We start from the raw sequence: 141,781 nt of genomic DNA, 5'->3' as shown, positions 1-141,781 counted from the left end.
CCAGGCCTTTTCTCTCCCCCCGTGGCATCCTTGCCAAGCAATTAGCCTCGAGGCTGCCAGAGAGCTGGCGGCTGGGAGGGGCAGGCCCCACAGGGCTGTGCTCGGGAGGCCAGAGGGTCGGGGTGTCCTCTGGCTGTGTCCCCGTCGCAGGCAGCCCTGGCTGGTCTGGATTTCCCTTCTTCCCTTTAGTGGGGGCACTGGGTTCCCACCTACAGAAGGGGGGGCGTCTTCGTGTTGATCCCAGTCTTCTGTGATGGGCTGACTCGTGTCCCCCTAAAATCACACGTTCAAGTCCTAACCCCAGGACCTCCAAATGTGGCCGTATGGGAAGGTAGGGTCTTTAGAGGGATACGTAACTTAAAACAAGTGGGCGCTAACCAATGGGACTGGGTTCCTTATAAGGAAGGGAGAGGAGGACCCACAGGCCCAAAGAGGGAGGATACGTGAGGACACAGGGGGCAGGCGGCCATCTAAGAGCAAGTCAAGTGACCTCAGAGGAAGCTGATCCTGCCGACACCTTGACTGCAGCCTCTCAGCCTCCAGAGCTGCGGGGAAGCACACGGCGGTGTGCCTGCAGACCGTCGAGGCTGGCCGGGTTGGCGTTGAGCTGGGCTCCGAGGAGGGGTCCGCACGCCAGCGCCCGCTGTGCGCCCCTGGGTGCCACCCCCACGAGAGGACCAAGCGTGCTTGGTGACGCCTGGGTCCTCACGCAGACATGGCTCAGGCTCTGGTTCCTCTGGTACGTGTGGTCGTCCTGCAGCTCACAACCAGCGTGCACTCAGCTTGGAGTGTTGCCCCCTCTACGTGAAGTCCACGTTACCCCATAACGCCTAACAGCTCCCCGATAGTCCTGCAAATGGACTTCCCACTTTCCTAAGCACTCCCCTGCTGTTGCACATTTAGCTTGTTTCCAGACCATCGCTGCCATAAATGAGGCATTTGATTAGTGTATATCTTCAGAAGAAGGATGACCATGTTAGAAGTTTGAGAGACTCTGAAGGACAGGAGTAGCCCAAGGTTGGCTAATTCACAGCTCCTGTGTGCACTCAAGGCTAATTCTTTCCACATTTGCTCCTGCCAGCCTCGGCACGCTGATGTCTGTCTCCAGTCTGGGGCCCTTATGGGCACAAAATGGCTGCTGAGGTTCCAGGCTGGCATCCTCACGTGGCATTAGGAAAAGACCAGGAAGGCAGAGGACCCTCTTTGGTGTCCATTATTTGCTTTTTTTTTTTTTAAATGAAATTCACATGAAAGTCACCATTTTGAAGTGCACAAGTCGAAGGCATTGAGTACTTTCACAATGCCCAGTGTCCAGTTCCAAAACATTGTCACCACCCTGAAAGAGAGCCCTCATGTCCATTTTTAAGAGCTCTTTCCCAGAAGCTCAAAAGATGTGCCCTCAAGCCTCATCAGCCCAAACTGAGTTACAGGAACGTTTCCAAACCAGACATCGGCGAGGAGAGTGGAATTGTTACGCCTGGACAATCAGAAGCCCCTCGGGTTCAGCCACACCCCCCCCCCCTCACAGGACCAGCCACAAGCGTGAGATTCCTGAGCAAGTGAATCCATGAACGGAGAGGACGCTCCTCTCCCGTGTCAGGGGCTGTCGGGCGAGTGGGCAGCACACCCAGCCTCTCCGACTCGCCAAAGTGGAAAAGAAAACAAATGAAGCCAAAACAGCCCCCAAGGGGACGCCCAGTTAATTTTCGGCGCCGGGGGCAGGCAGCTCTGCGATCACTGTCACAGAGGCGGCTGAGGGGCTGGCATCTGGAGCCTGGTGCCCTGCCAGCCTCTCGTGAATTACCCAGTACGCCGCTTCTCTGACCCTTTCGCCACCCCAGACCGACTGCTCTTCTGTTCTTTTTTTAAAAAAGTTACTCAGAAACAGGAGACCATGTTATGCGTTCGGGATGCCTGTTTGCAATCACGTTGCCTTTTACGGAACTATTTTGAAGCTTGTTTTCAGAAGCCACCTAGAAAACCAAAATGGTATAGGTGATGCCTGCAGGAGGGGCGCGGCCCCTCCTCCCGATGTGATGGTGACTCGGGGGAACTACCCGCCCTCCCGGGGGGCGGGGCACATCCCACAGCGCCCCCGTCTGTGCAGCTCCCACCAGGATGGAGGCTAGTTGGCACCTCCCCTCCCCTCCAGTCTCTCCTGGTTGGTCCAGAGAATCCTGTCACAGGCAAGCAAGGGCAATAACTACTCTGGCCAGAAGGGGTTGGTGACTCTCTCCTGCCTGGGAGTCAGTTATTCACTTGTGTAACACGGTGACGGAGGTCAGGTGCGCCCACTGTCCTAGGCACCAGGCGCACAAAGCGGCTGTGTGGGCTTGGGTCCTTGGAGCATGAAGTCCACAGAATCAAGTAAGCTTCCAGCACAGAATTACACACGACAGGAACTCTCCACATTCACAACATCCAGCGAGCCCCGTCCACCGCCAGGAGAACCAGAAGAGCCACCAGCAGCGACCGTCTTCCTGTCAAGGCGACTCCAAACGCACGCGCCGCCCAGGTGGAGGGGCAGAGCGGCCGCCGCCTGACCCCCGGCCTTCACAGCCTCTCAGAAGTCTGGGCACTGCTTCTCTGCCTGCGTTGCGTGTTAGCCTCCTGCTAGCGTCTGGTTTGCGATGTTTGTAGCTGGATGAATACGCAATAAAACACGTGCAGTAAGACATTAGTTGTCGAGTCTGTCAGAGGTCGAACATCTCCCTGATGGGCTGGAGAGTGAGTGTTTGGTCTGCACTGGGGCCGCACGCGCACCGGAACCCGAAACGTGTCACGAAGGCGGCCAGACAATTCATAAAAGAACGGGTCTGCTTCCGAGGAAGTTTAGGGACACGACAACTTCAAGTTCGGGTAATTTTCAGGTGTCACAAAATGCCATTTTTCTTTAATTTTTTTCAACCATTTTAAAAACAAAAATCGCCCTTAGCTTGGAGGCGATACAGAAACAGGAGACCGGGGATTTGGCCAGGGAGCCCGAGGGTGCCCTGCCCTAGCCCAGGGGGCCCGACACAGGTTTTCTTTCAACCTCAGGGGCGACTTGAAGCTTTCCACATAGAAAAGGTAATTTGTCAGCATTTTAAGTCAGTGGCCTTTGTCTGGTGTTGGCATTACTGAAGTCCTTCACTTGTAACCGGATGCCCTTGGCAGCTTCTCCTCTGGGGTGTGGTTCTGTACCCCGTCAAGGAGCCTTCCCCACCTTGACGTCACGGAAGTGCGACGCAGCTGCCTCCGTGGTAGCCCAGCAGGGCCCACCTGGTGCTCGAGGGGCGCGGCCATGAGCAACGCTAAGCCGCCAGGTGCCCTTGGCCTCTGGGCGTCCCCTCGTGGTGACTGGAGGTGTTCCCAGTCACCTGCTGAACTCCCCTTGAGGCGGGTCTGCTTCTGACTGTCCATCCCTGGGACACGCCTTTGTTTCCCCTCCCCGCCCTCTCCAGTGGGTCCCTGAGTGGTGACGACGGCCTTCCTGGCTCTGGGGTGCGGGCCCCACAGCCACCCCGAGGTTCGGGGGCCCCCAGCCACCCACACCTCTGCCAAACATCGCTTGGCTGCTTTGTTTAGCTGATGGCGTGTCTTCGCTTTACTGCGCCTTACCCAGAACCCCCCTCCGCCGGCCAGGGGCAAGGAGGACAGAAGGGGCTTGAGCTGGGAAAAGATGGCTCCAGTCACTCCCCGGAAGGAAGCAAGCAGGGAGGCCCCCCCACCTCCTGCCAGCCCCATGAGACCTTGGGGAAGACCCAGCTCCTGCCTGCACCTGCCTCTCCCCACGCAGGTCCCGGGCAGGCCGCTTTCCTAGGGCCCCAGGGTCCGTGTCTGTGAGGGGGAGGGACAGGCCTGGGCTTCATCATTTTCAGAGCCCACCAGCGTTTGTTTGCCCTCCACTGATCAAATAGCCCACTTCCAGCCACCGGCCTCACGCCGTGGCCTCCCTGAGGGCCCAGAGCCGACAGGACAGGCACCTCCATGCTGCTGGCCTCGTCTCCGCCTTCCTCGAGTTCAAGGCCCCCTCCCCACATCCTCTCCACTCCTTGGTTCCTCCAGCAGCCCCTACGTTGTTTTCATTTACGACCCCCTCCCGGGTTAGAGACCCTCAAAGCACACAGACGAGACACTCCTCTGTGGGCCTGTTCCTCTGCTCCTCTTCCGGTTAAAGATTTTCACCCCGACAGTGTAAAATTCAAGGCCTCAAACTGCCCTCATTGCAGACCAGAGCTTGCGGCAGCCCACACGCGTAAGGAACCCTTTCTACCTTCAGACAAGCTGACTTACAGCAGTCAGGTACTGGGGAGGGAGCTGGGAGCTTCCTGGACCCCCGAGGCCGTCCTGCCCAGCCTCCTTCTAACATTGCAGCATTCCTTCCGGCTTTTTGGTTTTTTTTCCTCTAAAGTGAAACAGGTGTCTCAGCCCCCACGAGCATCCTGGCCGAGCTCAGCTGTGGTGCCAGGAAGGCAGGCAGCCCCCCTCCAAGGCCAGGGGGCCCCAGCGCCTCAGCCTGTGCCCTCGGCCCATCTGTTTAACCCAGAAGTTGAGCTCGCTGCCACCAACCCAGCCCTTCAGAGCAGCCCGGCTCCTCCAAACCCTGCTTTTTAACCACAAAGAGATTATAGTTGGGAGAAGCAGTCAGTCTGGGAGCTTAGGGGAACAGCTTCCTGCCCCCTAGCTTGGCTCCAGGCCCAGCACCCTCTTACAGCCTCCCTGGAGCACCGGCCTGCACAACCCCAGCCCCCGGGGCACCCCTCACGCCCAGAAGCCAGCAGGGCAGGTCTGAGGCCTGGGCCCAGCTGACCCTAGTTTTCAGTGAAATTGGCAGAGTCTAGCCTTTAATGCCGTTCTTCCCCGGAGGGAGGAGGGAGGCCATGCAGCAGGGTGGGACGGGGGAACGGGAAATGGCTCTGGCGGGCTGGTAGGGAGCCTCGTAGGCATCTCTGGCGGGGATGAAGGAGAGGGAAGCCAGCTTCTAGGGGTCTGTTTTCGGTGTTAGACTGAAGACATGATTAAGACAGACCTGGGTTCAGCTCCCCACCGTCCTTAAGTTGAGACTAACAACTTAAGACTTAACAGGGGTAAGTCATTTAACAGTTTTTAACCTCAGCGTCTCCATCTATAAAATGGAGCTGAGATGAGCTGGTGCACATGTGGCAACACTGAGCATCACGGTGCTCATTCGGCCTGTTCTCTGGTGGTCTGTCCCCATCTGACCAGGTGCTCTGCGGGGGCAGCGGGAGGGGACGCTGCTTTTGAGACCAGTAGAGGGAACAGTGGAGTTGCCTCACACATGGGTGAGGTCGCAGTCGGGGGGGGCCCCCAGTTGTGAGCATCCCCCCCAGCCCTGAGGCAAGACCCCTGGGCGTGCAGCCCTGGGCAGGGCTCCCTGTCTGGTGGTGACCCGTGCTCTCCACGGAGCTTAGAGGCAGAAAACACGGGAGCCCCCCCAGCACAGAGCGTGGGGCCGCCCACCATGGCCTGGCCTCAGTTTTGGGCACCACGAATGCACCGGGAAACCGAGGTTCCCTAGTGGGGCCAGGGGAGGGTGGGTAACAGGAATAACTGCCGTAGAATTTCCCACCCACCCACCCACCCTGGAAGGACTCAGACCCAGACTTGGGGAGACAGAATCCCAGCACTTCTCGGGCACCTGCGACCTCGGACTTCAGGTTAGCCCAGTGCCGAGCATGGCGCGAAGTCAACTTTCAGCAAACGGGAGCTGTTTTTGGTTCCCTCTAAGTTGGGGATCATCACAGGGTTGTTGAGAGGGGTAAGGAGGCTACTTTCAGCGCTCAGGATGGCCCGACCCAGAAACGAGCCCTGCGGAAGCATCTGCCATCCCGCTCAATCCCAACTCGCTTCCTCCCGCACAGGGCGCGTCTGAAGGTGGAGGGCTGGCTTTGCTGAGGTCAAAGGCCTGTGCCGAGGACGTGCAGCTTCCACACCACCCCACACTGGTGACCCCGTGGTTCCAGGTTAACCTAGGGTGTGGCTCCAGGGAAGGTGAACAGGCACCTTTAGGCAGCTGCCCACCTGCCTGAGAAGCAGAAAGAACTGAGAGCAGCTAAAGGTTTTAAACAGGAGGAGTTTGTCTTCCCAGGTGGCCTGAGGTTGACTCTCTTGCTGGGTGGAGGAAGGGGTTCGAGCATCACTAAACTAAGTTCGTTTGCTTTGCCCTAAGAGCGCAGGCCAGACGCTAAAAGGCAGAGGAGACAGAAGCGCAGACCCCAACCCCGCCTCCCCGTGGGCGAGGGGTATTTATGGGCTGAGGAGCAGGGCGGGCTGGGGCGTGGGGAACGGTGATTGGAAATAAGCAAAAGACGAGGCGATCCGAGTTTGGTGCAGGCACCACGTCTTCACGGGGTGCGCGTTCAGAAGACGGCGGTGAGCACGAGCTGAGGGTGGAGTTCTTGGTCCTCTGATGGCAAAGGTCACCAAGCGGACACTCACACATGCGCGGTTGGAGGGTCGGTGGTCCTAATCAGTCCGAACAGGTTCGGGCTCCAACTGGACACAGCTGCCCCCAAGTTCCTAAAAAACCAACTCGGACAAACACCTTGTTGAGGCTCCGTGCAGCCTGCGGGGCACGCAGGTATTTGTAGCAAAATTAAAGAGCTTGATTAGGGACGGCAGCTGCAGGTATAACGCGGCGAAGGGGCGGCTCCCAGGTGTCACGTGTGTGGCTTGCCGTGGCAGGGTTCTCATGCCTTTGCCGCGTGGCCCCACCTGTCAGGGCGCGTGGGGCACAAGTGGCCTGGTCCCGGTGGTACCAATCGTCAGCGTCAGCCAGCGAGAGACCTGGGGTGGCAGGAGGCCGGGGACAAGTAGGGGCCACAAGCTGGGTGCAAAGATGCCAGAAGCCACAAAAGGCATCTGGCAACAGGGAGACGGCGTGAGCAACAAAACCCTGGAGTGTGTGAACCACAGCCAGCTTGGAGCCCGGAGGGGCGCATGTGTGAAACTGGGGCTCAGGCCGGCTGGGCAAGGCGTCAGGCCGGAGGTCGTGAGGGCTGGGACCACAGAGGCAGGGGGGCCGGCCCTGGGGGAACAGTCCTTAGCCTGTCCTAGCTCCAGGCTCCGGGCCCCTCCAGCTCGGCTGGCCCAGCTGAGTCTGCGTCTCCTAGAACCAGCTCTCGTCCCCAGCCCCTCCCATCCAAGGGCACTTCTGCAGGACCCATTCCTGGGGAGTCCTGCTCAGTCGCCGACCAGTGGCACACCACGTGTAAATGGAACGGGAAGCCAGCATAGGGGCAGGCTCTTCGCTTTGCCAAGTAAGGGCATTTGAAAACTCATTTATTTATATTATCCTATACGGGTAGGGATTTTTTTTTTTTAACTACGTGAACATTGGAAGGACACAGTCTTGAAGTCGGCCTTGACCACCCTTCTGTTGCTCCCACCCCGCACCTGCCAGTGGGTCCCAGCTGCCCTGCTCGGGCAGGACCTGCTTCCGTGAGGTCCTCGTTAAGAAAAAGAACTCCAAATGCAAAATATAAAATTAGGTATGAGAGTGGGCATTACTTAGAATGAGAAATTACAACCAATCACAAATCTCAGCTTAGAAAGCTGATAAATACCACAAACACGACAATTCAGGGGGAAAATCCACACTATTTAATAGCTGACTGCCTGACATGCCGCTAAGATAGCGCTCCCCATCGTGCCCTTCAGCCCTCTCTTCACACGTCAGCAGCTGTGTGGCTTCCTCTCGGGGAGGGCAGAAGGACAGCCCTGCCCCCCTTTATGCCATCAGCCCGATTTTGCCTTTTATTATTGATCATTTAGGAAACTTCTTCTAGTTTCCTAGCTCATTGCTGTGAGGTCATTTAAGTCTTAAGGCCGTTGCCCGATTTGGCGGAAACTCCACCCAGTCTCCCGCGCAGGTGAGCTGGCAGCGTGTTGGGCGCTCAGGACTGTTTACGCGGGATTGTCAAGTGCATTCCAGGCGGGGAAGACCTTCCGTGTGGGCCAGAAATGATGAGAACCAGATTCTCTACTGAGACGTGTACCCAGCTGATGACAGGCAGAGTTTTCCTTAGACTAGCTTCTGGCTCCATGCAGTCAAAGCTCCTTTCTCCTCCACCATCCACAGACAGAATCTGCTTTTATCAAAAACTTCCTACATTCTTATTTCTTTCACTTGGCCGCAGGCTGAGGCTAAAGCCCCTTCACTGAGCAGCTGGGGACCCTGGGGACCAGGTGGCACCCCTGAGCTCCCGCTGGCTAACCTGGGTACCATCTCTCCAAGGCGGCTGCTTTCAACAAGGGAGGGGAGAAAGCCCTCCCTGTGGAAAGCACGAGACAGGCTGTTGGAGGGGAGGGCTCTCGGACGGGAGGGTCTCGCCAGGGCCTGCCTATGCGGGCTGGTTCTGCCGGAGCAGCTCTGCTGGCTCCAGCTGAACACAGCCACGACGACTGTCCCACGGACAGCCCTCCAGTGCGGCCGCCATGCAGTCACAGCCTAATGCGCCCCCTCCTGCCACCTCCACCCCCAAATTTGGAGATGGATTTCTGGGCCTGTTCTTTTCTCTAGAAAAGCAATAATAAGGCATTCTCGCTTGGGGGAAAGATGATTAAATTTCAAATTACTCTCCCTGCCAGTTAAGATTGAAATCTCGAGATCCAGGCAGGCCGGAGACCCGTTCTGCACACTGGAAGCTCTCCTGGTGGCTTCTCTGCCACGTTGCCGGGTGATGGAAATGGAGCCGCATGTTTAAAACGACGTTTAGGGCCACAAACACGGTAATTAGGGCATTTGTTACACTGTAAGGAGCCTTCCAGAACGTGGAAATTAGGAACACAGCGATTATGGCTGCGAACCACGGGAGGGAAGTCAAACCCGCCCCCAGCCGCCCCAGGCCCCTTCTCACCACATGGAAAGGCAGAGGGAGGATGGAGGAGGAACGGGCAGCCTTTCAGGGTCTCTGCGAGGGAGGAGCCGTGGAAAGTTATTAAGCACTGTAATAACGCCGAGAGCTGCGGCTTCAGCTCGGGTTTGCAGAGGCTTTGATCAAATCCAGCTTCACGGCAGGGCCTGCTTCCCAGGGGAGGCCCGGGGAGGCAAACCGCAGGCGGGCAGGGCTGGGAGCCCAGCCTCAGATTTCAAAGCTGCGCGGAGGACGCCTGTTAAGTGGCTGGCGGGTCTCCTTGTCTTCCGAATGCCTTGAAGGCAAGCCATTCAGGCTCATCACCACACCCAGACTGGAGGCAGGTGTGTGTGCGAGTGCACAGCTGAAGTCGAATGATGGGCAAAACTGTTCAGTTGCGTGAAAACAGGCTGGTGGGGGAACCCCTGCGCACTCCAACGTGAGAACCAGGCCACAAAGGGTGGCCCCAAGCCCGCTAATCTCACAGTTAGGAAAACTGTCATCAAATAATGACAGCCACTCTGAGCTCAATACACCTGGCCTCTTGGGGCCTTGGTTCACCCATCAGTAACCTTAGCTCCCTCCCTCGGGAGGCCTCCCGACCACTTGCGCTGGGACCTCTGTTCAGAAGCCTGCATGTCCCTTTACAGAGCATCCCATCACTCATGCCCTCCCCCACGTTCCGCTGTCTCCCCCAAGCAGCTCCAAGCTCCAGGCGGCCAGCACCCCAGGACCAGCTCACAGGAAGCCCTCCCTCAGTGTTTCTGTGAGTTCCTGATCTCTAGGAGCTATTTTTCTTAAAATTCTACTTTAAGTTGCAGTATTTAGAAGGTCTGGTTTAATGAACTGATGAAAACAGTAAGTAATCAGTACACTGGTAACCAGCGTGGACACTAAGGCACCTTCTGCCATGCCCTGTCCTTTGTCATCAGGGCTGGAGACCCCTAGCGTTTGCAGTGCCCAGCCCCCAGCCTGACCCCCTTCTTGTCCACACCGGCTGTACCCTACATGGTGAGAGGCCTTGCAGTCACATCTGCAGACGCTCTACCTGCGGTCCACCCTCCTCTTCCCAAATAGCTGCCCCCAGGCCACCCCTGGGGTCCAGGGGTGCACACATCGGTAGTGTGGTCAGACCTTGGGGGAGATGGACCCCAGAAAAAAATTTCCTCAGGCTCCAGGAGCACAGTCAGGACCACCTGGGCAGGGAATTTGGGGGTCCTGGGTTACAAACTGCAGTCTGGTAGGAGAGGGCCGCCAGCTTGGAGTGGGCTGGCTCCTTTGCTCTGTGGCCTCCTTGCCCCTGGGCCCATTTCCCAGGCTTAAGGACAGTGCAGACTTGAGTGCAGAGAAAGACACCGCTCTGCCCAGCCCTCAGTCCAGAGACGGGATGCAGAGCCCGGCACTCTCCTCCTGGTGGCCATCCCTTTGGGTTCAGCATGGCCCGCACAAAACTTCCCTTTTTAATGTAACTCTCTCCTCCTCCCAGTGCACCCCCGCCCATGCCGGGAGGACAAAGCCCCCACCCACAAAACCACAGCAGAATAAGCCCTAAGCCCATTTCTCGTCTGGCACTGAGGACGGAACTGGGGACGATGGGAGGAGGGATAAAGGATACAGTGTTTGTTTCCTGATGCAGACCTTAGCTCTGAGCTGCGTTTTGGGAGTGGCGTCAGGGTCCAGGCAAGTGGGGCACGCCCGAGCAGGCTGGCCATAGAACTTCAGAGCCAGAGGGAGTTGGGCATCTTCTGGGTAAAGTACAGCCGCGAGCTGAGCAGGAAACACTTTGCTCCGACCTGGGGTGCGGGCCGAGCGCCTAGACCTTGCCTCCCAGGAGGGAGCCTGCTGTTGTGGAGGCTCTGAGGATCACCTACAGTGTCCAGCACTTGACCTGGCACAAAAACGCCCATTAAACAGAGAAACATATAAATAAGAATGTGAGGCTTAGGGCTGGTTCCCTGCGCTTGGGACCTCCTTCTAGACGGGGCTCATGTTCCCAAACCAGCCTGGCATCCGTGCAGGAGGGAGCCTCGATCACAACCCAGCTTCCTGTTGTAAAGATAAAAGGCTATTTTAAATTTCCCATAAATTGCACTCAGGCTCCAGATCAAAGGGCCCCAAAGGGACCACTGTTTTAACCCCCAGATCTTTTAGTGGGGAGCTCCCCAGGCCAGGGCAGTCGATACAACCGAGGGGAGTGCAGAGCCTCCCCCTGCTGCCTGGGGACTGCCCGTCTCGTAGCCCGACCCACCCCACCTCCCAGGACTGGCACCAACCTTGGCGCAGGAGCTCATGAACGTGTGTTGATGGATCACGTAGCTGATTCCGCGCCCTGTTTGGATCCCACAGACCCTTACTTTGCACGTGTCTCCGAGCTAGCTGAGGGCTTGTCCATCCCACGGCATTAGGAGGAGCACAGACCAGGAGGGGAGACCTTCTGAAGGCCAGCAGGCTGACAGCAGGGAGAGACGGCGCCAGGACAGCCTGCAGCAAGGGAGGACAGGGCAGCACTAGCTGCAAACCACAGACGGCTCCGGGCCGCTAGGAGAGGCGGGGCCCTTGCTGGAAGGGTGGCAGGAAGTTTGCAGAAGGGGAACCAGCCTGGGAAATAGAACAAGAGCCAAACCGGCATGGCCTGGGTCTCAGGCTGTAGGACCGGTGGGCAGGGGTGCTCTGGGACCTTGCCCACCTTCTCACCTGCTCCAGCAGCAAAGCCCCAGGCAGGCTGGTGGCTCAGCTTGGGCCCTGGGTCTGCTCCTAGCTGGGTGAGCTACACCTCCACTCGAGAGCCCCTCCAAGGCTGCACCCAAAGCGGGAGCCTGGGGTGCATTAGGCAAGAGGGGTGTGTGCTGGGCAGCTCAGGAGTCAACGGGGGCAGGACTCGGGAAGGACTCTCGCTGGGGGCTGGGGGGCCTCTTCCTTGGCTGCCAACTGAACGAAAAGCATAAGCAGCAGCCCCTCCCCCAACCGACTGGTTTTATGGGCGAACGATGTGCGGTGTCACCACCCGTCACGCTGGGGACTGTTCAGAGGCCGCCGACAGGCAAGCCACCGCGTCCAAGTTAGCGAGGGGTCTCCAAGATGGGTACGGTTTTCTCTATCTCACCCTCCAGTTATTTTTTTTGCCTTCACCTCATTTCCTAGAAAATGGGAATAAATCAGGCGGGTGAGTCATGGATTTTGCCCACCCAAGCAGGCCAAGGTCAAAAACTACAAAGGCCTTCACGCTCCAGGTCCCTCCTTCACTCTAGACTAACACGTTGGGTCCCCTAAGTGCCGCCTGTCAGAGCAGGAAATAACCATATTTTAGAATGATTTCCATATGAAATGGTTAATACTTTTTTTTTTAATGTGGTCCTTAAATTGAGAAACTTCAATGATTGGAAATTGACTTTTTGGTCAATTTCCTTGCTCTCCAGGCCTGCTGGCCCTCATGGTGACTCTGGAGAACTGAGACCCAACACGGGTCTGGGGCAGGGGGCATGGACCTCCCCTTTGCTCTTTTCATCAGGCCAAGAGCCATCAGCAGAAGAGCACCAGACGGGGAGTCAAGTGGATCTGAAAACTGGTGTCGGTCCTGCTTAGTCACAGGCGCTTACGCAAGGAACTCCAAAGTCTCGCCTGCAGTTGCCATGCCTGCAAATGGGATTGAGCAGACCCTGGGCAGCCTGCAAGTGGACAGGTGGCACTAACTCGTCGCTAGCACTCGGGCTGCTCAGAGACTTAAATGAGATGCAGTGCCTAAAGCACCCGCGGGAAGAGCCTGCTGTAGGGGAGGAACCAGTGAGGATAACTGAGTGGGCTGGTCGGGGGGGAGGAGGAGGGCCCGGCTGCTTCCCTGTGGCGAGACAGCACCCCAGCTCCCACCGGACCTGCCAGCTGCTGCCTGGAATCCCACCATTAAAGCCTCCTTCTTTTCGCCCGAAGCATTGATCCCAATTAAAATGCTAATTATCTCCAAAGGTTCTACTTTAAAATTTTTCCTCTGATTAGCCTGTCATTGACCCCAGAGTGCGAATGAGGGATCTGAGAGCTGCATTTCACGGGTTGAGGATGGAGAAGATGGCCTATCCGCCAACGCACCCATCTCTCCGACTCCTTCTGCATCACTGCCCCCGTGGCCCCCGCCTTGCCGCCTTGGTCAGGTGTCCTTCCCACGGCCGCCCCGCCCCCCCCCACGCCCATCCCAGCGGCTGCGCCTGTGGCCTCGTCCTTCTTCCTGCCCGGGACGCCCTCCTTGCTCCTCCGCCTCATCATCCAAGGCCCGGCTCTAATCCCACCTCCGCAAGTGCACACGGCTTTCTCTTTCCTCTCCTCCTCCAGGACAGCCTCAGTCCCACACCCTCTGGCCCTTAATGAAGGATGAAAGCATGTGCTGGGGAGGCAGTTCTGGGAAAGGCTTGCATGTGGCCAGGCTTCCCACGCAGTCCGGAAGTGGAGACAGTGCAGTGTGGAAGGCAGAACATGGTCCTAGGCGTTGGGCGGACTTGGGCTCACATCCCAGTATCACCACCACGGGACCATGAGCATCTGCAACATCTCTGAGCCTCAGCTTCCCCTCTGAGGAATGGAGGAATCAGCATGAAGAATAGTGTAATGATGTCTGCAAAGGACCTAGCATATAATAGGGTCCCAGACATATTAGCTGCATCCTTTGGTTCTTCCCCTTTTCCATTGATTTTCTAATAACTCAGTGAAGTAGCCTGAGTATTATCATCCCATTGGACAGATGGATAAACTGAGGCTCAGATCGGTAAGGACACTCGTGCAGGGTCACATGGCCACGAGGGCCATCCTGGTCCCTGGGTCGCCAGAGTCCCGGGCCGATGCCTCAGGCACCCCTTACCTGGCTCCTGCTGTCACTCGGGGGCACATCAGCCAACTTGGAGGGACTGTGGTGACAGGAAAGGAGAAGCAGCCAGGAGGGCACAGGTGCACAGCCCTGAGGAGGAGGCTCTTCTCCGGGAACTCATTGCATTGTGGCTGTCATTTCTAGTAGGCGTTCTATTGGACAGGCTTTCTCTAACGAGGTTCTGCCTCCCCTGGTTTGTCTGGAGTGGAGTTAATCTCACTTGCTCTCTGCCCTTCAGCTGTCGACGCTGAGGCCAGTTACGAAGTGGGCAGCTGTCACCTGGGACGGGGGGCACTCAGGGCTGCGCACGGTGAGCACTGGGGGGGTCTGTGCCCCTCTGTCACAGGAGGGGGACTGAGGCATGCCTGCTAGCCGGGAACCAGCTCGGGCGGGCAAAGAAAGAGCAGGGCCAGAAAGGAAGACTGCACAAGGGCCCGTGCTCATCAGAGCCCCGGGCCCGACTCTCTGCTGGCCGGGGCTCCCGGCGGGAGCTCCCCGCACAGCTGCGGGGCGGTGGTCAAGGCAGCCTTTCCTCAGCGGGCGCTTCTCCTTGCTGAGGCTGGAGGGCGAGTCCCAGCTGCCTGGACGTTCTCAGCCGGGCGCCGCTGACACTTGGGCCACGTACGTCTTTGCCACGGAACTGTCCTGTGCCCTGAGGGCCCTTCCATCTGGACGCCACCAGCAGGCCCCCCACCAAGTCACGATGACCATAGGTGTCTCCAGACGCTACTGAATGTCCCCTGGGGAGCAAATCACCTCCACTGAGAACCGCTAGAAGAAGAAAGGGGGCATCCAGGGAGAGAGCCCCCGAACCAGGCTGGACACGTGTGGGGAACCCCGCAGCCTGCCACGCACAAGTGAGATGTTCTCTGAGGAAAGGGGCTGACTGCAGACATACTCGCGGCTCTAATGAAAGACTCCGTATGATTAGCTCAGGCTTTTGAAAATTGTTCTGGAAGTGGCCGTTCTGTTCAGCCGAGCCCCTCCACCAGCAGCAGGCTCCTGGCTTCTGCACCCGAGCTGCGGCCTCGGCAGACACCCACGGGTGGGGATTTGCGGGCGCCCGGCTGACTGCGGAGCTGCGCTCGCAGCCGGCAGGTCCGTCTCCGCCTTGAGGGCGGCACGGGTCCTCCCAAAGCGCCCGGTGTCCCTCTCCTCGCTCGGCTGCTGTGAACTAAAAGCTGGCTCACTCAACAGATGGAACAAGACGGAGTGTGAGCCAGAAGAGGGGAGGGCGTGCAGGCCTTTAGCAGCCATCGAGGCGCGGGGAAGCAGACTGACTCCTGTTTAACGTGGATGGTACTGTGGCTTCAATCAGAGCGGCCACTAGGAAGCCACCTGTACCAAAGGTTAAAGGAGACACGTTTTTAAACTTCAACAAAAGATTAGCCAGCGGAGTTCCTGAATGGATGCCCGCCAGCACGCATGTAAACTAGTGCTCACTTTACAAGGGACCAGTTTGCCCACGATGTTTCCAGACAAAGTCATTGCATAAAGCGCGTTACCTCAGGTCTATCTGTGCCTAACTCCCAGCCCAAACACCCTTGACTATTTTGGTCTAGGCCACGCTTGGTCGTCGCAAACAGCCACCAAATCCCTCCCCCTCCTATTTACAGACAGAGGCAGCAGCTGCGGGATTTGCATTCCGGCTCCTTACTATAAACACAACTCTGATTTCCTAACTTTCTTTGGGGAATTCCTCCTCTGCGCCCATGTTTATTTATGAAGCTGGTTTGGAAACATCGCAGGCATGATCGTAATTTCTGGGCTTTAGTTGAGGTCAACTGGGGAGAGCTGGCATTACCAGGATGAAGACAGAGTAAAAGGTGAGGTGGTGAGCCCCATCCCTGAGGCATCATCCCCGCCGCCAGGGAAGGGTCAGGTTTCCCTTTACAAGGGTCCCCAAATTACCCATTACCTTTCTGTGGTTACTTCATTTTGCTTTGGCTGCCAGGAGGCTCGGCGTAAATCAGATCTTACTCCAGTGCTTCCTGGAGAGTGCTTTCTCCCAGTTCTCTAAGTGGCTCGGGAAACCTCTTCCTGGTTTTACTTCTGGCTGCCTTATTATATGTTTTAATATTGTAAACTGCCTCGAATACTTTCAGGAAGCGGGGGTGGGGTGAGGGTGAGTTATACGCAAATAAACCCCAAATGCACCAAAGGTTTCCTCCCACCTCCGTTAAAATGCAGCTATCTGTGTCTCTTCTGCTGAAGGATTCCATCCTGTACTGGAGAGCTGATAAAATACTCCCCAGCGATGCTGAGATTGGGCAGGAGCGGGGGTGCTTGGAGCTGGGATGGGCCGCAGACCTCAGGAAAGGAAGGGATTCACACCGTTCACTCCCCAGAGCCCTTTCCTGGTATTTACAACCCAGGGACGAGAACAGCGACCCCACGGGGGAAAGGCCTCCTCAGAGCCGCATCTCCCAGCCCCTCCCAGCCCGGTGCTCCTCGCGTGACCGGCCTGCTGCGTCCTTGAGGCCGATGAGGCCGTGCCAGCCTGGGAACAGAGGCCTTCTGGAGCCAGCGTCCTGTTCCAGAGGGGAGCTTCTGCCGGTGGGAACGTCAGCGGGAAATCCGAGCCTTCAGTGGCCCTGTCTGCAGGCTAGGTTCTGAGCTCAGGGGACAGCCTCCACGGCGGTACCCAGACAGCCCACACTGGCCCTGGATCATGATGGGTGGGGCAAGCTGGGAGAGAAGAGGCAGCAGAGAGAGGGCAGCAGCTGCTAAAGGTCGGGGAAGGTCAAGAGTCAAGCCCAAAGAGGACAGTCACGGCTTCTCCGGTCCAGACATGTGGCCTTACCTTCTGTACAATGCCTGGATTTGACGCTGCAGCAACCTGGCCACTTGTCTGTCCAGCCTCACCGTGAACATCTCCAGGGACGAAGGACTCATCAGGGTCCTGAGCCAGTGAGACGGGGAGGAGCGGACAGATGCTCAGTGTCCCAGCTCATGGGGCCCGGGGCCCCAAGCTCAAAGAGACATGGTGAGGCAGTGTGCGGCTGGTGGGCCATTCTAGAAAGGGGGCAGCTCCTCTGCAGTCTTCGGGGACCTTGCAGATCCCTCAGGAACTGGCAGGAGCCGGAAGGAGGCCCAGAGGCAGGTGACTGGTCCGTCGGATGAAGGAGGAAGGCAGCCTCGGGTGCTTGGCCACCTCTGCGGGGGGCGTCTGGCCTGACTCGGGGTGAGAGTGCGACGCCGAGGGCGGTAGCCATGAAGATGCGAGGAAGGCTGGAGAAGGAGGCTGCTTTCTCTCCTGGACACCTTCTCTGTGAGAGGTGAATCTGGGCTTGGGCTGGGGGGTGCCCCGATGTGTAGTGTTTGCTGATCCCCGGCTGTAAATGCACCGTGGTCGATCTCTAATTGGTCAAGCTGCCCACGCGAGGTCATTGAGTCAGGGCTGGGAGAGGTGCTAACAGCCACCTATAAGCTGGCCTCACGTCACAGCGGGAGAGCAGGACCTGGTGTGCGTTGCTGCTGATTCCAACTGCCCTGTCACTTCAGGCCTCAGTTTCCTCATCTGTGTATCAGGGGAAGAGCAGCCATCTCCACAGCCCCCAGGGGTCGTCAGAAAGCAACCGAGCAAAAGGCTTTGCTACTGTTTCGAGAACTCTTTGAAAAGAACAAAAGAGCTTTAAAGGAGCTTCAAATCATCACCCATTTTGATCTCCTGGGGCTGAAAAAGAGCAAGCACACAGGACAATCGTGGCAGAGCAGAGAGGCCTGAGCGCTGAGCCCCGAACCCCAGGCTTGAGTCTGAGTTTGCAGGTTCGTAACCTCAAGTCTCGGTTTCCCCACCTGCCAAGTGTGGGCCCCTCTACACCCCCGCCACCTCCCGGGGCATGGCGGAACCCAGGGGGACTGAAATAGACACGTATTTTCAAGAGCCCCACATGGGAGGAGATGGCGTGTTACTAGGACAGAAACAACAAAAAAGAGGGCCAGCCTAACCGTCAAAGGGACAAGTGATGCTCCAGAAAACGAATCCCTAATTGTTCCTTTCAGGTCGAAGGAGGCAGGGGCCCAGAAGGGAAGCCGGCAGCTCAGCCTTCGTGTGACTATTTAAGCCCGAACCAGGAAGAGGAACAACCGTGCAGACACAGGCGAGAATCTGAATACCTAATTTGATGAGGCATGTAAATTGGCAGTTATTCAAATGAGTACATTTGCATATATAGGGTTTGAGGCGACACAATTCCTTAATATTTCTTCCGTAGTGCAGAGTAAGGATTTTAAATCTTCCTCCCTCTTTTCCAGGGTTTTAGGAAGGGACTGCAAAGGCAGCTGAATGGAGCCCAGGCTCCAGCTGCACCGGGATGCGGGTGTGGGGCGAGCGCCGGGGGATACTGCCAGCCCTCCTCTGGGGTGGGCGAAGTGGCATCACTTCCCTGGGCATCCGACCGTGGCTGCCCAGCTTGGTGGTGCCAACCATGGCCACCTCCTCCGCCTCTGAGGGGTGGCAGGGGCTCCAGGCTGGCTGCTCGAGGTCCCCGTCGAGCGGGACCCCCAGACGTGACCCCTGGCCGGCAGCATCACCTGGGCGTGTGTTAGAAATGCAGATTCTTGGGCCCACCCCAATCCTACCTACCGATCAGAAGCCCCAGGGGCAGAGCCCACAATCTGTGTTTTAACAAGCCCTCCAGGGGATTCTGATGCCTACTCTGCCAAAGCCCCTCCAAATGTCAACTGCTCAGTGGCGCTGGGGCTGGAGGCAAGCAGGTGGCAGGGCGAGCTCAAGGAGGGGCGGGGGACAGCCCAGGAGGTGGCGATGAGGGGAGAGAAGGAATGCCTGTCAGAGCTGATCAGCAGCGGAGCCACCTGGACAGGGCGGTCCTCTGAGGGGTGTGGTGGGAGGCGGGGTGCCACGAGAGAGGGGCTGCCATTCTCCCATGCGTCTGGCTTAGGAACTTGTACCAGAGCTAGGAAGCCCCGGGTTAGGATCAGCTCTGGGGTCTCCAGTTTGTGCCCGGCCCAGGGTCTCGCCTAACAGCCCTAACAACTGGATTTCTGGGTGTGGTTCTGGCTCTCAGTACAGGCAGCTGGGTGGTGTCACCCCCCCAACCTGGGGTGGATAGGTCAAGCAGGAAGGACAGGCTGCCATGAAGACCAGGGACAAAGACCCGAGTCAGTCAGGGCGGGGAGTGGCAGCCAGGAGACCTGACTCAACGGGCTGGTAAGGGATGCTTCTGGGGTCCGGAGGGTGAATCCAGTGGGGAAAGGTAGCACCTGGATACAGATCAGGATGAAGGGGCCAGGACTGAGGTTCCCAGGTTATACCTGAGGTCGGGCTGGTAGGCCCGGGTGGACCAGAGCCAACCATTTGCTGACTGCTTACGGCAGTCTGTGATTTCATCCAGGTCCCAGGCTCCGTCCAGCTCTCTGCTCTACCAGTCCCAAGCTGTGCCTCCATCTTCTTATTCACAAGGTGGCTGCTGCAGCTCCAGCTATCACACTCATGTCCCAGGAAGATCCTAGGAGGAAGGAAGGAAATCACCTACCAGTTTAGTCAGCCCCCTTTAAGGGGATTTCCTGGAGGCCTACCCAATAACTTCTACTCTCTGCTCCTGCAGCCATGACGGCGGCAGGATAGCCTGGGGTATATAGCATTTTAGCTGGTATGTTGCCACTCCCAAAATATAGGGATTCTGTCATGAAAAGAGGAGAATGGATACTGGGTAAGCAACCAGAAATCTCTTGCAGAAAAAATAAGTAGGAGAAATTAGCATCTTTTTTCCATCAGATTTTCGTTTTTAAAAATTAAAAAAAAAAAATTGTATGCATCAGTAAATGAGGTCAAGTTGTTAAGACAGTCATGAGCGTCTCAGGCAGAAATCATTTACTCCCAAGGAACAGAAAGCTTGACTGCCTTAAGTAAAACAGGGAGTTTATTGTAAGGATTCAAGGAACTATGCCAGGGGCCAAGGCCAGGAAGTGAGGGAAACTGACCCAAGGATTTCTCTTCCTTTTCCCCTTCTCAGGGGGCCCAGTGATCTCCTGTCTCCAGTTCCCTCTGACCTTCTCGTCTGCTTCAATATTCTCTCCCTCTCTCTCTCACATTTGCCTTTCTCTCCCCTACGTACACAGTAGAAAGTGTCACCTTGACCTGCCAGTTCAAGTTCCAACCGGATCTACCCAAAGTCTCCGTGACCCAGTTCCGAAATCCCTGAGCTCGCAGGAGCTAGTCCGAGCTTGGGTCAGACGCCCACGCACCCTGCGGTCAGGTGCCGCCAGGGCAGGCCACTCAGGGCAGGTCACCTGGGGAGCTCAGGTGGGCAGGTGGCCATTTGGGTCACATGTCCCTCCAAATGCCCAAGGACAGCACCGCTCTTGTCTCAGTGTCCTTCAAGCAACCACAGCTTTCCTTCCAGGCGTGTGGGGAAGACTTCCTTTCGACTCCCCCCCCCGCCCCGTCCTGTGCGAGCTGGCCCCTTTCTGGAAAGGCTCTGAGGTTCTAGGCCAGGCAACACACAAACTCTCTCTGACACTTGCTTCCACATTTACTTTCCTGTCCCAAAGTCGGGAGAGTCAAAGACGGGCAGCGCTGTCCTCGGCCCCGGGGGGCCCCACCTCGGGGAGGAGGACAGAAGGGCCGACCCGCGCACCGCCCAGGGCCATCAGACGCGGGCGAGCAGGTGCTTCGCTCGCCCAGGGGAGGTCTGAGCACGCCAAGCGCTCCGGGAAGGGAGAGGAGTCCCCTCGACAACCTCCGGGCGCCTGGGACGAGAGCGAGAGCAAAAGGGGGAAATGCTGACTCCGGCCAAGGACAGAGCTGATTAAATTAAGAAAACGGGCTGAGCCACGGGGATCCTAGCAAAAGACGTGACAGAATGAATGCAAAAAAGAGCACTTGGACTTCAGTTTCCCCAAATCTGAGCGTGACCAAGGCGTGACGGCACCACAGCCAGAAAGCCGAGGCCTCGAGAGACGGCCAGTGAGAAAAGGCGTGGCACCTCACCGAGCTGCCACCACGCCCTCCACCCTTAGAAGGATTTCTTAAAGTTGCATTTGCATAATTGGTATGCAAGTTATTTAAAATTATTTAGAAGTACAATTCATTTCCAGTTTATTTTTCCAAATAATCCAAATTCTTAACAAAAATTTCAATGCATAAAGGTACATCCCTGTTCACGTTTTTAAGTGGCTTTTCCATATGGAAGAAAATTGTCCGCCTGCCAGCTGCGCCCTGTCGGAGCACGGCCACAGCCCCACGGCCGGCGCCGGCGGGAACCAGGAGGAAGACAGAGGACTCCCAGCCGCCCCACGGCCACGCCGACGGCGGGGACGCGGCAGACGGCACAGCGCCCCCTCCGCACACGTTAACATAGCAACGCACAGAGCCGGCGAGGTCGTGGAGGGGCGCCCGCCCCTGTTCAGCTGGGCAGCCCCGGCACAACCACCTCTGGAGGGAGACATGGCGGTGCTCCCTGGGAACCGTCAAAGCGTCTTCTTCTCAACCCTAGGGACTTCTCCTGAGGGAATGAGAGCCTGCCACCAGCAAAAGACAAAAGTGAAAAGGTGACTGTTATAAACAACTACGTTTACCAGAGCGGAGAACTGCAAGTGTACGGTTTCTTGTTTTTCAGTTTAGGCTAAGAAAGAGGCGTTATTTCCCCTTCATAGTTGGGATCTGAGGTATAAACGGTTATGGAACTGGCGCTAACTGAATGCCAGCCACGAACCCAGTGCGTCACCTTCCTGAGCTGAGGGCCGCCCCCTCCTCCCCCCACCTGTTAGGCAGGTAGCGTCATTTCCTTACAGATGGAGGCTGACTGTGCAAGTCACTGGGAGTGGCAGGATTGATTCCAGCCAGTGTTTTCCAAAGAGCTGCAACACACTCCATTATTCTTGGAAACTCTGCCCTTGGCATTGAGACATCCCATCTGGGGTTCTACTCAGTTTTGAAAGGAGAGAATAAAAGATCATTTGATACTTTACAACATGTACTTTCCAAAGGAAAAAAAAAATCCCAAGTTCAAACACATGGAGTTTTCTCTGGCTGCCCCCCTTTACTACGCACTCTGTATTCTCTAAGAACTTGGGGCTCATTAATTACAGCGGTGGTAATTATAACCCACTTGTACTTCTGCAGGGCCCTTCTGAGGCGCTGAGAGTCCTTTATGAACACGAGCTCATCAATGGTCCCAGCGGCCCTGCAGGTAGCAAGTAGCTACTTTCCTTAGAGGCTGGGGCCCTGAGGCTGCCTGGGCGGGGACCGCAGGCGCTCTGGTGCCAGGGACCTGGGCTGCCCGGGGCCCTTTGCAGACACAGCTATTTGCCTATGACACCAACAGCTAAAAGTTGCCTGGTCACTGGCTGTAAGGGCCCCTAACTCTCCTGGAGTTCCACCGCAAAACCCCACGGCTTAGTAACCCTCCGGGCCAGACCTCTGAGTCTGTGCATCACGGCCTGGCCCCAGGGCCATCTGACGTGCACTGACCTCTGCACTTCTGCCCGAGCTGTGTGCCTTGTTCACTTTGTTCTCCCTCCTCCTTTCTAAATCCGCCCCCCCCTGCAGCTGAGACCCCGCTGGTTCTGCAGCGTCTCTCCCTCCCTGACCTCAACCAAGATGCACAGTGTGAACCATCTACTTTGACAGGAACTCTTGAGCCGCAGGGCGTCTCTGGTTGCCGGCTCGCATTGCTGGTGGTTTTCTGACTCACTGTTGGCCCGGCAGAGTGCCTCTTGGGGAAGGGATACATCGTCCCCGCGTTCCTGGGACCTCTGGTGCCTAGCACAGCGTTTGGTGCACAGAAGGGGGTCAAGAAATGTTGACTGGTAGGCAGCTGGGGCGCTGGGTGGCTGCTCTCCATGGAGCACTGACGGAGGAGACGGATACCACTGCTACCTCCCCGGCCTGCATCCCACCCATCGGGCCAGAACCCTGAGTCAGGGAGAACCCTGCTGCCTCCCAGGTGCCCGATTTGCGCAGCTCCACATCGTACTCAGGCTGCTCCTCACCTCTCCTGCCAGGCCTGCCTGTAGTACCAAACCACCCTCATCCTCCTAACCCTCACTCAAATGCCACATTGTAATGAAATCTTCCTGAACCCATCCTTCCTCACTCTCTTCTCTGAGCCCCCACAACGTATTGCATAAGGAATGGTTCACCCCGTGGCTTTGCCACCTCCTAGCTACTTGGCCTTGGACAGGTCCCCACCGCCCCAAGCCTCTGTGACCTTGTCCTTTGATGGGAACCACATACCAACTGGATAAGTGTGTCGCGAGCATGAAAAGGGAGAGCCTCAGTGCCTGGTGCTTAGGGCGCCACCCCAGCTCGAGCTTCTGTCTTTGCTGCTGCACAGGGGTAGCGGTGCTGCCTGATTCATTGTTGGATGGTGTGAGCCCGGATCTCCTGTTTTTAAAAAGCCTATCGAGTGACTCTGATGTACAGCCACATTTGGAGACCACAAGCCTAAACTCGACCCTCCCGCGAGAGGGGGAGCCAGGTTCCAGAGGGTGGAGGCAGAGCAGGGGGGGACGCGTCCAAGGTCAGCACCACGGACAAGAGGTGGAGCCAAGGTGCACAGAGCCGAGGGCTGGGAGGGACACTCCACATCACCAAGCCAACAGCACGCCTGACGCTCCAAGGTCTGATGACCCCAGCCGCGCTTTTCCTTTCTCTAGTTCTACTCATACAAACAAGGTCTGATTACGTTCTCCTTACACAACAATCGCCCTTGATGCCCACCCCCGCCCCTCCCCACTGGCGTCGGGTTTTTTTAATGTATCATTTCAGAACTTTTTCTATATGTTGGATCATTTCTTTATTTACTTAGAGCGTACCTGAAGGACTTTACAAAGATTATGTAATTGGCATTATGCTTAAGTTAATATTAAACCTGGTTTCCCTGTTTATATCAGGTGACAGGGGAAGTCACGACTGGGGTGGGATTCTATTCAGTCACAGCCACAGCTGTTGCCACGTTGACACTCCATCTGGGAGATGCTGCTGAGCGTCTCTGGAGGACCAGACACTGGGCGTTAATTAAAGCTCTGTGAGTTACACTAAACTCAGTTTCCTAAGGTTCCTCCCTGCATTTCCCCATCTCACCCATCAGGATGTCCTGAGAGTCCACATCAATTACTTTATGGAAATTTAGATCTGTTACATTTATTGTGTTTCTCTGATCACCTTTCCAACAACCTTGTCAAAGACTGCTACTTTGATGTAGGCTTATTTGGATTCAGCTATTCTTGGTAAAGCCATCATGAGCCCTGACTATCACCACACCACTTTCTAACTGCTAATAAATCATGGCTTTAATCACTCATGCTGCAGTCCCTCCTGGGATCAATATCAAGTTCATGAATACATAATATTTCCATTACCATTCAAGTCTGCTCATCTCCACAGTCCTCCCAAGATCACCACTAGCTGTTTGGTGATCTCTGTCAGATTTCAGGACCCAGGGCTAAGGCTCACTGGCCTTAGAGACTGGATTAGGTCCAGGCTTCTGACCTCCTCCCTCCATCCCAGCTGCAGCACCGTTCATGTCACTCTTTCCTTTCCAGCCTGAGGGTCACTTTCCTGGCCTGAGAAGAAATCAACAGTAGAAAAACATCCATTTCCTCTTCATCCCCTGCCATCAATGGGCGGTTCAGTGGGAAGGTCACAGGCCTTAGGAATCAGACAGAGACCTTGCTTAAATCCCAGCTCCACCACTGACCAGCTCTATGACCTGGGGCGAGTTGCTGAACCTTGTTAATCCTTGCTTTCCAGTTATGTATTCATGGGCAGAATTGGCTTAAGATTAGGAATAATGCATTTGGTTGAGGCATGACAGTTACAATTACCGTATCATCCCAAATGGCTTGAGCAACCATCTCTTGGAGCCAAGAAGGAACACTTTTTCCCCCAAGGTAAGCCACTCACCAAAGCAATCAGCCATTGCCTGCCTAGGTCCTCCGCGAGGTGGGTCCTGTGCTGACGTGACTGGTGGAGAACAGAGATGGAGCTCTGAGCTTCTAAAATCAACACCAAGAGGAGAATGAAGTTCCGCAGGGCACTCTGGGGTAGAGGGCAGCTTTCCTCCTGAGTCCTTTTGTGACGCCGCTCTTCTGATCTGTGGATGGGGATGTTGTGACCGGCCCCGCGTGCCTCACTTAACCCCCTCCTCTTTCTGTTCCTCGTGGAGAAGACCCGGGCCACAGCTCATCTCAGATACCGCTCTCCTTCATGGATTTGATGAGATCTTTGCTATCACTGCTTACTCAAACTCCTTCACACATGAGGAATCTGAGGCTCAGAGCGGGTGATTTAATCAAGGTTCTCCAGAAATGTATTTGTGGGGCTGGGGCCAGCCCCCAGGCATTCTGGGGCACCATCTCTTCTCTGGCCTCACTCCCCTCTGATCCAGCTCCTGGTAACTGACAGGGAGGTCTCCTTAAGCCCGAAGACTTAACGCAAGCCAGTCTCCATCACTTGCCCCTGCTCCTCTTTCTTCGTGCCCCAAGTGTGTGCTGGGAGGCTGGCCAGGGTATCAAGAATCCTCTCTCTGCTCTGTGACCTTGGGCAAGTCACTGTCCTTCTCTGGGCTTCTGTCCAATGAGGAAGTTGGAATACCTGATCCCCAAAGTCACTTCTACTCAGTCTCAGACTCTGTGCAGGTGAGGCTCGCCCTCAGGTTTAGATGGTTCCCAGGCTCACCGGAGCCCACAGTGACAGGTGTGCGTCCCCTTCCAGCCTCCACGCAGGCTTCATATCCCAATCCCTGAGCTCGAGGGAGCCAGGGCAGGCACTGGGGCCCCTTCAGGCAATGATGTGTACACCACAAGCCTCCACTGCTGTCAGGCAAGAGTTGAGCTGGGAAGACTCCAGTCTTGTGGGAGGCCCCTGAGCGCACCACCCAGCTCCCCTAAAACCACCTGGGTTCCCTTTGGGGACCCCCAGGAAGGCCATTCCAGAACTGAGGCTCCCTCTGCATGGCCAGCATCAGGTCGTTAGCTGTTAAGAGGCAACACTGGAAGATGGCCCCCACCCACATGCACACAAACCTCCTTGGGCATCGTCCACCGCCCCCCCCCCCCGCCCCGCCCCGATCAGCATTTGGAGAGGAACCGAAGCAGCTCCCACTGGGGCCCAGGCGACTCCCTGCCCGTGGAGCCGTGCCCCGCCGCACCTCCCGCGCTCCCCCGGGCCACGCCTGCAGAAGGACGGCAAGGGGAGCGGCCGCTCCGACAACCGCAGGGGCACAGGCCAGAGAACCAGGACACTTAGCTGTGCCTCCCCGCAACAACCAGCGTCTCACAGACGCGTCGCTGGGCGGCTCCGGCCACGCTGACCGCGCCGCCTCGTACTTTTGGCCCCTGGGGGCAAACAGCCTGATTAATACTTCACGACACAGTTCTTTTCATATTCCTTTCTTCATGCTGTTGCTTTTCCCTTTTAAAAATTTTTTTTCTTCCTCCTGAGCCCCTGAGGGCCTGATAGAGAGACACGGAATATTCTACTGTCTCTTGTGTCTGCCTGCTCCAGTAATCAGCGGACTCAATCACGCTTGCAGTGTTTTTATGAATTAATAACAGGCACTTTGGAGGGCTAGCTGGGGAGGCAGGAAATGCAATCTATGGAAACTTAATGAGCGCCGTGGGGAACGGCCTCCGCGCCGCCTCCAACCCTCACGCCGCGCTCCTAAATCATCCTTTCTGAGATTACCTGCTTGCAGAACAGCCTCGACCGCTTGTGTGGGGCTCCTGAGTGCCCCCACCCCGTCCCTGCCAGGCCCTCCGGGAAGAGGGTCTGGGAGAGGCAGCCACAGCACACCTCCGCTCCAATCCGAAAAAAGAGAGGGGATCCGGCTCAGCCGGGGAACTTGCCCTGCCTTTGCCTGCTCCGGGTGAGGAGGCGGGAAGGGTCAGGCGGGAAGGATGGCAGGTGGCCCGGGCAGGCCCCCAGCCCCACAGGGAGGCCCACCACCCAGGGCAGGGGCCCTGCACGGGGGTCTTACTCTCCCAGGTCTAGAAATTGTTCTTGTTAGGGCTCTCCATGACCGTTTGAAGCCACTGGAAGTCCTGAGGACTCAAGCCACATGTTGTGAAATGCCACTTAAAAAATATCCATGCATCATGGTCTGATGTATGGCCCCACGTGCGTGACCAAGCCCCAGTTCACACGGCATGACACTCACCACTTGCATTTGCCTATGCTCAGGCCCTGTCCACGAGACTCACACACCTACCCCTGAGCTTCAGTCGTTAAGTTCAATATTCGTTACTCGTCTTCCCAACAAGAACAGGTGCCCCCGCATCAGGTGCCACGTGCCCAGGATCCTGGAAGGCCACTGTGTTCCCCAGGCCCCTCTTTAGAGCTACCATGCAGCACACCCCCTTCTGGTGGCCCAGGCTTCCCCCTGGCACTACCGCCTCCACAGCCACTCTCCCTGAAGGATGCTCCGGCCATCCAGGTGGGAGAGGTCCTGCGATCCCACGTTCACAGGTCATCACTTGGGCTCCCATTGTGATAGGTGCCTGGTCTTATGCACTACATTTTAAGTCTTACTTCTTCATTCTCTCTCATTTTTGTCTTTGTTGTTTTTGTTTTTTGAATTTTAAAAAAATGGAGGGAGGGTAATTAGGCTTTTAAAATTTGTTTACGGGGGAGGTGGTACTGGGGATCAAACCCAGGACCTCGTGCATGTTAGGCATGCGCTCTACCTGAGCTATATCCTCCCCCAACCCGCCATAGCCATCCTTCTTCCTTCCCATGTGGTAGCTTCCAGGACCTAGGAAAACAAGCAAGCAAGCGCTTAGGAGCACCGGCCCCTTCACCCAGGGCTCGGAGGCGCCTGCTCGGAGACCAGCAAGCCCATCTCCACTCACAGCTGCCCCGGCACCAGGGAACCCGCCAGGTCTCATGGGCCTCGCCTGGTCTACGTCATGGAGCTCCAAACAGGGGAACACCTGCGTCTGTCCGCAGGGGCTCACCATCCAGCATTAAAACGCCCAGGACTGTGGGAGAGTAAATGCCTGGTGAGACGGGGCGTCGCCCTCCTCAGGGAACCGGCTCCTGGAGAGGAAACACTGAGATGACTTGATGATGACGGAAGGCGGGAGGGGGAAGGAGGGAGGGGTTGGGAGGGAGGAAGAGGGGGAGGGAGTTGACAGACGGACAGCAATACACACACACACACACACCACTCGACACTCAGAGGCAGGCCACAGAGCCAGAGACTCGAGGAAACCCGAGCTGGGGGAGGAGGGGAAGGTGGGGCCGGGGTGGAGTGGGCAGGGAGGCTAAGGTCCCACCGGCCTTGTCGGGGTGGGAGACAGGAGCCCAGCCAGGGCTAAGGCCCCGTCTTGCACGCACGTCCTAACAGCTCTGAAGAGCACAGCTCACTAACCAAGTCCACACGAAACCACAGACCCAAATGAGCAGCCAGCGTCCCGGTGGCACCACTCTCCTCTCACGCCAGAGCACTGCTTTCCGCCAGAACCCCTCCCAAACCATCAAGTGCTGTGGTGAGAGGGCCTTCGACCGGAGCCGGGTTCCTGGGGGAGCGGGGCTTGCTGTCAGTTATTTCAGTATTGCCACACCTGTACCCCGAGGGTGGACCCCAGGCGAGCATCCCCCAGAAGCTCGTGAGAAATGCGGACTCTCAGGCCTCTCTCACGCCCCCGAAGCAGAATCTGTGCTTCACCTCCATCCCGAGGCCGCTCGTGGGCACACTCAAGGGTGAGCAGCACTGGTCTACCACACTGCTGGGGCCCCCTTCCCGGAACACCAGCTTCTCTTTATCACTTCCCCTCCACTCCGCTGGTTTGCTGGCAGCCTGGAGAAGCCCGTCCCTTCGGCCAGGCTCTCAGGGGCCCGGAGATAATGGCTTTATATTGATGTCTCCCAAATGCATTTCAGTGAAAATGTCTTAAAGATCTAAAAGCCTTTAGCATCCCGGGGAATGCATTTCTAATGATACAATTTCAGGCCCCCTTGACAAGCCTTGACAAAACATATTCCTTGGTAGGGAAGGAGGCCTTCCTGACGTGGCTTAGATTCTGCCGTGTGATAGTAACTTGTCCTGGTGTGGCATCGTAATTCTACGACACGCGTTTATTCCTTCTGTCCTTCAACGCTTCTGTCGCCTGAGAGAGGAGCAAGGCGGCCTGTAGGACCGCTGTTTTACGCTGAGGACTCCGGAGCTCAGAGAAGTTGAGAGACTCGCCTGTGGCCACCCAGCTGCAGAGAAGCAGAGGCAGGCACGGACCTCCGCCAACCCCAGGCTCCTACAGGACAGTCCTACCAGAAACCACCATGTGCAAATGGAGGTCTGTTTACTTATTTTGTTCCTTAGAATCTCATCTTAAAAGCACCAGAGTCAAACGTCCAGTCCGGCAGAACTATTTCCCTCAGGCCCTCAGCCCTGAACCAGGAGGCGGGCAGGGGGTACCCGAGTCCAGCCCCTGCCTTTGGAAGCTCTAGTGTTAGGGCTTCGTTTTTTTTTTAACCCTTTGATGGAGCAGAAATGTGTTCTCACATCACAGCGTCACCAACAGACAAACAAAATGAGAATTTTGAAAGCAGAAATCTCTTGAAAATGAAGCCGATCTCAGCTCCCAGCCGGCCCTCCCCCCACTAACAGGTGCTTCCCGTGACCCTCAGGCCACGTGTTGCTCGAACCACAGGGGCTCCGAGAGCAGCGGCCCAGCGCCCTTGGCCGCCCAGCCTGGGAGTTCCGGGCGCCAAGTCTAGCTTCTACAAAACACGAAACCGCTTTTTCTTTTTTTCAGCAACATATTTAAATCAGCTTTTCTCAAATTGGACTTCAGGTGGTTTCGCTTCCCTGTGCGCTTCTTCTAATCAAAGCTTACCTCTTCTGGGTCCCGCTTCATCTGAGCCTCCAGACGGTGCAAAGCTTGATTTCTGAACCCGCTTTGCACCTGGGAGGGTCTAACCAACATTGGTGTAATACCTTCCTCCTCCCCCAGAAAACAGGCCTTTCTAAACTCATCGCCGCCCCAGTCCAGCATGCCACCTGGCGTGCGTCCACAGAGCTTGGGGGAAGCCCTTTCCTGGCCAGTGGGATGGGGGCATCCTGGAGGCCACCGCCCGGGACTGTCCCACCTTGAGTCATTAGCACACCGAAGACTCCGAGAAGCCCCACCACGCAGAAAGTCTACATTTGAGTAAGTCAGCATTCCCCAAACTCCCTGGGGCACAGGCCCCTTCGCCCTTTACAAATATCCCAGGAATCTCTGGGAAATTTTATCAGAACCCAGTGGGCGACTCTCCCCAGAAGGGTTTCGGTCTGCAAAGGGGTGAGGTAGGACACACCTTCTCTGCCCCTCAAGTCGCCCTGCCCCCACGCCATTCCCCTCACACCTTCCTCAGGGTCTGTGGCCTTTGTTCCAGAAAGGCTCCAAAGCTCCTTCCTACCTTTGGCCGCCTCTCTCACACTCACCTGCGAGACGAGAGGACAGTGCCTGTGCGCTGGGCCTCGCGAGCCCCAGAAACAAGCTGAGCTTCTAGAGGACCCCAACACACAGACCCCGGCTTCCACGGCACCCCCAAACAGCTGGTTTCTTAACCACTGGACAGCGAGGGGTAAATCTGGCCTTTCCCAGAGCGGCTACGCCAGCCCCCCAAACTCAGATGACATTTACGTCCGCTCCTCTCCTGCAGAGGCCAGTCTCAGTGCTGAAGCGTTGCCTGCAACCCCACCCTCTGGCCCCACGCCGGCGATCATGCCGCGCACTCGGTCTAGGAGGGGACTGGGCGATGCCGTAGGAGAGCAGAGGGGTGCGCTCCCCCCATCTTTCCACTAGCTTCCCAGCAGTCATCCCACCTGTCCTTCACGGTGCCCCCCGGAACCACGCCTGCCGGCAGTCTGCACTGACACGTGCTGCACTGTGTGCACGGAAGCCTGGCCGGAGGAATCCTGGGGGTACTTCTGTCACACACACACACACACACACACACACACACACACACACACCCCTTGTGTGCAGCCGGACGGGGGCGGTGTTTATGTCTCCGTTCTCTTTTGCAAAGGGGAAAAAAAACACAGTGGAGCCATAAATGTGTGCGTTTTGAACAGCTGTCCTCACGTACCGTGTAGGTGACTGAACTGCAAGAAATTTAAACATAAGCTTGAGTTTTCTGAGATGGGAGGGAGGAAAATTTGGCCATTGGTATCTCAATTATTTTTCTGTACCAAGTGCTAAAATCAGGCATTAAAATGCAACACTTCCACCCCAAGGGGAAGACACACACACACACACACACACATACACACACGCACACATATATACACACACATACATACGCACGCACATACACACATACATACATGTGCATACACATATATACATATGCACACATACACACACATATACATACATACACACACACACACACACACGCACACACACATACGCATTCTGCTCTTTCATACGCACTCAAAATGGGAAACATCTGAGGAACAAGCAGCCGAAGCCCAGAGCATCCTCCCCCCCAAGCAGGGCTGCGTTTTCCCAGCAGGAGACTCCGCTCCAGGCTCCAAGCTCCAAGGCAAGCTCTCCAGGAGGGGAAACTGCCCAGCAGGGTTTATTAATTCGCACAGAAGAAGGATCACGTGTCCCCGTCAAGGTCTGAGAGTGGGCAGTTGGAAGAACTGTCAAACGTGGAGGCGTGAGTGGGGCAGAGAAAGGGGCGGCAGAGACAGAGAAGGTGAAGGGACATGACTGTTCCATGGTCAGTGGAGAAATCAGCAAAGCTGAGGCCAAGTGCATGGGGTTGGGGAGCTCTCCTGTGCGCTGGAGCGGGAGGTGGGACGGACTAAGGGAGCAGGCTTCGGACAAGGATGGACCTGCTTCTGAAGTCTGACCGAGGAAAGGCCCTCCCTAGGGGCTGCCTCCTTCCTCCTGGGAGCCTGTGAAGACCCGCAACAGCAGTCCAGCCCCGAGTAGGGGTGACCCTTTAAAATCATGACCCCCCAAGCTTTGCTCTCGGCGCCTCCAGCCACCATCTTGGACTCCTCCCTCCTTCATAAATGGCTCAAAGGCCCTGGGGCTCCTTGTCCCTGTCCCTCCAGTCACACATGCCCTTGGGAAGGGCTCTCCTTCTCCACCTTCCTGGCTCCACATTTGGAATAAACACTGCCAGGGCCAGGAGGCTGGGAAGGCGGTGGGGAAACAGGACAGGGCCGGCCGCGGTCCCCACCCCAAGAGGTGCTCCAGGGAGGAGGCAGGTGTGCCAACAGCCACTGTGAAGCAGCCCGAAGGCCTGTGGGAGCTTGTCTGAGTTACAATGGGCCTGCACTCCCGTGCTCACGGGTGTTGCTGGCTCTGAGCCCTGCCCTGTGAAACCGCGCGGCCACTCCCTGGGGGTCTGCGCGGCCTGCTGTTCCCCAGGGGGCCCCGGGCACTTGCTCACGCGCCTCCAGACAAGCCTGGCGGGTCCCCTGGGCCGCGACGGGACCACTCCTGCTGCGCTCCCAGGTGTCCGCCGAGTACACGACCTTTGTCTTTGGTCACTGCCAGTCCCCACCCGGGCTCGCAGTCAGTCCCGCTGAGGTCCGCTGTCCTTCCGTCTTCCGCGGCTGAGACCTGCGAACCTCAGAAGGCCAGGCTGCTCTACAGTGTGAAGGAGGGGAAGCTGTTTCCCTCCCGTCTGGTGGAAAAGCCCAAAGCAGCGCCCCCGCACCCAGAGCCTCACGCTGCTCAGCGAGCCCGCGTCACCTGCAGCCCGTGCCTCGGGGGTGAGTCCTCGGGGGGCCGGCTCAGGAGCCCAGCCCTGGCATGGCCCCAGCTAGCAGGTGGGGAGTTTTCCTTTTGACAGCGGCGTCTTCCAGAAGCCTTGGACTCACAAACCGACAGCAACACCTGCCAATCCTAAGGCTGGCGTCTGTGTGGTCCTCCCGGTGCCCCGCGCTCAGCAGGTTCTCCAGAACTGTGTTCAATGGACAGTCAGATCTTAAGTGAGAGGGTGAACATGTTAAGAATGGTGATTCTCAAATTCTATCATTTTTTAAAGTTTGGAAACTACCAAAAGGTAGGAAAAAATGGAAAACTTACAACAAGCCCCTACAACCCCAGCGCCTGAAGGCAACAGCAGTTTGTGTTTCTGTGTATTTCCCTTTAGTCCTTGGGTACCGTTTTTCAGGAAGATCCTTCTGCAGGGGCGGCATGGGCCTGCGCTGAGCCAGGCAAATACACCAGAGGGAGGTGGAGAGGAGAAGTCTGAATGGGAATCCACCAGGCCTGGTAATAATGGAGAGGAAGGAAGGGCTGGGTCCAGGCTGCCTCCTTCTGGTCCTCAAAGATCCACTGAGGGAGCTTTCTGAGGAAGAGGGGTCAGGAGGAGAGAAATGCTCCTGGATAGTCAAACCAAGAGTTCGGGATTCAGGCTGTGGCGGGGGCAGTGGGGGGGGGGTCGCGGGTTGGGTCCAGGAGTAGGTGGGGAGACAGATGTGGGACAGGGCCCTCTTGCCCCCACCCCCACCCCGAGAGTCAGGACCGTGTCCAGGAGCGTGGGAAGCTGCTGACGGACCGTCTGACAACCGACAGCAGGTAAATCCCGCTAAGTCCTGGCTCACCCGTCTTCTCATTCTCATCTGCCCAGCATCTCCCACTCCCGCTCCAGCTCCTCTCTGCGCAGACCCAGCCGTCCAGGCAGGCTCCCGAGGCTCTCCACGCCGGCTGCGTGACCGCCCCGGGTTCCCCACTGAGGAACCTGTCAGGCCTTCAGGACCAGCTGTCTGACCATTTTGTGACCCGAAAGAGGAAACTCGCTAAAGCCTGGCCTGCACGGTGTGGTCTGAGGGAGACCCAGGTTCCCCGCTGCCCCACGAGCATGACGTGGCCGTGGATGGCCTGAGCACCCGGAGGGGTGACGGGACACAGGGTCCCCTCAGGGCCTGCCTCTGATCCTCTGAATTAGGACCTGGAGCAGTGCTTTCACATCCTGGGTTTGCTCCTCTCACTTGGTTAAAAAGAAAAGAAGCAGAGACTGGTAGGGGGCAAACTGGGAAGGCAGAACCGGAGGCACGGTGGTCCGGGGGCCGAAGGCGAGCAGGCTCTGCAGGACCCCGTGGGCCGGGCCCCTCTGGAGCGAGCACTGTGCCCCCCCCCCCGGGTCTGCTGAGTCCGGGAGCGGCCGTTCTCAGGCCCGAGTGTGGATGAATGTATCGGATCCTGCCTCAGCACCAAGGAGCCTGGGGAAAGGGAGACGGGTACTCAGCAGCAGCTGAACTCAGGAATGGAAAGAAGGGATGGGGAGACCGGGGGTGGGGGTTCCTCAGCCCCAGGAGAGGAACTGGGTCAGGCCCAGAGCTTGGCATCGGACAAACCGCATCGGTGTTCCATCTGAGCTTCAAAACAACCCCACAAAGTATGATTATTCCCATTTTACCCATGAAATCCTTCCAAGGCTCAGAGAGGGGACGTGACTTACTCAGGATCACACAGCTGGAGGAGCCAAGTCTTCAAGTCCATTTTACCTGACTCCAAATTCCCAGTTCCTTCCAGATCGCTGCACTGTGGGGACCTGGGGGTGGAGGCGAGGCTGGGGCTCCTGGGTGTGCCCGGGGCCTCCAGCCTCTCCCGTCCTCTGTCTTGTCAGCAGCAAGGTGACCTCAGCTCTCACCAGGAGCTAAAGCTGATCTGAAGTTGCCATTTGTGGAAGGGCTTTGGGGAGATCTCTGGGCAGAGGAGACTTTTCCCTTATGCAGGGGCAAGAGAAGGAATTAGGGCTGCCTTCAGTGGGGCAAAAAAAACCAGACTGCTGGCTGACGCCAGCCAGATGCAGAGGCCCTGGGAAGTGGATGGCTGTCGGGCCCCCACGTCCACAGGGGAAGGCTCGGGACCCCTCGCCCAGACTCAGCGTCGGGACTCCAGAGCCTGCCCCTCGCCTCCCAAGCCCTCCCACCTCCTCCTCCGGCCCCATAGCATCCTCAACACCCCTGTCAGAGCTAAGGGTGCGGTGGAGGTGGGGGGCAGCTCCTGAAACAGATAAGAGGTAACTGCCCGCCTTTGACTCCTCTTGATGTGAAAATGGGACTGGAATGACTCACTCTGGCTGAAAGGTTAGTTGAAGGTTATTACAGGAAAATTGTTATTCATACATTTTTTCAGTGCAGCCGGATAGCCTAAAAGATTAAATTCACAGAGTGCATAATGACCCATCAGAGCGGACAATGGTAGGGGCGTCCCCGGGGAGGGGAGATAACGGAACAGAGACTTCTCTGAATAATTCATGCTCCAGCAGACCAGGCACTAACAGATTACACGAGGGTTTTCATTAGAAAGAAGGGAGAGAGTAGCTCTGAAAGCAGCTGGGCGTGCTCCTCAGCACCGTGGGCAGCGCTGGCCCAGTTGCCTGTGGCCTCAGTCAACGCCGGTTCCCACACCTGGGGGGGTCCGAGGAGGGGGGCCGGCGGGATGAGGAGCACTGCTGTTGTCACAAGGCAGGCGGGTGACAGACAGCCCACCCCTGAGCGGGTCTGGGTGACCTGGCTTCATCCCAGCCTTGAAGCTCCCGAGAGGCCGAGGCCAGGTCACTACGGGGGCTCTGTCTGTGTTTCAAGTGCAGGGACGGGTGTGGAGGCGTCTACCAGGAGGGGTGTGACGGGTGTCCAGACAACCCCACTTCTCACCCAGAATGACCACACTTCTGTGGGCGGGAGGAGAAGCAGGGCTGGAGCACCCCCGCCCCCGCGGCGGGGGCAGATGCAGCCCCGCAGCCCCCGTCAGTCGTGTGTCCGCGGCCACAGGGCAGTGTCTCGGGGCCGCTGCCCGTGCTGCGTCTCAGCAGGTTCCATGCGGGAGGCCCTGAAGATCTCCCCAGAGCGCTGAAGGGAGGTAACATCTGGCAACCCTTGTAACATGACGATGAAAACTGCGGCAGGCTGATTTCTCTCCAGTCCACCCTACCTTCTGCCACGTCGAGCTAAGCCAGGGACAAGATCAGCTGTGCTCTGCAGACACAACGCCACTCAGCTGGCCCACCAGTTCCTGGAAACGAAGGATGCAGGAATAAAGCTCACCTATGTGCCCCATGGGAACCTGGAACAGATAGGCCACGGGTGGACATGAACACACACACACGCGTGCGCACGCAACCAAGGGCAAAGGCCCGCCCATCCTCCGACCCTCCCGCAGAGCCCTGTGTGTCCCCTTCAGCTGCGCCTCAGTCTGTGGCTGCCTGGCGTCTCCAGCGGCGCTTCAGCTGGCTGGGTGTCTTCCCGCGTCCAGCCTCCCCCGCCCCAGGCACTCCACGCCCCACTGCGGAACGCGAAAATACTGCCCTCGCGGCTCGGTGCCTTCTAGGTGCATGCGAGTCAGGGCCAGCGGGGCAGCCGGCACTTCCGTAATTCCCGGAGATGAACAGCCTATTTATACTTCGTCATCGAGAAGGTCTCCACTCCCCCTTCAAGGTGTGATCTTAGCGGATCCCAGAGGGTTACACGAAGGCATCTGGGTGCAGAAACTTAGGAAACTTTTTGCTCTCATAACAAGTACCAGCATCGAGCCCAGCTCAGAAAAGGAACTACTGAGAAAAATGTACACAGATTATAATCCAGTCTTCACATGAGTGCCTGTAAAACCGGTGACACCTGAACAATCCATGGGTTATGCCCGTGTCAGTGTCCCAGTGGCGACGGCGTCCTGCAGCTGCACAGGGTGCTGCCCTTGGGGAAACTGGGTGAAGGCTGTAAAGATCTCTCCGTGTATTTCTTACAATGGCCTGCGAACCCACATTATCTCAAAGAATTAAAAAAACAAACAAACAAGCAAGCAAACAAAAAAATCTTTTCCACTGAAACATCCTCCCCAGAGCTGCCTACTAGCCCTCTACTCTCTGTTTTCCATCATCTTAACAAACCAGATCCCACGACACGAACAGAGGGCATTTTCAGGAGAGGTCAGGGAAGAGAGCCTGTGAGGCCAACGGCAGCGTTAACCTCGGAGTTTTACCATCAGAGACCCGTGTGGTGACCCCACACGCGTCTGAGCTCTCAGCATCTTTACCGGCCCTGCGTGTGCCTCTTCGATGTCCAGGGACAGACAACGTGACTGCCCACGGAGGTCGGGTCCTGTTTGTGTGCACACAGCCCCGCCTTTGGGAGACCCACCCCTTTCCCGCACCGTGTGGTCCGGGAGGCGCCACAGCCTGGTGCCCTGGACTCTCCGACTCCACGGGGCACACGCGGCCCCGGCTGCAGGCATGCGCACGTGGCCCGAGCTCGACCAGGCAGGGCCTTGCAAGGACTGGCCTGCTGGAGCTGCTTTCTGCCCGAGTCGGGGTGCCAGCGCGTGTGAAGCTGAGGCTGCCAGCAGTCACCTTCCCCGACCACAGGGAGAAAGGTCAGCCTCGGCGGCAACGAGCGGAGCCCCCAGATGGCAGCGATCAGCTGAGACAGGAAGGGCAGGGAGAGCCCTCGTCAAGAGCCTTGGTCCCTGTCCACGCTGCCACGCCCGCCTGGCCCTCCTGGGCACTCCCCAGAGACGGTGTTCCGTGACAAGCCCCCCTTCTAAAAGCCAGTCTGCGCTGGTTTCCGTCACACGTAACTCCGAGGGCTGTGCCTTCTACAACCCCCTGACTTGATCATTCCTTCACAGCAATAGAAGAATGGCAGGAGAATCCAGGCCTCCCACACCGTTCAGGCCGACAGGTCATGTAGACTGTCCAGGAGAGGAGAGGCAGGGTCTCTCCTGGAGAACGGAGGGAAGGGGCCGCAGTCCAGGGCAGGCTGCCCCCAAGCACGCAGTTCTGACTTCCTTTCCTTAAGCGTCCTCTAGATGACTCGGCACAGTAGCACAAAATCTCCCCCAGTGTTTTCTTCAGGTTAAAAATAAGTTATTCTCTTTGTAGGACAGCTTTCTGGGTATCTTCCCTCTAACTGCCCCCAGCATACACGCACCACTGAGTTCGCTGTGGTTTACCTTCCGGGGTACGCCACAACCTTCTGCTCTGTTTTATTCTTATTTTCACAATTATAACACCGTCTCTGCACAGATTTGGTGGTGCCATATAATCTCACCCGTGAATCAGCGGACCCTCCAGCTTCTGAGAGAATTTTTGGAGACAAGGTCGCTTAGACGAGGGGTGGGTACCAACTCCAGATGGACCAATCCAAACCGCGTCCAGGGCTTGGGGGCTGGAGCCACGAGGCAGCATGAGTGAGCCTCTTCGTGTGGCTGTACCTTCAGTGAGCGGCCTCGCCCCTGGGCCTTGGGGCTGTCCATCGCCCCGCGGGCCACAGAGGAAGAGGGTGCAGCTTGACTGGCAAAGGCGGAAATAAAGCCCTTCTTGGGGGCAAGAGATGGAGGGAGAGCAAAGGGCTTCTTGCCCTGACCTGTCTGTGAGGTCAGGAAGCCTGCTTCCCTTTGAATTCTGTTAGATGTCCTGTGTCCTTAAGCATCTCCCCTTTCCCCTTTTAAGTCAAATCCGGATGGTTTCTGCCCCCCTGCAGCTGAGGAATCCCCTAGAATGCACTTAGGTTCTTGCTAAACTCTGCAAGGCTCCCTCCAGCCTCCTCTCCCTTCCTTGTCCTCTCTCCCCTTCTCAGTCACCTGTGTGATCTCTGACACACACGCATCATGCAGAATATCAAATACAGGTCAACGGATGTCACCATGGCAGGACAAGCAAAAGCAAAGGAAAAGCCCACGTTTCTCCAGGCTTGTTCGTAACCGGACACAGCCGCGCGTCCTGCCCCTGCTGCTGGCGGTCGGGAAGGTCAGCCCACGCTTCGGCGTGGGAACCTCTTGTTCCCACCGAAGCAGCTGAGGTGGGAATGTTTCCTTTAAGCAGACACGTGTCAGCCTCCGCCTGAAACAAAGACCCTCCGCCGGCACGGACCGCCGCAGAAACGGGGCCGTGTGAGACGTCTCTGCTGAGGCGGTGATTTTTCTCAACTGCCAGGCACCATTTTGGAAGGTTGCTGTGGGAGGTTGGTCTGCACTTTAAAGACAGCTGAGACACGTTCAAGGCTGAAGCTTTTGAAAAACAAAGCGCTGGGAAGGTTTCAGGACGGGGGAGGCGTGAAATCAAATGACCCACTGAGGCTAAATTACCAGCCTCACAGAGCGTTTGCAGAATACCATTCCGCCTGGGCCTGGGGCCACCGCTCTTTTGCTTGCTCTTCCAATTAATTATTGTGTTTTAACACTATCTCCGAAGATAATTGCCTGTCAGTGTATCAGGATGTAACACCTCGGGGTGAGCGACGCCTTGCGCTCCGTCTGTCAGCACTAACACACGCACGGCGGGGAGAGCCCGCCTGCCTCCCTGTGACCAGCCAAGGCTTGGAGCGTCGCATCCTTCTCTTCCGCAAAGATGCTGCCTCCCCAGCCACGCTCAGCTCAGCCTGATGTGGGGAGGGGGCAGGAGAGCACCTGGCCTCCCGATCGCCACCCCGACTCTGAGGACGGCTTCTTTCCAATAGATCTGTGTTCGCTAATATGACTTGGGGGACTACAGAATAGATAACAAAGGAGATGGGTTTGTTTTTTTTTTGCCACCTATCCCATCATCCCACCGAAAGAAAAGGTATTGCTCAACAGGCTTTGTAATTACAGAGCTGGTAAAAAAAAAATTTTCAAAATCCATCATGGTTGGAGGGGTCTTCTGTATTCTTTAAAGCAAAACAGGAGAGCAATGGAATGCTATCCAGCGTTAAAGCCTGCTGCATTAAATATTTCAATAGGAGAAAGACAGAAACTCCCACTCCGAATTAAACTGAACCCATTTGGTGAACGTGTGAGCATCATACGGAACGAGTGCCAATTAAAGTGACAAGTAGTGGGCCTGGCACCGAGTTCTCGATTGTTCTGAGGGTGGCTTCCCCAGCGTGGCCGGTCGGTGCTCTGGGGGACATTGAAACGGATCCACGAAGTGCGACCTGGGGTTCTTCTGAGAAACAGAGTCTCATCCAATACCTCTGAGTTAATTGGCATTTTATTCTCATTAAAGTCTCTGTCACAACCTTTTGTTTTACTTTATTTTTGTACTTCTGAGGAAGCTACGATCACAATGTCTTCTCTGCAGCTTTTGGGCAGCTCCAAACAAACTCGGTGGTGCCACACAATCCCCCAGCTTGGGGGACAGACTGCCAGCCAGCGTGCTCCCAGCTGCAGAACAGAAAGGAAATGGACTCACTGATGGCACTGAAATTTTTCTCCAAAGCCCAGTTTGCTTCCTGTCTCCTTGGGTGAGTGGCCCCCTCGGCACACAAGATGGGGAGGACTCCCCTGAGACGAGAGAGCGGGGGTCTCGGGCAGATGACAAGGTTATTCACAGCGCTAGGCCCTGAGGTGGATGCGGATTTGCAGCCTAGGCATCAGAACACTGACCCAGAGCGAGTACTGGGACGCCTATGGGCACGGCGGGCCCTTGGCTCCGTCTGCTTAGGAAGTCCCTGAGCGCTTGTCCTAGTTTTCCTGTCTTCATCTCCAGGTGGCTGGGGCCAGTGGTGGCCTTCTCAGGAGGGTTCAGCCTCTCCCAGTAACTTGGACAAGCCATATAATTAGGGCCATGTGCCCCACCCACTGTGGTCTCCACCAAGTGCCTCCTACTTTCATATGGACTTTCAGACTCTTAATTAACCAAAGAATGTTTCTATAGGAACCACTGGGTTCAGACCGCTGTTTCCCAGACAGAGACTCACAGACACAGAAAATAAACTTATGGTCACTGGGGGGATGGGGGAGGGAGGGATAAACTGGGAGTTTGGGACTGGCTGATACAAACCACCATGCACAGAACAAGCAAGGTCCTCCTGCGCAGCACAGGGAACTGTGTTCAATGGCTTGTAGCAACCTGTAGTGAAAAAGAAGATGAGAAAGAATAGGCACACACGTGTGTGTGTGTATAAATACACACATACGTGAATAGCCGTGCTGTACACCAGAAACTAACCCAACATTGTAAATCAACAACAAAACAGACTGCTGTCCCGCCATCCTTAGACTCACACCCCACAAACAAGCCCCACAGACGGCCTCGCCCACTCCTGACCCCACTCTTGTCCCACAGAATGCGCTGATCCCTTCACGGCACCCAATGTCCCCGGCTTCCTCAGTGTTCTTGGTACACAAAGGCCTTAGCGCTCAACAGTGTTAACTCAGACTGTGCTGGCTCCTGGTGCTTACCACCCATCCAGCACACGTCCGCTGCAACCACCCCCAAGGCATCTCCTCCCAGTAACTGCGCTTCGGGGAATCACCAGGAAGGCCTCCTGTGAGCGCCCCAGAGGTCCATCCTGCTCCCAGATGAGAGGGTCGTCCGCGACCGCCAGGGATCAGCTCTCCCACCAGGTCCGCACTGGGAATCACACCCACCGCCTCCCAGCAAGGTTCCCTGCCCTCACCCCTGCTCCCTGACAGCCACCGTGGGGCCCAGGGTCCCCCCAGGACCCCGCCTGCCTCCTCCGCTCTGAGGGCCACTCTGCCACCTGCGCTCCCGAACAGCATTGCTGGGAGCCCCGTGGAAAGAGCTCCGTCAGCCCTGGCCCCCACCCTCACTTCGCGGCGTTCAGACGCGGGCCAGGCAGAGGGCTCCCGCTGCTCCCCCCACGGTCCGGCACATCTGCTCTCAACACCCACGTCCAGACCTCCCACCCACGCCCTCTCGCCGGCGCCGCCAGCTCGCCCAGGGTCTTGCCAGCCTGCCAGTCCCACGGACACAGGGAGACACTGACCCCCTTCGGGCCCAGCTGGAATCCGAGCTCAAGGTCTGAGCCACATTTCACAGCTCGCGGGGCCAGCCCATGACAAAGACTGGCACGAGCCGCCCTGTGACCTCACACCCCTTTCAGTGCGGAGCCTTCGCCGGGCGCTCAGCAGCCTGGCCGAGTGAGAGGCGCCATTTCACCGCCTTGAGTTCACTCCTGAGGCTGTGATCTGTCTTCTTCTCGTCTCATCTTCGGGCTGTCTGAGGGCAGTTCCCTGGTACAGAGGAGACCCTCAGTGGTTACCAAGGACTGAGCAGGGTTGATGAGGGACACTCAGACTGAGATGCCACAATCTGGAAGTCCCCAAAGGCCCTTATAAAACCACATTTTGGTAGATCCTGATTCAGGAGGTCTGGAAGAGGTGCCTGCAGATGAGGGTGGGTGACAAGCACCAGAATTCTGATCGGCTCCGGCCTTTGGAACGACTGGCCCGGCACTAACGCCTACCTCCAGATCATGTGACTGTTCCCAGGCGCGGGACGGAGTGAGGCGAGCCCGGATTCTCTCCTTGGCTGGGCCCCCATAGAAACCCCTGGACATCTCCTCCCCCATGGCTCCTGCTTCACACAGGACATGTCATGGACCACGTCCGACAGACCACGTCTGAAGCTCCGTCGAATTCCACTGTGAGGTCTCCTTGGCCAGCTCTGTGCCTCCCCTGACTCCCTGACCTTGAGAGGGAGAGATTGGGAGCAGGTATCAGATGGCACAGGACGGTGCATTGCCAAAGCTGAATGCAGAAACAATGACTTAAAACCAGCAGCTCTTGGAGTAAATGCACCAGTTGTCTGGAGGTCAGATTTGAAGGTGAAAAGGTTCTTTGAGAAAACCGAGATGGGTGGAATCCACTGGGGATCTCAAAGCCTTAAAGCTGAATAAAGGCACTAAATAATGATGGTGAACACTCCACTCTTCTTAATGCAACTTCTTTCTTATACAGTCATGTCATCCACCAATGATTCTGCAGGATAGACTGACTCATCCCATTTTACAGCTAAGGAAACCAAGGCTCAGAGAGATGAGTGCACTTGCCTGATGCTCCCTAACCAGGAATTCCTGTGGCTGAGCCAGCAGGTCTGGCCAACTCCCAGTTTCGAGCTCCCTCACCTCCCTGCTCATGTTAGACCCGCCAGAGAAGAGAGAGGGTGAGCAAGACCCCCCCCCCCCGCTGTGTGGGCAGGCGGCCCCGGGTCATCACTCTTCAGAAACGTCCAGCTTGGAAGGACTCCTTCCGAGACTGAGGTCATTCCAGGAGATGCCAGCACACATTCCTCTCTGTAGCTGAGCACCCCCCCGGAGCACGGAAACCTCGCTCCCCAGGAGCGTGTGGAACAGAGTCGTCTAGAAACACCCTCCCCACCGCCCTCCCCCGCCTTCCTACCTGGAGACGCCGCCGCGCCTCTGGGCGACCTGGCCTGCTTTCCACCGTCCCTCCTCTTCTCAGAGGACAGAGACCAGTGGCGACCTGGAGACCCATTCTGGCATTTTAATCGGAACAGAAGAATTGGAGGCCAGAGGGCTCTGTGCTGACAAGACAAAGGCCACATTGAGGGCTGCAGGCAGCCGGCAGAGAGGAGTCACAGCCGTGTCCAGCTTAATGGCAGACAGACACAAAAGGGGTTAGTCACCCGAACTAAGTTTAATGATTCTACAGTGCGCGCTCTGGGCCCTGTGGGGTTGTTCTGTCTATTTCTGGGGACGCCGGCCCACGCCCTCCCCTGGTGACCTGAGAGCGCCCCCAGAACTCTCTTGCAGCTGTCCTCCAGCGCCGCCCCACTGCTGGGCTTCATGCTCGTTCTCAGACACAACTGGAAATTCTTCAGCTGTTGCAAAATGGGTCATTTGGACCCAAATTCCGGACTCTGAGTAAGGTCGCATGGTGGAGCCCCCTTGGCTGGAGGATGGATGCTGTCACTATGCCTCTGGGCTGAAAAGGCCCCGCTAGAGGCGGGCGGCAAGTACTCAGATCAGTGCGGCTGGGGCAGGTCTCAAGCAGCGTCTGGCCCACGCCCACGTGAGAACCCGCGGCCCTGAGTAGGGGCCGCGGCGCCATGACGGCAAACCCACACAGGCCCACCCGTTCACAAAGCCCATCGCCGGAGCCTTCCTTTGCTGGGCCTGCAGAGACCGGATGGCCTTGGTCATGGCACTGGGCCATTTCGTAGGCAGCAAAGGCTGCGCAGCCCTTGACCTTTGTCTTTTGTCTGGGTCTGCTTGATGCTTTTTAAATTTGTGTCCTTAGCAAGCTCAGTCCTTCATTCCCCAGAAAGGTACTGAGCACCGACCACTCCAACGCTTACCGGGCACTCCCAAGAGCAGTAATAAGTGTGCAACAGGCCCTGCTATAAGACCGTTATCCACAACAGCTAATTGATCCTCAGCATGATCCCGGGAGTAGGTGAGCTGGTGATAACCTGCAAGAAAAGACTAAAAACCAATGAAAGCCAGATGCCAAGTTCCCCGGGTTCCCGAAGGTTGCCTCATAAAGTTAACGACGAAATTTCCGTTTACAAACTCAACCTGATCACCCAGGAGACACCCCCAGGCTCTTCCACTTTGCAGTCCCCTCACACACACACTCCTTTTTCGTCACCTGGGACCAAGCAGCCTTCCAAGTGGAAGAAACATTCTCTTGCTCACAAGATTGCCCAGTGTCACGAGGCTCAGACCACAGAACAGGGCGGGGCTGCTCTTAAATATGAGCTGCCCCCAAAGAGACCCCCCTGAACATCCCGGGCAGGTCCACTGGCCCCCAGCGAACTGCAAGAACCGCTTTAGTGGCCACGTGTTGTCTCCCCACTGTGCTGCAGGTGTGGTGGCTGTGCGGCCGATGTCAGTGCTGGTGAATGTGTGCGTGCGTGCCCGAGCAGAGGGTGGATGGATGGGTGTGTGCACGCATGCCCCAGTGGATGGATGGATGGATGGACGGATGAGTTTTTCAGATTTTAGAGACTCTGAGAAATTCCCGCTCATAAGAATCCCTAAAATGCCACCTCTCCAAAATGTCTAAAGTTCTACCACTGAATTTTAATCATCTCAGGCTGCACAGTCCAATGTGGTAGCCACCAGCCACATGTGACTATTTAAAATTTAAATCTACACCATTTACAGTAGCTAAGCCATAGTAGCAACCTAAACAAGAAAGAAATAATGCCATTTGCAGCAACATGGATGCACCTAGAGGTTATCATTCTAAGTGAAGTAAGTCAGACGGAGAAGGACAAATACCGTATGATATCACTTACATGTGGAATCTAAAAAAAAATGATATAAGTGAACTTACTTACAAAACAGAAATAGACTCACAGACATAGAAAACAAAGTTATGGCTACCAAAGGGGAAGGGGGAAAAGGGATAAATTAGGAGTTTGGGATGAGCGGATACAAACTACTATATACAAAACAGATAAATAGCAAGGTCCTACTGTACAGCACAAGGAACCATATTCAATAGCTTGCAACAATCTATAATGGTAAAGAACCTGAAAAAGAACATATATGTGTGTAAACTGAATCACTATGCTGTACACCGAGACTAAACAACATTGTAAATCCACTATACTGCAATTTAAAAAAAGTTTGGCAAATTAAAAAAAAAAGTTAAATCTAAATTAACTAATATAAATACAATTAAAAATTCAGTTCCTCACTTGCACTATCTCCATTTCAAGTGCTCAGCAGCCGCCAGTGGTTGGTGACCACCGCAGCGGACAGCACAGGTACAGAACATTTCCTTCACTTTCTACTGGACAGCACTGCTCAAGGGAACCATTTCTTAAACCTTTTTTGGTTCACAGACCAAGGGCAAATCTGATAAAAGATACGGATTCAATCCCTAAGAAAAAGGAGCGTGAGTACATGAACTGTAACCAGACTCAGACCTTCAGTGAACTCGGGCTGAGACACCTGCGCTCAGTCTGAATCTTCCTGAGAACTGTCTCTACGCGAGTGTGTACGAGTTTAGCACCGCGCGGCGGGGCGCAGGCCGGCGAGAGGGAGCTGGCTCGGAAGTCACGTGGCCTCCCTGAGCGTGCGCTTCGCCTGCAGCGTGAGGGTGGAGACGCCTGCTCCGGCGCCCCTGGCGGGAGGCACGAGGGTCGGAGGAGATCAGCCGTCAGGAGGGGCCGCGGCGAGCCTGGGGCTGTCCCGGAAACCTTGCTCTCCCAGCGAGGAACACGGGAACGCAGCCCCGCGCGCACGCGCACGTACACACGCACGCACGCACCACTGCGCTTTAAGGGCTAGCGGCGGCCCTGGAGGCGCTCGGCCACGTGCCCAGCATAGCACTGGGGGCGCAGAGAAGTCTCAGGCGTGGCTTCCCGCCCGCGGAAGACTCCAGTCTTGCTGCAAGAGCAGAGCATCGCCCCAGAGGGCGAGGACAGTTCCAGAGCCAGCTGTCGCCGGCCGGAGGGAGACGGGCCCCGCCTCAGGAGGGCTGTCTGCGCAGGCGAGGGCCTGGCGGCCGCTCTCCCGCCCCCCTCAGACCAGGAGAAGGGCGGCCCCGGGGTGCTCAGCCACTTGCCTGAGGAGCAACAGAAAGTCGCACGCCTGGGGCACCTTCGGACGCCCACCCCGCACCTCGCCCCTCACTCTCAACACGGAAGAAACGCACACACGTGCACACACGCACGCGCAGGCGCAGGCGCACAGCGCTCTCCGTCGGCCAAGACGGGCTGGAGAGGGAGGGTTAACCGGGGCGCGTGAGTCGGAGGGCTCTCTGGGCGCCCCGGCGAGAAGCCCTGCTGTCGGCCAGCTGTGCGACCTCGAGCAAGTCACAGCCGAGCTGCTTCGCTGTAAAGTGAGCCTGGGGACAGCAGGCGACGGTCGTGGGAACGAGACAGCTACTGCCCAGGCCGGGGCTCAGGCCGCTGCCCCTGCGCTCCCGGAGGGCGGGCGGCGGGGCTCCGCGACGGCGGTCCCGGGAGGCTGCCTTCGCCCTCCTCGGGACAGGGCGCTGGAGCCCCGGGAGGCTGGGTAACCTCCCAGGTCACACTGAGGGTAGCACAGAGACTTGAACCTAGGTCTGTCGGCCTCCTTCTAAGCTACACTGCAGCGCCAGGAAATGTCGCCCTGACTCCAGGCGGAGAGATGGCTCATGCGAACTGGCCCCCAGGCCACAGGCCTGCACTCCGACTGGGCGAGACTCCCAGGGCTGAGCAGAGTCTCCTGTCCCGCCTCACACCGGCTGCCTCAGCACAGCCTGGAGGGACGGCGGTCATGCTCTGACCAGAGCGGCCTGAAATTCGGACCGTGGGGACGGCGAGGAGGCCGCCTGCCGGGGTCCCTAAAGCTGCATCGGCGTCGTTTTGAGGCCTGAGTTTAGGGGCCCCAGCTTTCTGCCCCTCAACCGGCCCCAGACTGCGCTGACCCAGCTCCAGGCTGTCCCAGTGTCCCAGGCTGTCAGTGCTTTTAATTATTTTTTTAGGAACTGTTTGGACTAAGGCCTCCTATTAATACAGAAAAACAGGATTCCAGCATGGAGGGAAATGGGGGTAGTGACCATCTCAACTGTCCCCATCCTGGAGGCAAGTGCTCCCCAGAAGTGGTGGCGGGGACAGGACAGGAGCAAGGACTCAGGCACCAGACAATAGAGCTCAGCTTCCAGCTTTGCTGCTTCTGGCCGAGCGACCTGGGCAAGTCAAGGTGTGCTTCTGGGCTCCAGTCTTACCACCTGCAAAATGGGAGTGAAGGGACCTGCCTCAGAGGGTCCCTCCTGAGAGTCAATGAGACTCTGCACTTGTACGTGCCCAGGACAGGGCCGGCCACACAGTGGGTCTCGGAAACTGGGGGTCCCTGCCTTCTGTCCCAGGGATGAGTTAGGCCAGCCCTGGCAGCCTGCTTTTCCTCAAGGACATGGCGGTGGCCCCATCTCCATGGTTCCCTCTGCCCTGAAATGAGCCCTGCCCCCCACCCCCCCACCCCAAACCCACAAGAACCATCCCACGAAGACTCAGAACTGAAGAATGTGTGCGTAATCTCAGCCAGTGAGCTAAGCCTCCATTTATTTTCCCTTCCTTTTTATTTTTTTTTTTACTTTAATTTCATTTAGCCTGGCTTCCATACTAAAAATACCAACCCTTGAGATAAAAGCACGTGCATTATGATTTTGCCTCATTCAACCCTCCACAATGCAGAGAGTGCCTGAATAATGGAAAGGGAAAAACCAGATGCCTCGTGCGATGCTCCGAGCTTGCTGAAGCCCTGGCTGCCGCAGCAAAGGGTTTTTGTGAAGAAATTGATCATTTCTCCCAGAGTGATTGTGCTGGAATTAGGGAAGGGCTGCATAAAGGCACGGGTCAGCTACTTTTTCTTCTCCGAACATAAGGAAACTATTCCAGATGAAATCTTGCTGTCGTCCCATAAATCACGACCCCTAATATACCTCATGCATCTGTAATAGTAAGAACCAGCACTCTGGCTGAGGGGCGCCACGTGCAGAAAGGCCGTAAATCCTCCCCCTGCCTCCCTGCTGCTTTCAGAGCTTAGGGTGGGGGCACCCTGCCAGGGAGAGAAACGGGGTTTCAAAGCTTTTGCTATCTCTGCTGTGTGAAGGCAGCGAAGGCAGTGGGCCCGTCCCCTGCACTGTGGCTGTCCTCCAAGGATGGTCTGGAAGCATAAGGTGCACGAAGGGGACCGGGCACCACTCTGCTCTCCCCAGGTGGCAGGGAACGTGTTCAGGGAGCAGTTTCCCTGCCTTTTTACAGGTCTGGACTCTGCGTCCCTGGAGGTCACCGCTGGTTCCTGCCGAGGGGGTTGTGTGTGAGTGGGGAGGTGGGAAGGTCCGGGGGAGCCTGCTGGAAGCACCAGGCCCCCAGAGACGATCCCACTGTTCCCACCCTCCACTCAGAGTCAGTTCAGTGTCACTGTAAATCAGACCCCGCGGACTTTGGTAGAGGCTCACTGGGGAAGGACGCTGTCCCGCCCTCTGTCTGGTAGGGATGGGGGTCATCAGGAGGCAAGTTGTGCCCCCGTGGGTAACAGACAGGGTTCCCCTAACTGGAGAGTCACCTCACGGAGACTTCCAGGAAGAAAGCAGCACTGCTAGAGGAGAGGAAGACGCTGGGGTTCAGGCGTGAAGATGGAGCCAGAGGGGCGCCCCCAGGTGTGGCTCTGGCAGAGCCACCTGCTCCACTGCTGCTGGAGGCTTCTCTCCGGGGGGTGAGTCATATTTAACCTGGGCCCTCAATGTTTTCCCCTACATTATGATTCCTTCCAGATGTCCCCAGCCCCACTCCTTACTGCCTTGGCACAATTAGGGCTAGAGGGGTGCCAGGAAGTGTGGCTCCCATGCTCACCCCTCCATGCAGGCCATGGTGACAGGAGCAGGACCACGTGGAGGACAGAAGTCCAGCTGCTGTCAGCAGTGACCCCCACAGGCATGGAGAAAACAGCCTTCCCACAGGCCCCCCAAGAGCAGGTCCGAGGGCGATGCCTGTCCCCAAATGTACCACAGGACGGCGGCCCTCTGGGGGACAGGGGTGTCTTTAAGTTATGCCTTCATGGGGTTTTCAGTGCATAGCAATGTCAACGGCATTTTGGCTCAAGTGTAGAGACAAGTCTTTAGATTTTCTTTCAATCCAAATTCTCTGCTCTTTCTTTTCCTTGGATCAATATAGAAATTGGTCTATAGGCAGTGTTCGCATTCATTCGTGCCTTCATTCACTCCACAAAGGTGTACTGAGCACCCACGGTGTGGCTTGCACTGTTCCCAGTTTCTAGACATAGTGAGATGCATTGGACACTGGGAATTCTAGCCCAAAGTCCCAACTTTCGGCAGAAGCCTTCTCTAATTTTTCTTAGAATCGCATCATCTAATCAAATATTACCAGTTCAAAAACTGATGGCCACTTCTGATGGGTAATTTTTCGTGTCAACTTGACTGGGCTAAGGGATGCCCAGGGAGCTGGTAAAACATTCCTTCTAGTGTGTCTGTGAGGGCGTTTCTGGAAGAAACTAGCATTTACATCAGCAGACTGAGTAAAGAGGGGACGCTCACCGATGGGGGGGGGGCACCATCCCACCCCTGGAGGGCCTGAGAGAACAGGACGGTGCAGAAGAACAAATTCACTCTCCCTGCTGGAGCTGGGACGTCCATCTTCTCCTGCCCGTGGGCATCTGCTTTCCTGGTTCTCAGGCCTTCAGGCATGAACTGGGACTCACACCATTGCTCTCCCAATTGTCAGGCCTTGGAGTCTGAACTGGAACTTCACTACTGGCCTTCCTGCGTCTCCGGCTTGCAGACTGTGGGACTTCTCAGCCTCCGTAACAATGTGAGCGGATCTCTTATAACAAATCTCCTTCTGTGTACCTCCTATTGGATCTGCTTCTGGTGGACTGCTGCAACGTCCACTCTGGGCTTACACACCTGTTCCATCTCTAAGCTAGTCTGCTGTCGGAAAGTTGGTGAGGAAGTCTGCCTCAAGGCAATTTCTATGCTCTAGACCACCCCAGGAGCTTCATCCTTCTTCTTTGGAACTGCCCCTCCGTACATGTATTCCCTAGACCTGCTCATCTTTGGCCTGAACATTCCCAGTTTATCCACTACACCCCAGTGGACGCAGTTTCGACACCTACCGTACCTCCCTCATGATTTCCTCTGCGACATGCTCTCAAGTTCAGTTGTTCCCAGCTGCAGGTCATGGACTTCTGCGAGCCTCCTCTCAAGGGTTCTCTGAATCTTGTGGTTCTGTGTTCCCTCGGATTAGATTCAACTGCATACGATGGGAAAACAGCAGTAGCTCAAAGCGAGATCAGCATTTCTTCACTCTCTCATAACTAAAAGAAGTCTGGGGAGACAGTGGGGGGCCGAGGTGGAAGCTCTGTGATCATACCAGGAGCCAAACTCCAATCTTTCTTCTCCGCCACCTTCAGAATGTGCCTTCTGTCTTCATGGTCCAAGGTGGCTGCTGAACTTGCAGCCACCAGACCCATGTTCCAAGCAGGAGGAAGGGCGGAAGGGAAGGCGTAGGCCCTTGTCTTTTGCGCTGATTTTCTGGAGCGCCACACTGTGCCTTCATCCGCCAGAACCTGACCATGATACCAGGGAGGCTGGGAAATCGGATCTTTTATCCGGGTTGCAGCACGCTCGGCCCAAACTGGGGGTTCTGTTAACTACGGAAGGGCGGGAGGACGGATGTCTGGCCATCGATCACAAATCCCCGCCACAGGCCCAGGCCATTGTCAGAGCGGGCCTGATCCCGGGGGGCCGCTTCGACACCACAGACGGGCCCTCCCCGCAAACGCTGGGAACCGGAGGTCGCGGTGAAGCACTTCTCCTCGAGGCGTCGCCCAGAGCGGAAAGAACCAACCTGAGGGGCTCTGACGCCCGGGAAGGGGACGCTGCGGCCCCCCGCGCCCAGCGTCCTCTCCCTGCAGCCGCACGGCCTCTCCCCGGCGGACCGGGGCTTGGAAGGCAGCGCCTGCGCGTAGAAGCCCCGCCCACCCGCCACAGCCGATTGGGCCAGAGCCGGCCGCCTGGACCCTTCTGGTCCAATCGGAGACCCGCCCTCCGACCTCGCCTCCCCCTCCCCCCAGCAGGGGGCCGCCGTCCTGGGGCAGCGCCCCCTCGGCAGGTCCCGAGTGGGGCTGGGAGGGTCCGTCCTGAAGCCGCATCCGCCGGCCTGGTTTTCATCGGTGATAAAGCTGACTGGAAGGGAGGAGAGTTACTTCCGGCGCCTTCAAACCCCAGTCCTGTTAAGTAGCAGAGGCCAGCGGCAGGGCAAGTAAAAGTAAAGGGCAGGAACAGCCCGATCCGAACGCGCACGGGCCGCCTAGCCTGAGGGGCGCGGGGGCCGGGGCTGCGGGGCTGCTGGGGAGGCAGCCCTCGGGGGCCGAGAGCACGCGCAGGGAAGCCGGCACCAGGTGGGCAGCCCGGCTCTGGGCCGGCACGGGGGACTCTGGGAGCCCGGAGCAGCGGGCTAACCCCCCACCCCCGGAAGGCTTGCTGAAAAGGCGAGCAGGTGCCACCCTGCAAAGGGGATTGTGGCCAGAGAGGAAGCAGGGGCAGAGGCCAGGGTCTGCGCTAACACTCAGGGCCGAGCCGGGTTCAGAGACCTCCGGGAAGCTGGTTCCCTAGGGTGCGCCTGAGGGAGGCGGGGAGGTGGCGGGCCGCAGCGGTGCAGACGCTCGGGTGATGCTGGCCTGGAAAAGGCTCCAAAGAGGGCGGACCTATCCTGCGGTGGGAGGAAAGTGGGGGCGCCCCTGAAGTTCTCCGTGGGGGAGGGGACTAGTCAGGTTCACATTTTAGAAGGGTCTTTCTTGCCGTGCTGGGGACACCAGAGCAGGGGAAACAAGGGTGACGGCATGGAGACGTGGGGGGGGGGGGCCAGGCGGGGATGTCTGAGACGTGATGGCGGCTCAGACCCAGGTGGTGGCGAAGGAGCCCAAGGTGGGCGGACAGGAGAGGCACTGAGGACCCGGAAACAGCAGCTATGGGGATGGGCTGGAGCTGGTCAGAGGGAGCGAGGGGTCCAGGGACTCCCAGGTTGGACGGCTCAGCTGGGAGGTGCCACTGCTGCCCCTCATCAGGTCACTTCTCCCTGGGCCTTCGTGTCTGTAAAACAAGGAGCCGAGTTCTCCAGGGTCCTCTTCACGTTACTTCCTAACCCCAAAGCCCCAGAGCTGTGAGGGCAGGGCCCAGGTAAGCTGGACGAGTCGCAAAGAACTTTGGGAACAGACTGGATATGAGCAGCACCGTGGAAAGAAGGACTCGGATGGACGGATGGGACAAAGGAGGGGAGAAGAGGTGCGGCCCCAGCGCACGCCAAGGCGGGGCGATGGCAGGCTTCAGGACCAGCCACGGAAGTCATCCATCACTTGGGACATGGAGGGTCTGTGCTCAGGACTGGGTACAAATCGCTTTTTGTGCACGAGATGTCATCAGAGTTGTTCAAAAACTACACTTGACACGTCAGCGTTTGGAATGAACTTATTTACAAAACAGAAACAGACTCACAGAAAACACACTTACGGTTACTGGGGGAAGAGAGGGTGGGGAGGGATAAAATGGGAGTTTGGGAGTCGCGGATACACACTACTATATATAAAATAGATAAACAACAAGGTCCTACTGTAGAGCACAGGGAAGTACATTCAATAGTTTATAATAACCTATAATGAAAAAGAAGAGGAGAAGGAATATATATTGTATGTATAACTGAATCATTATGTTGTACACCGGAAACTAACACAAAATTGTAAATCAACCAAACTTCAATTGAAAAAACAAAGGAAATAGGGGAAAATTTAAAAAAAAAAAAAAAAAAAGACAAGCTTACCTGCAATCGCAGCATGAATCACGGTTCCGCCTTGTCTGTGAAACTGGTCCTCACTGGGTCTCCGCTTCCGCTCCGTGAAGTAGGGGGTCCTGTTCTTCCTGCTTCCCGGGGCTCCTGTGGGGGTCAGTCAGGCGGTGCCCGGTAACCCAGGCTCTGAGAAACATCACCCCGTATCTAAACACAAGGTGCTGTTGTGTTTAGTTTCAATGAAAACTCTGAAAGTGGCCTTCTCCAGCCTGCTGGCAACGAGCCATTTGCTCACAGACCTCTGCTCGCTGCTCGCGTTCGGAAACGTTACCAACCCTGGGAATATTCACACCGCCCCCCGGCAGAAGCAGTAAAACCGGGGGTGATAAAGTTGAAACATGCTCTGGTTTATGAAACAGTGCGACTCTAAGTAAAGCACAGTGGAGAGTCGCATGGTTAAAAAGAAAAGAGAGAGAGACAAGGAGACAGTAAAACCTCCCGTCTCAAATATTTGGAATCAATAAATACATTATGAAAATAACACATTAGCCACACGAGGGCTGCTCATCTGCCAGGAGAGGACTCCTGACAGCTGGAGAGCAGCACGGGGGACGGCGCGCCCGCCTCCTACCACCTCAGTGTGAGTGATGGATGCCTGGCCCCTGGCGCCCCCAGCCCCCAGCAACCACGCGTTCCCCTTGCACAGATGGAAGACAGACTGCTGGTGGGGAGAACTCCTTGAAAGGGCGCACACATCCGGACTCTGTCGCCAGCAAGCTAAGGGAAGTTTTCAGGGCCCCAGTCTCTCCATCTGCAAAATGGATTGAACTGGATCAGGACTGAGTTTTTTTCCCTTTGTGTTAATTAATTTTCCATCTTGTCAAAAGCAAACTGGTAAAACCCCTGTAAGAAACACAGAAAAGAAAACCAGAATTGCTGTCACCAGCATGAAAATGAAGCAGAGCTGTGACCACCTGCTCCCCCTGCCTCTCCCCTAAAACCCCAGGGCTCCAAATAAAACAGTCCCAAAACCACTGTTCGGGTGACCCTTTAAAGTGTGACTTTCTGTGATTTTACGATTCTTTTGACTCTGATTCTCCAGCCTTCTCTGGTCTTCCGTGACATCTGACCTTACTTCCTGAGGCTGTGTGTGCCACACAAGCTCTGTCTCACCTGCAGAGCGCCCCCTGACACAGGGTCACACGTGTGGATGTGCTGGCACGGGGCCTGGGGTCCGGCAGCGGCTTGAGAAGAGCCCCCTCCCTTTCTGGGGCCCCGGCCTTGCCAGGGGTGCCAACTTCCAACTCAGCCAGCTGGGCTCCACCCACCGAGAGTCCAGATCAGCTCCTTTCTGTGGAGGCCCTCATAGCTGTGGCTCATGTGTGTCTGTGTCTCTGTGTGTGTGTGTGTGTGTGTGTGTGTGTGTGTGTTGGGAGGCACCTGTCCCCACCACCTCCGTGCCGGGACCATGCCCCTTGTCCCTGTAGAGTTGTTTGCACTCCCTGGCTTCTCCCACTAGGGCCCGATGGGGCATGTGTGAACAGTGTTTTCAAAAAACCTAGATGATGTTTTTTCAAACAAAACTGTTTTTTTATTGCTGCTCCCAGCCCACCTAGCACCAGCTGCGATGAGAAGCACTTGTATGGTAAAGTGCTGCTGATGAAACTGCTCCCGCCGGAGCTCAGCTCTGCACTCCCGCGACGCGCTGTTGCTCCTGGCCCTGGCCCTGCCCCTTGGGGCTCCTTCCCGGCCTCTCCCCGCGTCCCCATCCTCCCTGCTCCTCCCACCTGCCCATTCTCCTCTCCCCTCCTACTCTTTCTTTCTACTCTCTCTCTCACCCCACCTTTCCTTTAGCGTCCTCTGACTGCCTCCCCTCTGCTCCCCTTCCCTACCTCTGTATCTCTCCCGTTTCCGGCCCCCCGGCCCCCCCACCCATGTCCCCGGCAGCTCAGTGAGACCTGCTGGGAGGGCCCAGGCTTCTCTGCAGCCCAGGCCTAAGCAGTAGGCCCCGCTCTGCGCAGCTGCCTGTGCTGTGAGGACCCCACCCCCACCCCCAGAAAGGCCTCTGGGATGGGCGAGCAAAGGAGGGCGATGGGAAAAGGGGACAGTCTGAGGAGGTGCGTGAGGGATTGGTTACACACATGGGAGGCTTAAAAGCTCAGTGAAGAAGTTTGCCTTTGACCTGAAGTCCGGTCCCGTCCTGAGAGTGTTCACAGCTGCGGCAACACAGTCTTGCCTTTCTTTACACTGCAGCGGTCCAGTTCTGTCAAGGCTCCGGCTCCATCGTTTCTGGCCCCTTTCTCCGACAGACAGCTTTCCTATGTGTCTACGTGTCTGCTCAGGTCTCATGGATGCAGCAGGTCGGCCAGCAGCAGTGAGGGCCAAGGACCTTCTTGTTCTCCTCCTGCGGGAGACAGAAGCGAGCACAGCTTCCCACAGCACTCTCCTGCGGGCGGGAAGGGGCTTCCTGAGGAACCCCCAGCGCACCTCTCATTGTCCAGAGTCGGAGCACATGCGCTTTCCTGAACCAGTCACTGGCAAGGATGAAAGAAAGCCCCTCGTGTCAAGCAGGCGCCCCCCCCTGGGCGGAGGGCCAGCCTCCCAGGCTCAGCCTGCTGCCCGAGAAGGCGGAGTGGGTGAGTGCTGAAGAGTCACCCACAGCACCCTCTGCACTTACAGTCCCCCCAGGGGAACACGGGGACAGGGCAGAGGGTCCAGGAAGACCTGGGCCGGCAAGGGCTGTCTTCCCAGAGCAGCAACATACACTACATTAAAATTAGCACAGATACATCGTGGAGCAGAATGCACAGTGCACACGCAGCTTTACATTAAAGCACGATGGGGCAGGGGAAGGCAGAGCTCAGTGGCAGAGAGCATGCTTAGCATGCATGGGCTCCTGGGTTCAATCCCCAGTGCCTCCGATTACAGAAATAATAACAAAAAATAAAAACAAATAAACCTAATTACCTCCCTGCTCCACCAAAAAAAAAAAAAAAAGCTAAAATTACAGCATGAGACTTTGAAGGAATTGTCTGCTTCATTAAGCTGCGTGAGGGTCAGCTCACACTTGTTTTGATTATTACTGGATGTCTAACATGTGGAAAATGCACACAGAAAACTTGCTGAATGAGTGAACGAATGAACAAATGATGGAGACAGGCAATTTCAGGCTCCCTCCAGACCTGGGGGTACCGTCCTCTCTCCTTTGCTATTGGGGTGCTTTGGCAGAAAAGTTTGGAAGACACTGCAGTAAACAGAGGGGGTGCGTAGGCAGCTGTCTTCCTCTGTTTAATAGCAGTCTTGTTGAGATATAGTGCATAGGCTATAAAACCCACCCCTTTAAAGGGTACAATTCAGTGGTTTTTAGTACATTCACAGCATTGTGTGACCATCGCCCACTACCTGGGATTTCTGGAGCCAGGTGGGGGAGATTCACACCCACAAAGAGTGAGGGCTCAGGGCTGTGAGTGGCTGGAGGCAGATGGGGCCTGGATGGAGGAAAGTGTGTCCAGTGGAAGCAGAGAGAAACGCCAGAAAGTGCTTGCAACATTAAAGGGGGTAGGATGGAGGCTGGGTCTCAGGTTGGTGACAGCAAGATGGGAGAAGGGAGGGCTCCCGGAGAAGAGGGTGCAAAGATGGCAAATACCGGCTTGGGGGCTGCCCGTGGTGGGAGGAGACATGCAGGACAAAGGTGCCCCTCGTTTCCAAGCCAGCAGATTTCGGCGGCTCTATGCAGGTGCACAGCAAGCCGGGCTGCAGCCGAGAGCAGCGGTGTCTTTCCAGCTCGCCCGCCTCCCGGGGCAGAGACGCGGGTCCCCAGGCGCAGGCCACGGGGAGGCGCAGAGCTGGCACGACCTACCCTAACCGCCCAGAGAACAGCACCCCAGGTACCGTCCTCCCTGCCGCAGGCTCCTGAGCGCAGCTACTCAGAAGAAGTATCTCACGGATGGAGCTGATTCAGTCAGAAGACAAAAATGAATGTGTTCCACCCACGGGGGTTCCCCTCAGGAGTTCTGGAACTTTCCGCAGTGGTGCCCAGGGGATGGGGGGGCAGATATCCAGCCCCATCTAGTAGGGCGTTCCGGGAGTCCAGGGAGTGGCTTTCCGGAGGTGCTCAGCAAAGAGAGCCTTGGCAAGACCAGGCGAAGCAATGTCCTGAGTACAGGGCAGGAGGGTGGCCTGAGCACCTGGGCGGAGGCAAAGCCCTGAGCCCAGGACCCGTCTCTGCCTCTAGTGAGCTGCCTGGGGCTTAGAGTCCTCAGCTCGAAAGTGGAAAGATAAGACTAGTTCAGAATTGCCCCCAAAAGTTTTCCTTTGAATGCTGGGCCCTCTGGGTGTCCCTAGAAAAACGTTAAGGACACGCCAAATACTGTTACCCTCCTGGAGGCAGAAAAGCTTGGAGTCTCGCAGTGAAGGAAGCCGTTGCCTTTGCTCGATTTAGAACTTTCCCAGATATTTGATGGATGAGGCCAGAGTGGGGAGCTTAGAACATCACTTTCTAATGCCATCTAGAAACAGCACCCTTCTCCCAGGTGAACCCTCCTTCTCGGGCTCCCCGTGTCTTTGTCTCCCAGTTTCCCCATTAAAGCACAAGTACTTTCAGGTGGAAATCTGAAGTACTTTCAGTACTTTCAGATTAAGCCATTACGAGTTGACACTTTGGCCGGGGCTGAACTAAGAGCTTGCTGAGCACACGCTGGGCCTGGGGTGAAGGGCAGGAGAGGGTGTCAGGGGATGGAGACAGTGAAGACCCAACTGTGTCATTTAGCAACTCAGAGCGTCTCTAAGGAGGGGAGAGTCCCACTGAGTCATGTGAATCGTGTGTGCTGCCGCCAAACCAGAAAGCTGGCATTGTTCAGATGAGGAAAACCCCCAGCGCAGCCCAGAGAACGGGGTGGCCTGCCCCGACCCCACGGAGAATCAGCAGCAGGCAGGGCGGGCCCCCAGGCCCCCAGGCCCCAGGGCCGGTGCTCTCCAGGCAGTGCCAAGCGGACTGAAGTCCGTGGCTGCCCTCCCCGCGTCCACGATGCCTGACTCCCCGGCCCGTTGTCCGTCTGTTCCCAGGAAGGGTTTCTCCTGACAGAAAATGGAGGGGAAAGGGCAGGGAAATATTCCCCAGTGGCTGATCTGACAGCTACAAATTTCACTTTGTGCTACGTGCTGACCTCCAATTGTTTCCCACGCAGCCTGGGACCGAGAGGCCAGTAAATCCTAGCGGTGGTTAACACCCCCTCTGGCACCCCCAGCCTTAGTTAGAACACACAGTCATGGCTCTCCGCAAATTTCAGCAGATTTTTCATCTTCTGCAGGACCCAATGAACTATAACTCAGCCAAGGACCCACTGGGGCCTGAGAAATTCGTGGTGACCTGGAGGGCCAGAGCTGGGAGGAAACTCAGAGTTGCTGGCCCAACCTCCCCTCATCTAGGTGGGAGGACCCAGGACCAGAGGGGCCGACAGTGGCCGCGAAGGAACCCCTCCCCCTGTGGTTCTTGCCACTCGACCAAGCTGCCTCCATCGGTTTATTAATAGAACGAGGGACCTGGGGTCATTTGGTTAACCTGTCCCCAGAGACCTCCTTAAAGGAACGCTTGGATGTGGGCGAGGGAACAACAGGTTTGTGATCACAGAAGAGACCCCCACCCCTGCCCCTTAACAGTCGGTGGTCTTGGCCACGGAATGCTCCCTCCCTGCTGAGCCTCAGTTTTCTCAGCTGTGCAATGGGAATGACAACTGTCCCTGCCCACAAGAATTATCCTGAGGAGTCAATGAGCTGGCAAATGGAAGTCCTCACCCAGCGCCTGCACAAAATCACCGAGAACCTCCCTGAAGCTGAGTGAGGCTCGGGACTAGTCAGCTGAGAACAGCTCTGCTCAGTTGAGACCGAGTCAGGAATAGGGTGACCTGCAGGTAAACTGGGATCAACAGCCCACGAGGGCTCTGCCCTGGGCAGTGTCAGATGTGTGTCGATTCCCCCACTGGATTAGGGGGCCTGGTGGCAAGGATGGAATTATAAACTCCCGAAGGTCCCCCCATGGGGTACTGAGCTCCAGGAAGGTACCCGTAGACATTGGCTGAATGTGTGTGTGCACACAGTGTCTGGTTAGCATGGTGAAGACAATACATGGTGCACAGGGTGCTGACAAAAGAACGAATAGTTGGGAGGGGAATCGCCCAGTGCGTCCGCACTTGCGCACGCACACACGCGCGCACACAGAGCTGGCCAAGAAGCCAAGCTCAGCACTGACCTCGCAGACTTCATCCCGTGGCCAATGAAACAGCGCCAGACTCTCCGACCCTCCTCCATGCATGCAGTTTCAGGGCTGGAATCCACTGAGGGGCCAGATCTTTCTCCTAACCCTGCCCTGCCTCTTCAGCAGAAAGAACTCCCACGTAGGGTCTGTAGAACGCAGTTTGATCTCAGCATGACCCGAACTAGCTGTGTGACTCTGAGAAACTCACTTCGCCTCTCTGAGCTTCCATGTAACCACCTGTGAAAGGGAGAGATGGAGCTCCCCGGGCCTGTCTCTGAGGCAAACCACAGCCCACGGGAGATGTGAAAGACAGATCATCAAATCTAATGCCTTTTGAATATTTACTTTAGCAGAAGAATCTTTAAATTCTTTTCTAAACTCAACACCCCGCCTTCTGAGACAGAGCTGCTCAGGCTGAGATGGTGATGGGGGCTGGCCTTGGTGAAACACTATTTGAAAAACACCTGCCTCGTGTTAAAGGTGAGGAAACTGAGGCTCAGAGAAGGCCGCCCCATCAAGGTCACAAGCCCTCCACAGAAGCCCAAATCCCTGGGAGGCTCTTAGCTCCCTGGGCGGGAACAGGAAGGCAGATTAGAACCCCCACTTCTGTGGTGCAGCCCCGAGGGCCCCTTGGCCACCTGAGGCCCCTAAGAGCCTCCACGGTTACCAGGCAACCAGCACCAGCGCCCAGCGCTCCCCATTAGCACCTCACAGCTGTCCCTGCAGCCAAGACTGGTTCAGAAGAGGCTGCCTGGCTGGCAGGTAGGAACAAAGGGATTAGGCCCCATTTGACAGACAGTGTCCCTGCCATTTGCATGTCATTAAGCTGCAGACCACTTAGCAGAGGGGGACACATAGCTGCAGAGTCCCTGCCAAGCTGGGGCACAGAAGCGCCGGCTGCATTTGCATGTTGGACACCTGCCCTGAGCCACAGGAGTGAGTGAATTGGAAAAGAAAGAAAAAGATTTTCTTGAAAGAGAAGACTGGGGGGCTGGGGTGGTACCCTCCTCTCGATGGTGACCCCAGATCTTCCCTGTCTCCCTCCCAAACTGTGCTACAAGCTGGAATAGACCTTTCCTGGGGGGAAAGGGCTTTCTTGCTCGGAGAGTGCAAACTTGGCACCTACAATGGCTTGGGAGAAGACAGGGACGTTCTAACACCCCGGGCTTATCTGGGACCCCCCAGCCAGCATCCTCACGCTGCACACACACACCCTAGCCTAGCCAAAATAAAGGGAAAAAGAAAACGGAAGAAAGGAACACAGGCCACATTTGCTCTGCCCTCCCCTTCCGAGGCCTCCTGGGGGCTCCTGATTGACAGGACGCTAAACGCAAGAGGTTCCTGTGCTAGAGAGAGAGATTTTCTTGAAGCATTCAACTCCTGACCTTTCAGAGCTTGGGGAGCAGAATGATTTTCAGTCACTTAGGCCTGAGTGAAAGCTATGTGAATTGATCGACTGCAGGGCTCAGGCCTCCCGAGGTCTCGGTGTTATGTCATTAAAATCTTACAATCGAGTTACCCTAATGTATTCCAGCAGCCACCTTCTCAGAGGCGAGTAGTAAATAGACCCAGAGTTTCAAGGCACAAAGCGCTTTCTCCGAAGCCTGCTCCAGACCTGGGGGGGCCAGCGGCCCGGGGCCTGGGGCCTGGGGCCCGTGGCCGGGCCGGCTTCAGCCACCTGGGGCTTCCTTTCGGGGCCTCTCTGAGAGCACGAGGCTGCCGCTGTGGCTTCTCTCCCTCTGCCTCGCTTCGCTCGTAAAGCTGCCCGAGCCTCCGGCCACGGGCGGCCGCGTCGCTGGGCCTGCCTGACGGGGCTCGTCGTCGTCGTCGTCGTCGTCGTCGCCGCCGCCGCCCTCCCCGGCAGCCGCGACTGGGCTGGCGCCGCACCGGCCCAGGCCGCGCCAGTGCGGGCCTGCCCTGGGGCGGCGCCCACCGCTCGCCGAGGGCGCGAGTCGGGAGCGCGCACGTGGGCCGCGCCCCCGCGGCCGGGCTGCCGAGCGCAGGCGGCACGGCGTTGGCGGGAGGGGGCCAAGGGCGGACTGACGTCCGAGGCCCCTTCTTCAGCTCTGCGTGCGAGCTGCCCTCGCAGCTTCACGGCTCCCCGGGGCTTCCGTCAGCCGTCGCTCGTTTCTGTGGCCCGCAGCCGCCGCGGGCTCGGGGGCGTGAGGAGGACGGGAGACGCGACCGAGCCTGGCCGCGCGGCCGGAGGTTCGGACCCCAGCGGCCCCCGGGGGACGCCTGGCGCGCAGCCCCCTCGCCGCCTCTCCCGGGGCTGCGGCGTCGCCACGCGCCTCCCGCCGTCCTTGCGACCCGCTCCCTCCGACTTCTGGTTCCACGTGGCCACCGTGGCCCGCGGGCCTTCCCAGCCGCCACCTGAACCGCGCCCTCCTCTCCACGGGTCTTGGCGCCCTGTCCAGGTGAAGCTCCAGGGCCAAAGGAAAACAGAACCGGCTCGGCTCGGCCCCCCTCTCCGAGCCAGGCCCCCTCACAGGTCAGCCGGGAGCCCGCGCCCGAGCCCATCAGCTGAGGCGACGGGGCCGTGCACCCCACGGTGCGAACACGGCCACCCGGCCGCAGGGCTCACAGGCCGGCCAGCTCGCCCAGTTAGGGGCGCAGCATCTGCAGCACAGACCGCCTCGTCTGGACCAGGCGCGTCCCCTGCCCGGACGCAGACACTTCGTCTGAGGCGCAGGACTTCAGCTGGCGGTGGGAGCCCTCCCCCATTTCAAGGAGCTTGCTCCCAGGTGCCTCTCTGGTGTGCTCCTTGTTCGAATTGCAAATGGAGTCTCCGCATAAACCCTACATAACTCAGAACCCATGTTGGCGGTATCTTATTTTTCAACTTCTTTTTTTTTTTAATTGAATGAACATATTTTCTGCAAGCCGTTCTACCTTGGTGAAGTCTGTTCCCCTGTGATTCATCAGAGTAATAACTAGAAACACCATTATTTGGCTCCATCCTCCTGCTGAGAACATCACATAACTGAGAAATGTTGATGCGTCTCCCAGAGTGGTGGGGAGCAGCGAAGGGGGCGGCGAGGGGAGGAGGAGGGAACAAACGAAGGGCTGTGTGCACACACACCGGCGGGCAGGCATCCGGAGCGGGGGAAACGCCGACCCACACGTGGAGGCTGACCACACAAACACACTTGGAGGCACAGAGAGAACCACACACACGTCTCTCCTCGGGCATGTCACACTTGAGGAAAAGAAGAGGAAAAAATAAACAAATACATAGAATTTCAAAGTGAGAAGGGAGGTTGGTGAGCTGGTCCAATTGCCTCGTTTAACATACAAGAAAAACCAAGTTCAGAAAGACAGCAGATACCCTCACGTGTCCCGTTTGCAGACACCCATGTTCCTAGGTTTCTGCCTAGAAATACATAGATCAACTTATCTGAGATGAAAAGTATATTTCTGTGTATGTTTAGTGAGCTCTTGTGCCTGAGTTAGACTTTCAGACATCATCATTCTGATCAAAGGTGTGACTGAAATAGTCTTACTGGTTTTTTTAATTTGTTTTTAATGACATTTATTAGATTGGCTGAGCACCTGGAAATACTTTCAGATGGTTCTCCTCAGGGCAGAGAAGCCCCACAATGAATGTCTTACAAACTCTTGTGTGCTTTTAGGGGCTGTGTGAATAAAGATTCTTAAGCTTGGACAAGTCAACCTTCTAACTCAGGTTTCCGGGAACCTTCCCATTTCTTGTCCAGTTTTACTGGCACTTCCTTCGTCCAGCCCTCGTCACCTCCTGCCTGGATGACTGCCTTGTCTACGGCCTGTTCCCAAACTCTCCCCTGACCCTCTCTTCCTCTCACCTTCAGGCTAATGTTGCTAAGCCATCTTGCCTTTGCTTCTTCCAGTAACCCCATCCACCTCCGCACGGCTCATCATCTTCTGGGCACAAGAGAAAGTACCCGACTCAAACACATTTACAGCCTGGCGGGGACAAATGGGATATTAATAGGTTCACATAAATGGATACTCGAGGGGCAAAGGCTGCGTTCTGAGGTTTAACTGATACCATCAAAAACATCCCTTTTCCTCCGTCTCTCAACTCTGTTTTCCTTCGCAGCAACTCTTTCTCTCCTTTTGCTTTCAACTTTTCAGCGTCCCTGTGACTTATCCTGATTCTAAAACAATATAGAGCTGAGACTTAAAAAATTCAATCTGAAGATCTCTGTATTTTAATAAGAAACTGAAATCCATTGAAATATATTGTGGTTACGAGTCTATTTGGATTTATTTATACCATTTTAATTCTTGTATTATTTTTACTGATTTTTTATGCTCCTTTTTCATCCTTCTGTTTGAGTGATCTTTTTTTATTCTCGTCTTTTCCTTTTACTGGCTTGTAGATTACACATTGTTTTAGCAGCTTCCTTGATTTTTTTTTTTAACACGGACACTTAATAAAATCTGAAGTTAAGAAAAATCTGTATCATCCAACAATGTAAGATCTTACAACACTTTAACCGCTGTCGGCCCCCTGCCACCTTGTGTTACTCTTATGCGGTGCCTGAGATCCAGACTGCTTTGTATCCCATAGTTACCTAATAGCACCACTACTCTGCGCAGGGAATAGTTGGCTGGAGTCACCCGCATTTTAACATCTTCTTTCCTGACTGGCCCTTCCTGCACCTCCGTCCTTGTTTCCAGGTAGAACTTTCTCCTTCCTTAAATAGCCCTGCCATAGATTTTCCAAAGAGGATCTGTTAGCAGGAATCCCTGTTAGGCTTTGTCTGAAATGCCTTTTCTTTTCCTTTTTTTTCTGGCTCTTCATTAGAACCCTAATTTGGAAGCCCCCCCTCCACTCTTTGAAGGCATCCCCTTTCTCCTTGTTTCTACAGCTGCTACTGGAAGCTGCTTTTGCTTCTACGTTGCTAACTGTTTTGCCTTTAGAATAATCTACCCTTTCTCTATTCTCTCTGTTCTCTCTCTTAAGACCTTTCTTTCTGTCCCTGGTACTCTGCAATTTTAGTACGTGCGTGATGTTCCGGGGGGGGGGGTTATTTTATTTATCCTGATTGGGATTATCTGTGATTCCCAAATTTGAGGATTAATAGGGATCAGCAATTTGGAAATATTCTTATCCCTGGTCTTGTCTGATACTGCCCGTCTCTCATCCTCTGTTGCTCCGATTTGACGTGCGTGGGGCCTTCTCGTCCTGTCTTCCATGTCTCTGAACCACTCTTTCACATTTCTGTCTTTTTAACTCTCTGCATGCTAAGTATTTCCTCAACCATATTTTCAAGTTCACTGATCCCCTTTCCAACTGTGTTTAATCTGCTTTTTAACTCATCCACTTTTTTAAAAAAAATCCATCACTATTTTTTCATTTCTAGTAATTCTTTTGATTTTTTTTGCAATGTGAAAGTTATTTTCTCATACTGTCATGCTACTTTTTATGTTATCGATTACCCCTTCACGTATGTACTCATTTCAAGCACACATTTTGTTACAGACTAGTTCTGCTCCCCAGAATTTTTGTGGGTAGCAGGTGCTCTTTGTTGAGTCTCCTGACTCTTGCCCCAGGTGGGCAGGTGCCTTGTGTGCCCCATCACGCAGGAGCACAAGGCTACTTTCAGCAGTGATTTACCTGTGGAGCATCCTTTGGGTTGATGGCATGTTGCCCAAAAGTCTGAGTTTGCTTCTGAACAGTCCCCCAAGGACATCGCTATCTCTCCTAGCATAACTTTTCCGTTAATTTATAGATTTGGGGATTCCCAGACCATGACATACCTCAACCCCTCCCAAGAAATAGGCTTGCATTATACATTATCGGGGGAGACGTCCCCTCTCCAGAGCTCAGGCCAAGATACACATTCAACTAAACAAAAGAAGCCGACACACAGCTTCCCTCTCCCCTCCCGGTGGGAGACGTTCTCCCAGCCCCCCTCCTGCTCCAGGCACAGCGTTTGAAGGGCTCCAGCTTTACGCAGGCTGCTCATCGCAGACCCAGCACAGGCTCAGAGCCTTGCCTCCTGCTGCCGGGAGGACCTAATCCCATGTCCAGGCTGCCGAGCTCGTCACTGCCCATCCTGCCCAAGGGCAGCGGCAGCCTCGGTTCATATGTCAGTGCTCGGATTTCTGTCTCGTCTCCAATGGGGCGCCTTGTGAGTCCCCGTGTGCTTTGTAAACTCAGATGTCTTGGACCTGCCTACACCTACATCTTTAGCATGTCTGCTTTGTAATTTATACATGATTTTTAAAGAAATTTTCTGAAGGAGGCATTTGGGGTTGGCTGTCTAGGCAAATGTTACCAGGAACAGGTCTCTGCTTTTCTCCACGTTGGCTCCACTCCCAGAACCGTCTGCTCACTGTGGTGGCATCAGTGGCCCCGCAATGCCAGGCCTGCCTGGGCCTCAGAGACAGAGGGAGCAGAGGGCGGCGCGGCTCACTCCTGAGCAGGGATAACAACCGCTGGCCTGACCTGGGGGGACTGGCCATCTCTGGACCAATTACAATGACTCAGTCGCCCTTCACGGGAGAGACTGGCATAAGGCCCCCCAAACCACATGACCACATGCCAACATCAGAAAAGGGGGAAACAGGTGCTCGACAAGTGAGAACAACAGGTGTCAACCACACTTTGAGATGCGCGAGGTCTCCTCACGCTATCCTCGCCCTGTGCACACAGCTACTCGGGGGGAAGGCTGGCCCTGGAAGGCTGGCCCCTGACTCCCGCCTCAGACGCTTAGTCAAGACTAGAGGCCTCGGCCCAGCAGACCTGGCCTCACGGTCCCCAGCCCTGCCTTATCGGTCCAGCCTCGTCTCTCACTGCTTCTCTACTTGCTAGACCATGTTCAGTTTCACCTTTGAGCTCCATTCGGGCGTCCCTGTACCTGTGACAGCCCCGCCCCGGCTTCCAGCCAAGCAGAGTGCAGGGCCTGGAGCAGGGGTGACCAATACGTCCCCATCTCAGGCCAGCTCTGTCCGCGGGCGGGCATGTGTGAGATGGCACGACAAGGCTGCATCCAGACTCAGTGGGCGTCGTAGGTCTGGTTGCCCGAAGCAGAGCCAGGGGCGGGTATTCCTGTGTGTTTCATTTCTAAAGGGAATGCTCTCCGGAAAAAACCTGTAAAAAAGTGAGGGATGTGGGAGAGGAAGCTAAAGGAAGACGTGGTTTCAGCCGGAGCCTGATCCACAGGGGATGAACGGTACTGTGGGGCTGCCACTCCACTTAATGAGGCTTTCGTACGCCTGCCTCAGCCAGTCATTGGCGTGGGCTGACCCTGGGGATGGGCGGGAGGAGACTGTGACCCCCCAGGCATCTCCTGGAGAGGAGCCTCCCGTCTGCTGAGGGAGCCGCTCCAGAGAAAGGTGCGGCCGAGACCGGTTAGCACTGAGCATGCAGGACGGCCGGGCAGCCAGGGCGGCGGGACAGACCGCGGTGGCTGATTAACGACGAGCTATGAAGGCTGCCCTCTGCCTAGCACTCACATGCCAGGCGCTGTCCCTAGTCCTTGGCACGTGTCCTCTCCTTTACTGCTGGCAACAACCAGAGAGCTACGAGCCGTTATTTCCCAAGGCTGCAGCTACGGAGGCCGAGCTACGCGCAGAGAATGTAACTGCTGACGGCCGCGCAGTGCGCACCCAGAACCCACGCGGGACTCCTTGCTGACGCCTGCGGTGGGTCTGAGAGGCAGGAGCGGCCACGCTGGGGGCACGAGTGCACCACTTTGAGGACGCTGGCCTGGCCTGTGCGGGAGTCTTCCCCTTTCTGATGCTCCGGTCCTTACCTGGGGCTCTGCAGCCTCCCAGCTCACACTGTGCCGGCCACACCTGGAGGATGGCGTCTCCTTCCCAAAGCTTCCATCTGAAAGGGGAACTGACCACACAGGGGTCATCTGGAATGGAGCCGCCAGCCAGGGTGGTGAGAGATTTGGAAATCGGGACACGTGGAGAAGGGACTGGGGATGTTGACCCTAGACGGACATTCTGAGAGGAACCGCAGGGTCTCAGAGCAGAAAAGGATGCTGAGTTCACAGATTCCGACGGACAGGGGCAGAGACCCGGAGAGGCCGGGTGACTGATCCAGGTCTGGTGCCTGGTGGTTCTAACCCAGGCCAGTGGAAGTTTGCCTGTCGGCGCTCGGGGAGCACAGAGCCCTGGTCTGCAGCACTTGCCTGCTTCTGTGGAGCAAACACTCCCACTGTGGCCAGTTTCCAGCTCCCAATGTGCCACCCCTGAATGCAGAGCTGGGAGCGATGTGCACCCTCGGCTGCTGTGAGTTGGGAGAAGCTGGCTCCTGCCTGGGAGGCACCAGTGACTCCCCGTACAGAGCTCGTCCTGCAGGACCAGTAATTCCCCAACACCGATCCCATAAGACACCCGCTAAAGGAGCGCTCTGAGGTTGCACAACGTGAAAGCCACAGCATTCTCTGAATCCCGTGCTCAGAGCACGATCTGGTGCATTAGTTTACTAAAGGTCCCCAAAGTCCCACAGTAAAGAAACCCGTGTAAGCTCAAGACTCTCCCGGCCTGCCTGACCACCCATTTCATCACATCCCTCTGAGCAACTTCCCTGGAGCCAGGGGTCAACGGGACACACTTTGGACTTTGCATAAACAAAGGACTGTCACTGAGAAGGAGGGTCAACCCCCTGTTGTTCTGCTTTGCATGGAAATGGGGCCAGAGAGTTGCTACCAGGGGAGACAGAATTCAAATCAATAGGAGCGTCTTTCTAATAAGGAGACCAGCCAGCAGCAGCAGGAGGCTAGGGCCTGAAGGCCTAGAGAGGAAGAGCCAGAGTTCAGGCTGGGCTGGCAGCGGCTTCCTACACCTTCTAACCGCTGGCAAGGCAGTCGGAGAAGAGGCCCCCGGGGACTGTCTGTGCAGCACCAGGAGCCTACTAGCCTGAAGAGCAGGGCCTCTGCGTGAAAACAGAGATTCCAACGCTTATTTATGTGTGTGGTACAACTTTAGAAGGACTCGGATGTCATCACATACCAAAATATACTTCTTGGATGTCTGGATTCTGCATTAATTTCACATTAGAGCTTTATTTCTTTAGCTTACTGCTGTATTCCATGTCTAAATGCACATTCTCCTGGGGAAGGGGGAGTTTGCCATGAGCTACCGTGGGCCAAGTATATCCCTGCAGTGTGCTTCGGTTCCCAGCTCCTCGCAGGGAGCAGGTTTTGTGTGGGGAGGGAGGACTCGGGGACAGGGGAGGGGACAGGGTCCTGGGTGCCTGGGGTGGTGACGAGGGAGCCTGCAGGCCAGAACGGAGCAGGAGCGCCAAAGCCCGCCTTGGCGCCTTCACGACTGTGTCTGGGGCTGGGCTTGTCCTAGAGATGTCCCAGAACTATTTTGGGAGGCAGCAAATTTAGCTGGTGGCTGGTTTGCAAATCATCCAGATATGTTAGTATTTCTGATGAGACAATCTGTCTCAGAGTAAGACATTTAAAGCCTTTACAACCAAAAGGGATTTGCCTTTTTGCACACTGTCACCCTAAAAGCACAGCCTGCCTCGCTGGCCAAACCCAGCAGCGGGCACAGAGCTCACAGCCACACTAGCTCCGCTTGTACAGAGCCTTCCAGGTGAAAACTTGCTTCCATATTTAATCTGGCAGAATTCTCAAAACAGCCTGAAATAGCAAGCGGTCTGCTTTTTTGATTTTTATTTTACAAGTGGAGAAGCTGAGGCACTCACCTAAGGTTACCTAGGGAGTAGACGGCAGAGCTGAGACTTCAGCCCAAGGTTTTCAGATTTCAAATCCCACTGTGACTAATTTTTTTCAATTTGATTTGCATTTTTAACAAGGTAATGTAAGTATCATAATTTAAACCGTCAAATGGTTCAAGAAGGCTTTTTGTGAAAGGCAGCGGCCCAAGGCCCAGCCCTGATTTCCCATAATCCACAGCCAAGCACTTTCCATTTTCTGGCTATTTCGTGTATTTATCATCATATTTCTAAGTAAAATGTTTAAACTTCCAGCTCTCGATTTTAAAACATGTAGACATACAGTCAGCCCTCTGTATCTGAGGGTTCTGCATCTGTGGGTTCAACCAACTGCGACAAAAAGTATTCCAGAAAAAAAAAAAATTTCCAGAAAGTTCCAAAAAGCAGAACTTGAATTTGCCGCACTGGCAACGATTTACATAGCATTTACATCGTATTTACAACGATTTACATAGCATTTACATTGTATTAGGCATCCCAAGGAATCTTGAGATGATTTAAAGTAGGAGGACGTGCTTAGGTTACACGCCAACACTATGCCATTTTGCACAGGGGACTTGAGCATCCTTAGATTTTGGCATCCACGGGGTTGGGGGAGAGGGGGCGATCCTGAAACCAACCCCCCAAGGACACCAAGGGACAGAAGGAACCTAAAATCTTCCTTCTGTGGAAGGTGAAGTTTGATTTTGCACACCACACTCACACATGCTCAGACACACAGTTTCTATTTCTGCTCTGGTAGCTGTAGTTCCAGTCCCCCTGACTGCTCCTTTTGTATAGCTCACTGTTTTTGTTGCACAGACAATGCGTCTCATCTCTCTGAGATTTTCCTTTCTTAGCTGGAGTTTCCATCTTCTCCCTGCTTTGTCGCGCTCTCTTCTGAGCTCCTTTTCCATTGGTTCCATGTTGACATCCGTCTTTCAAGTTAGAGACTGTCCTCAAATATCTGACTACCCTTGTTTCCTACAGACACCTATACTCATCAGATGCTAAAGGGCGTCTGGCGCCCAGCGGGGTGGCCTCAGGATGAGAGCGAGGCCGCCGAGTCTGCATGGCACGCCCACCTGGGTGGTATCTGTCAGAACTATCCCTTAGGACTGTGGGTTTTCCCAGAAAAATCACCCGATCTTCTGTCCCTGGGGAAGGAACACGGTTTGGAAGGTGACTCTAAGCCTGGCCCCCAGCACTCTGGAAGGCAAGTCGTTGAAAGGCTCGCACCTTCACTCTCCAGACCTACGCTCAATGTCACCTGAATTCAGCGGCACTGCTCCCAGGCCGGGGCTCCCCCATTCAGTCTCTCCAAGAGCAAAGCTCACTTCCGCTGGCTGGGGGAGAAACGCGGTGCGGTGGCACTCAGGGAGGAGGAAAGCGTGGGCAAACTTTTTCAGTTGTAGGTCACACCAGGCCAGTTCCTGGGAAACAGACTCCAAGTTTTGCCTGCAGGAATGAAGGGTATCGGGGAGTGTCTGCCGCATGAGTGACGATGGGGACACAAGAGAAGCCAGAGAAGCGGTCAGGCAGAGGGAGGAGGGGACCCCGTTGCAGGGGCCCTGGAGCCGAACCGGCCCTGCAGAGTTGGCCCTGAAGCAGCAGGGCTGGACCTCTGCTCCCTCACTGACCAGCCTTTGGAGGTCAGTAGTGACCCTGGGCAAGAGAATTCTCTCTCACTAAGAGCAACTCGTACAGAAAGACTTGAGCTGAGAATCACCAATGCTGCCAACAAGCTGCAGAAATGGGTGTGTAGAGCTGGGGGACACAGAGCAGCACACGCTGTGACCACTGCAGTGACCTCGCACTGCTCCAGTGACTTGCCTCCATAGGACCCTCTATAGAGTTCTACTTGGTCCCTTTTCCGGGGGAAACACAGCGGAGGAAGGCATGTCCCCCACCCAAGCCCATCACCGCTCTGGCTGTAATGAGACCCCTGTCTAGACTCACCTTACCTTAGCGAGTGTCTGCGCTGGACCAGGTGGGAAGGTGGGGAGGGACCCAGACTGTCGTCCCCGAGGGGCCTGAGCTCAGCTGGCCCTGCGGAAGCTCTGAGGCTGGGGTGGACCTTCAGCGTCTCCCCATCTTCGGGGAAGGGAACAGAAACTTCGTGTTGCTGCGCCCGCCAGTCACTGGACGTCTGCTCCCCCCGGGGGAGGACACGACCCTGGGCGAGGTGCCTTCTTTGGTTGAGGGTAACTCTTGGTGAGGAACTTCTGCCCAACAGCATTCCCGGAAGCTGGGGAAACGGGCTCTGAGGGGGGCCACCACACGCCCCCTACCAGCTCTGCTGCTCTCGGCCCCGCCCCACACCGCAGCCCCGGGGGGTGCCCGGTGCCTCCAGCCCCCGAGTCTCGCTTCAGTGCATCCGCCCAGCCCACCCCCCCTCCCTTGTCTTCAGAGGGGCCTGGCTGTCTCCACTCTGATGACCCATCCTCCACCACTTCTTTTACTTCCCAGCTTCAAAAACCTTATCAGAATCTCCTCACCGATGGCGTCCCCTCTTACTCTTCCCCATGTGCATTTATGCCCCTTTTTATTCCTTTCTTGTTGTTTTAGTAGGGTCTGAGGGAGTGAAAGTAAACATGCATTTACTCTGCCATCAGTGCAACGTCCATCACTGCAATGTTGTTAAAACTGTGGTCTGAACCCTGCCTTCTTCCCATCACCCTGCCTCCTTGGAATTCCAGAAGCTTCCATCATGTAGTCTGTGAGCCTTGACCGAACTTCATCTGTGGCAGAGTGTCCTCCTACAGTCAGACTTTGCCTGTCACCTCCACCTGGAGAGGAGCTCTTCCACCTGTCCCAACGTGACTCCTTGGGAACTTCCAATCCCCCCGACCCTGGGGACGGGGTCGGGCCTCCCCCTCCCCCTTCACAGCTCCCTTCCCTCGCCTGAAAGGCTCCCTTCTTTGCCTACGGTCCCTAGCTTGGAGCTCCCATGCCCCAGCCGTGATCCAGCCTGGTCAGCCCTCAAACCATCGTTTCTCAAAGAGGAGCACAGAACATCCTGGGGTGCACGCCACTGTTTCGGGGGAAACAAAGTCATAGGATAAATATGGGGCATTATTTGGAGTCTCAACGTTTGCCCTGTTGGACAAACAGAATTAGGGATGTATGTAAGTTTTTCCCACCCAGCAAATAGGTGCTGTGTTCCGACACTGCCCTGGGAGACAGAGTCTCATGCTTAAAGGTGGAGTCCTGAGTAACCTTTTCCCTTGAAGTGATCACACGTGCTGCGCAGGAGCCAATCACTTACGAGTCAGCAGAGACCCCCTGCGTGCCCTGCGCGTGCCACACATACGACAGGCTAGAGACGAACAGGGAACAAGACTGAGGGACCCCTGGCCTCGGGGGACCGCCGTCCTAGTGGACAGAAATAGTGGCCCTGTGAAAACAGAAACGCCCCCCTGGCTGCGTAAACACTCCTCTGAGTGAGTAAAATGAAAAATTAATTTAACAACCCCAAAAAGATCTCCTTACTAATAGTCATATCTTTTCTTGTGAAGGGAAAGAAAAGCTGAGACAGAAAATTCTGCAAGTCCATTAAGGAACCGAAACCAAGAAACATAACCTTGTAGACTAGAGGTTCAAAATGGGCTTGAGAAACAGAACATCAGGGCTCTCCGGGGAGATGGTCAAGTCGGAGCCAAAGGCATGAGCACTGAAGTAAGAGGAGCCTGAGCTAATGAGAAGGGAGCAGAACGTGGAGGAGCCTGGGGAGGGAAGGTGACGGGATGAAGTGCCGGACTGAGAGGAAGGTGGCAGGGGCCAGGGCACCTCTGGCGCCATCACTGACAGGCCAAGTGTGGCCTCCTTCCCCTGGCGGGGTGCGGAGCAGGGGCAGCTGCCGAAGGACCTGGGAGTCCCGAAGTGAAGCAGGGAACCTGAAAATGGCCCCGGGCTCACACTCCTGCCTCCTGACTTCTGGCCAGGATGGAACCAGTATGTGGCGAGGGACAGAGCCTCCAGGCGTCAGGCTGTCCCTCGCTTCTGGGGCCAGGCTGGTAGTCGGCTTCGTCTTCTCCAGTCCTGCCCTTGCTCCCTCCCCTCTGTCCACCGGGCTCTCTCTGGAGCCCCATCTTGGTCCAGGTGTTTCTCCTTCGGGGGGCAGGGGGCAGCTGAAGCTGGTGTCTAAGTGCCAGGAACCAGTCTTCGTTCCCCGGTAAAGGAGTCACAGGTACGGAGGAGCAGGGCAGACACTGGGGCCCAGGGACAGGACCAGGGTGGGGACTTCTCGTCAGGGTCCCCAGACCCGTTCCACTGGACAGCCCGGAGCAAGGCACACCTCAGACTTCGTCTCTTCGGCCAACAAGCAGCAGCTCCCACAAGTAGTCCTCGGCTGGGCCCCCGCACGCTCAGCCCGGGCTTAGGAAGACCCCTCCGTCCCAGCCGACTCGTCCCGCGGGGTCCAGAGAGCACACAGAGCAACTCCAGGCGCACACCCCTGGGCCAGGGCCACCGACAGCCGGCCTCCCATCTCGGTCACACTTGACCCGCTGTCGCTGATGCTCTGAAGCACCACAGACGAAGTCCCTCTGGGGGAGAGCTGGGGTGTGGGAGGGTCTCAGACACACAGAGGGCCTCGGGGCTCTGAGCCAGCACCCGCCCTGGCCTCTGCCGCCCCCACCCTCACCCTAAGCAGGTGCTCGCTGAAGTGACAAGGACAGCGATGATGCGGGTGGGAGCACATGAGTTATGGCTGCCTGTGCCTCGTAAACAAGCCTGGTGCCCGCCTGTCCCCATGAATCACCGCGGAGCCTAATCCTTCATTAGAACATTCAGCAGTAATTGCTGGCGAAATGCCACTTGCCTTTTTCTCATTTTAACAAAACATTTATGCATGAAAGATTTAATGCCAGGTATCAAGCATATCATTGTAAATTTACCACTAATTAAGCCTAATTAAAATAATTAAATGGCTGCGGAGTCACCATGTGAATTAAAATCGCTTCTCCTCCACCAGCCTATTTCTCACTAGCCAGAGCCCCCCGTTTCGGAGACAAATATATCTCTTTCTCTTGATTTTTCTCCATCGGCCTGCTCAGCTTCACGCGGGGTATTTGCACGGCCAAGGAGATTTGATAATTAAGATAATGCTGTGATTTGACGGTGCGGTTTTTCAATTTCAGGACCCCAGGAGATTTTCCTTTATCTCGGTGAAGTATAGACAATTTGACAAATCTGTTGCTCGGAGCAGTCGCTGGCGTTTGCATATTCATTACTCACAGGATTTTTAATCAAAGTAGCTGACGGACCTCTTGCACCACAAATAACTCGGTCATGAATAATTTATCCGCGCTCCCTGGCTGGGCCACGAGCCCTGGCGCCCCGGGGCCCCTGATTGGCGCACCAGGGCTGGCCTGCCCCGAGCAGCACATGGCCGCGCCAGATGTTTGGGTCTCCATATGTGCGCAGCTCATCAAAAACGGCAACGGCCCGCACCCAGGGGCCTCTGCCGTCCCCAGACAGGCCATCTGGAGTTGGAGGGGAAGGCAAACCACCGCGCGTCGCGGGAAGCGTGTTTATCTTTGGTATTGAGGGCTGCGGCTGCGGAGGGGTGCGCGGGGGCCGCGGGGATGCGCGGGACGCTGAGATCTGGGGCGGCAGGACACGGCGGTGCCCGGGAAGCTGGGAAGCTCCAGGCGGGCAGTTCCACATCTTCCCACGACTTCCTCCGGCTGCCTGCACTGCTCCTTAGGCTCCTGTCCGGGCACCCCAGCCACCCCGTATGCACACACACATCTTCCCCCCGACCCCTGGGCCCCGCCGACCCCCTCACTGTCTGTGCCACACCTTCACCTGCAGTTCTCAGCCCCTCTGCCGCTACGAGCAGGGCTGGCTCAGCCTCTCCCGCCGCTGCAGGCCCTCCTGCCGAGGCCTCACCCCTAATCATCATCAAATCCACTTAATTTACCCACACGCCACATTAACTGTATTTTACATTTAAGTGTGGAAGAGGTGAGCGGAGATGCAGTTGACTGGGTGACATCATAGCACGTTCTGTAGGCATTTAATGGGCCATTTACTCGTTTTGATTTTGCATTTTTCTTTTCCTTTGGAGCCCACGGCGACTCCTCCCTGGGCCTCAGGCGCTCCTGTGGGCTCCCGACAAGCACGGGAGGCCTGGCGTTGGGCCCCCGCGCCAAGCGGCTTCAAAGGCCCTGGTCCACATGTCAGCCTTCACCTCACACACGACTCACAGGGTGGAACCTCCTGTGACCCCCACCTCGGAGGCTGAGGGGATGCGCCTCCCTGGGTTTCTCAAGCACTCCAGGCCCGCTCCGGCCACCACACCTGCGGTGAATGCTAGATGGCACGACCCCCTCTCCGCTGCACAGGGAGCTTGGGATGGCCGCGCGGTGTCCATCTATCTCTGTCCCCCACACCCAGGGTCACACTTGGGAAATAAAGGAACCTTGGACTTCCTGTTTCAAAGAACAGGAGCAAGGATCTGGGAAGGGAAATGAAGCCAGAATTAGTCTGGAAGTGTGGATGGAAGGCAGACGGGCTGGGGGTGACCCCGGCCACAGGCCTCTGTGCAGGGTGGGAAGGAGGGCGCTTCTCAGCCAACAGCCAACATCCGTGAGTGCGGGGTGAGGGTGCCCTGGGCCACATCTGCCGTGTCACGCAGGGGTCCCCTGTCCTGAGGACTGGGATCAAAGGAGCAGCCCCGTCCAGGAATCTGACCTGACAAAGGTGGCCCTTGGCGGCAGACCCCCCCCCAACGGGGGCGCAGGTGGTCGCACGCCCCCTGCAGTGCGGTGGGTGAGGCAGCACCACAGTGACCGCCTCCCGCCATCCAGCCCCGCACCCCCGAGGGCTGGGGAGGCGCCGCCAGGCAGGCAGGGCTCCAGGAGCAGAGGGACAGCGAGGAGTGCTCCCGGGGGGGGGGGGGGGCGACAGACGCCCGGGGCCCGGAGCGCGGTGGCCACCCTGCTCACACCAGAGCCTTCACGGCCACTCGCGGCCCTCTCATTCTCCGTCCACTCTCCTTGGGGAACCCCCCCACCAGACGGTGCTTATTAGACCAGACGTGTCGACCCCGGACGACCCCGCACCTCACCCTCTTCAGGAACAGTGCCCCTGCCCGGAGCACCCCTCCCGAGGGAAGCGGAGACCAGGTGGTGGCTCTGAACCCTGGGGGCTGGAGGGCCCCTGACCGAGGGGCCGCCAATGCAGAGAGCGGGGTAAGGTCAGGACTGGGGGGGGCAGTCAGGCTTTTCCCTCTGGAATTTTAGCAGGGACATAAGGAGAGAAGGTCCGATGAGGCGAGAAGAAAGTTATGAAGACCCAGAGAAAGGAGCAGTCACGCTAGTGGTGGAGCTTGGAGTAAAAATGTGCCACTTGGCCCCTGAGGGAGGAGATAAAAGCACCTGGTCCCTAGAGACGACTGGGCTGCTGGAGACGGTCACTCCTGGGAGCTGAGAGAGCCGTTCTCTCACCACCACGCTACCTTTGGGGATCCTTGAGGTCAACCACACGACTGGGGTCTGCTCCTTGCCCCTGAAGAGCCCAGCCCTCACTGCTCCATGCTGATCACCACCCCCTCCGGGCGGCCTCCCCAGGGGCTCCTGCCTCGCAGACCTCCTCCCCACTGCCGGCCAGGAGCGCGCACTGGAGCAAGTGGAGCAGCAGCCGTGCGAACAATTGCGACAGCATTGCAGTGACGCACCTCGCTCAGAACTCCCCAGCCGCCATCTGCAGCCGTGACCGTTCTGGGGTGCATTTCAGAGCCTGGAATGATTAGTCTTGCTTGTTTGTGCTGGAGTCAGAGCAATAATGCGTACTCCCAATTCCTTGACAGCTAACTCTATTTTTTATTGTCTTTGTGTTCTTTGTTTCTTTGTGTTTGTTGAATTTGCAAAATCTATGTTTAATAGCATTATTATAATTTTCGGCCCCAAGGAATGCTTTTGCTGATGTTCCCAACTCAGCAAACGCGTCTGGAAGACCCACTGGGTGGAAGGCAGGACGCGGGACCTGGAGCACAGCGATGCTGCTGGTGGTGAGAACAGCGACTCGCTGGCCTGTTCAGTTCTCCCAGCGACCCTGCCTAATGGTGCTCTTATGATCCCGATGTTTACCAGTTTGCCAGTGAAGAAACTGCGGTCACACAGCAGGGAAGTGGTAGAGCCGGGACTGGAACCTGGGAATCTGGTTCCCTGATGCACATTCATTTTCACGGTTAGAAAAAGAAAATAAAAGCCTGTGGAAAGCTTCCTGTCTAACAGTGGAAGCCGACCCAGAAACAGGCCGCCTGAGCTCTCACGTTAAGCGCTGAGAGAACACAGTGGATGCTTGAAAGCTGTAGCTTTCTTTACATAACATGTAGCTGCATTAATTCAAACTCTGAGTTTTCATTACTTAAACTGATGGTAGACGACAACTGTGACCACGGGGCTACTGAGCGTAGAAGCGTCTCTGGAGCCGGGCCTGCTGTCGGGGGTGGGGGGGCGCCGGCTCCCGAGCTGGGGAGCGAGCAGGGCCGCGCCCCTCCGCACGCTGACGGCGCGCGCGCACAGCCGTCCAGTCCGCCCCGCGCTGCTTTGCTGCACGTCCCCAGGGAACCGTGAGCCCCTGGAGGACGGCGTCTGTGACTTGCCTTTCCTTCATTCCTCTCTCGATGAAAGAAGAAAAACCGTTATACTGAGCACTGGGTAGGTGCCAGGCATGAGCCGGCGGTCAGAGGGACAGAGAGAAAGAGGGCCTGACTTTCTGAAGGACGGGTGGCCAAAGAGCTCATGGTGACCTGGTGCAGCCAGGGCGTGTCAGAGGCAAGCAAAGGTGCCAGGAGCCCAGAGGAGGGAGCGACCGGCTCCGCCCGGTTGGCGCTGTCACCGGGCCGCACGGAGCGGGCTTCCTGTTGCCATCAGGACCGAAAGGAGGCCGACAGGGAGCAGCACGAGTGCCGAGCGGCCGTGACCTCCGGGGCCCGCGTGCGCGGTCCTGTTCTCGCGGCTGTGATCCGTGAACAGTCAGTCCGCGCAAGGTCTTGGCTCTGCTCCTCTGATCCGTGCTCGCCACCCTGCTCTCCCTCCTTGACTTTCTCCCCTTGTCAGCAGCTCTTTCTCTGCTTAACTTTCCCTCCCCTCTTCATCTGATCGTCCCTTTCCTCCAGTGACCCTCTCTGTGTCCATTTTTCCCCTTCTTTCCTTAACTATGGTCAACTGGACGTGACAGGAAACTCAGATCCCGAAAAGCACCAGGAACCTGGCAGGACTGAGCTGTGGTACTAGCCTGGTTCGACCTGGGTTACATCCTTCTCCCTCCCAGGTTCCACCACCTCCTCCTGGAAGTTTGTTTCCGATTAATCAAGAAAGTGCCCAAGTATTTCACATGTGAACGGGCTGTCACCTTCAAGACCGGCCTGGAGTTTCGCCCTCTCTCACTGGCAAAAACCTCCTGAGCAGAGCTCAGTGTATCCATTCACATGTTCACTCACCCATCTATCCATCAACTCGATAAGCAAGCGTTCTGATCCCTGTGGCAACCACCAGGGAGGCTGGGATGAATGCAGCCCACAGGCAGGGCCAAACTCATAAAAGCACAGTGACCACATGATGTAACGTAGGTCAGAGTTGAAAGCACTGGCCCGGGGAAATGGAGCCGGCAAAGAGGAATGGAGGAGGGATCTGAGCGGTGGGAGGGCCCAGAGAGGACGGTGGAGTGAAAACTGAGAGAAGGAGGTTTTAGAGCAGGGGAGGTGCCGGCAGGCCAGATGCAGCTGAAGGTCCACGAGGACGAGGACGGCAATGCTTCCCACAGGTCTGACCACAGGGAGCCGCCGGTGCCTGTGGCGGACGGGACGGAGGCCAGTGGGCGGCGGGTCAAGGAGGGGCTGGGTGCTATGCAAATGGAGAAGGTCAGCGCCCAAGCTCTGCAGATGGCTGACTGTGCATGAGAGAGAGAAACAGGGCAGTGGACGGAGGGAGACACAGAGGTGGAGTTCGGGGGTTCTTTCCGAGTGGAAGAAGTTTGAGCAATACGGTAGTCCCCACTGCCTCTCCCTAGGACAGGAGGGAGGGTGCCTGTCATTCTCCCTCCTCCTTCCTTTCAGAGGGTCCCAAGTCTCCCACCAGTGCCCGCCATGCGGCAGGTAGGCAGGCCGCCTCTGCGAGCCCCGATTCTGCCGGGGGGTCTGCAGCCAGCAGACTGCCCCGAATTGGAGAAGTTTCCAGCTGCTGGATCCAACAAGTGTACATCGTGGCTGGTTCCACTTCCAGCGGCTGGATCTGATGAGTGTACGTCGTGGCTGGTCCCACGGGGCACTCGGTGTCTGGGGAGACACAGCTCTCCTCGGTGCCGGGCGACTCCAACACACACCTCGGCTACGCAGGCGAGCCCTGGTGAAGGAGCGGGATTTGCACGGCGCTTCCTCCCCAGGCCCCATGACCTTGGCTGCACAGACCTGAGTGTCACCACGTGGGACCTTCTCTTCTGGGTCACTGTCTCCCTGTGGCTTCCTGAGCATCGGGCAGATGCCCAAAGGCTCCCTGGAGCCAGCGGAGTCGTCCCCTTTGAGCCACAGACCCTGTAAACACTTGGCTGAGTCCAGGAAACCCAGGAGTGTGGGGAGGCCGCAGGACGGGGGCTGGGGCTAGACCCCGACGCGGGTGTAGGAGGTGCTCCCATGTGAGTGTGTTGTTCACAGGGAATCCGCAAATCACAGGACTGAAGTCCACAGGATTGTCGGGTCTAAGGATCCTCTTTTCATTGGTGAAGAAACTGAGGCCAAGAGAGAGGAAGGCTGTACAGAGAGTTTGTAGCAGAGCTGGGTCTAGCCCGAGCCCGTGACTGTTGACCTCTAGCACCGCCCGCCCCAACCACCAGACGCAAGGCCGTGCTCAGCCTCGGACAGCTGCGTCATAGGGCCGGCTGAGAAGCATAGTCAGGTTCAGGATCGTTTTCCTGGAAAAGCAACGTGGCACAAGCTGGTTGCATGGATCCCTCCAGCCAACCATGATGGATTTAGGTGACACCACTATCGGGGCCTCAGGGAACCACCCTAAGCCTGAGCACAGGTCCTGGTTGTGCGCCCCAGAATGCCCTGCACATCTGCATAAATGGGACGGCCTTCAGCAGTTCTCGCCCCAAAGCTGCCATCTCCTGGAGACCACACTCCATGGGGACTGGATCTGTCCATCTTGTTCACTGCTTTGCCCCAGTGCTTAGCCAATGAATGGCCCAGAGTGCAGTTCAATCAGCATCTGTTGAAATCATTAACTAATTAATTAATTCTGCCCTGTAGAACCAGCTCTCCAGGGGGAAAGGTGCTCAGAACCCTGACCTGGAACCTGGGGCGCAGTCTCTCCCCAAGGCAGCCCTGCTACAGGACAGGCCTCCCCCGCCGCGGTTTCCCCAGGAGCAGCCCCAGGGCCGGGCCCCTCCGGACGCTGGCTGAGCAGCACCGGCCGCACACGCCACCCTCCCCCGACATGTGGCGGCTGTGCAGCCCGTAGTGCTCCCCAGCCACCCCTCTCTGGTCTGGCCTCACTGTGCCCAGCTGCCTGCCACGCCGCCCCGCTTCCCACCACCCCTGCCGCCTTCTGTCCTTCTGTGAGCAGGCACCAGGATTCGCACAGCTGGCCCGGGGGGCCCAGGTGTAGGCGTTGATGTTCACCCCCATTACACTCTCTCTTACTGGATCTGCCCCCAGTCTAGACTGTCGAGATGTGCGCACCTGCCACCTTTCCTCCGCTGATCTACTGTCCTTCCCAAACCCAGCTCATCTAAAAACGTGGCAATCAGGTGTCCTGTCTTCATCACTTAATTGATTAAAATGCAGACTGGTCAGCGTTTGGGACAGAATCCCGTGTTGTTGGAGACCCGCCCGTCAGGCCGGCAGTGCTCCTTTTAATTGACACGGATTGAACATTGTCCTTCCCGGCTACAAGCACGTCCGACACCACCAGCCAGCTCGGAAACTCTCCTAAACCTCGGTCCAGTGACTGGAAAGACAAGATTTTTTTTGCCATTTTCTCTACCCAACTTCCTTTATATCTTAATTTCTCTCAAGGCCTCCCCATCTCCTCCTTTTGCCCATTACTGCAGTTTTTATAAGAAAATACACACAGCTAACGGTCCATAGCGTAAGTACTGGGGGAACCCTGATCTAGCCCAGATTTCTCTTGTGGGTTTTCTCATGATCCCACAGAACTTAACATAAAATCGACGTGTAATAAACGTTTGTGGGAGAAAAGAAAGACACCGTGAGTGAGTCCGTCCAATTCCTTGTTGGACGTCAGATCTGTGTGTTACAAGGCTCTTCTGGAACATGGGTGTCTCCTTACCCCCGTTTCCCTAGAAAGGAAAGCCTGAACCCACGCTTGCGTCCGGACGCTCTCTTGGGAAGAAGCATGACCCCAGGCCGTGGGGGTGAGGGCAGAAGAGGAGAGAGTACAGGAGGAAGCTGTGCTAGGTTGCCTAGGGCCCCCCAAAGCTCACGCCCATCCAGAATCTCCGAACGTGACATAATTTGTAAACAGGATCTTAATCAGTTAAGACAAGGCCACACTGGACCACTCTGGGTGGTCCTTCCATCCAATGGCTGGTACCCTTGTAAGAGGAGAGATACAGAGAGAGACACACACAGAAGAAGGCATGAGGAGCGGGGCAGGAGCTGGACTGATGGGTCTGCAAGCAAGAAGCGTCCAGTTTTGCCAGCAGCCGCCAGAAGCTTAGAGAGGCAGGGAAGGACCTTCCCCAGAGCCTCTGGGAGCGCCTGGCCTCGCTGCCACCTTGATGTCGGACTTCTGCCGCCCAGAATCGTAGCACAGTACATTCCCCTTGCTTTCAGCCCTCAGAAACCAGCACAGGGGGAGGAGAGTCCAAGGCGGCGTGTTCTCAGACGAGCACACCTTTCCACAGAAACGGGCTGGACGGTCAATTTTGGGTTACGTGGATTTTACCACAGTTTAAAAACTGAGGAACAAAAAGAGACTCGGTGTATCTGGAGAGGCTATTTGGAACCACCGCTCCTTGGAACTGTCTGTCAACAGGGAAGAAAGAAAAGGAATCGATTTGCTAGCTCCTTCCTGCTTCTCATCTTACGTGGTCAGAACTCGTCACGTAAGATGTTAAAGCCTCTGAACTTCAGGCTGTGTCATTCGTGAGCGGCGGCTCGGCTCCTCCACCGAGCCCAGGAATGGTGCTAAGAGCCAGAGCCTCTGCTCTCGGCCCATCAGGCCCCACGGCCAGTGCCACGGGGACCAGAGCCTGGTCCTCAAACCCCAGAGGCTGCGGCAGAGAGCGGTGTCAGCAGGTGAGGCATGAGTGGCGCCCAGGGGGCCCTCCTGAGCAGGCAGCTCAGGGCCCGGGGCGGGGGAGGCAGGCGGACCAGAGGGGCTCGGGCAGTGACTTCTCAGGGATGCGCACGGGCACCGGAGTGGAGAAGCGCCGAATCAGGGTCGCAATTCCGATGCCCCTGGGGAGTCTAACCAGAAGCAGCTGGGGATCTCGGGAGCACACTTCTCGGTGACAGGTGAGCCTCTGTCACGTGGACCATCATTTGCTGTCTAGCAAGACATGGCAGGGTACTGCCAGATCCTCCCATTTTTCATAAGAAGCAAAAAAAAAAAAAAAAAAAAAAAAAAAATTCCAGCTTTGAAAATAAATTAATTCCCTCAGTTTTGCAACGTTATTAGGCACTGGGAACCCATGTCTAAATGTGTGTGTGTCAGAGCCACATTTTAAAACCTCTCCCGAAGGACACACAGACGACTTAAGCACGTGGACAGGCACGCCTGCGCGCAGACAGGACAGCCGCCTGCAAGCCTGAGCGAACCCCGACCGAGGCCCAGACGCCCTGCGCGAACAGCCGTCGAGTGCCACTTCTGAGGTAGCACGTGTGGCTCTGAAGTGCCCGCAGGAAGAATTAACAGGAAATGATGGGAAGAGTCTGGAAAAGAAGGTGGGGGGAGGCCAGCTTTATCAGACAGGAAAACACAGCATGAAGTTTCAGCGGATAAAACCGTGGTGCTGGCACACGGACAAGGAGAGGCGGGACCAGAAGGAGACTCTGGACACGACACGCACACGTCAGGGGCTGAGAACAGGACGAAGGCAAACTGTCAGGGCGGGAGCACGGGTCACAGCAGTCGTGAGGGGGTGGCCAGGCAGACAGGCGTCCCCTGCGCCTCGCACGCAGCCACCCCCGCCTGAACTACGTGTTTGTGTTGCTTATTGTCTGCTTTCCCCTCTGGAATGCAAGTTCCATGAAGCCAGAGGGTTTTTTGCTGTTTTGGTCACTGCTGTATCCTCAGTGCCTAAAACAGTGTCTGACACATAGTCTGTGCTCAATAAATATTTGATAAGTGAGTTTAAAAAAGTAAACCAAAGATTTAAATGTTAATGGCAAAAGCTTTAAAGAGGAAAAACCATTGGAGAGTATTTCTGTGATTTTATAGCACATAAAACTTTTTAATTATTAAAATAACGCAGAAACCATAAAAGAAAAAAAACTGATAAATTTGATTGTAAAAAAAAATTTCTTCACAGCAAAAGCCATTATAATTAAAGACCAAAAAATAAGTGACAATCTGGTAAAGCACACACATCCCCAGAAACTTCTCTCTCATGTAACAGACAAGGGGCAAATAACCTCGTATATAAAGAGCTCCTTTAGAAAAAATACAACATGAGAAAAATTGGCAAGAATACGAATAGAAATCACTGAAAGATCCTTACTCATAATACGAAAAGTGCAAATTAAAATTTCCAGTGAGACACCAGTTTTCATCTATCAGATTGGCAGGGCTGAACAGTTTGCTGCTTCGATGTGCGGGTGAGGGTGGGAGGGCACAGCCCCTCCGAGGCCGCCACGGGAGTGGCACCCAGCCCAGACCACGGCGACGGGCAATAGAACAACGCCTCCAAAATGATAAATGCACACACCCTTGACCCAGAAATTCCACTTCTAAACATTTATCCTACAGACACACTCAGACACTTGCAAAGCAGCTTGTACAAGCTATTGCAGCATTATTTGTGGTAGGAAAAAAAAAAACTGGAAACAGCCCAAAAGCTATCAATAGAAGGCTGACTGAATAAACGATGGCGTCTCCACGCAGAGGCTTGCAGCAGCCGCACGCCACACGGCCTTAAAGTGACAAGGGGTCCTGCACGTGCCAGCGTGGTGAGGTCTCTAAAACAGGACTGCATTATTCAAAACAATGAACACAATGAACACAACTGAATGTGAACAAACAAGACTTAGGTCTGCCCCGAGAGCTGCCCGTTCTTCAGTCCACGTGGGCATTTGATTATACAATAAAGGTGACAAGTCACATCACTGAGACAAGTAGAAGACCTGATAAATGGGCTTGGAAAATCAGAGTGACCACTGGGGCAAAAAAGTAAAGTTAGGTTTCTTACTTCACACCACGCCCCACAAAACAATTCCTGTGGGTTAAAGAGCTAAACGTAATAAATGAAACAATAAAAGTATTGCAAGAAAGTAGCATCTTGGGGAAAGAACTGATCTTGGAAAGACTCAGGGCTCAGTGGTAACTGACAAGTCCGACCACATCAGGTGTCACAGGAATGACGGAGGACAACACAAAGGCAAAAGACAAGAGACAGACGGGGAGAAAATACTTGCCACGTGAATACCAGATGAAGAAATAATACCCCTTACGTATAAATTGCGTGTACAGATCAGTAAGAGAATAGACAATCTCGTAGAAAAAATGAGCAAAGAATGTGGAAGGGACGTTCACAGAAAAAGAAACGCCAGTAAGCCATGAGAAGATGCTCATGCTTGCAAGGAATCAGGAAAATGCAAATTACAGCAGGAATGGGGTAATGCTTATAATCTACCAGACTGGCAGAGAACTGCGGGAGGTGAGGAGAAACATTCGGTGATGGGGGTGAGCGGAAGAAATGGCCTCATGTGTTGCTGGCAGGTACAAAAACTGGAATATCATCGTTGGAGAGCAACTTGGCGAAATCTATCATATTTTAAAATGTGCATATCCTTCAACCAAGAAATTTCTGAGCAGCTGTCCTGGAGAAATACTTGCACATACAAACGAAGCAATACGTCTAAGGGAGTCACTGCTGTATTGCCGTAACAAGGGAAAAAAGAGCCAAGCTAGATGTTTATCAACAGAGGCAGGTCAAACTGACCCATTTGTATTACAGGATACTTCACAATAGATCTGGTTTTCTAATAGAACAGATCTGTAACCAAACAGGACCCTCTGGGGCCTCCCTGGGGCAGGACACCTCTTGCCCCTATCCTCCGCTTGCCTCTTGTCTGCCGAAAAACTTTGGCCTCCTAGGCCTTCCCTGAGTTCCAAAGAATAAATTTCATCAGAGAAATGGGAAAATGCAGAAACAAAGGAAAACAGCCAAGCAAGACAAAATAATAATAGTTTAACTATTAAACAAAGTCGAGGACCTTTACTTCCTTCTCAAGGGCTAGAGATAATGTTCTGAGCCACATCCTCTGAGCTGTTTTGCAGATACTGAGACCCCTACCAGGTGGAAGGAGTTAACTGTCCGCTGACCGTAAGCACGGAGACCCCAGACTGGGTTGGAACCAGAAGACTGATGATGTTGACTCCTGATTACCTCACCACCAACCAATCAGAAGAATGTCCACGAGCTGATCACGCACCCTGCAACCCTCTCCTCAGCACGCAGCCCCTTTCTCTTTTCCCTACATGATCACTGATCAAAACCTGTGGGGAGTGGGGAGTTGGTTCTTCAGGACATGAGTCCACCCTCTCCCTAGGGGTTCTGGCTAACTCAATAAAGCTAGCTAAAAAGCTTTTCCTTTTACTCAACACTTGCCTCTCAGTATTGAATTCTTGAGCAACGAGCCCCTGGACCTCAGTTCAGTAACAGATCTATGTGAGAAAGAATGAAGATATCTGCAAAGACATATTATTAGGCCAAAAAAAAAAAAAAAAAGATTGTAAAAGAACACATACACTATTCCACAAAGAGGACAAGCCACATATTTCTGTATCAGCATGTCTGTATATAAATGCTAACAAAACAGTCTGCAAGAACACAAAGCCCTCACAGCAGGCACTTCTGAAGAGAAACAGGATGAGGGAGGGTGAGGGAAACTTGGCTCTTGCCATATCGCTCAGGGGTCTTCAGCATCTGGCACTGGTGTGTATAAATGTGCACTCACTGACTTGTCCAGATACACATATGCACCCACAGACACGCCTTAAACATCGTAACACAACATGTACTGAGGACTTTCCATGTGCCTTGCACTGTGCTAAGCCCCCTGCTCACATCATCTGCGTTGGGCCTCGAGACAGCGTTGTGATCGAGGCGCTGCCATCGTCCCCATCCGCAGACGGGAAAGCTGAGGCTGCAGCAGGCCTACCAGCGGCCTGAAGCCACGCAGACAGGAAGTGGCAGGGCTGGAGCTCACCTTCAAGGGTGTGCGATCTAAGGGGCCACACCCCCCGTCCTGACCTCCGAAGACACACTTAGGTAACGCGTTAGGCAGTGACCCCGAAGTCTAGCCCCCTCAGCTCTGTGGCTCTGGCCCTGGGCCAGCTGCACACACCGTGAGAGGGGGCTGGGAGCGCTGGGGAGGCGGTCTGCGGCCCTGGGGGCAGCCCCGGCCAGTGAGCCAGGGGACCTGGTGCTGCCTGCCTGGCAGCTGACACCGAGTGCAGGGGCGCCCCGCCCAGGCTCAGACGCTCAGCCCCGAGCAGAGCCCACGGGGCCTTCACCGGGCCTGAGCTCCTCCTGGTGGAGGGGGGACCGCGACTCAGAGCAGGACGGGTCCCACTGCGTGTGGAGGCCCGGCCAGCACCGGGATGGGACCCCAGCAGGCACCGCCCGCTCCCCAAGGGCTGCCAAACCCTGCTGCACTTCCTTCCCCGTTAGCGGAGGCGGTGAGGGCCCAGCAGGACAGGGCACAGACTCTTCCAGTCTCCTCTCAAATCAGCCACGTCCGAGAGTGGCTCCCGCACCCCGGAGCCACCTTGGAATAAACAGGCTCATTTACTCCTGAGGAAAAATCCACACATATTCCAGCGTCTCTCTCTCTCTGGACCTCTCTCTCCACGTCTCCGTGTCACTGTCTGACCTCTCTGTGTTGCTATAATAATTCGTCTCAGCCTGCCTGCCTGCCCCTTCTGACACCCCCTTAGTCACTGAGGACTCCTCGTCTCCTTGGCTACTTCCCGCCCATCCTCCTTGTCTTTCCCCTCGTTTTCCCTCCCTCCTGTTCCCTCTGCCCTCCCCCAGCCAGCTAGAGGCTCCAGCAGCCAGGCAGCCTGTGACTGAGGGGCAGAGCCATCCCGCTCTGGGGGCAGGAGTGTGGCCTGTGACCCAGTGAGCAGGCAGCGCTGCCCTCACTCAGGCAGGCGGGCGGCTCCCCGTGTGCGATGCTGGCCCCGCTGCGGCTGTGAGCTGTGTCCCGCTCCCCACGGCATTGGTCAGTCAGCGTCAACACAACAGACCACGGCACAATTTACCACATCCCTTTTAGATGCGCTGCCAGGGCTTGTTTTAAACCTCCAAACCCAGCACTATGATGGCAGAGTCGATGGTACCCAGGGGCATGGCATGAGGCCGAGGACAGTGGTGCCTGCCCAGGCCCGGGCAGCCTCACAGACTGGATTGGGGTGCTCGGGGTCCCCAGGCACCCTGGCATTCTCCTGGTGTCCTGGGGGCTGGGGGGCAGGAGACCTGCACTCGGCCCAGCTCACTGAGAACACAGGGAGATCGCCACCTCGCCTGCACTTCAGTGTCATTTACAAACACACTTGCACGGAAATCACGGCGGAATCAAAGACGCAGACACAGTGGAAGGGACTGGCGCTGTGCCGGACGCCTGTTTCCCTTCCTCCCCCGCTTTCAGCCCCGATATCTTATGATCCTAAGCGCACAGAGTTTGGACTTGACAATGCCACCCTCCACCAGCTCACTCCTTTTAAGAAGTTCCTAGGACATCTTGGTTAACCGAACTGATGGCCGCCCCCTCCCCCCCACGCCTCCCCCCCAGCCTCCCTCCCCCCCACGCCTCCCTCCCCCCCTCCACCAGTGCTCCGGGGCCTTCTTCCTCTGCCCCCTCTATTAGATTTCACCTTCCCTTTGCCCGCTTTCCTCTCTGTGGGCCATGAGCTTGGGAAGCATGTGAGAGGCTAATCCCTGCTATGGGCTTGACGCCGGCGGTCTCAGCTGACGGTGCTCACCTGCCCCGTGCCGCAGCTCCTCAGCAGACCCAAGCTCAGGTGCAGAGCTGGCTTAGAGCAGGTGTACAATTAACATTCAAAAAAAGAGACAAGCCTTGAATACACTGGGCTAAGGGAAATAAGCCAGACACAAAAGGACACCTCCGGTGTGACTCCACTTATAAGAGGTACCCGGAATAGCCTAAGACAGACAGAGGAAGTAGGCCAATGGCGGCCGGAGCCTGGGGATAGGGCACGGGGAAAGGGGCCGTTAAGCCTCAGTCTGGGAAGACGGACATGTTCTGCAGAGGGATGGCGGTGACGGGCGCACAACCGTGCATGTGTACTTAACGCTGCTGACGGTGCACTTAAACTGGTTAAAATGGTCAGACTTATGCACATTTGACTGCAATTAAAAAAATCAGTCAAAAAAAGAAAGAATAGAGCAGGGAAGGAAAGGAGGGGTAGCAAGCCTGTGAGGGATGACGGTCAGGGGACAGAGGGGCTTCCCAGTGCCCTCTGGAAAACACCCAGAGCACCTTACCATCCACCCGAAAATTCTCAGTCCTGTAAACCTCCTTTCAAGCCACACTGAGCTAAAAATAAGTGATAAATTATGGGGCGTTCGATTTACATTAAGTGAGAATGCTGTCCTCCAAACCAAAACGGGATGCCGTGAGAGACCAACCCCAAAGGGTCACATGCGGAACGAGTCCATTCAGACAGCAGTCTTGGACAGAAGCCGCTGTGGTGCTGGAGGGAGGTCGGGGTGGCTGCGGGGGCTTCCGGGTGGCGGAGGGATGGGCGCCTGTGAGGAGGCTTTCCAGAGGGACGGAACTGACCGCGGTGATAGCTTCAAGAGCCTGCACACGCGCTGGAACTCACAGAACTGTGCGCCAAAAGACAGGCGGCAACTTTCGTGTGCGATCATTTTTAAAGTAGAATGAATGAGTAGAAAAAATTAATAACCTGGATGAGAGAAAACAGACCGGTGTTGCCAGGAGCTGATGGGGGGCAGTGCAGAAATGCTGTGTCTCGACTGTGATGCTGTGATAGGCATTTGTCAGAACTCACAGAACTATACGCCAAAGAGCGGATTTTACTGCGTGTAAATTAAAAAGCAAATAAGTAACATCTGAAAGCTTTAATAAGAAGTTATTTTAGTGGGGAGGGTATAGCTCAGCAGTGGAGTGCATGGCTGGCATTTAGGAGGTCCTGGGTTCAATCCCCAGCACCTCCGCTAAATAAACAAACAAAAACCTAATTACCTCCAGCCCAGCCAAAGAGTTCTCTTTCCACGGGGCGGGGGTCACGCGGACTGACTTACACTCCCTGATCCAGCTTTCACCTGTCCCCTGAAGAAGAAAACTAAGCCGATGGCGTGAAGTCAACAACCAGTCCAAAACAGAAGACACCTTCCGTTTCACGTGAGTTGCCGCAATACCTAGTGAGCAGAGCCTTCTCATCTGAGGGACAGTTTCTGAGCAAAAACTAGAATATGTCTTATGAGCATTCAAGACGAAAAAAGAGAAAAACAGGCTTACCCCAAATTTCTCAGAAGCACCACACACTAGAAGAAAATGGACATTTTTTTTCTTTTCAGAATCTTGATGGGAAAAGTGAAGCCCAAGAAATTTGCCACCCAACCAACTTGTTTTTCAAGAGAGCACGAAGACAGCTTGGGACACGTAAGCCTCAGAAAATGCATCACCCACATGCTCCTCCTAGAAGAGGTATTTCAAGATGCACGTCAGTCATCTGAGAGTGAATCATCATGGAGAAGGCAAGGGGGGAATGAAGCAGCACGAAAGGATTAGGGACGAACTTCAAAATCAGCCACAACTTCAAAGCACAGCCACCAAATTAACGCACAAAGAAGAGACAGCTCTTCAGAGAGGGTTTTTTTTTAAAAATATTTGAGAAAATTAAGCTGGATTGTTAAGCTCAAATTAACCCATTTAAAAAGTGAATATATTCATAAAATTTCAGAGTACAACACAGCCACTACGCTCACCAGTCTACCGAGAGAGCAGTTCTCTGTGATTTCCGGGGCTTGACATCAGAAACACAGGAACCATTTAATATGAGGAGGCCTGATGATGCAATCCAGCATTTCAATGTCAATTTAAAAAAAAAAAAAGACAATGTTTGCTAACAATTATCTGAGGAATTTAAATATATTCTTAATTTAAAATCTCTGAGAAACTTAAGAATAGAAAGACATTTTTCTAACATGGTAAAGAACATCTCTTTCAAACCGACAGCCAGACCATTAAAATTAGCTGTAAGTTACAACGTGGATGGCCCTTGAAGACGTGACGCTAAGTGAAATAAGCCAGTCACCAAAAGACACACTGCAGGATCCACTTACAGGAGATCCTCAGGCTGGTCAAAGTCCTAGAGACAGAAAGTAAAGGGTGCTTGCCAGGGACAGGGGGCGGGGGCTGTGAATTTAGCCATTAACGGGCACAGAGTTTCAGTCTCACAAGATGGAGAGAGTTACGGCGATGGACGGTGATGACGGCTGCACAACACCGTGAATGTCCTGAAAACCACTGAACTGTGTGCTTGAAAATAAAATGGTAGATTTCATGTTAAAGAATTTCCCCACAATTAAAAAAACGTTTAAAGACTAGAAGGAGATAAAAACGATACCGTGTTAGGGAGTCTGAGTGATTATTTTCCTTTATCCAACTATCCACAATGATATGTCTTTTATAATTTAAAAAATAAATGGAAAAATCCAGCCCCCTCCAAAATCAGCTCTAAGAATGGTAGTAACAGCTGCCATGTTTAATTAGCCCTGCTGTGTGCCAGCCGCTTGGCAGACATGGCCGAGGTGTGGTCTAACCCCACAGCTTCCCTGCAAAGTTGAAGCGTTTGTTTGATACTTGACGAAACTGGGTCTTAGGAGAACCATGTGAAGACCTTCCCGGATCTTTTCTAAGAGACAAGCATGCATGGAGGACGTACGTAGGTCTTGGGGAGGTCCTTACCTGAGCTCCTACTGCGCGCCCCTCCAGGCGGGGCAGGTGGAGAGCCCCCTGGAGGGCCCTGCGTCACAGCAGCGCTCTCCAGTGCTTGGAAGGCGGGAAGGTGGAAGTTACTGGACGGCCCTCTGCAGGGACTGGTTCCATGGGACCTGCCTTCGTATCCAACACTGCAGACGTCTGCAAGGACGCGGCCACAAACACGGAACAGGATCTTAAGCTGAACCATATAAAATTGCCATTATGTCCTCTATAAAGCAGTCACACATCAGCAATTTCATATGGTCCCACCTAATATATAGTGTGGTCTCTTTGCTAAAAAGGAAAGAAAAGAGCAAGTGTGTGTCTTCAAGTGCCCGAGGATAACACGAAAATGCTGCAGCGGGGTGGAGCTGGGCGGGTTGGGGAGGTGGGCGGTTTAATTTTCACTTTCACAATACACTTCCACATGGCTTAAATTCATCACAACTCACATGGTGATTCCTGTTTCCAAATAAAAGAAAATTAACTAAATATGGAGGTTGAATTAAGGATGTTTTAACCCTCGAGGCTGGCCTGATTCTGATCTTATTTCCTCTTCTGTGAAATGAGGGTATTGGACTAGATCAGTGAGTCCCAAATCCAGACATACATAAAAATCTCCTAGAGACCTTTGCAATCAATCAATCAATCAAGAGAGGAAGAAGAAAGGGAAAGAAAAGAAAAAAAAAAATCAGTCCTGGGAAGATGCACTCGGACCAGCCCCTTCCCAGGAGACTGACGACCGGCCAGGGATGGGAGCGCCGGGTCTGAAGACGCCATAACTCTCCTTCCAGCTCCAGCGTTATTTCAGCCCATCTCTGTTGTTTGCATCATCCCGTCTTTGACTGAGTTCAGTCCCAACCCAACAGACATCCAACTCCGTATCACAGAAGCGTCTTAAGAACCATCTAGCACCCAACCCTTTCAGCAAAGGAGGACCGGAGCCAGTGCAGGGGAAAAAAATATTTTTAACGCTCAGATGCTTCAGATGGACTCAGCATTTGGTGTTACCTGGATTATTATTTTTCTCCATGACTATGAACCATTTTGCATTTTGGAATCCTTCTGCAAACAGAGCAGTTTGTCTTTGTGTTTGCTCATTTAAAAACAAATATTTGCCTGCCAAGCAAATACTGTCTCTTAGGATGTGCTATTAATAGGATAATTAGGCAGCCGGTAATGAAAAGGATTGCTGGTAATTATGGCAAGATTTGTTTTGGCATTTGAAGGCAGCAATGGAGGCTGGAGTGCTAAAATCTACCTTAGAGTTAATTAGTACAATTAGAACACACCTGAAAAAATCGCCCAGCTAATGAGCACTTCACTCTACTTTTAAAGTGGCAGCACTCAGTGGCTCCCAGCTGCTTGGGCAACCCCAGCCCTGACGCTCCCATCGTGGCAGAGGGCTGTGGATGTGACAGAGAGCTGGAGTTTGCCTCCGTTTTCAGAAGAGCGCACTGTCCACATGCCCTTCCCCTCACCCCGCTCAAGCCCACGTTTTGTCTGAAAGCAAGTCCTCTGTATTTTCTTTCGAGTTTCATCATAGCCCCTTGAAATACATAAACGAGGTTTAGGGGTTTGTTGTGTTTGTTTTTTTTTTTTTTTTTTTTGGTGGGGGGAGGTTCTCGCCATTTTTCAGAAAAAGAAATGGAAGACCAGAGATACCCAGGGATCGTCCAATGTCATCGATGAGGTCAGAGGTCACAGCCTAAGTCTAAGAAAAATCCGAGAAGGATTTGGAGAAAAGCAGTTTTCGAATTCCTGCAGGGGGTCCCAGTGTCCGCACAGAGGGCTGCCATCGCTGGGTCCGTGTTAAAGCAGGTGCTGTAGGACATTCCAACCTGCGACCCCGGTTAACCTCACTGCATGTAGCAGGATGTGCGTCCGAAATAGCTAAAACCTCTCTGCTCAGAGAAAATTCTCAAGGTGTCCTCATCCCTCTGCCCTGCTGGCCTTCATGCTCCCGGGGCTCGTTCTCGGCGAGCTCGCTCTCCATGAACAGGTGCGCATGTGAGCACGCTGGGCGCAGTGAGTGTCTGTCTGCGTGAGTGCCTGGGGGCTGAGACGGGAACCTGGGTAGAAGCACACACACAGACACAGACACGCGCACACACCCTCCCCCCCCCCGCCCCGCCCCGGGGAGGAGCGACAGCACAGTGAAGAGAGGAAGGGAAATGGCCGCCTGTGTAAGGAAAGCTCTGCAAAACAACATACGTTACTCAAGCTCCTCAAAGTCTTAGTTCCTTCATCCAAACAACGGGAACATAACCGGCATCCACTGCGTAGGTTTGTCGCTAAGGACACCGTGCGACGGTCTGAAGCACGGCCCGCCCTTGGTCCCCACCACAATCATCGCCGCTTGGGGACTGTCGTAAATGTCCTTCCCTGCGGACCCTGTGCAGGGTGAGTCACATACGCATGTCTTACTCAGACCTCTGGGGCAGTTTGGTGGCACAAGGAGGAAAGGAGGGCGGGAAACTCTGGGGAGACCTTGCCCTTCTTGGACTCATGAACCTGCTCTCTGTGCAGGTCGCATCCTAAAGTGCAGAATCCTGCCGGAACGCGTGTCAAGGCTCAGGCCTGAGATCTGAGGTCGTCTCCTCCGGCACCGCATCCTCTAGAAGCTCTGTCCTCTACGCTAGCAGCCCGCCAGGCCCCGCGCACTCTCAGACGCGGTACTTAACGTTCACAGCATCTCCATGAGGCAGGTCTCATGGCCCTTTTAAGAACGAGGGAACTGGGATTCAGAGAGGTCGGGTAGCGTGTCCCAGGCCACACAGCCTGTCAAGGGTCCGGCTAGGACTGAACCTGAGCTGACTGGCTTCAAGCCCAGGCTCTTTCCATCCCCCACAAAGCTGTGCTTTGTCCACGGGCCAAAGTGTCCGGCCGAGGACTTGAGGACTTGGGGTCCCTGTGAGCACATCCTGGGCACTGTCAGACCTCTGGGCCACCCCCATGGCCCTTTGCGTTAGAAATCGCAGGGACAGGACTTGGATTTTGTGAACTAAACTCTAAGAAGGAAACCCCCCACATGGAAGCTGAGCTCTGTCCCCGGCCACAGCTGGATTTGCACTGGTTAATTAGAAAATTGCATTTATGTAACCCTTTAATCTGCATTCATGTGTTGCTAAGGGTGCAGCGAGCTGGGCGGGGAATTACATCCAGATTAGCTTTGATCCATGAGCAGCCTGGACTGGAGCTGCTTTCTGTGCTGAAAGGGGAGAATCTAAAGGATTTGGGGGCAGGGTCCCCCAGTGAGGGTGCTCTTCCCGTCTCTGGCCTTGGGCCCAGTGAGCGTGGGGCCTTCGAGGCTTACCCAGTAAAACCCACATGGCCTCCTCGCGCAGAACGAGGGCTGAGATTACCCAAAGAGCTAATTTCCAGCTGAGTTCGGCCCTTGGTCTCCTAAACAAAATTGGTCTTATTCTTCTCAACATGTGCTCGGCAAGATTAAAGATCCATCAACCTGCACAGCCTAATTCACGCTGTGCTGGAAGCAGCCTCCCCCGTCTGCCCCCCCAGCCCGGCCGCAAGGCCCTCCCGGAGCAGGGGGGGAGCGGGAGGGCGCAGGCTGAGCCCTGCTTGCTGAGTTGGGAAGACCCTTGGTGGGTAAAGGGTATTGATGCGGGGGCCTTCATACTCTGTGAAGTTCTGAGGAAGTTATTTGATCTCAAAAATCACGTTAAAGGATTTCAGCTGTGGTTGTCATGTTTCTTCTTTTTCTTTTTAAAGTGGGATCAACAGATGGGCATGGATGGGGGAGATGTGGCTGAGAGGGTCAGTTTCCTTCTTCGGCGTGGGAGGCAGTCTGACTCTGGGGCCAGTGGGCGTGGGAGCCCACGAACACCGAGTCTAGGCTACAAAGGAGGCAGTGAGGCCAGGCTGGGCTCAGGGGTGCTGTGCGGAGGGCGCCAGGTGGCTGGAGCTTGACCCCAGGGCGTGGGGCCTCCCGCTGTTCCTGCTGTTGCCAGGAAGTTCAATTCCATTCATCTGGCGGGGCAGAGCCCTGCTGACCTTGGCCAGCCTGCTGTCCTGCCTCGGCCCGAACTTCATCAGTCACAGCGAAGGCAGTGGACTGAGTGACTCATGAGGCTTATTCCAGCCCTGATGTTCTCATCTTACAAGCATGTCTGTGGATTTCCTGGCCAATCAGAGCAGCGTTTCCCCAAACTCTAACACTCCATGGAGCATATAAACATTGTGGTTTAAAAGCGTGGGTTCTGCAGTCAGCCTGCCGGGGAGAAACCCAGCCTGGCTCTGCCTCTCAAGTTCCTTACCCTTCCTCTGCTCGCCTCCCCTCCTCTGTACCACCTGCATCACAGAGATGAAGTGAGAAGTGGACGCATAAATACCGGCAGGGCCGCTAGAACAGTGCCTGGGGCCCAGCAGGCGCTGCAGGGCGGGAGCTGTGAGGAGCACCGCCCTCCCCACCAGGTGCCGCCCACTCGGACCTAAGCGCACACACCTTGGACAGCTCCTGGGCAGGCTGCACCAGCCGTGTTTCCTGGAGGGCATGCCAGGCCCTCACCAGGTGGCTGCTGAATGAAAAGCCGTGTACAATCTGTGGCCTGTGAGCAGCCTCCCAGTGTCGACCCGGAGGTCACTTCACTCCTCCCGGCGTCCACCCGGAGGTCACTTCACTCCTCCCGGCGTCCACCCGGAGGTCACTTCACTCCTCCCGGCGTCCACCCGGAGGTCACTTCACTCCTCCCGGCGTCCACGCTGAGGTCACTTCACTCCTCCCGGCGTCCACCCGGAGGTCACTTCACTCCTCCCGGCGTCCACGCTGAGGTCACTTCACTCCTCCCGGCGTCCACCCGGAGGTCACTTCACTCCTCCCGGCGTCCACCCGGAGGTCACTTCACTCCTCCCGGCGTCCACGCTGAGGTCACTTCACTCCTCCCGGCGTCCACCCGGAGGTCACTTCACTCCTCCCGGTGTCCATGCTGAGGTCACTCCACTTCCTCTCATCTAGTCCTCAAAGAAGATGAAAACCAAAGGTTCTCCCCGATCACACTCACACTCACACTCTGTCTTGTCTTGGGTGTTTTACCAGGAAAGTGCCCATTCTCTGCTTCCCAAGGGGGCCCAATGCTTCCAAACTGGGAAACAACCTAGAGTCTCCCGAAGGGAGAGAGAGTTTCTTGGGGTGACTGTGAGCGGGGTGGTGCTGTGGAGCAGGAGGCAGGGGATGGGTCTCCTGTCCCACCTGACCGGCCCTGTCTGGGGCTCCTTGTCCCTGTCTGTAGAATTAGGCATGACACTGGTGTGTTCAGCAGGGCATCAGTCCCAAAAATACTCTGTCAGGGAAAAGTCTGGCCAAAAAGAAAAGAAAACTTACACACACGCATGTGCGCGTATACGTACGTGCGTGTCTATACATGTGCACACACACTGGGAAACGCGGCTGCTTTCTCACAGCCCCTTCCTGATGATGAGCAAAGGCCATCTGTGTGCTAAAGAGCCTGAGCGGTTCTACACTGTAAAAACAAAATTGTTTTGTTCCACTTGCCCAGGGGTTTCCAAGTGTTTCCACCAAGACTCCTCTTTTCATGTGATTCCCCACATTGGCCTTCGATGGAATTAGATGGAAACCTCTGACCCTTCCTGGTTCCAGCAGACTGCGCTTCCCCCCCCCCAGGAAACAGTAAACAAACGTGCAAGATGCAGCCGTCCCAAGAATTGTTTTCGTGTCCTCATTTCTTGGCCTGAGGCAGAAAAAGAGAAGAGGAAACCAAAACCACGTGGCCGCCTTGCACGCTGTCGTAAAAGGACCCCCGCCCTGGCCCAGGGCGGCAGGGAGAGGCGAGAGGGAGTTCACGGAAGAGCCAGGAAGCCCCGCGTGAGTCTCCGACCGCCAGTCCATCCATCAGGGGGCCACCTGGCAAGGCAGGCCGCACGGCGTGTTTGCGCAAGGCTGCTAGACATCTGGATGTTTCTATTAGCCCCAGTCCCCCGTGTTGCCATAAATTTAAGCTAATCCTGTGGGGCCCAGAATCACAGGAATAATCCTCACATCTGTGTGGGCTTTTCAGCTTCTGAAAGCTCATTCACAGCATTATCTCATTAGTCCTCAATGCCTATGGGACTGCCTGTGGGACTCAGGGATGATCCTCCCCACTTGGCAGAGAAGATGCTGAAATCCAGAGAAGGAAAGTGACTTTCTCAAGGTCACACAGCAAGGCAGTGGTGAATTGAAACCAACGTGCATGTCTTCTAACCCCAAGCCCAGAACTCTCCCACGAGCTCAGTGCCACTCTACAGAGAATGTGAAGCTGGTAAGCAGAGGGAGGCAGAGCAGAGGTGAAGAGCGAGCCCTGGGGACATCTGAGGCCTGGGGTGCAACCAGCCTGGATGCTTTGATGCCCCTGCCCTTCCCATGAGCCTGTGAATCACCTGGGCAGCCCCGCCTTCCAGCCCCAGACTGTCCTGAATGCACGGCAAACGGGAATTACCAACCAAACCGCTCGCTTGGCGAGGCCCCGCCAGCCCCGCCAGCAGGAAAACAGGCAGCCTTCTAGGGGCTCCCAAACAGCACTCCACACATGAGCAAAAGCACTGAGTCTCCAGCATTTGTGGACACCTAGGAACTCGGTGCTTGAAAGAATTTAAGCACTGAAGTCCTGACCTCTCATTTTAACATAAAGGTAAGGAATCCCATTTCATTGCATGGGTGCTGGCTCCTAAGGGCATTCACTCGGTCAGAGGGGCCCAGGACACAGGGGACCCAGAATCCTGGGCTCTCCCCACTCTGCCGGCCTTTGGCTGCCCGCTCTCACCCTGGTGCACACACTTAGAGAAGAGGGGAGAAGGGGACTGGGTAACACCAGTGCACCTCCATGTTCCGCTTTTCTCAGAAAGGGTTATAAGAGTCAAGCCAGATTATATGATATGTGGCTACGAAAGGATTGATCAAACTCTAAGCACCATCAAAAACCAGACATTATTGTTACCAGGAAATGACAGACTCAAGATTCCCTTCACACAAAGTCTGACTTTCCCCGAGGAAATAATGGTAAACCAAGCTGCGTGTAGGGTGGAGAAGTCACTTAGAAAACTGAGCCGACATCACCTCCCAGTGAGTCACCAGCTCAGTCCCCTGCCCCTCCCGCCCTCTAACCCCCCAGCCCTCCTGTTGCCTGAACTTGGGGAGACGGGTGACTGACCAACAGTCCTGGTTTGTCTGGGACAGAGAGGTTTCCTGAGTTAACAGCTGCCTGGCAAGACTCACCAGCACCCGTACCAGGGCCATGTTCTTTTAACTTCCATCTCCCCCTGGACCCAGAGCCCCTGTTCTCTCTCTTACCCCAGAGCCTGGCACGTGCTCAGCTCAGCTCAAATCCACCCAACGTCCTGTGCCTCTGTCCGTGGTTCTGAAACTTTTTCTGCACTGAGACAAGGCTAGTTCTCCTAACCCGGGGATACCTGCTGCTTCATCCAGGTATTTATTCAATAAATATCTTTGTCTGTTAGCTTTGGCTGTATAGTAAACCATCCCAAAACTTAATGGATTAAAACAAAAACTTCTTTTCTGCATAATTCTGTGGGTTACCTAGACCATTCTGGTTTGGGCCATCTTGGCTGATGTGTGGTCAGCTGGTAGCTCGGCTGAAGCTGAATAAGCTAGGATGCCCTCACTCATATGTCTGGTGACTGACACGCTGTTGGCTGGGGCACCTCAGTATCTTCCATGCAGCCTCTCCAGCACGTTAGCTCAGACTTACTTGTATGGTGGACCCAGTGCCTCACAAGCTCCAGTGCTCAAGTTCTTTTCAAGTCTCTGTCACATCTGCTAATGTTCCACTGTCCAAAGCAAGTCACATGGTCAGGGCCTGAGTCCATGTGGGACGGGGGCCCCCAAAGGCCCAGGCACAGGGAAGGGAATGATTGTGGCTGTTTTTTTAAAAACAATCTGCCACTTCTCCCATTATCCTGTACCCCCAAAGCAAGACTACAAATAATGGGGTGAACCCACGGAGACCCCATGGAGAAATGAGTTTGCCCCTAGTGCAGTTTTAAGCTAAGAAGCTGCTTGGCCTCCTGAAACCACTTTCATAACTGTACCAGCAACAATTAAAAGGCTCTTTGAGCCCTCCCTCCAACACACAGGGCCACACTGTCAGTTCTCACTGCATCAGAGAAGAACTTTTCTTTTTCTACTTCTAAAAAAAAAAAAAACCTTCTGAATTGCAAGCCTTTTCAACAATATTCAGCAATAATTTTGAGTTGTGCTTGGCTGGGCAATGAACCCTTAAGTTACCTTCTTGGATGAGTGCAAAAGAGGGGAGGGGTACAGTAGAATTCCCTGGTCCCCAGCTCCCCAGAAGGCAGGTGGCTTTACAGAGCACCTTCTAGGGGCCAGACCCTCACATAAATTCTCACTTAATCCTTACAACAGTCCCTCCTTGACGGTGTTTCCATCTCCACTTCACAGAGAAAGAAACTGAGGTTGGGAGGCTAAATGTGTTGGTCAAAGTCAAAGAGGTGGCAAGTTGCATGGCAAGACTTCAGACCCAGGAGTTCTGACGTTAGTGTCAGAGTTCTTCCCACCACGCCATCACCGCAGGGCTGCAGCATGCTTAGATGCACGGCAGACTCAGGGTCTGGGGCACAGGGGCTTCGATCCCAGCTCTGCCCCTGGCTCCTGTGTGGCCTTGAAACACCCTCGTGTCCTCTTTGAGCTGTTGTCCCAACGTCACAACAATATCGGAACACCCGCACTTGCTAATCCAGGCTCCTACAGGGCACATGCGAAAGTCCTCAGGCTGCCCTCCGCCCCGCCCTGTGGAGAGAAAGTTCAACTGGCCTCTCTGGAGAGAGATTTTGGCAGCATCTTTCAAAATTTTCAATGTGTGTGTTCCTGACCTGGCAGCTCTACTGCTGCAAATTCATGTTAAAGATACATGTCTGCACGTGAGTTAGGATATACGTGTGAAGATGTTTATTCCAGCATTGTTTATCATATCCAAGAAGCCCAGAAATAATATAAATGTCCAAATGCATTACGCCTACATGTGCTCCAAGGAAATATCATTTTAAAAGGAGGGGAGAGACCCGCTGATGAAGAAACCCAGCCAACATACACTGCTGAGAAGGAATAAAGTAGACCTACACATGGCGGCACAGGAGGGTCGCCGAAACACACCTGCGTGCCACGATAAATGCTAGGATGGCAACGCTTACAAGTGCTCACTTACGCGGAGGGAGGGAGGGAGAACCGCATCTGGGAGGCGACACACCGGGCTCTGGACAACTTCTGCCTCCAGTAATGGTTAAGAAGAGGGTGGGTTCGTTTTTTTTTAATTTGTTTTCACTTTCCATATTCCCATACTATTGAACATGTTCATAACAAATACGTACTGTATCCGTAATGTAAAGAGAGAGCAGAATTCTAGTGCTGGAAGAAACTGTGAAGATGACCACAGCCCACGGGGAGAAGCTGGCTTGTTGCTGTCAGCGCCAACCACTGGTCGAGCCAGGCTGAGACCCCGACCTCCAGATACCCAGCCCAGGCTGCTTTCAGTCATAAGGGTGAGCCCATCAGAGAGTAGACAAGCCAGATCAGCCTGAAGAATCACGGATGGAGCACAAGGGGAAAGTCCTGGTCAGCCTGGAGAGCGTGGCGTTGGGGCGTGGCTCTGCCCCCACCTACCAGGCAGCCCCCCGCACTTGTCCGAGCTCTGTCTCAGCAGAGCGAGCTGGACTGACGATGTCCACCTCCCACGGCTGTTCTAAGCCTCAGATAAGACAGGCAGCAGGTCCTGGCAGCAAACACGTGAACCTGACCCCTAATCAGGTCTGTGTTCAATTATTCAGTCCCCTTCTCTGAACCCTGGACCTAGCAAAACACATCTCACTGGGTTGTTGGAGAACCAAGATGACAAAATGCATGTCAAATACTTGGCATGGTCTAGGGACTCAATTCGGGAGCCACCATCACGATGCGAAAGTTCGGTGAAGACTGACTGGGGCTTCGCGAGGCTCACCATTGGACAGCAGGCAACAGGGTCTTGTGACCACGGGGCTGGCTTCCCCTTCTGGCCTCCTCTTTGTACCCTTTCTCATCTCCCTGAAGCAGGATGCAAATCCCCTGATACCCCGGGGCTCCAGCCTCACGGGAGAACTACTCTCCTGACACAGCTGCTCCCGGGCCAAGGTCAGGAGACAGCTGTACGTCTGCGGTCCTCACAGGCGCAGGGCCTCCCCTGCGGGAAGAGAGACGCACCTGGGATCTGGAATCAGAGACAGGTTCAAATCCTGAATTAGCCCCTTACAGGTCTTATGAGCTTTTGACTTCATTCCGCAAGCAACAGGGAACCATGGCCTGATTGGAGAGATCAGGTTTGTGTGTGAACTCTTGTCTGTGTTCACAGCCTCAGGAATGTAAGAAAGGCTGTCCTTCCCTGTGTCTTTTAGGATGGATGGAACCCACACTGCATCTCTCCTCCATCCAGTACAGAACGGGCTAAGTGAGAGCAGGAGACAGAGAGAGGCACCTGCCTCGGGGCGTGGAGCACGGGGGCGGTCTTTCCAAGTGCCTCTCCGTGCTCAGGGGAAACGCTGCCCCAGGGTCTCGGGTCAGGCCTCTGCTCCGCAAGTAAACTTCACGCTCCTCCAGCCATCCTCCCCGATCCCCCTCTGTTCCTGGCTCTGCCCTCCCCCTCAGCACCTCGGGCACCCTAGACACACGGCGCAGACGGCACTGGGTCCTGCCAGGGAGGCCAGGGATTGCTGGGTGGCACGTCTGGCCACTGCCGGGGAGGGAGGGGGGACATCTGCGCTCTGGGACCGACTCAGGCCAGGGTATGACTTGGCATTCAGCTAAAGGCCAAGACTGACCCACCTAGGCCCCCGCAGGGTGCCGTGATCAGCCCCCTTCACACCTCATCAAGTCAACTTCCCCATCTGTCCTGGATTCAGAGAACGGTCGTCGCGGGCCCGCCGTGGCCTCAGCCCAGTGTGGGTCCCCAAGCAGCAGCTTTGCTCCCCTGCCCCCTCCAGACACCCCCCACCAAGCACCACTAGAGCTTATGGCTCCCCCACCTTGAGAAAGCACGACCTGAACGCACGAAGCGGCGGCGAGTCAGCGGGCGGCGTGCGGGTCTGACTGTGAGCCAGGAGGGAGGGCAGGGCAGGGAAGAGCCCGAGCGGCCCCTCCCGAGCCCGGGCCCGTGTCCCCGCAAGGGCCGGGCTGCGGGCAACGCCAGCGCGGCTTGTGACCAAGGCCCCCAGGGAATGGTTTTCTATGTTCAGGTCTCTAAAGGAAGGCAGGGGCGGGGGGACCGTGAGGAGAGTCACACGGGTTGAGTCACTGAGGTCTGAGAAGAGACAACCGGAGTTCTAAGCATAGAAGGCAAAGAGGAAGCAAAGGTCTATTCCGGAGAAAAGAAGAAGCAACTCTGAGTCTCCTGCTGCCACTCGGCCTCTGCTTCTAGGTCTGGACACGGCTTTGCATCTCCCTGCAAACGACCTCAGGAGGGTTTGCCGCTTCGCTTCTATCGAAGTTCTCGCCCTGCCCCGCGGAGCGAGGGCGGCAGGGTCCCAGGACCCTCAGTACTGAAAGCGGAGTCTCTGGGCCGGGGCACCTCCTGGGAGCTTGTTGGAAGGGCAGTGTCTCAGACGCTGCCCCAGGCCTCCTCGGCCAGAACCTGCACTTGAGTGAGATTCTCAGGTGTTTCCGGAGCACGCCGTGTGCACGCGCGCGCGTGTGTGTGTGTGTGTGAGTGTGTGTGTGTGTGTGTGTGAGTGTGTGAGAGAGCGAGAGCGAGGGGCGGCCTGAGCTCCAGGATGGGGTCCCCCTCGCGGGGCGCCCTCGCGCCACAGGCAGGCACGCCCCTGGCCTTCAGGGGCACGAGGGTGAACAGGCACTGTTTTAACAGCTAACTTTAACGCCGCTTGTAGCAAATGATGCATCACTTACCGAAATGGTAAACTGGCATGAATTGGTATGTTTTAAAAAGTGAGTCAACTTAAAGGAAACAGGCACCGACTAACAGTAAGGGCCTTCAGAGAAGGGACGAGAATGACTGTTTCCAGAGTGCTGACCCAGGGCGGGTCCTCACGCGGGCTGCGGTGAGGAGACGGCTGCACAGAGAGGGACGCGGCTTGCTAAGGTCGCTCCGTGAGAAGACGAGAGGCAAGACTGCAGCCCACAGCCCCATCCAGGTCAGCAGCCCGCTGCCCGCCCTCTGCCCTCTGAGCCAGTCACCCAGACCTGAGCCTGCAGCTGGAGCTGCAGCCACAGTGGCAGCAGGGACAGGGACATCTGCAGGTGACACTAGGCAAATCAGCACAGTAAATCGCTGTTGCTGGAAAGGAAGGGATCACGTGACCCGTGGAGGCTGAGGACGAGTCATTTCTAGATAAACTGTCTCCTGCCCCCCAGGGGCCCCCAGCTCTTCACACATGAATAAGCGTTTTGAGGGGCTCCGTGTAGGCTGGGAAGCTGAGTGTGTCCTCGGGTGTCGTTCGCTGAGGTTCTGCGGGCAGGAAATCTGAGGGAGCAGAAAGGTTGGCCAATTATCTTCCCAACCTGGCTAACAGAGGTTTGCTCAGACCGCTGGGATAAGAGCATTCAAGCTGCTTCACAAAACCAAAACAAAACGACTTCACAGCACTTTTAGGTTTTCTCAGCCCTACCTGAACCACCTGTGCCTTGGTGTTGTCTGTATCTGTCCAGCTTCCCACTTTTTCTACAACACAAAATTAAGGTGTAAAACTTGTCAAGTCTCTTGTCCCCTTCCCATCACCCTGTTCCAGGCTCCTTGTCCTGGCATTCAGTGCTGCCATCAGTATGGCCTCAGCCTAGCTTTCCAACCCAGCCCCCACTCATCTCTTCACCTCAGGTCCCAACCAAAAATATACCAGGAACCACGTGTGGCCAGACCACACCCACCATCCACAAACTTCCCACCTAGCATTCCACAAAAGCTATGCCACCTGCCTAGAACTCTCTCTCCATCCTTGAAACTCTTCTCCTCCAAGGTCCAGTTTAAATGCCCTCGCCTCCAGGAAGCCTCTTTGGATTGTTCCCGAGCCCTGCTTGAAACTCCCACAGCCCTCTATGGCTACCTTGTTACGATGTTTAGAACAAATTTCCAAGGTTGTGGGTAGGTCTTCCCTTATCTCTGTGTCCCAGGCTTCCTAGCCCAGAGCCCAGCTCCCAGAAGTCCCACCAGGATTGAAGACCCTGGGCCTGGACAATTCTTGGATTTGGCTGGCAGCATCAGTTCGAGTGTGACACTGAGCAACCACCTAAGCTGTTTACTTAGCTGTGAAGTGAGAACATGCCTCACTTCCTCACAGGGAAGCAGGAAGAAAACGAGGCGACACATACAACGTGCTTATTTGCGCACGGCCTGGCGCCTGCCAGCGACTAGCACATCCCGCTGCTGTGAGAGCCATGGGTAATCATAGAAGCCGACACCAGTTGCATAGAACCTGGAACCGGCTGAGGCCTGGAGGAGTCTGGACCCCAGCACGTCCTGCCCCCTCCCACTGGCCCCTCTGCGACGCTGTCTCTCTCGCATCCCAGCCCCTAGACTTGCCCCAGACCTTCCCCGACTCCTTCACCCTTGCGCCTTCAGTAGAGACCACAGGCATTTCAGGGGCCTGCAGTCTTCACTGGGTTGAGAAACAATGATCTGGCCCTGGCTCTGGTCTCCCGGGGGAAGGAACCCAGGCGAGCGAGGAGGAGGTGCTTGCCTGAGGTCTCATGAGCCCAGACCTGTCTGAGTCTGTGCTTCCCAGAGCAGCATTTCCTCCCCTGATCTGGCACAGATGCAGCCGCTGAGATGCTGCTGGACTTCTCCCTCTGTTTCCAGGGAACAGTGGCCCTTTCCACGTCCACATCTTCCTTAACAGATGCACTCATAGGAGGGAAGCAGAACTCTCAGGTCTTTCTTCCCTGAACTGGGAGGAGACCTCAGGACAAGGAAACTTTCCAAAGGCCTGCCCTGGGGCCAAACCCAGAACAGAACATGGGCCGGCGGTCTACGCCTGCCCAGGACAGTGCACGGGTGACCCCTCTGGGAACGAGCAGGTGCCTCCCTCCCAGCTGTCAGGCTGGCCCTGCAGATGAGGGAGGTCTAGGGGCAGCTGAGATGCTGGAGTTCAGCTTGAGCCAGACATCAGGGAACAAAGAAGAGAGGAATGGAGTGAAGCCAGCCTCTTTAGAGAGTCCCCAGAGAGGAGGCAGGGGCCCGGTCAGCTGACAGCTAAGGGCACAAACCAGGAGGCAGGCCCTCACAGGGGCTCCAAGGGGGCATCAGCTCCTCCAACCCCAGGCACCCGTGGGAGAGAGGCTCTCTTACCCCACCACCCTGCCAGGGTCAAGGCAGCAGACACTGCTTCCATTTCAAACATCACTCAGCCTCACTTGGTCTGAAAGAAGGAAAACCTGCCTAGTGCTGAGTGGACGGTGGGACAGGAGAGTGGGGCTTAGGGACCAGGACTGTCTGCACAAGCCCAGCCGGCAACACTCACGATAAAGTCAGTCTTCTGGGTTAAAGTGCCCAGTAACCTCATGAGAGTTCAAGGAGGAGAGAGGGAGAAGGCGAGCGCGCCGTCCTGGCTCCGCCGCCCACCCTCCCGCAGGGCTCTGGGACCCGGGGTTAGGTCCAGACAAACACGGCGGGGTCCGGCTCAGGAGTGTGGGGACCACACAAGAAAACCTTGAGAGACTCCCCCATGGGAAGGAACTGGTGGTTTTCCTTTTGACCCAGCCAACAATCTGGATTTTTTTTAAATCCCAGGGAATCCCTTGAATGAGACCAAGATCAGCAGACGGGGTGGGTGACGGTCCGCGCAGTGAGCTCAGCCTGTCCCAGAGGCGTTCACCATGGATCACGCTATCTCAGCGATGCCAGGTCGGGCAGAAGTTCATGAAGAAACTAGGTTATCATGTCAAGCACCCTATTAACACTGTAATGGCAGGCTTCACCTGGAGAATTCCTGACTTGAGTTGGTAATGCAGACCGACAGCTTTAATAGCCCCAACTGTATACACACACACACACACACATTGTAGCCACAGCCACTGTCACATGACTTTGCACGTTCCTTTCAGCATCGAGCTGGAGACTGTCCCCACCGTTAAGCCCAGGCTAGCCTTACAATTTGCTCTAGCGGGTAGAATATAGCAGAAGTGACAGGATGCCATTTTCAAGTCAAACCCTCAAGAGGCCTTGTGCCTCTGTCATTGGTGTGAGCAGATGCCCGAGCCAGCCTGCTGGAGGATGAGAGACACAAGGAGCAGAGCCCGGTTACCCCAAATTACCACCGATGAGGTCATCCTAGATCGGCGGGCAGAGAGAACCCAACCAAGAACCAGACACAGGAGAGAGCAGAGCCCAACCAAGGCGGCAGAGCTTCCTGGCCTCCCTGCAGCTGGCCGCACACCTGGAAGCTCCGAGCAGTTACTGTGTGCCTCTGGGGTCTGCGGTCGGTGGTAATGCAGCATGACTGTGGCGACAGATGCCTGAGGCGGTTAGCTCGTCGGCTGTTGCTCCATAGTTGGCCATGAAGAGCTGTGGTCCCTAATCTTCCTCATCTCAGGTATGGATTTCTAAGAAAATCTGGCCAACAAGTAGCTGGAGGAAAGAAGCTATTAGTTGGCTCCTGAATTTTAAATTAAGGCTAAAACACTTTTTCTTCATTCGGAGACAATATGTGACTTAAATAATCCATTATTACACTCATTAAACATTCTTAAAATAAATCAATTGGACTTCCACCTCATCTCTGCTTCCTCTCAAAACCCTTATAAAAATTACAGTAGAGAGGTTTTAAAAGGATAAGAACCAAAAAAGGGGGAGAAGATGAAAAAGACAGTAAACTAGAGGGTTTAAGAAAACTTTCAAGAAACAGATGAACAACTGACGGGATGACTCAGATTTCAGCTTTTCCTCTCTTCAAGTACCTACAAGGGCTAAGCTAGAAGCAGCAAGCTGATTTATACACTGGAACCCTAGAAAGTCTCAGGATTCGAACACCGTGGTACTCCTAAGGGTGCTGGAAGGGATGGAAAAGTACAGATGTGACTGCAAACTGTCTCAGCCACAACGAAGGAGAAAACAAGAGAAAGGAAAGGTGCAGAGAGAGAGCCAGCACGGAGGCGAGGCTCCTAAACAAACAGGAGCCGCCAGGACGACGGTGGGGGGACGCCCAGGAGGGCAGCTACACAGCGGACTCGGAGCCCCAGGCCAGACTGGAGCAGAGGGTTAAGGGTTCCAGAAGGCTGTCTTCTCAGAGAAAATAAAACTGAACTACTATCTGCTACATTTAACCATATTTAGAGGAGTTTAAAAACATTTTTTGGAAACTCTAGAGATAAATCAGTGACAGAAATATAGAAAACTAAGCAAACAACAAAAAAGAGGCAATCATTGACTGCAGGAAAAAGTAAAGCTGTGAAAGAAAGGAGACCATTGCAGTCCACGACACGGCTCAGCTATAAACAATTTTCAGATTGTCGTAACAGCATGAACATGGAACACTGACACAGCATCAAAATGTGCGACAGAGTGACACTGGGGGGAGGGAGACGAACAGCGTGCCTGTGTCTGTGCGCACACGCGCCTGTCGCAGAAAGCCGCATGCTATCACGCAAAGTCAACGGTAATAATTAAAACTGAAAACAATCAGAAAACACAGGTATAATCATATTATTTTAAAATATGGAGATGAAAATACAGAAAAAAGGAGTTGAAAGAACGGCCGCAAGGAAGCGGGGCCGGGCTGGGGAAGAGCTGGGGGGGGCTGCTTCCCTCAGCTGGAAGCCCTGGATACCAGGTGGTTTTCAACACCGTACGTCTGTCCCACTGGGATAAAAAGTTACATTAAAATTTAAGAAACCGATTGAAGACCACGGGTGTTAAAACTACAGGTTATAACATATGTTCATTAAGCATCACTTGACATCAGAGCGGGGCACATCCCTAGCTGGCCAGCAGGGCAAGCAGGCCTCCCAGGTGTCCGGGACCCAACAGTGCATGTACGGGGCACAGAGTCACAGCGGCACTGACTGGGGAAGCTTCGCTGGTGAGGCCACGCTGATTCTGGGCTTCTTCCTTCTACTGACCTGCTTCTTAACAACAGAGAACTCAAATTCTTCACAGCTGTATCACCTCCTTAACCCAGTCTGCACAAAACAAAGGCAGGCGGTCATAATCCACGTCAACAAGCTAACCTGGTCTCCACCTCTGAGAACTGTGCACAAGTGGAGGGGTACTGAGCCCCCAGGCACGGAGGTATCCAGGCTGACCCCTCCAAGGTCAGTAGCTATTTCTCAAAAAGTCTAGCAAGAGGTGAGTGGAGGACACTGCCTGGTGAGAGGCTGGATCACAGATCCCAGGCGCCCCCATGGACGGAAGGGACGCCACACAGCACACAGAGCAGCCCGCCCTCTGCCCTCCCTGACAGCCGCTGCAAGACCTCGGGGGGAGGCGGCGGCTCCTGACCGGCACCCTGACCACCAGCCCTGACCTGGAGCAAGTGCAGGTCGGGTTCAACATCCCAACGCCGTCCTCTGCTTCGTTCAAAATCAGACATCCTCCAATCGACCCCTCCGGGGAGCTGTCGGGCGGCTGCTTCCTGGTGTCAGCCAGGAGGGAAGAAGCAATTCATTTGCTGGGTCTGACTGCGGCTAAATGAAATCAAAGACAGAGAGGGCACCTTCTGCCAAGGAAACCGTCCACTCAGGGCAGCTATAAAGAACCATAGACAGAGGGGAAAAGGGAGAAGTGGTGCAGGCAGGCAGGGACTTGGACATCCTCAAACTACCCCTCCTGACTTCACAGACGGGGAAACCAAGGCACAGAGGAATTGATTTGCTCAAAGTCGTAGTAGTTTAGGGGAGGACTCTGACTTAAGACAACAAAAGCCAGCATGTACAGAGTGCCTGTGGTGTGCTGAGCCACGTATACACACTCCCCAAAACCTCGGAGGTAAGGGTCTTCGTATAGTACATGAGGATCTCCATTTTACAGATGAAGAAACGGAGGCTCAGAGGTTTAATTATGTAGCCCAATACCATAAGCTTCTAGTATGTGGGGGAGCTGGGACTAGAGCTCCGTCTGGTCATTGCCACCTAATTCCTAGGCTATAGATTTTGACCACTGGACATACCACCTCTTGGAGTTAGAGTCAAGGCCACCTGCTGTGAACCAGGGCCCAGCCTGCTGCCTCCAGTGCATGATGGTGCCCAACTCTGCTGGTTTACACCAGTACCTCCTGCGGCGGCGAGTGTGCTTCTCCTTCCTCTTCGTCTTTATAGGCACGTCCTCGGCCGTGAGTGTCTGCGCCTCCACCTCTGCCTCCCGTGTCTGCATTGCTGTGTCCGTGTGTGTGTCAGTGTCTGCCTTTGGTCTGTGTAACCCATCTCTAGGTACGACGTGTGTGTGTCTTTGTCTCCTTCTGGGTAGCTGGGAAGCAGAATTCCACAGCAGATGACGGATGGATGGACGGACGCGGGAACACATCTACCCACAAACAGCAGACGCGGCAATGAGCATCGCTGGCAGCCGAGCCCCACAGAGCCACTCATCTGTCTCCTCTCGAAGGCTCCCTCCCCGAAGCCTGAGCGTTCCACTTCCGTCTCAACCCGAAGCCGCTTCCCTAGGGCCTGCTGGCTTACACCCAGTTGCATTGTTGATACAGATCTTTATCTGCCTGGGGCTTATAACTGACATTTGAATTACTCTGCAAACAATGAATCAATATTTATGGATTCTCGGACCAATGTATTTGCCAAACCTGGTGTCCTGAGTTTCTCCCAGGCCATGAGTCAAGGTCGAGACTTTGTCTAATTAGAGATGGGGGAACTGGATCTGCCTCTAAGCGGAGGCCCTGAATTAGAACAGAGCTGTGTGCCCCCGGACTGTCTAACTAGACCAAGGCAGTTCCCCACTGGAAATCCAACTCACTTCACAATCAGTGAGCATTTCCTGTGTGTGCCAAGCATCCCGTTAAGCCTACGTGAGAGACAAGGACGAGTAAAACCAGAGGCTCCCACACTGGGAGGAGACAGAGCCACACACAGGCAAACATGAGAAGCCTGCACCCAGGGTTGCAACTGAGACCCAACACAGTCCTGGGGTGCAGAGTTGGAAAAGGAACTTCTACTAAGCGGGGCTCCTTGGAGGGCGCTCTGGAGGAGGAAGGGCGCTCCAGGAGGGGACGGCAGGGCCAGCAGGACCTGGAGGTCCAGAACAGGTTTCAGGGCTGGAAGAGAAGGTTCGAGGGAAAGCGTCGCAGAAAGGTAAACTGAGGCCTGGTCCTGGAGAGCTCTGGAGACCAAACTGAGCCACGTGGCTTTCCTTCTGCAGGTGAAGGGGAGCCACACAAGGCTGTTGAGATAGGGAGGCACCCCAGCAGAGCTGCGTTTTGGGGGGTTCTCTGGGAACAGCAGGAAGCCTGCGAAGTGGGGGGGAGCGGGGCCTTCAGCTGGCAAGGGTGGAGGGTGGGACCCGTGGAGTGTTCCAACACGAGCCCAGCATCCCTGGGCCTCCCTCGCCAGGGCCCAGCAGGATGGCTGGGCCATTTTCCTCTCCACCTTTTAAGGATAGCCCTCCCCCGCCTTGAGAAAAACAACAAACAGGAGACTGATGCTTCTGGGCCCTCTTTGGCGCTGTGAGTTATAGAGGTGGCCTCAATCGTGGACGCGAAACCGTTTATCACCCTGGTGGATTTAAGCTCTGGTTCCAGGAGAAAAACAAGCACTCTCTTGTCCCTGCATCTGCACAGACACACAGGCCCAGGCAGTGATTTATCTGTCCAGCTGCCCTCACCGGCTCAACTGCCGAAGCCCTCAAGCTAAAGCTTCCCGGCGGCATTTCCCCTCGTGCAGAGCACAGTCTGGGAGTTTGGGCGGTGGGGTGTGAGCACGGAGAGTTTGGGGACATGGCTGTGGGGTGAGCAGGAGCTGCAAAGTACCTGTGGGGGGTCAACTGGCTGCTTCTCCTTTAGGCACTGGGGGGCACAGGGCCCACAACTGGGGGACCACACGAATGCTATAAATCCTTCTGAAATCAGAGGAAGAAATGAATACATTCATCTTTATACCAAGAGTCATAAAACATAATTTGAATACTTTTTTATTCAATGGGGAGAAATGGGGCCCATGATGAAGGCAAAAGGCCCAGAGCCCATGGAAGTCATACTATGGTCCTGCTGCCCGGCTTGGGCACTCAGTTTCAATTTCCTGTCATGGGGATGGATAGAGCCAGGCAGAGCTGGGGTCCAACCCCACCCACATTACTCAATAGCTCTAATTCCTGCTCTGCACCTCAGTTACCTCATCTATGAAATGGGCTAGTGATCTGAACCTTGCAGATGGGCTGAGAGGGCAGGAGATGTGTATGGTATCTGGCAGAGAGGCACTGGTACCTACAACTATGGCCCATTTGCCCAAGCTCACTTCCGTCTTCCCTGGGAAGGCTTCCTGACCACACCAAGCCTCCATTTCTCCTCCTGAACAGTGGGGCTGCTGGCTGCAAAGAGGCCCTAAGAGCCTCAGTTTCTCTTTGTAGTTCTCAGCTGGGCTGGGTCCAGGCCACACCCAGTAGGTGTTCGGTGTGGAGAGACTGTCCAGGTCAAAGCAGCTGTCCCCAGCTTGAGGGCAGGGAGCACACCTCGCACTCACTCGGTTTACCACGGCGTCAGGCGCAGAGCTGTCCCCAGGAGGTCCTCTGTGACTGTTAGCCGGCTGAGGATCTCTGAAAGTTTGGGTTGAGGGTCCTTGTGGTTTTCGCTCATTACATAGCCTTAAACTCTAACAATCGATGTTCACTGGTTCATTCAAACTCAACCTCATGGCTACACATTCTGACCTGCCCAACTCGATAAGCCTGCCTTGCACCACTCTCTCCTCCTCCTGGCTCTGGCCACACATAAACCCCAGGACCCTTGTACATGCTGTCTGAGCCTCCAGGACTGGCCTGCTGCCTAGTCTGCACGTCAGATTCCTCATTCTTCAGGTGTCATAGAGACATCACCTCCACAGGGAGTACCTCCATGACCACCTTCCTAAATGCGTCCTTCTAGTATTTCTTTCGGCTCTGAACCTGACCAACTTCTCCATGTACTCAACCCAAGTTTCTTGCCTCCTCTCTCTCAACACATGTAAGATGCTTGAAAGTAAAACCATGGCCAATTTAAATCATTAAATCATTCCTGTGCTACACAATACCCAGCACAGGGCTAGACTCTGAAAATGTTTGTCAAATGAATAAATGAGCAGATGGGGAAATTCTCTTGTTAAGAAGGACCACATAGACAGGCACTGAGGGTCTGTCAGAGGCTTCTGCGCCTTAGCAAGGTGACAGCCTGGAATGGCCAAGTGTGTAGGAAAGGGCAGAGCACCCCTATGAGAGACTAAGATGACACTGAGAGAGCCAGACCCAGACACCTCACTTAAGGAGCTGGTCCCCCAGGAAGGACACAAAACATCTGTAGGCTCTAACATGGGGGTGGAGGGAAACAGCTCAGTGGTAGAGCAAATGCTTAGCATGCATAAGGTCCTGGGTTCGATCCACAGCACCTCCGTTAAAAATTAATTGATTGATTAAAAAAAAAACACCTGTGGGTCTAACATAGGCCCTCCACGCACACAGTGCAACACTGGGATTTTCGCAAAACTTCACTTGAGTCTTCCTGGGCTGATTATCATACACTTGTTTGAAAGAATCTGGTTTCACTCATTGAACTAACAAACACTTAATAAGCTCCTTCAGTGTGCCAGGCACTGTGGTTCGGCGGAACGTTCAGCGATGAACAAAAGCACTGCTGTCCGTGGAGTGAAGAATAGAGAAGACAGGAAATTTTTTTAAAAAAAGTTTTTTCAATAAAAACGAGTGTGGGGCAAGTTATCCAGAACAGCAGCTCTAGAGGGAATCTTAGACGTGCAACTAGTGTGCGCCAGAGTCCCCTGCGACCCTCCCCGGAGTCGCTGCGCTGCCCGGGTCTTTCTGCTCGGAGAACACCGGGCAGGGGCGGGAAGAGTGCCTTCCCGCAGGCAGCGGTGGGGGAGGCCTCAGAGGCGGACACAGGCCTGCTCTTTGGGCGGGGTAACTGCCTCGGGGCCACGGGTTCTCCCTGCCCTCCCACCCAGCCCAGTATCCTGCGGGGATACCGATGGGATGGTGGGAGCCTCAGCACCTCCGCCCACAGCATCCCTGCTCCCGTGCGCGTGGATCGGGCAGAGGGCCTTGCCCCGCCCCTCGGACACAAACGCCCCCTTAGCTCGCTGTGCGTGTGTGTGCGTGCGTGTGTGTGTGTGCGTGTGCGTACGCACGCGCCTGAGTGTGACTATGGAGACGCGCAGATGTGACCGTGGGCGTGCGCGTGCGTGTGGCCGGGTGCGCGTGACCGCGACCGTGTGCGCGTGGCCGCGGCTCGGGCCCAGCCGGGCCCCGCCCCCGCTCGGCCCCCTCCCGGGAAGGAAGCTGCAGGGAAGGGGCCAGATGGTCTCCTCTGACCTGCTATTTATCATCCCGGCAAAAGCTTATTCAGTTTAATGCTCTTCGGCAATTCATTTAAGGGCTCTGTTTGTTTCTGCTGATGAGGACTGTTAATTTGCACAGCGGTCTCATTAGGCCTAAACCACCAATTAATTCCTTTTGTTCTCATTAAATGGCTGATTCCTAAACATTTCATGGACAACAATGGGCTGCCCCGGCCCAGTCAATGCTGCGGGGTGGGGGAGCAGGTATGGATGGGGGCTCTCCTGGGTCTCCAGGGCTCTGGTACCGCCACCCTATAAACCCTCGGGTCCTGCCATCACACACCCGGCCCAAAATCGAGGTTCCAAAGCCCATCGTCAGGGCACAGCAGGCAGACGGGGGTGTGTGCAGCAGGCAGTACCCAGCAGAGAAGGTCCTTAGCGCGGAGGCCAGAGCCTGACTCAGGCGCCCCTGGCTCCCCGGGAGGACCCTCGCTGGCAGGCCTCGGTCCAGGGCCTGCTCTCTGGGCCCCCTGCTTGCACTGGGCAGGCCCTCCGGGGAACCCGCGACTGTCACTCAGCCGTGCAGAGCAGGAGCCTCCGTCTGCTGAAGATGCCAGGCCGGCTCTTCCATCGCCTCGGCCACGCTCATCCTGGAGCCCCGGGTGCAGGAGGGGGTGGGCTGGGAGGGGGGTCCCAAGACCCCCATCGATGCACTGGACACCCTGCTGTCCGGACCCCCAAAATCAGTCATCAGCTTTAGCAAATACAAATACAGGATGCTAGATCAATGTGAATTTCAGATAAATAATTTTTTAGTATAAATATGTTCCAAATATCACAGGTATGTTATATTTATCCTAAAATTATTTGTTGTTTAGTGAAAATTAAAACTGAACTGGGTGCCCTGTATTTTATCTGGCAGCCGTACCCCAACTGGTGAACTTCTACTCATCCTTACAGACTCAAATCAAGCGTCACTTCCGCCAGGAAGCCCTCGCTGATCCCTGATTAATGTAGCTGCCCCGTTGGTACTCTCATGGCTCCCTGGGCTCCTCCACCAACTCTGATCACACTTTTCACAATGTTTTGTGATTAGTAACACACATGCCCTGCCCTCCCACTACCTTTTGAGCCCCTTGGGGTGGTGGGGAAGGTTCCTCATCTAGCACACCCTTCTCCATTGCCTATCCCTAGCTCCTCCATCCTCAGTAGACACTGTACTCAAGATGAGGAACTCCCTCCTGTCCCCACCAGCAGACAAGGGGTGGCAGGCAGGAGGTGGGGGCTGGGACAGGGTCTAGTTGTCACCCAGCACATCCATTCTCCTTCTTCCCTAGTAACAAACCCCTGCCTGGGGCAGCGCTGCACTCAGCTTTGAGACACTTCTCAGCCTCCCTTGCAGCCAGGTGAGGCCTTGGATTAAGTGACAGCCAATGAGTGTTGTGCCGGAATTCCAGGAGAGCTGAGAGGTGTTGACTTTGTCTTTTCTCTTGCCTCTTTTCTGCTGTCTGGAATGCAGACGTGCTGGCTGGAGCTCTAACAGCCATTCTGGACCATGAAGTGACCTTGAGGACTGGTGAAGCAGAAATGTAAAAAGAGCCTTGCCTAGATCACTTTGTGGAGTCACCATTCCAGCCCTTTACTATATATCATCAAGAACTATGAAGGGTCTGAAATTGTACCCTACTGGCAAGTTAACAAGTTAGACTGTCATGGCTTTATGGGTGCTGGCAGAAGTCACTAGACTCCCGGGTCAGAGACAACGGGCCTGATGGCTCATGATACAGCAGGCAGTGTGAGCTTCCTGTTCCTGACAGTTTGCGTTAGTTCCCGTGGGGGCACATGGAGCAGTCCAGAGAAATGCTATAATCGCAGTGGGGTTGGGTCACAGCTGAGGAATCCCAAGCTTGGGAAACCCCAATCCTTTATAATAGGGCCACCAGCAATCCTGCACCACCTATGCCCTGAGCAAGACACTATCTTTACTAGACTGGACAGCGAAGAGATCCACCCTCCAACACAGAAAACAGCACTGTATCTACCTCCCAAACCTGTCCACTGTAAGATGTCCTCGAAGGCGTGCTCTGAGAACGAAAACCACCCGTGGCTCTTTTATAAGATGCACGAAAACACGGCAGACCTGCCGTCTCCCGGCTCACACCTCCAGGCTTCTTCGGGGAGACAGAAAGCCCCTGCATGACTAAGCACCATCGCTCGGCTGTTGCACGCAGCTGAGCCAAATCCTAAGCGATAGCATAAGAAAGCTTACTCTGTTTCTTTCACCTGCTAAGTGTTTGCTCTCTGTGCGAGGGGGCCCTTAAAGGAAAAGACCATGCCCCAAGCTTCGTCCTCGGAACTAGAATACTTGTCTTTAACAAGCCTGAAATAAAAACCAACTGCATGCATTATGCAAAGATTACATTTTTTCTCCTCTGAGTTCAATAATCAAAGACCAAGATGACCAAGATGGACTTCAGAGCAGCAACAGGACGTGGGGCTATGAGGCGTCTGCCACATTCTCATGGGCGTGGTAACCTGCTCATAAGTGAATATATGGCTCCCGGCGGGGCTTAAGGAAACAGTAGAAATAATTCAAGGAAGCCCCAATGCAACTCTGTTGACCCCCCCACAGCATCGCTCCTGTGTTACCTGCCCACACTCCACTCCTTTTGGCAACAGCATCCTCGCTTCTTTGGGCAACTCTCCCTCCCCCTCACCTACCCACCAGCGAGGCTCTGGAGGAGACCGCCCACCAGAGCACCCCGCCGGCCACAGTGCAGGAGCAGACAGGGGAGCCCTTCCCAGGGACCTTTCAACTTGGGACAAGGATGGAAAGCGACAGATGGGAGTTACGGGCAGACAGGGCGCTCCGTCTCACAGAGAAGATTGGTCTGAGAGAGTAACACTGACAGGAGAAGAGAGGCAAGGAGGGTCCTGTTGGCGATGGTGGTCTGGTCCCTGGGAGCCTACTGCCCTGTTCTTCCCACAGGTCAGGCCCACAAGTCAAAGAAGCCGTTCTCTTGCCTGACTGCTTTGAAATGGATCACCATGAACTGTAACTTGGAATCCAAACGACCACCTTCCCAGTTGGGTCTGGAGATCTCAGACAGAGACCGAAGGGCCTCCTATGTGTCCCCTCTGCGTCAGCCTTTGCGAGGAGGCAAACACCCAACCAGCCTGCCTGTCTGGACCATCCGCACACAATGCCATAGAGACCACGCCAGTGGAGAGTGTGCCTCCAACCACATGGTTAAAAGGAGATCAAAAAGCACCCCACCTGTCTCCATCCCAGTGTGGACCGAGCCAGCGAGTGAAGTAGGAAGGGAAGCCTCAGCTGACCTCTGTCACCTGCTGGCGTGGGAATACTCTCCGCTGGAGCCCCGTCAAAGCCACCCTGGGAAGGCAGGCGCCGCCTGCTCCCTGCACACTATTAGAATTCATTTCCATATGTTCCTTTCGTCTTCTCTCCAGGATAATTGTTCTTGTGGGGCTCAGGGCGTGGGGGGGCAGGAGGTGTGCGCTCCTGTTTATCAACTCACTAAACGCGAGTTTTAAATTAAAACCCACACCACATGCTGGCTCACACAGGAACAGGATTAAGACCGACTGCCTGCCTTCTGCTCCCAACGCCAGTCCAGGTTCCACCTGCTGTTCCCTCTCATCTGGGGGACACCTAAGCAGTAACCTAGCTCCTACAGCTCCCAATCTTCTTTTCCCCTTAAGTTTGGGAGACTGCACTCAGCTGAAGGGGACACACAGCCTGGACGGGGCCCTTGCACCCGCCCATCCATCAGCCAACCCCACTGTTACAGTGGGGCTGCTGTGTCCACCAGCAAGCATCCCTGCACCTTCTCCGTGCCCGGCCCAAAGCGAGACCCTTCACATGCACTGCCTCGCCGAATCTGAGCCAGTCTTCCCAGAGAGCCCGAGAGAGGCTCGACCGTCCCCTCCCAGAGGAGAAAGCGGAGGCCCCCGGGTCACACAGCTGGCAGGCGGCGGAGCTGGCATTCCCACCTGGAACTCTCCCGCTTTAAAGCCACACCCTCTGCACCGCCTTTTACCATCAATCTGGTCTCTGCTATCCAGCTGCTCCCCACCTGACCTGTGGCCAGTAGGGCTGGCTCGTGGCCCTTCTGTATGCACGTTGGGTCCAGCCTTACATTCAGACCATACTGGTGGCCATTCACCTAGAGTGGTTGGATCGACAGGAAGAAGGAGTCTGCTTCTGCTCCAAATCTGAGCTTCAGTTGCCTTCTACTGCCTGAAATGTACACATTTCAGGCTTGGGTTAAGGCATGGGGTCCCTAGACATCCCCAGTTAAAATGTGTACACTCTCCATGTATCAGTTATCCATTGCTGCCAAACAAACAGGTCCCAAACTTAGTGGCTGCAGACAACCACCTTTCTGTTTGCTCACTATTCTGTGGATCAGAAATTTGGGCTGGGCTTTTCCGGGCAAGTCTTCTGCTGGTTCCCCTGGCGTCACTCATGCAGCTGTACTCATCTGGTGGCTGTCGGGGCAGATGATCTGAGATGACTTTGAAGAGGTGGCTGGCCTTACTGTTGTCTGGAGCTCTAAGGGGGTGATGGGGCTTTCGGGACTTCAGGGGAATGAGGGGCTGGGGCCCAGTGGAGCACCAGGGAAGTGGCTTTATAAGTGGAAAGGAAGTGGGAAGGAAGAAAGGGGTTGACCAGCATTGCTGTGGACTGCGTATTTGAATCCCTCTGAATGTCACTGGAGAAACTTGAATAAAGAATTAATTTTTTTTTTAATTACTGGAAATTGTTGAACTCTGCCTCCTAAACAGCATGCTCCCCAAGGCTCGCAAGGGTCACACAGGTGTTTAAACAGTGCCTTCCAGTTGGTAGAGGCTCTGCATGCATTACTTCACAGCCACAACCAACCCGAGAAATAAATGATATCATCACTCACATTTTCAGGTCAGGAAACTGAGCCTCAGAGCAGGACAACTAGAATCAGAAGGTTGAACGAGAGGGAGAGGTGAAACAAGGCTGTGACCCTGAGTCCCCTGTGCCTCTCTTGTGCCGCACCACCTCCCTCTAACCTGTACACTCAGAGCAGTCCACCTGGAGAGCCTGCAGAAAATGCATGTGTTTTGGTCCCATACCCAAGAGATGTGGATTCAGTAGGTCTGGGGCAGGGCCTGGGAGACAGAATTTTTAACAAGTAGAAATCTAATGTTGAGATACAACAATCTTGATCAAGAAGAACAAGCTGCAGGCATCACACTTCCTCATTCCAAACTATATTACAAAGCTATAGTAATCAGAACAGTACGGTACTAGCATAAAAACAGACACGGAGGCCAGGGAAACAACAGAGAGCCCAGAAATACACCCCCACACACAGTCAGCAAGCTTCCAACAAAGGCACTGAGAGTGCACATGGGAAAGGACCATCTCCTCTGCAAGTAAAAGATACTGGGAAATCGGACATCCACACGCAAAAGAGCGAAAGCGGGCCCCTATCCTACAGCACACACAAAAGTAAACTCGAAAATGGATTAAAAACTTCTATGTAAGATCTGAAACCTTAAGACTCCCAGAAGAAAATGTAAGAAAGCTCCTTGACGTGGGTCTTGCCAATGAATTTTTTGGATTTGACACTAAAACCGCAGGCAACAAAAGCAAAAGTAAGTAAGTGGGGCTATAATCAAACTAAAATGCTTCTGCACAACAAACACAATCAACAAAAGGAAAAGGCAACCTACTGAATGAGAGGAAATATGTGCAGACCACATATCTGATAAGCTGTTAGTCTCCAAAATACATAAGGAACTTACACAACTCAATAGCAAAAAAAAAAAAAGCTAACTTTTTTAAATAGGCAAAGGACTGAGTAGATATTTCTCCAAATAAGGCATACAAATGGCTACCAAGTAAATGAAAAGATGGTCAGCATCACTAAGCATCAGGGAAATGCAAATCAAAACCACAAAGTGATATCACCTCACACTTATTAGAACGGCTGTTACCAAAAAGACAAAAAATGACAAGTGCCAGTGAGGATGTGGAGAAGAGGGAACCCTGTGCACCACTGCTGGACCATTTGAAAAAGGGCATGGAGCTTGCGGTCTGAGGCAGAACAGAGGTCACCAGGATCTTACCCAGGTGTGCCAGGAGCAGTGATGAGCACCCTGTAGGCCTGGGGACTGGGAAGGTAAGGGAGCACAGCCAAGTTCCGGGAGACTTGGGGGCCATGCCTTTGGAACTGGAGGCCCCGTCATCAGGGTCCTTGTGTGGTCCCAGCATCCAGTTCTATAGTCACGGTTTCCCTTTGATTCTTGCCAAGAGTTTAGAAAAGTTCCTCCTGAAAATTTCCTCTACTTTTTCTGTGGGGCACTAAGCACAAAGTTATTTAATGAACAAACTGTGTAATTGGTTGCTGTGTTGAAAGTGCAGCTTGCTCACCCACAATCCACACCCATCTCCTGCTCCAGCGAGCCCCTCCGAGACAGCAAGTGCCTCCGTGCACAGACTCCCTTGCTGCTAGGATTCCATATTGATTTGCGTTCCATCAACTGATGGACTCGTCTGAAACTCAAATTCAGAACCGGGCCAAGAGGGGAGAGAGGCAAACGTGAGGCTCCTATCTTGTTGCAGAGCCATCAGGATTCTAGAATATGCAACTGTGGCAGGAGCTGCCCCAGTGTGGCCCGAATAGGACACTCTTAGCAGCGTGGTCCCTAAGAGCCACCCCTGGGACCTCAGCCTTGTGTCTATTTTTCCAGACCCTGCAGCAGTTCTAGAGGCCATTAAAGTGTTTTTAATAAATAGAATAAAAATAATAAATACATAAAAATTTTTAAATAAAAAATGAAAATATAATGAAAATAATTTTTTTAATCTTTAAAAAATTTTTTAAAAGGCCACTTAATACCCTGCAAGAAGTCCCCTTCTGCATAAACAGCCAGAGTAGATGCAGTTCTTGGCAGCTCAATCCTGACTGAATCAGTCATTCAGTGCCAGTGTCTGCATGAAGACAGACTACAGCTGCCTTGTCCATCACTGAATCCCGTCTCCATCTGGAGCGTGGAACATAGTAGGTGCTCAGGAAACATTCATGATGCACGGACTAGACGAGTGACTTTTCAGGCTGCCTTACAGCTGCTGAGAGAAGTCCAGAGAAGAGGACTGTCCCTACTCTGGGTCCAACTTTCCAGCCAGAGACAGCCCCCAGGAGCTAGCAGGGACAGCGTGGCAGCCAGCCCTGTCCAACGGCTGGATTTCCCCCTAGTTCACTGGCCACCTTGTGAGAGCTGGAGGGTAAGGAGAAAGGAGAGGAACCCACTCCCTCTCCATCCCTGTCCCCGCTCCTCCTGCCACCCACGAGGGACGGCTTACAACGGGTCTTATTTCACCTTAAGTCTTCTCATAGGGAGTCCTTCAGGGCCCCCAGTCAGCCTCACAACAAAACAAACCGAGCCAGGGTGCCAATTAGCACTATTGATTTGCAATTAGAAGAATCAGTTTAGAAAAATATCACAGCAGTTGCTAATCTCTGCTATCAAAAAAAAAAAAATCACTCCACTGGAAGGGTTCCGAGAGTCCACATCCTCCCCTGGGCTTCGGAACCGCTCTGTGTCGCTCTGCAGCCACTGCGCTCAGAGTCGGGCCTGGGCAGCTGCAGGTTCCCCTCGGGGCACCCCAGGCCCGCCTCCGCCGAGACCCGAGCCCCCAGCGCTCCGCTCACCTGGTCCCCAGGTGCGCCTCTTCATGCGTGCGAGATGCCGCCTAGCTCCAGGCGGGGAGGCGTCCTGCCAACTCCTGGGTCTCCGAACACTCTGCGCCGCGCCCACAAGCAGGGAGCAAGAAGTCCCTTGGTGGCCCGGCTTTTACGAGCAGGGGACCCGCTCCCAGGAGTCCTTCTGGGCAGAAGCCCCGACGGCGGGCCTGAACTAAGCACCCGCCCCCGGGGCCGGGGGCCCCGCACGGCCCCGGGAGGAGCAGGAGGGACGCGGGCCGTCCCCGCCCGGCCCGGCAGCGGGCGCGGCTGCGCGCTCCCCGGGCGCCGGGAGGCCCGCGGGAGGCCCGGCCGCACCGCGCAGGCCCGCCTCGACGTCCCCCAGGACCGGACCCCGGGTCGCCCCCGCGCACAGCACTTCCGGGACAGAAGGCGCGGGAACAGGAAGTACCCCAGCGCCGTGCCAGGGGCAGGACTCCTGGAGCATAGAGGGTTACCCCAGAACCCGGATACCCTGACGGTGGGAACCCCTTTCTGCCAAGCACCAGAGGTACCACTGTGTTGGCGAAACTGCCTACCCTCCTGGCGCCCATGCCCCGCCCACCTCACATTATGCCACGCCCACCCCGTGTCCATGCCCCGCCCACCCTGCCTCCGGGCTCCCCCTGCCCTCCTGGGGAATCGTTCCCCGTTCCCTGCTCCCTGCTCTGGCTGCAGCAAGCAGGACAGTGTAAACTGTCCCTTGGTACATTAACATCCGCCCAAGCAGTCATTAACAGAGTCACAATTGATTTCTCCAGAATGATTGCTATTGCGCAGGGAACTTAATGGAATCCCAGGGTCATTTTTCATTAAAAAAAAAAATGTGGTGGGTAAGCAAAAGGAAAGAAAGCACGGTCTCCACTAGCACAGGACCGCTCCAGTCACCCTCCCATGGCGATCTCCAGGAGCCTGTGATGGGAGCACATGGCATTCGAGCTGGTTAATCAGCCAGCAGAATGGAGACCGAGGCTTATTAGGCAAATGGAGCATGATGGATGTTTTATTTCAACAGTGGAGTTGGGAGAAGAGGGGAGGCAGGGAGGAGTTTGCAGCAACAGCTGGACAGCTGGATAAAGCTGGTCAGGAGGGGCCAGGTTCTGGTGTTTGAGCAAGGGGAGGGGACACTGGGGACCCCAGCACCTGTGAAGAGCAGAGGCTTGGAGGTGTAAACAGTAGGAATTATAGCTCCAGTTCACAGCAGTAACAGGTTTCCTTTACTGAATCAGAAACCTGCAAAGGATACTTTGTGCCTAGTACCTACATGTCCCAAATGGTAAGACTTAAACCAGATCAGGGACAACACAGGCTGAACAACACTCCTCATTCCCCATGGGGCTGTTTCCTCCCCGGGGGTGGGGGGGCCTGCCTTGCTGGGTTGCCTTTCTCTTCAGGAGGAGGGACAGCTGTGGGTTGTGAGCTGGGGGGAAAGCGGAGGACACAGGGGCTGTGGCCATGGTCTCAGGACAGCCAGTCTCCTCCCCTGCAGCCTGGACGAAAGGGTGACTGAAGACCTTAGGAGGGGAGGAGCCCGTTTCCCAAGGGCTGGCCGGAAGTCTCCTGGGGAGGGAAGCTGGTCAGTTCCAGCTGTCCTTGAGCACCAGTCAGGCCCTGTGTCACCTCGCTGAATGCGCCCCAAAGGTCTGCCAAGTGCCATGGCCGTCTGAGAACTGTCACTATCCTCCCTGTGCAGATGAGGAAACCAAGGCCCAGAAAGGTCAAGGGACTTGCTCAGAGTCCCCTTGGCAAGTGAGTTAGGGCAGGGGCAGACATGGGCCCACGTTGGCCTGACTCGAACTTGGGCGTGGATAAAAGGGCACCTTAGCAGGCTCCTGAGGGACGGTTTTTACTGAGTTCATCTTTTTTCTCTTTGTCTCCTTTGGGAGATGCTGGTACGTCCCAGAAAAGAAACTCATATTTTCTGCTCTTGAATGCATTTGTTCGTTCAGTAGACTTTAACTGGCCAAGTCCTAAGCACCTGGTATGTGCACTCAAAGCTGAACCGGACCCAGACCCACAGGGACCTCGGGAGTCTGACAGCCTAGGAAGGCTGCAGAGGGGACCGATGTGGGATCTGCAGTCGGGGGCTGCGACTTGTGTCTTGGCTCTGACCCTTATGGCTCTTCTAGCATCCAGGACAACTGCTTTAACTCCTCCAAGCCTCAGTCTCTCTATCTGTACAATGGAAATAATGTTCATCTACTTTCCAGGGCTATTGGAAGAACTGAAAAAGAGCTCAGGTCCACAATCCCTTATCCAAATTCCTTGGGGCCAGATGTATTTCATGATTCCGAATAGTTTTTTTGGAATTTAGAGAGGGAATATGGTGGAAATACCACATGCTTCACATCACTCCAGCGCGATCTCGGACAGGGCCCTGTAATCAAATGCATTAACATTTCTGCAGGAAAACTGATGAATATTCACAGTCCATGGGTAAATAAAGACTAAAAATAGTTGCCAGATGAATTTTTAAAAAGCTTTTGGTGTTCAGAGTGTTTGGGATCTCAGGATTGTGGATAAAGGCTCTGGGTGGTAATGATAGTTACTATTTACTGAGCATTTACTGATTTACATGAATTAACTCATCAGATCCTCGCAGCAACTCCATGAGAGCAGGGACCATTATTATCCCTGTTTTGTAGTCGAGGCTGAGAGACCAGAGAGGTTAAGGCACTTGCTCGTGAGCACACACATGCTAAAGGGCAGAGGCGGACTGGACCTAGACAGGCAGGCATCTGCATCTGTGTCTTTGCTCAGGTTAGAATCTGACAAGGGGTGGGGCTGCTGGAGGGCCTCAGACGTCCCCCAAGCGGCCTTCCCGGTGTGGTGGACCAGCGCAGAGAGGAGCCGCGCCTTCCAAGGCCTCCCACCCTCTTTCTACCAGGGCTGGAAGTGGAGCCAGGTTTCCAGACTATCCAGCGGCTTCACACACACACACACACACACACACACACACACACTTTGATCCCCACTTCTAGCTTCTGCCTCCCCAGACCCACCCAAAACACGCTGGCACAGACTGAGGTGTTAGGAAGGAGAGCGGGCTGCTCACAGCATCTGGCCTCCTTCCTGCCTCTTCTCTCCTGCTGTGTGGCACCCCCACCATCTCCCGAGGCACCCATCTGCCTTTCCCCAGGGGATTTAAAGGGGACGGTAGCTGTGAGGGGATGTCCCCAGGCAGCAGAGGCCTCCCTGGTTCCTGACCCAGGCAGCATAACTTCCTCCTGAACACATATACACAGACTGAGGTGAAGGGAGGCCCAGACACCAGGCCTGGAGTCAGACAGGTCCGGGTTTAAATCCTAGCTCCTTCTCTCACCAGCCTGGTGAGTGATGTCAGCCCCTTGAGGCCTAGAAAGAGTAACGGGTACTCGGAGGGGTGGGGCACACTTGTGAGTTGACAATGTTAGCTGGAGCCGGAGTGACCAGCCTGTCCCCCCAGGGGACTTCCTGCCAGCCTCTCCCAGCCCTTGGGAAACAGGTCCTCCAGCCACCTGGGAGCAGAGCCCTGGTGCCCAGCACGGTCCTTCACAGGCTGCTGCGGAGGGCTCCCCTCCCAAAGCCTTCAGTCACCCTTTCCTCCAGGCTGCAGGAGAGGAGACCGGCTGGCCTGAGACCATGGCCGCAGCCCATGTCCGCCCCTGCCCCAAGCTCACAGCCCACAGCTGTCCCTTCTCCTGAAGAGAAGGGCACCCCAGCAAGGCAGGGCCCCCTCCTGGGAAGGAAACAGCCCCACAGGGGTTTCCTTGGGGAGCGAGTGGTGGTGTTCATCTGGCTTAAGTCTTGCCACCTGGGAGGGACACTCACACGGCGGCCTCAGTAGTTCCCTCGTCCACCAGCTGTTATCCTTGGGCCTCGCAGGCGATAGCCCAGTGGTGCTCTTCAGAAAGCGGGGAGGCTGGGCCTGGGGCCCACCCACCGCCCTCTCACAGGAGATGGGGGTGGGGAGGGTCAGGTCTGCGAGCCCCGGAGCCGCGGCCCCAGCCTTCTGTCTGCCAAGAGGAAACTGCTCTTCCCGGCCGGACGGTTTATGGTTCACCTAAACAGGGTTGTGAGGCAGGAGCCTGAGTGTGAGCTCCAGCCCCACCACTGACGGGCTGTGTAAACTTGTTCCTCTCTTTGACCCTCCGTTTCTTCATCTGTAAAATGGGAATGATAACTTCTCTTACTTCCAAGGGCTGTTGTAATGATTAAGCAAGGTCACTGAGCCAACAGCATAGACTGACTGAGCCCCCGCGATGATGTGTCAGACAAGCTGCCGAACGCTCCATGTGGAGGATTCAGCAAACAGACATGGCTCTGGCCTCCCCTGGGTTATAGTCTGTGGGTGAGCAGACAGTCAAGGTGTAATATAACAAAATACAATGAAAAGAACTTGGCTTAACTATTTACAGTCGCCAAAACATGGAAACAACCTAAATGTCCATCGACATGACTGGATAAAGAAGCTGTGGTATATTTATACAGTGGAATGCTACTCAGCCATAAAAAAGAATAAAATAATGCCATTTTCAGCAACATAAATGGACCTGGAGATTGTCATTCTAAGTGAAGTAAGCCAGAAGGAGAAAGAAAAATACCATACAATATCACTTATACGTGGAATCTAAAAAGAGGACACAAATGAATTTATTTACAAAACAGGAATGGACTCACATAGAAAACAAACTTATGGCCACCAGGAGGGGAAGGGGATGGGAAGGGATAAACTGGAAGTTTGAGATTTGCAGATACTGACTACTATACATAAAATAGATAAATAAGAAGTCTCTACTGTACAGCACAGGGAACTATATTCAGTATCTTGCCTTAACCTATAATGAAAAAGAACATGAAAATGAGTATGTATGTGTATGTATGACTGAAACACTATGCGGTACACCAGAAATTGTACGACACTGTGCAATACTTCAATAAAAAAACCTGACTATACTTCAATAAAAAAAAGAAAAAAAGAGCTTGGCTAATAAGTAATAGTTCTTTTGTACCGTTAGGGGTGGGGCAGCTGTGCTTAGTTTATTAAACATTAATTACTTAACATTAACATTAATTTATTAAGGATTAATTTATTAAAGCATTGCTATGTATCAGTATTTATTATGTATTTGTAGGTTATTATGAGTTAAATGAAATTTTACATATAAACGCATAATGCAATCCTGTATGGTGTGTGCATAATCTCAATCAACCCTCAGAAAAACTTTCTGCAGTAGGTACCATCTGCAGGCCTCAGGTGGGGAAGCTGCGGCTTAGAGAGGCGAAGAGACTTGCCCAAGGTCACACAGCATGGACAGGGTGGAAGGAGGCTCCAGCCCGAGTCAGTGTGCCCCAGGGCCCATGTTCTTATCTGCAGGGACTCTGCTTCCTCTTAGTCCGGAGGCCATCATGTGTGTGGCAGCGTTCTCTGCAAATTAAAGAGCCCCGAACAAGGGTAAGGGGCTCTTGTGGCTTCATTCCCTGGGTCACATCTGGTCCTTGGACACCAACCAGGCAGATGAGCGCCAGATGGGAGCCAGGGAGACGAATGAGGATTCTGGAGGAGGAACGGACTTGCCTTGCCGGCGGGGGACACCTGTCATAGAGAGGCAACATCCTGCTGACTGACGCCTTTGTGATTTCCTGAAGCTGCTCAGCCCCAGAAGAGCCATCCCTGGAGGGCTCATACTGTCTCCAGGGCAGCCCTTAGCTGGTCACTCTCTCCATCGTTGCAAAACCAGTTCCACCTCTGCAAAGAATTCCCTAAACCCTGGCTCTGCCGCTGGGAGGAGGCATGGGCTTTAGTGAGAGACTCGTTTGGCTCAGGATCCATGCTCAGCATTTCCCAGCTGTGTGACCTCAGGCAAGTCACCTAACCTCTCTGAGCCTTGGCTTCCTTGGCTGTCAGATGGGGGGAAAGTCCTGCCTGCACAGTTGTTGTCAGGATTGAAGGCCGTGTCCCCCAAGCACCCAGGGTGATGCCTAGCACCGTCAACACTCAGTAGACAGCAGGAGACAAAGTGGTTGGTGGGGGTGCCTTCAGATAGAAGCAGTGCCTGAACTTGCCTATTGTTGGGTGCACTTGGAAGAAATGGGGATGACACTGAATCCAGCCAATCAGGAGGAATCCCCATAAAAATTTAATTCTTCAATAAAATAGCACGAAACGACATAGGTGAAGCATTTTTAAGCTGTAAATTAATGATCTATAGTTACAGCCATAATAATAATAACAGCTCCCAGTTATGGAATACGGAAGGCTGACCCGGGCCAGAGCTAAACACACCATTTTCTCTCCCTGGTGGGAATAGGGTGGTTATTTCTCACCATAATTCAATTAGAAGCAAATTACATTTTGATGGCCTTCAACAATGTGTTTCTCAAAGAAAACGAAACTTGTTTCTCCTTCCATGTGCTTGTAAATGGACAGAACCATTTTACAAGTCACTCAGTGACTGACTCACCCAGCACCTCCCAGGGGTGCCTTTCTTCGGGGACCTCCCTTCCCCTGAGCCCTGTGCTCACACGTCCAGTGTCCAGCCAGCCCCCGAATCCTGTTGATTTCCCTTCAAATGTCCCCCCTTCCTGGTCTTGTTCTTGGTTGGTGTCCGGGCCTCCCCTCATCTTGAACTGTGACAAGTCCCTTCAGGGCTTCCCCTTCCCGACCGACCCCACATAATCAGTGTTCCCTCTCTGGGGACCAGGTCCCTCCACAGAAACCCTGGGTGGCTCCTCAGCCAGCCCCACACCATGCTCGGCCCTCTAAGGCCTTCTTTCTGCCACAGCGTCATTCTGGGCAGCATTTCTCTCTCCCCCCACCCGACTGAAAGCTCTTGGATGTGGCTCTATGTTTGAGGTGCCTTGTGGACCTTCCGGCCTCCGGCAATGAATGCAGCGGGAGCACACTTCTGGCTGTCGGTGGAGGGGTAGAATCCAGGCTTCCAGCTGGCTCTGTTCTCAGTCTGGGAAATATTCTTGCACCTGACTGGCCAGTCTGAGTAACCAGGTGTGCTCCAACAATGTCAGCCGCTAATTGCTTTAACCACCGTTACTAGGCCTGCGCTAATTACCCCTTGCACCGAGGCAAGATTTCACAGATGAGACGGAGAGAGGGGGAGAAGGGAAGGGCTGAGCCTGAGGCCACAGGCGCTGGGGGGTCGTCAAGATGGGGCTGGAACGCGGGGAGCCGGGGTCCTGGGCAGGGCCTTCCCCCCAGAAGAGGGGGTGAGGAGGGGGCGGGGCAGCCCCGGGGCTGCGGGGCTGGACCAGGGGAGGCTGTTCCGCCCGCCCGCTAGATGAGAGGACCACTGTGCCCCTCTCCTCCCCTCTCCCAGAGTGCAATCTCCCGAAACCTCTTATTAAAAGTATTCTGGAGGTGATAAAAGTGTCACCAAAGATTTGCTCATTTTCTAAACTGTCATTAAAACAGAATTTATTGTCAGGGGAAATATAGGCAGTGGAGGAGGGAGGTGGGCAGGGAGAGAGGGAAGATGATTTAAAATCAGTCCCTTCATAAATTAAAGACGTCCTCTCCCAAGAGGGGGTTTGGAGAGGGAAATTGCTGGAAGGTCATCGCCTTCCCCACACCAGCTGGCCAGGGTCCCACAGCCTCTCCATCCCGGCTGCACACCACCCCTCGCCCAGCCCATCCACGCCGCCCAACCCCTCCTCCCTCCAGGCCCGCGCCCTGTGCCTCAGCCTCCTCCAGGGCCTCCTGCAACCCCTCCCCAAGGCTTCGCAGACCTGCTGTCTGAACAGAAACCAGAACCCAAACCCACACGGAAGGTGACGCGGCCGCTTCTCACCCGCGCTGAACAGTGAGTCTCGGAAGGCGGGCGCCCTGCCTCCGACTGCTGCTTGACTCTGGGTCCGGGCGACGTCCTCACGGGGTGGGCAGAGAGGAGTGTGGGCTAACTCCTGCGCAGTTGGGGCGTGTCAGCTGAGACACAGAATTCAGGACGCAGGGAGTTCGGACCCTCAGTATACAGCCCAGGAGCCTGAGGCTCAGAGCGGGGATGGGACTCACCCAAGCTCACACAGAGGAGCCGCCAGAACGCACGCCTCTGGCGTCCAGCTCTCTGGCTCAGGGGTCCGGCCTGTTCAAGAGCTCGGACCCCGGCCACAGACCACCTGAGTCCAGCTGTGGCCCCTCTCTGCTCGAGAGCTGTGTGACATTGAGCAAGTCACAGACCCCCCAGAGTCCCAGTCCCCCATCTGAGCTGTTGTGGGGATCAGGTGCGGCAAGGTAAGCGCTTTGCTCGGGACATTGTTATTTACCACATCCTTGTCATTGTCACCATCGTGACGGGGGTAGGCTGGTGCAGTTCAAAGCCGGCAGAGCTCCTGCTTCTCGTTCGGGCCCACGTCACCTGCTCAGCAAGTAGCCCTGCCTCCACTACGTGCTGAACCCTGTGCGCAGACCGGCAGCTACAGAGACAAACAGGCATGGTCCCAGCCCTGGGGGTGCTTCAGCCTGGAGGGGGTGGAGAGACTGTGGCTCCGAACAAAGACGTCTCTGCGGCTGCTCAGAGGTGCCCCAGCCCTCGCTCCTTCAGGGCAGGTGGCAGGCTGGCATCGCCCCCCACCCCCGAAGTGAAGTGGCCTTGTGCCTTGCTTTGGCCAAGCAGGACCAGCCCAGAAGGAGGCCCCTGGGGAAAGGAAGAGGGTGTGGCTGGCAAGGGTTGGGGGCGAGGGTGTGGGGTGCACAGCAGGTGCTGACCCACTGAGAAAGGGAAGTGAGAATAGGTCGGCCGAGCTGCAGCCTAGGCCCTGAGGGATGGGTTCTGAGGTCTGAGCCAGGCCAGGAGGTGCGCGCCCGGTTCCCCGTCCCCTGCTCCTGCACAGCACTCAGCTCTCACCAGCAGTGAGGTTCAGGAGGAAGAGCCGGGGCCTGGACTGAGAGTGCCGCAGACCAGCTCCAGTTCAGCAAGCTGCCGGCCTGGGCCTCTGCTCCCTCCATCCGCGGTCACACTGTGTCCTCTGTGCCAGGCGCCCCAGACTGAGGACCAAGTGGCAGCACTCACAGGAATGAGCCTGGAAGCAGCAGGAGGCACAGCAGAAATGAAGGCAGCCGCTTCAGAGCCCAGGGAGGCCTCTCTGTGCACACACCCTGAGGCCAGGGTGGGGAGAGGGAGAAGGCTTGGACCGAAAGAGGGCTTGACATCCAGAAGGAGAGATGGGAACAGATGCCACGAGCACGGCATTTAGAAGATAAATGCTGTGTCACTGAAAGCAACCCAGCACGTCCGGCAAAAGGAGTCTAGGGAAATCCCTGGGGCTGGTGGTGCTGGCGGGCTTCTTGGAGGAAGAGAAGCCTGGTCTGCACTTTGAAGGCACGGGGAGCACAGGTGGAGGGGAGAAGGGCAGGCCAGGGTGACAGGAGGGGCTGGGCACGTGGCGGCTGTGGCCACTGCAGGCCGGGCTTCTAAGGGGCCTGAGGAACCAGGACCCAGCCGGCCTCCCAGTAGGAGTCATTTTTCTCCGAAGGCCACACCTGCGGAAAAGGGAGCAGGCAGCTGGGCAGTCTCCGCGCTGCATCTAGAAAGCAGGCCAGCCTCCATGTGGAGGGAAGGAGGGCAGTCCAAGGGGCCGATGCCAGGCCCAGGGGCGCCAGCTCCACCGGGGAAGTCCCGCCCCAGCGCCCCGCCGCACGTGGGCACTTAGTGGCGGTGCTGCCACGCGCAGGCTCCCCCGGGCCTCCCTGGTCCCTGGTCCCTGCTGGCGCGCGCTGATGGCTCACTTCATGTCTGTGGCCCTTTGTTTTGCTTTCTGTTGTTTTCTTCTCTGTTTCTGTCTCTGTCTCTCTTTCTGTCTCTCTCCTCTCTCTCTCAGAGCCCCCCTGCTCTGCTCTGTGTCTCTGCCTGCCTGCCTGACTCTGGCCAGCTCTCTGTCCCACAGCTCCACCCAAACGACGCTGAGATTCCAGGATAGAGGGTTTTCCAGGCCGGGCAGGCCTCCTGCGGACCTCAGCCTGCGGGGTGCTGGCTCCTCTGCTTTAATCTAGGGGTGACCTGACTTGGGCTTCTTCCACCTCCTTTGCCTTTGATCTTCATCTTTCTTTGAAACCCTATGTTGTTAGACACCTATTGACTTCAGATGTCCTCACCCTTCCCCAGTAGCCGCTGAGGTGACACTGGGCCAGGGGATCTGGCTGAGTGATTTCCCAGAAATGACAAGGGCAAAGGTCCTTGGAGAGCGTGGGCTGCAGCTGGACACCTCCTCCAGAGGAAGTGAGACATATGTCAGGAATCCTGCCGTCCTGACACACCGGAAGGCTGGCAGGTGTGGCACAGCGGGAACAGAGTGGCACAGGGGACAGTGTGCCACAGTGGGGGCTGCATGATGCAGGGGTGTGGGGGCACAGCAGGGACACAGCGTACAGGGGACAGTGTGGGGTGAGAAGACAGGCCTCCCTGAGCTCTGCCATGGCTGCCCCAGGGCCTCTGGACAGGCCACAAGTCCGAGTTTCCGGCCTCTCCTCCGCAGTTTTCCTAGCTGCCCTCTCCTGGGGAGAGCGCCGGCCATGAGCTACACTGAGATGCCCGTGGGTCACTCGGGACACAGCAAGTGCTCAGAGATGCTCAGGTCCCTCTGCTTTCCTGTCCCTGCACCATGATTTCATTAAAGGCCGGGCTCACGGGAGCCGCAGGACCTCCTCACCACAAAGGCAGGGCCTCGCCCATCGCCCTGCTGAGGAGGCGAGCTGAATGTGGCCCAGGAACGTGTAGTGACACAGAACCGGCCCCACGCGCCTGCCCGGTGCAGGACCACCTCGGGGCTGTTCTCACAGCGTTGCCGGGGTTCTCAGATCTCCAGGCCTGTTCACTGGAGACATCAGGCCAGGGCAGGCCCAGCAGAAGAAAACCACAAATACGAGAGCAACAACAGTAATAATAAAGCAGTCAACGCCGGCAGCAAAGTCGCCCGCAGACATCCCTGTGCTCGCTCCTCGTGAGACACTCCCGAGATGAGAAGGTCCCAGATGAGAGGCCAGAACCACGCAGGTGACCTGGTGGGTCAGGGCCAGAGCTGGGACTCAGCCCTGCCTGAGACACAGACCTGCCACGGTGCGTACACCAGAAGGCCCCGGGCACCACCCTCGGAGGCGCAGCGGGTGGGGCCGCAGCCTGGGAATCTGCACGTCAGTGAGCTCCCACAGCCTGAGAAACCCCCTCCCTGCGATCTGCGTGGAAGGTGCTGAGTCCTGCTCAGCTGTCTCCTTGGGATGGCAGGCGCTTGGCTCATGGTTACTCACCCTGGCCCTTACTGGGGGCAAGTTAGGGGCAAGGGCTTATTGGACAAACTGGAGGGAGACCAGCTGGGCCTGGAGACCTGGGCGCTGAAGCTGGGCTCCCCATGTAATTCACTCTCTGGGGCTCCTTGCTGGGTGATGAAGCGAGCGTCGCTAGCTGTCAACCCTGGGTGCACTTGGAGTCACCCTGGGGCTCTAAAAAATATGATGCGGGGAGGCGGCCCGCAGAGGTTGTGATGTGAGTCTGCAGGGGTGTGGCCCGAGCAGATGGGATTTTTAAAAGCTCCCCAGAGGATTCTACTGTGCAGTCAAGTTTGTGAATCACCGAAGCAGGCTCGGGGGTCAGCTCTACGGTGTCAGAGCCTGGGACTCGTGTCGAGCGGATGTGAGCCCTTCTGAGAAGCGCAGGCTCCTGAAGCTGCTCCTCGCTGCCGCCGCACCCCAGGCCTCCCAGGCCAGCCGGGGCCGCCTCCTCGCTTGGCACTTCGTCCCCTGCAGGATTCCAGCAGAAGGACAAGCAAGCACAGCCCCCCACCTTCCAGGCACCCCTCCGTCCTGGGCTGTGGGTTGGGATCCAGAGCGTGCGCCTCTAGTTACCGGGAGAGAGACCCTGGGAGCTGCAAGTGCGTGGGGCTGGGACCCGGGGGCCCTGCTCTTCCCAGCCGTGTGATTCGGGACACAGGGTAGCCCCGCTTCCCTCCCCTGGCCCACAGGCCTGCAGGACCCGCCCAGCCTCCACCTCAGGGAATGCCTGTGAAAGTCCCCGTAAGCGATGACATCGGAGCACACACCAGGCAACTCCCCGGAAGCAGCGGAGGAGCACCCAACCACTCCTTCCCCAAATGACTTCCCCACTCGCCACCTGATGCCGGCTGTCCCCACCGTTAGACCCTGAACTTCAGTGTTAAGGGTATTCAGAAGGTCTCTGCCGGGAGGGGAGGCTGGGGAGCGACACAGCCTATGGGCCCTCCAGGGAGGACCAGGGTGACATGTAGTGGGCTCTGCAGCAGGAGGTGACACATGGGAGGGAAGAGGCTCCCGCTGGGACAGGGACACGGAGGGCCTCTGGAGCACAGGCCAGAGGCTGGTGGCCCTGAGGCTTTCTGGGCAACAGGAGTGAGATACTGGCTTGAGTGCCCTGGGGACCTGGGAGTGACCAGTGGGGAAAGGAACCTTTGGCGGGGCGGGGCAGTGAGTCCACAGCTGGCTTGACCTGCAGCCCTGCCCAGTGTTGAAAGGACCCAGGTCTGGAGCCTGACAGATCGGGGCACGTTACTTAACCGCTTTGAACATCATGTTGCCATTAGGAAAATGGAAGTAAGGAACACGTCTATTTCAGAGTCATTTCAGGGTTAAAATACATCTGAAAGCAGACCCGCTGTTTTTATTCCTGACAGCTTTGCGGGGGTCTTTGTGCGGCAGACTGTGTACACTCCCCCACATCTGGGTGTTCACTCCCTCCAGGCTGGAATGCAGCGCAGCAAATACGACACGGGGTGGGGGGCTGGGAAGACCTGGATTCTAATTCTGCCCTTGCACTTGCCGGCTAAAGGACTGTGGACAGGTTCCCTGGCCCCTCAGAGCCTCACCTGTAAAATGAGGGTAATGGATGGGACAGCAATCGCTGACTCACTAAGCTGCTGTGAGAACGGCACAGAACAATGCGCCAACACTCGCTCCCGTCTGTCCAGCACCTACCACTGTGCCAGACATTGTCAAGGACTTCACGAGCATTATTTGAAAGGACCCCCACTACAGCCTTATAGCTGAGAAAACCGAAGCTCAGAGAGGTTAAGCAGTGTGGCCAAAGGTCACACAGCTTGCAAATGGGGGCGCTTGAACTTGAACCGAGGCAGCTGCTACTTCACCGCTTGGCTGGGCGCTGGATCCAAGCCCATCTAAGCTGGAAGAAGCCTTAAAGCACACCTGATCCCATCACCTATTTACTGCTAAGGAAATGCCCCTTCACCTCGACCTGTGTCATAACTTCCCCAATGAGTCCCTGAATCGGGCAGATCTTCACCAGCCTTACGGCATCCACAGAGCAAGTACCATTCCCTTCAGAGGAGGGCATCAAAAGCCAGAGAAACCAAGGGACCCACTCAGGGCCAGCGGGCATGTCTGAGGCCAAGCCAGGACTCCAGCCTCTTCTGCAGGCTCTTGGCTGCAAAGCCATGTGTTCTTGGTGGGGTTGGGGCCTTTAATGCTGGGCGAGGGGTAGTTAGTGTTCCTGAGACTTCTCTGCCTTTCTCAGCATCCAGATAAGACCCATGACCCTTTGTGGTCTAGGTTCCGATGAGGCGTAGGCAATACTTCCCCTTCCTTTTTCAAGACATGACCCAAAGAAGGGCACTGCGTTCAGTTGTGGTGGCGTTCCTGGTGTGCCCATGCCGGTGGCAGGCCTGCCTGGATGGCACAGGAGAACGACATGCTGCTGGGTGCCTGCTCAGCAGTCATCCAGATCTGTGTTCAGATGTTGACACACCCAGTCCCAAGTGATGACAAGCAATTGGTCTAAATCAGTCATGGTAATCCTTTTCTTCTGCCAGTGATTGGCTGGGCAGTGGCCAAACAACACAAGAGGTCGGGAAATCCACTAGGAAACTCTGGGAGTAATTTCCCTCCCTGAACAAAGAAGCAGATGAAAAAGAGCCCCTTGGCTCTCCCTCTCTCACCTCCACCTTCCCTTCTGCTGACAACACTCGGGTGAAGATATGATGCCTGGAACCATGGCAACTCTTCTGTGGCCATGAGGCAACATCTGCTGAAGATGGTGAAGCACGAGGATAGAGAGAACTTGGACCCCTGCTGACACTGCTGAGATGCTGTGCCACTCTTGGAACCACACACCACGTCCAGCAAGATTATACACATGTGTGCTGATTGTTCCACTGTCTGGTATTTTGTTACTTCCAGCCAGGATCACCCTAACTGATAAAAGGGACAATGACAGTAATACTAATGGGACCTAATTATGAAGTAGACACTCTGAGGTCTCTTTTACGTGCAAAAAAGCTGAGGTTTAGGGAAAATACTGAGTGTCCGCACTGTGTATATCCACCACTAGCAAGTAGAAGCAATGAGATTCAGACCCAGGTCCTCCCAACTCCCACATCTGTGCACCAAACTGCCTCCCAGTCCTGCCTCGGAGAGAGCTGGGCCCCATTGAGAGGACACCAGAGAGCAAGGTGTGTTTCACTCCTCTCCTGGACGCGTCTCTAAATTACCCCGCTTCTAAGTGTTCTGTGAGCGCCCGTGTTGGAATGTGTCCTGTCAGACAGATGATGCGTTTTGGAGTTGAAAAAAATAGAGACAGTGGATTGGGCCTGTGTGGAATGAGACCAGTCCTGCCCTTCAAAGGCCAGTGCTGTCTTTAAAGATCCGGGCCAGTCACCCTGGAAGCAGTGAATGACACCGGAAAGAACACACCTTCTGCTTCTGCCATGCTGGGTCCTCCAAGGCCCTTCCCTCCAGGAAGCTTGCTCTGACTGTCCCGAGCAGACCTGGCCTCTCACAGCCTCTGTTTGCCCCCTTCTCAGCATGAGCAGATTTTGCAAGCTAACTGTGTGCACACGTACCCCTGCTTCCAGCTGAGTGCGAGCACCCCATCCGCCCCCGTGCCCAGCAGGAGCTGAGGAATGCCTGCTAGTTTGACGTGCCATCGTTCAGGGCCAGCCACATGCTCTGGGGTCGGCTCCCCCAGGTCAAGCTCATTCCCCATCACTGCAGACACACCCCGCGCTCAGCATACACCTCGTCCCCCAAAGGGAGCTTATTCCACCAAAACTGGGGGTACTCATTATGGGGGACGCCAAGAAGTGCTGTGGTCATGTGACCCACAGGGGGACCCACATCATGGAACAGTTCACAACAAGATCGCCTGGAGGCACTGGGACTTGATCTTGCCAGGGAGGGTGGGGCAGGGCATTCCTGGAGGGAGCCCAGCATGAACAGAGGCATGGAGGAGGCCCCATACAGGCGGGCAGGTGGGCGTCAGGGACAGACGGAGCTGGCTCCAGACCGCTGCCAGGCACCCCGGATAGGGCAGCTGTCTTCCCCATTCCTGCCAGGTGACACCACCTTGATCCAGGCCTGAGGAATGTTCTAGAAGCCGGGGATGCACTCCCCCCCCCCCCCCCGGCCCTCCTCTTCCCTGGAGCACAGCGGCTTGGGCTTGAAGAGCCTGGGGCTTTGGATTCTTGGAGACGGCCAAGGACCCGCAGCTTCTGGGGGCGGACCCGCAGCGGCCCGTCTCCACGGGTATTTTTAGTCACATTTAATTTGGCAGCGCCAGCACTTCTGATTTCAGGATGATTAGTTAGAGCTTGTGTGCGCTGCTTTTCTTCTTCCCGCCCGCCTGTCTCCCCCAAGGGGCCTGGGTGTTGTTTTGACTTTTATGTGCTACAATAAAAACTTTCATTGTAGCAAAATGTTTGCTCGTCAAAATTAGCTTGGTTAATTCCAAAGAATTGTTTCATCTTGGCTCCACAGACACCGGGGATCTTTTTTACAAGACGAATTGGCCACCAGCCAGCTGTCTCCGGGACAATTCCTCTGCAGCGTTCCTCCCCCTGGAATTTACCTTTAAAGAGGAACGACCTGCCTTTGCTTCCCAACGGCTCCTCCTGCGGAGGCACTGCGCCCACGTGCTCGGGGCCAGGGCAGGGGAAGCGGGGAGCAGTGCGGGCTGGGCGGTGTTGGTTTTAAAGTCACAGACATGAAAGAAAGCCCCCCGCGGAGACAGGCTCTCATGGGTGTAATCCCGGCACGTATGCACATGCGCCCGCACGCACACACACACTCAGACATGCTGGGCCCAAACCCCCACCCAGAGATGTCACACTGCTGAGCACACATGCACATACACTCCCAAATGTACAGGCACGCTGGGCAGACACTGCAGACAAGCAAGCTGGTGGCCCGGCGCACACAGGACGGGAGAGACGTCAGGGCACGCAGACCCCACTCAGTAGGGCCCAGACAGGGAACTCCTGAGCCGCCCTCCCTGCACGCCTGCAGGGGTCAGCAGGCAGGCTGGGCCCAGAGACCTACCTGCATCGCTGAGGGAGCGGGTAGGTGCCACCTCCACACAGCATCAGTTGTCCTGGGGCCGGGGCTCAAGGCCCTCCTGTGCCCGAGGAAGGAGGCTCTCCGGAGCCCAGAGCCCAGGTCAGGCCGACGACTCCTTCCTGCAGCCCTCCCGCCGGCCTCGCCCCCTCCCCCACCGCCATCTGCCAGCCAAGGAGGTGGAGGGAGGCTGCAGAGGCCTGTGAGGTCAGCTGACCATCGTTAGGTGGGCGTCTGCTCTAATTGTCAAGGATCCAAGCTGGTGGGGGGGGGGGAGCACGCAGCCTGGGCCAGAGTGTGGGGACCAGGAACAGAAACAGGGTGCGTGGGAAGGAGGTTCGGGAGGACTCCCTGCCGAGGGACTGTCTTGCCCCAGCTGGCCCTGGGATGCGGCCTCAGAGCTGCCTTAAGATGATCTGGGTTATTAAATGACACTCAACCCCCCACCTACCCGCCCCTTCCAGCAGCCCCTTCCTCCCCTGTCCTCTCTCTGCCCTGGTGGGTTTGCAGACAGATAGTTCTGGGAAAGAGGCAAAGTTAATGTTATCTGGACCCCCCACCTCTCGCCATGTGCCAGGCCCTGTGCCTGGCAATTCAAATGCTTGAGGTCACTCACTCCTCAAACAACCCTGCGAGGCTGGCATCTTTATCCCCATTTTGCGGTCAAGGTAACAGTGATGGCGCTCAGTGTGGGCCCGAGGATGGCTGCTCTCTTTCCTGCATAGGACAGGTGGACGAAGAAGCTCAGAGAGGTGCAGGGACTTGCCCAAGGCCACCCAGCAGATACTGAGGGAGGCGGATTTGAGCTCAGGACTGTCTGGGGACAAGCATTTAGGACCCACTGCCCTGGAAACAACGTGGCATGATCAGGGCCCCAGATGGCAAGCTCTGGCCGCAGTGTGGGTGGCAGATTGGAGGGGCAGACCTGTTCGGCTGCAGGGTGACGCGGGCTAAGAGCCCGACCTAGGGACACCGCGGCAGCAGGGGGGATGGGAGGGACAGGTGAGAGAGGCATTTTGTTGGTAAATTGGCTGACCTGGGTCCACGCGACTGAGACACTAAGGATGCCCAGACAGGGACAGCCACCCCGCAGAGTCCCTGAGAAGGCTGCTCTGTCCCCTGCCAGCCTGTGCCCCCCCTCACCAACCTCCCCGCCAAATTCTCTCCTTGAAGAAATGGCACAACTGACATCCTAAGGGGAAACTGGCCTTTGGGCCATGCATTTGTCAATTTTTATCAGTGGGGCCTCAGCCTGAAGGACAAACCCACTGCGCTGAGTGGCACCAGGAAGAGGCCCCGCCTTCTCCTCTTTGTCGTCATTTATTGAGCACATAATCTGTGCCAGACAGTACGCCCAGTGCCTTATATGGTTTAACTCGTTGAACCCTTCCAGTAGCTCCATGGATGCATCTGATTGTTTAGCTCTATTCAAAAGGGGAGGCAGTTGAAGCACAGAGAGGTTAAGTAACCTGTCCAAGGTCACACTGCTGATCGGTGATGCAGCCAGACTGGACACGGGCGTCAGGCCCAGAGGCTGGACTCCACCACTGCGTAACAACTTCTCCAGCAGGAGCGGCGCCGACAGCACAGGTTGTCACAGAGCAGATGTTGGGACTCCTCCTCCCAAGCTTACTGCTCTGTTTTACACTTGAGAAGTTAAGCCACTAAAGTGATAATAATTAATACCCACTGATTAGTCAGCAGGAGCCAGGAACTGCTCCAAGCACTTTGCATGTTTTGACACACTGTCGTGACCTCGACTTTACAAAGGAGGAAACAGAGGCACGGAGAGGCTAGGCCCCTCCCCCGGGGTGCTCACTGGCAAGGCCGCCGTCTGAACCCGGGCAGTCTGGCTGCAGAGCCCGTGTTCCTGACCGCCCTGCTCTGCTGCCGTCGTGTGCACAGTTCGCAGGCAGGAACGCCGAGGCTCACAGCCAGGCCTGCAGGCCATCTGTCCCAAGTGCTGGCTGCTCCCACCTGCTCTGCCCTGGCGGTGATGCCCTCGCCAGGATGGGGTACAGAAGGAGGGCTCAAGCCTCACCAACTCCCATGGGTGGCTGGGGAGCAGATCGGGGGGGTCCCACACCCCAGTGCCTGGTAACTGTCATCCTCACACAGGCAGCACTCGGACCTTTCACAAAGCACATTTTTATGTCTTCTCTTCTCAACCCTCACAACCTGGAGAAGTAGGTCTATTTAGACCCATATCACAGACAAGGAACTGAGGGCTGGCAGTAAGGATTCCTCCATGTCACCAGCATATTAGGGCAGATCTGGGGCAGACCCCGCTCTGGCTCCCAGCCCAGCACGCTGCGCAGTGCACCGGAACCACAGGAAGAAGACTGGGTCAGCAGCCCCACCCCAGGGCACCGCTCCCTCTGTGGGGAAAACTTATGGCAATTCAGAGTCTCAGGCAGCAGCCACTGGCTAAGGCACCAGCTGTTAGCACTCTCGCAGGCCCAGGTAAACACCCTCATCCCTGGGGGAAGGTTTTGGTGCCAAAGGGGGAGCTAAGTCCCCTGGGGGGGGGCTAAGGGAGGGCAGGCTGGGCCCCCACAGAGCAGAACCTACCCCGGCCCTGGAGAGCGCAGCGAGGCCGCGGGGCGGGCCTGTTGAGCACTCTGGCCGCAGTGGGGGTCTGTGCCGCCCACACAGAAGCGGCTTTACAGCAGCGTCCAGCTGAGTGTCAGTAGCTCCCATGGGTCGCCTGCGTTGCGGGGCTGTCTTAGTCCCCAGGAGCCCCAGCTCAGGGATCCACGGGGTCTTCTTAATGAGACACAGAAGAACCCCTCCCCTTCGGAGGGCTTGCCAGCAAGGCCCAGCTGAGCGAGGCCAGCACAGGCAGTGGTTCTGTTGCAGGGAGCAGCGCTGTCATGGGTGTGCTTGCGGGGGGGGGGGGGGGGGCGGGTGCTAAGTGGGAGGGTGCAGCTGTCAGTGGGGGCCCTGAGGGATGTCAAAGGTCCAGGCCTGTGGCTGTGGCTGAAGGACAGAAACTGTGTCTCATGCGTGCCCAGTGCCTGTCTCCGGACACCAGCACCCAGCTGTGTGGCTCCAGGCAACGTACTTAGCCTCTCTGAGTTTCGGACTCCTGTAAAATGGAGATGGTACTGGGACTGTGGGACAGATTTGATGCGACAGTGAAGAGACCTGGGAGGCTCTCTCTGCTGGCATTCCTTGTGCCCCCAGAGCACCTGAAGTCACGAAGGCTGGCACCTGAGCCCCTCCTGCTCACAGCCCCTGGGAGAAGGGACTTCTGGCCCTAGACACCGGAGCTGGAAAACGTGAAACTCGGGGACGCTGCTGGCAGGGAACACTTCACCAAAGTAATCATTGTTTTCTCGGAGAAGCAGCGGTCTGAAGGGCCCTTGAAACACCTCGCCAAGAAATTCTCCAAGAAGAGCGATCGGTGCAGCTTGTTTGAAGGCTGCCTCAGGCGGGAAGCCTCCCAGACTCGCTCGTGCGGCTCCGGGCGGGAAGGGCCTCCGAGCCCAGGACTGGCCAGCTCGCCCCCCTCCTCCCGCACAGCTTGGTTTTAAAACGCAGGGTGTAGGCACTGAAGCACCTACCTGTGAATGGACTTTGGTGTAGAAAAGTGCCAAACTCAGTCACAGAAGGACAAACTAAGCCCAGAGGCACGGTGCCTGGCACAGCCCAAGTCTCAGCACACGTCAGCTACAGTCATCTTATTATTTATGTATTATACATATTATTAGTTTATAAATAGACAAATATAAATAACATATTCTTTGTAGTAATAATATTGTCATGCAGTAAAAAAATGAATGGTGCTACCTGGGAGGGTGGAGCCATCGAGTGATCCCCAAATTCGTCGCCTGGGACAAGAAAACGGGCGTGGAGGGGAAATGCGGCAAAGCCAGACTCGCCAAAGTTAATCAGAAAGTCAGGCATGAGGCTGGGACAAGCTCCTAGCTCCTGACTTCAGGGTCCTGTCTGTCACACTCTAGCCCTGTCCCCTCCCTGCCCACCGAGGGAGCCCTTTGGGGCCCAGCAGAGGGCCCAGCGTGCCCTGCCGTCTCTGGCCGGTGCCCCGTCGGTCTCGCCAGCACCCCTCTCTGCCCAGGGAGATCCCCTGCCGCAGCTCAGCGCCCAGAGCCAGGGGACACCAGGGCCACACTAGCTGGCCACCCACCCTGTCAGGAGGGACCCTGAGACTGTCCCCTGTCACTTTCACATGGGGGCGACGACTTACCTACATACGGCTTCCAACTCCAAAGGGGCAGCCACCCACAGGGCCATGGGAATCTGGGAGGTCACTGGCCCCAGGAGACCCCACCCGGGAGGAGGCGGTGCCCACCACTCACTTCCCCTGCTGATGCTCGCTTGTTGGGGTGAGGAGGAGCTTTAACAGCTCTGGAGCCAGCTTGCTTTTCTCTTGGGCACCAGGGCTGGGAAGGTGTAGAGAGAGGGGTGACTGAAACCCACCCATTTCACCTGCCGACTTAGCAGGGGCCGGAAGACTCAGACACAGCTGGGTTTGAAACTGGGCAGCCCACTTACTAGCTGCTTGAGCTGGGGAAATTCTTCAAGCTCTCCCAGCCTCAGCTGCCTCCTCTGTGCAATGG

At 55.5% G+C, this 141,781-nt stretch overlaps 2 long non-coding RNA genes across 2 annotated transcripts; both read right to left on the bottom strand.

Annotated features, from left to right (window-relative positions):
- Window positions 1-31,513: 31,513 nt before the first annotated feature.
- Window positions 31,514-51,748, bottom strand: LOC141575221 (uncharacterized). The gene is made up of 3 exons (XR_012502639.1): window positions 49,950-51,748; window positions 40,394-40,462; window positions 31,514-39,774 (listed from the first exon to the last, which is right to left on the bottom strand). It is a non-coding gene; the product is annotated as an uncharacterized LOC141575221 (long non-coding RNA).
- Window positions 51,749-53,118: 1,370 nt separating this feature from the next.
- LOC141575222 (uncharacterized) lies at window positions 53,119-121,387 on the bottom strand. Its single transcript, XR_012502640.1, has 3 exons — window positions 120,872-121,387; window positions 54,801-55,022; window positions 53,119-53,521 (listed from the first exon to the last, which is right to left on the bottom strand). It is a non-coding gene; the product is annotated as an uncharacterized LOC141575222 (long non-coding RNA).
- Between the last annotated feature and the right edge of the window lie 20,394 nt (window positions 121,388-141,781).

Source organism: Camelus bactrianus, chromosome 27, assembly GCF_048773025.1.
Source record: "Camelus bactrianus isolate YW-2024 breed Bactrian camel chromosome 27, ASM4877302v1, whole genome shotgun sequence".
NCBI classification, from domain to species: Eukaryota; Metazoa; Chordata; class Mammalia; order Artiodactyla; family Camelidae; genus Camelus; species Camelus bactrianus.
This window is presented reverse-complemented; position numbering and strand designations above follow the sequence as displayed.